The sequence below is a fragment of the Bos mutus genome, chromosome 14 (assembly GCF_027580195.1).
Source record: "Bos mutus isolate GX-2022 chromosome 14, NWIPB_WYAK_1.1, whole genome shotgun sequence".
Lineage (NCBI taxonomy): Eukaryota > Metazoa > Chordata > Mammalia > Artiodactyla > Bovidae > Bos > Bos mutus.
Window position 1 is genome coordinate 43,833,199 of NC_091630.1, and position 144,179 is coordinate 43,977,377.

General features: G+C 38.1%; 1 protein-coding gene across 2 annotated transcripts; it reads right to left on the bottom strand.

The window, feature by feature from the left end:
• Positions 1-50,889: 50,889 nt before the first annotated feature.
• On the bottom strand, positions 50,890-87,530 carry PI15 (peptidase inhibitor 15). 2 transcript variants are annotated; one of them, XM_005895472.2, is made up of 6 exons: positions 87,359-87,530; positions 86,486-86,798; positions 61,339-61,457; positions 60,030-60,162; positions 59,795-59,910; positions 50,890-57,015 (listed from the first exon to the last, which is right to left on the bottom strand). In XM_005895472.2, exons 2-6 carry the CDS (start codon positions 86,756-86,758, stop codon positions 56,880-56,882), a joined length of 777 nt encoding a protein of 258 aa, XP_005895534.1. In that variant the 5' UTR covers positions 86,759-86,798; positions 87,359-87,530; the 3' UTR covers positions 50,890-56,879. The 2 variants fall into 2 exon arrangements, with proteins under 2 accessions (XP_005895534.1, XP_070238325.1); XM_070382224.1 differs by having other exon boundaries at positions 86,486-86,825.
• Between the last annotated feature and the right edge of the window lie 56,649 nt (positions 87,531-144,179).

The window sequence follows — 144,179 nt, forward strand, 5'->3', positions numbered from 1 at the left end:
CCAAAGTGCTGAAAGCTAAGGTTTCAACAAATAATGGAGTGTAAAATAGCTGACTCAGAAAAGACTCTGATGAAGGCAAAGATTGAAGGCAAAAGGAGAGGGCGGCAGAGGATGAGATTGTTAGATAGCATCACTGACTCAGTGGACATGAAGCTGAGCAGACTCTGGGAGGTAGTGGAGGACAGAGGAACTTGGTGTGCTGCAGTCCGTGAGGTTGCAAAGAGTTGGATGTGAATTAGCACTGAACAACAACAACAAAAATACATACTAACAAATAAGAGAATAAAACAAATCCTAAAACAATTTAAATCATATGATAAATGTAATATATACCACACACAATATAATACAAAAGTACATTAGAAGGAAATATATTTAAAAATTAATTTTCTCTGAATGCAGAATAATGAGCAATTTTTCTCTCTTTACTGTTTTCTATGTTTTTTCAACATTTCTATAATAAATAGTTCATAAATTTGAAAATTTATAAAATCAGAAAATTTAAAACTCTTTGTTAATTTTCTTTTGTTTTCAGAATATAATCCAAACAGCTTAGCACAGGCTGGTGTGGTTACCAACCTCTGCTGCACAAACTTATCCTACTAATTTATGATGCCCTCATCTTTAGAAATACCCACCTGCTCAGAATTCACACCACAATTCATGCTTCTATGTTTTCGCACACCTTTACATGGAATACCCTTCACTCTTCTATGTGGTTAAATCCTACTGTTCATCTCTTGGCTTATGGCTTCTTTTCTCTAAGAATTTCCTCCTCCGCATTCCTGCAGCAACCTTTGCATCCATGTGTGCATTTGTAGTGTAACTGTGCATCCAGCTTTCTCTCTCTCCTTCTTCATGGGGAAAGAATTCTTTGTTGTCAGGAACTTTAACATGTTTTGGTTTCGTTTTGATTTTGTTTAGTTTTGTTTGGTTTGGTTCTTTGGCTGTTGGTTTTCTCTACCCAGACACTGAGAAGCAGATTCTCAGAGAGAGAGAGCATGGGAGAAGATAGGGGAAAATATTTTTCTGGAATACATCCTTCCAAGTGCTACCTTTTCAATGACATTGGAGTAATATGTTGTCATGACTGTTGTTCAAACTGATTGAAAAAAAAAATAGATGAGGCAATATGAAATCCAGAAGTTGAGATATGTAAAGGAGTTATGTGTTGAAACTTTATTTATATGTATTTCCTATGAGACAATCTAATGGTCTTCTCCCCTACCCCCAACCAAGGCTCAGTTTCTCTGATGTTTAAACCTGGTTATGCTTTGATTGAGAATATACAGGTCCTCATTAAGATCTCTCTCTTTTTTTTTTATGGCTGGCTGATGAATGAATAAGAGAAATTTAAACTGGGATACATTATACCTTGTTGAAGCAAACCCACTGCAATTATATTCTGTTGACATAGCCATTTATGAATAATGGATGCCAGGAGACATTCAGGTGGTTGTTGTGTTGGGAAAATAAAGTGGGTCATCAAACGGAAGGAAAATGGGAAGTCAGAGAGAAGAAACGGAATTGAAAGAAACACAGTCTACATCTGCCAGAAAACTGCAGCTGCAGACCAGCGACCCCATACAGACAGGGCAAGTTTGGATGGTCCAGGGGATAACATGTCAGACCAGGAAATAATCCCAGATAATTCAAATCAATAACTACTGCCAGAAACCAGAGGCCTTTCTTCACCATCTTACCATGGTGAAGAACACAACTCTGAACAGCAGAGGGATCATGATCAGACCTAGTGTGTCAATCTCAGAATCAAAGAGCAATGTAAAACAAAGACATATATTTGTCTATCGGCAATTCAAACTCTTAGCACCATGCCTAGTTTTTGCAATGATGATAACTTATTTCTTCAGTAAAATTTTGGATAACACAAGGTTAAAATACTAACCATAGCTTACATTCCTTACTGGAAAGAAATTTCCAACCTATTGATGTCAAAGTCCATTATGAAAAACATTAATATATATGTAAATCATTTATTGCACATAGTAATACAACTGTGGTTCTGTATTTAAACTTGTATCTGGGCCACTTAGCCACTTTGGATCTCAATTTTCTCATCTGTGAGTTGAGGGGCTTGAGATGAGCTCTAAGGTAACACCCAAATCTAAATTTTCTCTACTATTCACCAGTGGATTTAATCCTTAAACTTAACACCTCAGGAAAAAAAAAAAAAAGATAATTTTCAAACAACATTGAGTCTGACCTGAAGTCACTGACTCCAGAGGATTTATATATGTACACACACACACACACACACACACACACACACACACACATATATAATCACTACATCACTATCTTTATTCAATTGTTTTTTTGTATTTATTGATGGTTGTTTCAGTCTGTAATCCTGATGGGGTTAATTAAGGACCTCAAATATAGTTTGAAAATGTTTACACACAGCACACAGCACATTTTAGGTTGCCAATCCCATCTGTGGACACTGCTATATTAATGACACAATATTTGTTTTAGAGGTCATAGTGCTATCTGCCAGGTTAAACATTTGTAATCTGGACCCAACTTTAATATATCCTTTCAAAGAAAGCCACAGCCTGCTATACACTCCATCAACAGCACTCTTCAATTGAATGGTTTGTCAGGATTACAGAGGCAGCTAAGCCAACAATAACAAGCACCTTCCATGTGGATGTTAATTAGAATGTTGACATAGTAAAACTCCTTACTAGGGATAAGTTGGCAGTTCAGTACTTGCAACCCAACATCATGTGAAGGCAAAGCTGTTAATAGAATTTGTCCCCAGAGTGACCAAAGGCAGAGCACAAAGAGCTTCAGCCTCGTTTGTACCCTGTGGGGGTGGTAAGCATGTGGGTGTCAGCTCCTGGCTGCACAGTGTCTTTTTATGACCACACAGTGGTTAATTTGTACTTCTGCTCTCAAATATCACTTTTAAAGGTCACTCTTCTGTTTACTAAACTACACATAGGTAAGCAACAGCAGAATAGAGTTCTAAGTGTGCCTTTGAGGTTGCTACTATCACAGTTTATCTTTTTTTAATTGAAGTATAGTTGATTTATAATTTTACATTAGTTTCAGATATACAACATAGTGATCCAGTATTTTTACAGATTATATTCCACTGAAAGTTATCACAAAATAATGGCTATAATTCCATGTGCTGTATAATATATCCTTCTTATTTATCTATTTTATACCTAGTAGTTTGTATCTCTTAATGCCACATCCTAACATCACACTTTTAAAATAATGTCAAGTATATATTACTTTTATTGTACTTTTGCTGATGTTCTAGGATATCTTGAACTGTGAAATTGGAGAATATTCTTGAGAGTCCTTTGGAATGCAAGGAAATCAAACCAGTCAATCCTAAAGGAAATCAGTCCTGAATATTTATTGGAAGGACTGGTGCTGAAGCTGAAACTCCAATACTTTGGCCACTTGATGCAAAGAGCTGACTCATTGGAAAAGACCCTGATACTGGGAAAGATTGAAGGCAGGAGGAGAAGGGGATGACAGAGAATAAGATGGTTGGATAGCATCACTGACTCGATGGACATGAGTTTGAGCAAGCCCTGGGAATTGGTGATGGACAGGGAAGCCTGGCATGCTGCAGTCCATGCGGTCGCAAACAGCTGGACACAACTGAGTGACTGAACTGAACTGACGACATCTTTGAGTTTATGTATTGGCTCACAATTTTTCAGTTTAATGTAGTTTCACATGTATTATCTCATACTCTTTTTTAACATTTTTGTGGGATATGAAAGGAATTAAAAAAAAAGTTAACAATGTTGTAGACTGAGAACATAAGACATTAAAAGATAACTTGTCAAAGTTGTAGGGTGAGTTTTAACAGAATACAAAAGCAATAGCAAAAACAAAAAGACATTTAAACAGAATATAAAAGGAGGTAAATGGCTTTTATCAGGCCCACCCTGAAACCTCTAAAATCTCAGAATTACAACAAATAAAGGTAACCAAACAAAGAATCAACAATTATTGGGTACCTATGATGTGTTCAGTTGTATTTTCTAACTGTACAGTACATTATTATTTTCTTTGTATTGAGAAATTAACCTTAATTGGGTAATGCCAGAGGTAGTTAGAGTGTAAAATGTCTTTCCTCTTACATAATTGTCTGGAAGTGAATTCTATCTTTCATTTTACCTATATGGTAACCAGATGCCAAGATGGTTCCAAATGATCCCAGTATCTAATCCCTTCCCTGGCAAATACACTATAACAAAAGTGGCAGAAAGTCACTTCTGTGATTAGTTGACATAAGATAGTAACGTTCATCTTGCTAGAAGAGCCTCTCTTGCTGGCTTTGATGAAGGAAGCTGCCATTCTGAGAAGCCATATGAAACTCAGGATGGCCTCCAGCCAACCTCCAGCAAGGAATTGAAGTCAACAGGTCAACTCTCAAGGGACTGAAACCTGCCAATAACCACATAGGCCTGTAAGCACATCTTTCCCTAATAAAGCTTTCACATGACACCCTAGCCTAAGTGATAACTTGCTTGCAGCCTGTGAGAAACCCTGAAGCAGAGGACACACAAAAATTATAAGACAACAACCGTGTGTTACTTTAAGTTACTAAGTTTGTAGTGATTTGTCATGTATCAGTAGATCTAATTATGTCTCTGACTTAAAGAGAATGCATTTCAGGTTTGAAATTTATCATTTATGTCAAAGGATGGTTTAGCTTAATTGTTGACATAGGATAACCCACAACAATTTGATACCTTAAAGATACTCTAGTAAATAACAAAGTACTAGAAATCACTTCTGATTTTCATGTCTGAGTTACCGTCAGAATAATTACCTACTGTCACCACTACCAAGTGTTATATAAAGTGCATTAAAAATGTCTTTATTTGTTACCTACTCATAGAAGTTTTTTTATATATTGAAATATTTATTAAAGTAGAATATTTAACTAGCAAAATGATATTTCCCATTTATTTATAACATAAAAATGTATGAAATTGCAGATCAAATCATAAATTCATTCTGGGTATATGTTTTAGAAGAATCAAATTGGATGCCATGATGTTAAATCTTAATCAAAACTGCTTCAAAGGCTTATAAACTTGAAATTCCATAGCATTGTCTGACATAATGAGGCTAGCAATGTTGTTCATTCCTGTATAATGTAGTACTCCTTAAACTTGGATGTAAATAGAAGTTCTCAAGCTTCATCTAAGCTCCCATGTACTAATTTTAGTAACTAGTGGTCAGATTTAGAAAAGTTAATGCTGACACTATTCACAGGATTTCAAAATTTACAGTCTTGGATTATGTTACTGAACCTCTGTAACTTTTGTACTTTAATGGCTCCCATATATGAGGACCCTTCATCCACTTTATTATATTGACTACACTTCCCTAAAATGAGTTGTTTATTTATTCCAGATGTATATTCCAAAATATTCCAGCTGTATGTATATTTCAGAATAATAAATAGCATGTTTTCTTCCAGCATCTTAAGAAGGCTCTCTGACCAAGCAAAAGCTTGGTCATGGCCTTGCTATATGGTGCAGCTGAATTCACATACGGCATAAAGAATAAGAACAGACATACTTAGAACGTACTGTGTGGCCTTGAGCAAGATACTTATCTAAGATTTATATTTCTTCTCTGTAAAGTAAAATAAATTTCCTGTTTTGAAAAGATAAAGTAAGTGTACAGGGAGAAAAATGATTTACAAAATTCAAAGCTAAGAGTGAAAATGGCACCCCACTCCAGTACTCTTGCCTGGAGAATCCCATGGATGGAGGAGCCTGGTGGGCTACAGTCCATGGGGTCGCAAAGAGTAAAAACGGGGGTGTATAATTTCTTTCCAGATAATTTTATCTGTAACTATAAATGCAAGAATATGAGAAACTCAAGAGATAGTTTGCAGAGAGGACAACATACAGAAAGCTTAACTTCTCAGTACAAAGGAAATAAATGGAAATTTTGGCGTTAAAGAGAGCAAGGAAGAAAGAAGCAAGACAAGACATAGAGCAAGACAAGGGGGACCAAGAATACATGTTTAGATGAAGGGGTGGGTGGCAATGGAGACCTGTAGAAAATGCCTGGAAGGAGTAATTTCAGTTGAAGAGTATTTCTAAGAGACTGCAAAGTGATGCAAGGTAATTGTATTGTCCCAAAGCATAATAGATTTTATTGCACATGAAAATTCTTACTGTGAATGCTGTGTGGGAAAATCTCAAACATAAGGAACACTTGGGAACCATATCCAGCCATCAGGGGGAAGATAAAAGGAGAGCTGATGGAATGTAACAAGACACAGTTGATAATAAAACTTGGGGGAGACAGGAAGCTGGAGAAAAAACTTTGAGAAAGATTACATGCTCCTTAGAGTTGGAGATCAACCACCCAAAGGAATAAGGGGGAGAGAGTTTAAAGGAATTGTTTGTTAATCTCAAAGAACAGAGTGATCCCACCTGACATTTGTATTACTTAAAGATTTAAATTACCTAGAACAGAGCCTGCTTCAGCACTCAAAAAACACAATCTGAGACAGACTCAAGGAGCTTAACAACTTACTTTCCCAGCTTGCTGGAAATAAGTCAGACAAAAGTAAAGAATATGACTTACTAAAGACATTCAACTGTCTGCTCTTGACTCATTTCTAATCATTAGATGGATGAGTTAATTAAGTCAGTGTAGGCAATTCTTCCACAATGTATATGCGTATCACATGATCACATTTACACTTTAAGTATCTTACAATTTTTCAATTAGATCTCAATAAAATAATAACAAAATACAAAATAATATAATTATGACAACTTAGGCAACTATATACAGTATTGTAACATTCCTGGGCTTCTTAGGTGGGCGCAGTGGTAAAGAATCCACCTGCCAATGCAGGAGGCACAAGAGTCGCAGGTATGATCCTCGCTAGAGAAGATCCCCTGGAGTAGGAAATGGCAAACTACTCCAGTATTCTTGCCTGGAGAATTCCATGGACAAAGGAGCCTGGTGAGCTAGAGTCCATGGAGTCGAAAAGAGTTGGACGCAACTGAGCGTGTATAATGTGCCACTGAGTATGCACATTATCAGTTCAGTTCATTTCAGTCACCCAGTTGTATCCAACTCTTTGAAACCCCATGGACTGCAGAACACCAGACCTCCCTGTTCATCACCAACTCCCAGAGTTTACTTAAACTCATGTCCATTGAGTCGGTGATGCCTCCAACCATCTCATCCTGTGTTGTCCCCTTCTCCTCCTGCCCCCAATCCCTCCCAGCATCAGGGTCTTTTCAAATGAGTCAGTTCTTCGCATCAGGTGGCCAAAGTATTGGAGTTTCAGCTTCAGCATCAGTTCTTCTGATGAATATTCAGGACTGATTTCCTTTAGGATGAACTGGTTGGATCTCCTTGCAGTCCATGGGACTCTTAAGAGTCTTCTCCAACACCACAGTTCAAAAGCAGCAATTCTTCAGCACTCAGCTTTCTTCACAATCCAACTCTCACATCCATACATGACTACTGGAAAAACCATAGCCTTGACTAGATGGACCTTTGTTGGCAAAGTAATGTCTCTGCTTTTGAATATACTGTCTAGGTTGGTCATAACTTTCCTTCCAAGGAGCAAGCGTGTTTTAATTTCATGGCTGCAATCACCATCTGCAGTGATTTTGGAGCCCCCCAAAATAAAGTCTGACACTGTTTCCACTGTTTCCCCATCTATTTCCCATGAAGTAATGGGACCACATGCCATGATCTTCGTTTTCTGAAAGTTGAGCTTTAAGCCAACCTTTTCACTCTCCTCTTTCACTTTCATCAAGAGGCTTTTTAGTTCCTCTTCACTTTCTGCCATAAGGGTGGTGTCATCTGCATATCAGAGGTTATTGATATTTCTCCCAGCAATCTTGATTCCAGCTTGTGCTTCTTCCAGTGCAGCGTTTCTCATGATGTACTCTGCATAGAAGTTAAATAAGGCTATTCCTTCTCCTGGAATGGCTGTTCTGCTCAAATCTTATCTTATATGGGAAGCGTTCCCCAACTACATGTTTAAGTGAATAGCAACATTTATTTCTCACAGTTTATTTCTTGAGACCCAGAAGTCCAAGATCAAGGGGATGACTGATTCAGTTCCTGGCCAGGGTCCTCTTCCTAGTGATGTCTTTAAAAGATGACAAGAGAAAGAGTGCTCTGAGGGATCTCATTTGTAAGAGCACTTATCCCATTCATGAGGGCCCCACCCTAGGACCTCATCATCTCCTAAATGAATCATCTCCCATCTCCTCACACCATCATCTTTGGAGTTAAGTTTTTGGGGGCCAGTGGAGATAGACACAAAGTTTCAGACCATAACTCCTAATAAACTAGATCTGTCTTCCTTTTGCTTTGTAGACTAAAGAACTTAGCAGATCCCATCATAGATCTCTATCTGTATGTGGATTACATGTAATTATAGAGTATGACCTTCTTAAGTCAGGTTCATGTCATAGTCTCTTTCTATCCTGACCATGTGACTCACAGCAAAGTGCACAGTGGCCCCTCAGGTTTCTATGGAAATGATTTTTTGAGGAAGAAATGGCACAGAATTGAGTTCCATAATTCCAGCTCACTGCTTTCTCATCCTGTAATAGAGGGTGACTCATTTCCTCTCTGCCATCCATTTAGAAGTTTCCTTTGGGTTAGTAGCCAGCAGAGGAAGGAGCAGTTAACATTTTTCATTTCACTTTTCTCAAGCCAGAATTGAACTGTTTATATACCGAGAGGGAGCCTTGTATCATGAAGAGGGATCCTCTTTTTAGCTTTAGGTCTGGAGCAACCACCTAATATTTACATGACTCTGGAAAGCTCATTTTCCATCTGTAAGGTTCAGTTTCCATATTTATAAAAGATAAACAAACGAGCAAACAAGTAAACCAAAGGGAGTGAGAGGCCTGGGGGAGAGCAGTATTTGACCTTATAGGATCACAAGCAATTTCATAATCAGATGAAATTATATGTATGAAAGTTTTGACACAGCATAAATGTAAATGCTTAATATTATTTTGAAAAGTTGGGGGATAACTTTATTTATATAACTTTATATATAAACATGGATTAGTATTACTCTTTAGTTAAGTGATTATGATCCCCCAAGTTTACCAATTTAAACTCCAGAATCATAAAGTGATTCAAAGATCAAAAGAAAAAATATACAAATGCACTCATAATTAAAATGTCATAATAATAAAGTTTACTTGCTACTTTTGATTTCTTGGGGTTTAAAAACAAACAACTTGCTCATCATATTTTGGCAGAGCTTCTTTTTAAAAAACAAGAAGGTTAACTACCAAATTATGAGGACAGCAAATGGAAAAAAACACAGTAATGCTGCTAAATAAAGATAGGAACACAAATTCTATATTGGAAATCAAGCTAGTATGTTTTAATTTGGAGGTTGGGTGTTTTGTTTTGTTTTTTTTCTCCTTATATTGGATCTTTTCCAAGAGTCTTATACTTAAAAAGGAGTTCCATTTTTTAATTCTTTCCTCCAAACATATGAGAATTTTTTTAAAGAAACACTGTGACGTCTATTGACAGAGAAATAAATATGTTCCCTATTTTAGTCTTATTTAAATACATGTGGTACATAAAGGTGTGATTAGCACTAAAAATACATATTTCGTGTTAAGAAATTGTATCTGAAGGATATAACATGTAGGAATGTAGTAAAAGAAACTTTCAGCCACTGTGTATATGAAATAATATTCTATGGCTATATACTTTAAAAGAAAATTTTATTTATTTGGCTAAGCCAGGTCTTAATTGGGATATGCAGGATCTTATATGCAGCATGTGGGATCTAGCTCCCCAGCAAGAGATGGAACCCAGGCCCCCCACATTGGTAGCTCAGGTTCTTAGCCACTGGGCCACCAGGGAAGTCTCTAAATAATTTTAATCTGAGTACATCAATGTATACTTTGCCTACCAGAAAGGGAGCTAACACCTGTAGGAGGAAGACTCTTCCTAATAATTCATATCTAAAGGGTTTACCTCAAGAATATTCCAAGGCTTTATTAGTTTTAAGGGAAATCAAAGAGGTAAGTCCATGGCCAACACCCCTACAATACTTCAGTTTATTTTTAATAAATCCTTTTCATTATCAGGTAGACTGGCAGTTTTCATAGGATTTTACTTGTAAAAGCAGAAAGGGTCAAGACATTGAAATACAGAAAAAAATATTAAAACAACAACAACAGAAAAAACTACTGGCTTACAGGGCACTTGGCTATACTAAAATAATTGAGAAGTTGCCTCAGGCTTCCTGAGCGACACCAAACAAGCACTCAAGTTCTGATTCTTCACTGAATGACTTGACTTGGTTGACACTCAAGGAGAATGAGATTATAAACTGAATAGCTTCAGGAGCTGGTGTGAATCACAGAACTTCTCAGAAGCTACCTCTGGTTATGTTATGGGTATAAACACAGCGCTTTGACACTCCGATTACAGGGTTAAGTATACTCGGTATATTCTCCGTTCAGTATACTCAGAAACCTTGGAGATGAAAGATATTTCCATTCCTGAACACTACTTTTCTCCTACTTTCCTCCAGTTCAGTTCAGTCGCTCAGTCGTGTCTGACTCTTTGCGACCCCATGGATTGCAGCACACCAGGCCTTGCTGTCCATCACCAGCTCCCGGAGTTTACTCAAACTCATGTCCATTGAGTCGGTAATGCCATCCAACCAGCTCATCCTCTGTTGTTCCCTTCTTCTCCTGCCTTCAATCTTTCCCAGCATCAGGGTCTTTTCAAATGAATTAGTTCTTTGCATCAGGTGGCCAAAGTATTGGAGTTTTAGCTTCAGCATCAGCCTTCCAATGAATATTCAGGATTGATTTCCTTTAGGATGGACTGGTTGGACCTCCTTGCAGTCCAAGGGACTCTCAAAACAACACCACCAACACTACATCTCCAACATCACAGTTCAAAAGCATCAGTTCTTTGGCTCTCAGTCTTCTTTATAGTCCAACTCTCACATACACGACCAGTGGAAAAACCATAGCTTTGACTAGATGGACCTTTGTTGGCAAAGTAATATCTCTGCTTTTTAATATACTGTCTAGGTTGGTCATAACTTCTCTTCCAAGGAGCAAGTGTCTTTTAATTTCATGGCTGCAATCACCATCTGCAGTGATTTTGGAGCCCCCATTAAATAAAGTCTGTCACTATTTCCAATGTTTCCGCATCTGTATGCCATGAAGTGATGGCACCAGATGCCATGATCTTAGTTTTCTGAATGTTGAATTTTAAGCTGACTTTTTCACTCTCCTCTTTCACTTTCATCAAGAGACTCTTTAGTTCTTTGCTTTCTGCCATAAGGGTGGTGTCACCTGCATATCTGAGGTTATTGATATTTCTCCCAGCAATCTTGATTCCAGCTTGTGCTTCATCCAGCCCAGCGTTTCTCATGATGTACTCTGCATATAAGTTAAATAAACAGGATAACAATATACAGCCTTGACGGACTCCTTTCCCTATTTGGAACCAGTTTGTTGTTCTATGTCCAGTTCTAACTGTTGCTTCTTGACCTGCATACAGATTTCTCAAGAGGCAGGTCAGGTGGTCCGGTATTCCCATCTCTTTCAGAATTTTCCAGAGTTTGTTGTGGTCCTCACAGTTAAAGGTCTTGGCATAGTCAATAAAGCAGAAGTAGGTATTTTTCTGGAACTCTCTTGCTTTTTCAATGATGCAACAGATGTTGGCAATTTGATCTCTGGTTTCTCTGCCATTTCTAAATCCAGCTTGAACATCTGGAAGTTCATGGTTCACGTATTGCTGAAGCCTGGCTTGGAGAATTTTGAGCATTACTTTACTAGCGTGTGAGATGAGTGCAATTGTGCAGTAGTTTGAGCATTCTTTGGCATTGCCTTTCTTTGGGATTGGAATGAAAACTGACCTTTTCCAGTCCTGTGGCCACTGCTGAGTTTTCCAAATTTGCTGTCATATTGAGTGCCACATTTTCACAGCATCATCTTTTAGGATTTGAAATAGCTCAACTGGAATTCCATCACCTCCACTAGCTTTGTTCAAAGTGATGCTTCCTAAGGCCCACTTGCCTTCACATTCCAGGATGTCTGGCTCTAGGTTGGTGATCACACCATTGTGATTATCTGGGTCATGAAGATCTTTTTTGTATCTCTTCTCCATCAAGTTTCAAATCACTCTTTACTGAACTTGCAGGCAACTCTGCTTTCACTTAGTCTCTCTTAATCCCTGGGCCTTTACTTCTGCTAAATGTTCTGCTGTGATGTTTAGCTTGTTTGAAATATTTTTTAGCCAGTGTTTACAAATAACAAGGATGTTGAGGAGAGCCTTGTGTACTGTTGGTGGGAATGTAAATTGGTGTAGCCACTATGGAAAACAGTAAGGCGGTCCCTCAAAAAGCTAAAAATAGAGCTAGCATATGATTTACCAATTCCATTCCCAGGTATATATTTGAAAAAACAAAAACACTAATTTTAAAAGATACATGTTTTATATAACCACTATGGAAAACAGTAAGGAGGTCCCTCAAAAAGCTGAAAATATAGCTTGCATATGATCTAGCAATTCCATTCCTAGGTAAACATTTGAAAAAAACAAAAACACTAATTCTAAAAGATAGATGTTGCCCCAATAGCAGCTTGGCTATTATTTACAATAGCCAAGGTATGGAAACAACTTAATTGCCCATCAATAGATGAATGGATAAAGTGGATATGGTACATATACACAGTAGAATGTTTCTTTGCCTTAGAGAAGAATGAGATTCTACCAACTGCACCAAAGTGGGTAGGACCTAGAGAGTGTGAAGATTAGTGAGATAACTCATAAACACGTTCTGCATGTTATTACTTAAGTATCAAAATTTAGAACAAAAAACAAACAAATAGAACAAAACAGAAATAGACACACAGATAAAAAGAGCAAAGCAGTGGTCACCAGTAGGGAAAGGGAAGGGAGAAAGGCAAGATAAGGGTATGACGTTAAGAGGTACCATCTGCTACCAAAAAAAAAAAAAAAGCTACAAAGTTATGTTATATAGCATAGGAAACACAACCAACATTTTATAATTTTAAATGGAATATAATATATAAAAATATACAGTCACTATGCTGTACACCTGGAACTAATATAACATTATAAATCAACTCTATTTAAATAAAATATTATAATGTAAAAAAAGTTTGCATAGAAAAGGACTTCATGGTGAAATCTATTTGGAGAAACTAAGTTAATCAAAGTTTAACTGCAGAGTTTCTCAGGTTTTATGTGTACAATATTTATATCTAAAATAAAGATAAAATGTGGAGTATTTGCCAAAATCATTTAACAGTGGAACACTTTTCTTCTCATTGGAAGGTAAGAAATGATGCTCTGGTTGAATGTTATCTACTATTAACTCTGTGTGTGTGCTCAGTCACTCAGTTGCGTCCAACTCTTGTGTGACCCCATGAACTGTAGCCCACCAGGCTCCTTGGTCTCTGGACTTTTCCAGGCAAGAATACTGGAGTGGGTTGTCATTTCCGTCTCCAGGGCAATCTTCCTGACCCAGGGACCAAACAGCATGTCTTGCAGTACTCATGCACACAGTAAAGCTTTGAAAATCCATGTTCACAGGTAGCATCTTGGCTTCACTTGCCAGTTCTTGCTTTTGGCCATGCCATTGGAGTGAGAGGATGGGGAGGTGAGGTTTCAGAGTTGGGGACTGGGCACAATTTTTCAAGGGCACTAAATTGGCTTTATTATATTTTCATTTTATAGGGCTATTAGAATAATAATTGTTTTCCTAAGACCATTTTTCCCTTTTAGAATTTTTGCTAGGTTCCTCAAACCCTCAACTGCTTGAAATGGTACACTCTTGTGACTAGAAGCTCTATGAATAGATCTTATGAATAGAGAAGATCTATGGATTTTGATTGCTATAAATGCTAAAGCTTTTCCTGGTTTTACTTCCTACATATTCCATTTGGTCCTGTCTAGAAGAACAGTGTTGTACAATTTCAGTCTTTGTAGCTGGACAATTAAATAATGTAAATATGCAATAATAATAATAACATAGAGACCTCATGAGTAAGGTTGCTCTCTTTAAAAGATTGTCCCCCAGGATTCTAAAAACTAAATTAAATAATGTGTATTAATGTGAAATATGGTGCTTGCTACATAGCAACTGAATAAATGGTATGAAACTTTTTTCTATGACCAAATCCTCATTACCAGCTTATTTTAACCCAAAAAAGCCATGTTCTTTGGCCATGGCTAATAAAACCACTTCACTCAAGCTAAACTAAAGTGGTTCCATTAAAGGAAGTCACTATTTAGTGGAGGTAAAGAGAAGTAACAACAGAAAAGAAAGTTAAAAACAGATCCCTCTGGGGAGCAGGATTGTGGAGATGCTCTTTGGATTTTTGTTTGATATGTCTTTTAATAATGGTTGCCCTTTGAATCAAATGCCTATGTGCAAAACAATTTTAATAAAAATAAATTTGATAAAAATACATTTTAAAAAGTCTATAAAACTTCACCTGTGACTCAGATGGTAAAGAATCTGCACACAATGCGGGAGACCCAGGTTTGATCCCTGGGTTGGGAAGATTCCCTGGAGAAAGGGAATGGCTACCCACTCCAATATTCTTGCCTGGAGAATCCCCATGGACAGAGGAACCTGGCGGGCTACAGTCCATGGGATCACAGATAGTTGGACTTGACTGAGCGACTAACACTTACTTACACTTTTAAAACTTCAACATACAGTCACTGTAGCTAAATAGCTATAATTGATGGGTAAATGGGACAGACAGGACAGACAGCCATGTAGAACTCAGAGGGCAAACAGCCATCAAGTCATGAGAACAGATTTTGTAGACAGTGAACAAGGAGAAGTTTCTTGTGATTGGATCAAGCAAAGAGTGCTGAGGGGGAGACCAGCGATACAGCATGTGGTGACAGGCTCTGAATATCACGGTGAGTTGTTGGAATTTTATACTGTGGTCCGTAAGAAGTTAGCATAAGTTGTAAACAGAGGAGAAAGAAAATTAAATTCGCTTTTGGGGAAAGATACCTGGCACCATATTGGAAAGAAGAGAAAGAAATTTGAAATGTAGAATAATAAATAGCTGTGGCAATAGTTTTGAGGCATGACGAGGGTCACAGAGGCAGTGGAAATAGAAAAAGATTCAATGCAGGAAATATTTCTGAGATAAAATCAGTAACACTTCATGAAAAATTGGATGTGGAGAATGAGGGACATATTCTAGGATAAAACTAAGCTTTCTGAAGAGGGAAATTGAGAGACTGGTGACTCACATAATTGAGACTAGGAAAGAGACAATTCTGCTCTTGGAAATATCTGAGAAAATGAGTATGTGTTTCTCCAAAGTTGATGGCACACCTAAAGAGTTGGTGAGGACACATACTTACACAGATACACTGAAAGTAATTTTTTTTTTATTTCTCCATAAATGAAGTTATTTTGTTCATAAAACTTCTATTTCAGTTGTTATAGCAAACATAAGCTTGCTATTTAATGTGATTCAGTCAGACCCTGTTTGAGCTCAGTCCCCTTTGGGTAACTACTTATACTCTATAAGGATTTCTCTAGCTTCATCTTCCCCGTCCCTTATGACCAGATGGGAGTGATCTAGGTCCCTGGCTCAGAATCCTTAGTGAGGAAGGAGAGAGGTAGATGGGGGGTGGTTTCTGAATTGTCCTGGCATTAAGGGAAGTGTGTCCCTTCTATGGTCCTCACATATCCTTGCTGACCTCAGCGTGTACCCCTCTTTCTTGCACAGAGCCTAAATCCCTAGTATGCCTGCTGACAAAGTCCATAATTTTGCCACAGCCCCTACTTCTCAGAGCTATGTGTTATGCATTCTATACTCCCCAGTGAAAATTTACTACTTCACAGCCTGCCCTCAAACTTATTTCTACCTCTTGCTGAAAGTGAAAGTGTTAGTCCCTCCGTCATGTCTGACTCTTTGCGACCCCATGGAATGCAGCCTGCTTGGCTCCTCCGTCCATGGAATTCTCCAGGCAAGAGTACTGGAGCGGGTAACCATTCCCTTCAGGGGATCTTCCTGACCCAGGAATTGAACCTGAGTCTCCTTCATTGTAGGCGGATTCTTCACCATCTGAGCCACCAGGGAAGCCACCTCTTGCTCAAATGGTAAGGTTCCCCAGTGTTTCCCTGCAATTTGCTGACATAGGTTGTAACCTCTAAACTGGTACTCCAGCCACTTCCCACAGACAAAGTAGCTCAGGCATACAGGGGTCATGCTGAGCTCTAGGTTTCTCCATAAAAATTAATATATACAAGGAAAAAAAACAGTTTTCTCTTGTAAACTACTGAAGTTGTTCTTTATTTTTCTCTGATTGAATACAGTTTATTTCTAAAGGATTTACAAGTTCACGTTTATTATCAGTATGGAACAGTCTATGAATATCTTACATGGTTACTAAGAAAAATGTGTTTTTTTACTACAAAGTTGTTAATTTTTAATTATTCAATTTAGGTCTAATGAATCCTCATTTTCCTTTACAAATTCATTGAGGCTATGCACTTCTACCTGTGAGCATCTATGTATATACACAGAGATATTTGTGTACATATGTATTTACATATGGACCACTCACTCAGGTGGCTCAGAGGGTAAAGCATCTGCCTGAAATGTAGGAGACCTGGGTTCGATCCCTGGGTTAGGAAGATCCCCTGGAGAAGAAAATGGTGACCCACTCCAGTATTCTTGCTTGGAGAATCCCATGGACGGAGGGTCACCCATACATTCCATACAGTCCATACACATATGTGTGACTATATATATATACATATGGGCTTCCCTGGAGGCTCAGTGGTAAAGGATCCATCTGCAATGCAGGAGATGCAGGTTCAACCCCTGGGTCAGGAAGATCTTCTGGAGAAGGAAATGGCAACCCACTACAGTATTCTTGCCTGGAAAATCCCATGGACGGACAAGGGAAACTGACAGGCCACAGTCCATGGGGTTGCAAGAGTCAGAAATGACTTAGCAACTACATCACCACCACCATCCTGTATACACACATACGTATGGTGGTGTTGGTGGTAAATACACACACACACACACACACACACATATATATAGCTATTTCAAGTAAACCAATCATTTTTAATTATATCCTTTAGTGAGGATGATGAAGGTCACAATATACATGAATATCACAAGTGGAAGCCATGGCAAGAATATGAATCAGTTTAGTTCAGTTCAGTCACTCAGTCATGTCTAACACTTTGTGACCCCTTGGGCTGCAGCACGCCAGGCCTCTCTGTCCATCACCAATTCCCAGAGCTTACTCAAACTCATGTCCACCAAGTTGGTGATGCCATCCAGCCATCTCATCCTCTGTCATCCCCTTCTCCTCCTGCCTTCAATCTTTCCCAGCATCAGGATCTTTTCCAGTGAGTCAGTTCTTTGCATCAAGTGGCCAAAGTATTGGAATTTCAGCTTCATCATCAGTCCTTCCAATGAATATTCAAGACTGATTTCCTTTAGGATGGACTGGTTGAATCTCCTTGCAGTCCAAGGGACTCTCAAGAGTCTTCTCCAATACCACAGTTCAAAAGCATCAATTCTTCAGTGCTCAGCTTTCTTTATAGTCCAACTCGCACATCTATATATGACTACTGGAAAAACTGTAGATTTGACTAGAGGACCTTTGTCAGCAAAGTAATGTCTCTGCTTTTTAATATGCTGTCTAGGTTGGTCATAGCTTTTCTTCCAAGGAGAAAGCATCTTTTAATTTCAGGGCTATAAATAAAATGCACTAAGGACACTAAAGTCTAAGACTAATGTTTAAGATTTAGAGGACAGATTTTCACAGTATTGAAGGTGAGCAAAATCAAATAATGGCACACACATCAAATTCTCCACTTATGATTATTTCAGAACATATTATAATTCCCCTGTGTACCCTATGGCAAGGGACCTCCCAGGTGGCCCAGTGGTAAAGACTGCCTGCCAATGCAGGAGACACAAGAGTTGTGGGTTGGATCCCTAGATCAGGAGATTCCCTGGAGCAGGAAATGGCAACCCATTCCAGTATTCTTTTATTTTTCCCTTTTCCCGGATTCACTTTTTAAAAAATTAATTTATTTTGATTGGAGGCTAATTACAATATTGTAGTGACATGACATGAATTAGCCATGGTTGTACATGTTTCCCACCATACTGAACCCCCGTCCCACCTCCCTCCCCACCCTATCCCTCTCCACTCCAGTATTCTTGCCTGAAAACTCCATGAGCAGAGGAGCCTGGTGGGCTACAACCCATGGAGTTGCAAAGAGTCAGACACAACTGAACAAGCACCCTATGGTAAAGGGGAAGACAAGAAGGTATGAGGGAGAATTCAGAGTTGATGTCATAGTTGCATAAAAGAGACTTTGACCTTGCTCAAAAAGCAAATTTTTATTTTTTCAAAATGTAGAAATAGTATGTGTACTCATCTAACCATAAGACAATATAAATAAAGTTTAATAGCAAAATGAAATAAAGTAGACAATACACAGTCTTCCACCAAGAGATCTAAAAGAAAATGTTCTCTTAAATAATACATCAAAGTGGAAATAAACTACCTAAAAATGTATAGAATTTGACAATAATGAAAACTGTATATATGAAAACCTAACAGATATAGGAAAATCAGAAAAATTAATAGCTTTAATCATTCACATTAATAAAAGAGGCATAAACATAAATACAAATTCAACTAAGGTATTGATAAAAATTAAAATAATCAGCAGAAAGCACAGAAGACATAAGTGAAGATAAAAATAGAATTACTATATTTTAAAAGCAATAAAAATAATTCCCATCACAGTTTTTGTTTAACATTAAAAATATAGATAATCAAATTAGATAGTTATCACAAATACACAAAATGCAAATGCTGAATGAGTAATCGAAGACATTTGGGAATTGAAAGAAGTATGAGGTACTGTCTTGCTCAAAGTTATGCAATTATATTTGAAAGCCTAATTAAAGTGAAAATTTCTTTAACCAAACTACCCAAGAAGAACTAGAGAATTGAAATTAAAAGCCACTTACTCCTTGGAAGGAAAGTTATGACCAACCTAGATAGCATATTAAAAAGCAAAGACATTACTTTGCCAACAAGGGTCCATCTAGTCAAGGCTATGGTTTTTCCAGTGGTCATGTATGGATGTGAGAGTTGGACTGTGAAGAAAGCTGAGCACCGAAGAATTGATGCTTTTGAACTGTGGTGTTGGAGAAGACTCTTTAAGAATTCCTTGGACTGCAAGGAGATCCAACCAGTCCATTCTGAAGGAGATCAGCCCTGGATGTTCTTTGGAAGGAATGATGCTGAAGCTGAAACTCCAGTACTTTGGCCACCTCGTGCGAAGAGTTGACTCATTGGAAAAGATTCTGATGCTGAGATGGATTGGGGGCAAGAGGAGAAGGGGACGACAGAGGATGAGATGGCTGGATGGCATCACTGACTCGATGGACATGAGTTTGGGTGAACTCCAGGAGATGGTGATGGACAGGGCAACCTGGCGTGCTGCGATTCATGGGGTCGCAAAGAGTCGGACATGACTGAGTGACTGAACTGAACTGAACTGAACAATTTCAGAAAGATCACTCCCCCAACACATTTACAGGCCCAACTGACATGGAGTGATTTCCAAAGTATGTTAAATGAGAAAAGCAAGATGCAGAATAGCATGCACACACCATCACCTGTGCCAGAAAGGGACAGTGGACGTATATATGTATTGTCTACATTGAAAGTTTGTAGGAGGATACACAAATACTGTGGGGAACAGTTGCTGCTGAGGAATTACTTTGTATTGATTGCAATTTTTTTTTAACAGCTGCATAAATTATCCATTTACAAAGAAAGAAGGAAAGAAGAGAAAGGAAGGAAGAGCTGCAAAAAGGAAGGAAAAAGGGAGCAATTGGTGGAAGGTGATGAATTCAGTTTTAGACCAGTTAAATATCAGGGAAGCCTGGTGCGCTGCAGTCCATGCAGTCACAAAGAGTCAGACACGACTTGGTGCCTGAACAACAAAACATTAAATATATGCGTTCTGCAGGGCCTCCTGGGACAAATTTTCAGTAAGCAGATAGAATTTCAGTCTAGCGGATGAGAAAGGGAGGAACTGGAGTTTCAACTGCTGTGATTCTTCAATGTATAATAGAATGTGGAGGAGTAAGATCATGTTGAGAGAGAGAGAGGAGAATTACTAAGACAGGAAACAAGAGAAACAGTATTTAAAAAGCAGACAGAGGAAGAGAGGCCAACAAACGTCACAGATGAGTGGCCAGAGGAAGGGAGACAACCGAGCAAGCAAGGAAAAAGTTTCAAGAAAAAACACAGATTCTCCCACAGGTTTTAACACCATTGAAAAAGCACATGATATATTGTATGGACAGTGACTCTAGAACAGAAATTCTGTGTTAAATAAGACAATAAAAATAAATATATATTTAAAAAAGAAAAAAGTCTACAGTATACCTATGCTTATACTCTGCAGATGTAAAATACTACATTTTGAATTGGTAGACTGTATCCCTGCTTATGAAAATTATTATTAATATTTTTCTGTGAAGGAGACTATGGTCCTACAAAAACCTAGAGTTTATTTCTCATGGATCAAAGGGAGAATAAATATCTGATGTTTGACATATACAAAATCAGTAAGCAGCTGTTGAATAAATGTTGAACAAGTACAACGTACAAAATGTTAATAGTTTAAAAGATATAATAGATTCTACAACCATGAATTAACCAAGCAGCTATGAAATTGAGAAAAAATCAGTTATGAGTGGGAAAGCTCTGTTTATAGCCTTTATTCTCCCTAATTATAAGCAATGGACTTAAGACACATGTTAATTTCCTAGCTGTGGTGCAGGGAAGGAGAAAAGGAGGATGAGAGGAGTGAGGGGCTATTTAAACATCACTACCATTGCGATACACACTGTCACACACACACACACACATACACAAATATAATTGTGTAATTCACAAAGAACACATAAGACATAAAAATGAGCATTTTTCTAGTTACTATATTAAAGGTGACTCAAGATGACATTCGGGCTTCCAGGTGGTGCTAATGGTGAAGAACCCATCTCCCATACAGGAGATGTAAGAGACTAAGGTTCAACCCCAGGGTTGGGAAGATCCCCTGGAGGAGGGCATGGCAATGACTCCAGTATTCTTGCCTGGAGAATCCCATGGCCAGAGGAGCCTGGTGGGCTACAGTCCATAGGGTCCCAAAGAATCAGACATGACTGAAGCCACTTAGCATGCAGGCCCTCAAGATGACATTTAAATAATAAATATCTATTTATTACAAAGTAGAGAAGGCATTTTGAAAGACATTTTGGCTGTTTCTTACAAAAGTAAACATGCTCTGAGCATCAACCCAGTAATCATACTCCTAGATATTTGAAACTTATCCATGTAAGAAGCTACACACGAATGTTTGTTTATAGCAGCTTTATTCATAGGTGCCAAAAGTTGGAAGCAACGAAGAAATATTTCACTAGGTAACTTTATACTTCCTTTGGCCATGCTGCGTAGTATGTGGGATCTTAGTTCTCCAATCAGGGATTGAATTCACGCCCTCTGCATTGGAAGCCGAGAGTCTTAAACCACTGCACCAACAGGGAAGTCTCCAGTAGGTAACTAAGATGATGTTAACAAGGGCCTGAGAGGTATCTCTTTGATTATTAGGAAAGATAGGCATCAAACAAGAAGATGTTGAATACTTAGAACCTGACAGCTAATGTGAAAAAACATATTTGTTTTCTACACATTTTTAGGCATTTTAAAGAAATATTTTTTTATCCATTAGTTTTTTAAGGAGCTTAGTTTTAGACAGTTAAGATACCTTAAAACTGACTACATTTAAGGTAATGAAACTGAAAAAGTGAGTGTTAGTCACTCAGTCATGTTCAACTCTTTGTGACCCCATGGACTGTAGCCCTCCAGGCTCTCTGTCCATGGAATTCTCCAGGCAAGAATACTGGAGTGGGTTAACATTCCCTTCTCCAGGGGATCTTTCTGACTCAGGGATCTAACCTGGTCTCCTGCATTGCAGACAGATTCTTTACTGTCTGAGCCACCACATTTCTCGTGGATGTGTACACAAATATCTTGTATGAAAATTCTGCTTTTATATACTTGAAAAATCAATATTTTCACTATTTCATAACCAAAATACACTATGGGTTGCAGATTCAAACAAGGGCATATGGTCCATTGATAGAGTCCTCCAACAATGCCACTATAAATTAGCCCAATAGTCTACTGGCTTTCCAGTTTTAGAAGCCACTTGTTTTTTTTAAACTGGAGGATAATTACTTTACAATGTTGTGGCAGTCTCTGCCATACATCAATGTGAATCAGTCATAATTGCATATGTGTGTATATATATATATATGTCCTCTCCCACTTGAGCCTCCCACCCCCCATCCCACCTCTCTAGGTCATCACAGAGGGCCAGCTGGGCTCCCCGTGTTGTATAGCAGCTTCCCACTAGTATCTAGTTTACATGTGATAGCGTATACGTGTCCATTCTACTCTCTCAGTTCATCCCACCCTTTCCATCCCCCACTATGTCCACAAGTCCATTCTGTATGTCTGCCTTTCCATTTCTTCTCTGTAAACAGTATCTTCAGTACTGTTTTTCTAGATTCCATGTATACACATAAATATGCGATATTTGTTTTTCTCTTTCTGACTTATTTCACACTGTGTAATAGGCTCTAGGTTCATCCACCTCACTACAACTGACTCCAGTGTGTTCCTTTTTATGTAGAAGCCACTTTAGCTTTGTTCAGTGTTAGAAGAGAGCTTGGTCTTTTTCCTTGGATGCAGTTAGATGTCAGTAAAGCATGACTTCCTCCGAGGGAAAAAGGCTTTTGGCCATAAGATAACTCTTACCAAAGTCTTGATGAGTTAAACGTAAATGAATCAGGAATGTATTATATTTCCCTTGTAATACACAGGGATTTAAAAGTTAAGGGAAAAAATCTTGGCAAAATGTGTAAGGAGAATGTGCCAAACCCAAACATTTGATATTCTCAGAATCCTAACTGCCACCAATTGTGCTGGCCCTTAAGTTTTACACAGTCTGACATTTAGTCATGGAATCTGGTAGAACAGTACTGAAGATTTGGGGGGAAGTGGGTTACAAACTAATTTCCATTTGGTCTGTAAAGCTGTGTTTTTTGTAATCAGCTATTTAACAAAATCTAAATCTACATTCGAAGCAACAGATTTTCATTCTGACCTGGATTCAAATGCTGCTTCTTCCAGTTAGCAGCTGTTTGACCTTACCACAGAGTGACTTAACATCTCCGTGACTCAAATTTCTTATCTTTAAAATGAACATAATTATACAATATTGTTTAGTTGCTCAGTAGTGTCCAATTCTTTTGCAACCCAATGGGCTGTAGTATGCTAGGCTCCTCTGTCCATAGGACTTCCCAGGTAAGAATACTGGAGTGAGTTACCATTTCCTATTCCAGGGGATCTTCCCCACCCAGGTTTTGAACCCACGGCTCCTGCACTGGCAGGCAGATTCTTTACCAGTGAGCAACCAGGAAGCCTGTACAATGTTACCTACATATATAATATATTTAAGAGCCTCAAAACATAAGATGTATTCAATAAATATTAACAACTATTAGACATCACAACTGCTTTGGTTATTGAAGACAAGCCAGTTAAAATAACTTTTCATTCTTAATTCCAAGGTTTTCTCTGGTAGCTCAAATGTTAAAGAGTCTGTCTCCAATGCAGGAGACCTGGGTTCAATCCCTGGGTCAGGAAGATCCCCCGGAGAAGGGAATGGCAACCAATCCAATATTCTTGCCTGGAGAATTCCATGAGCAGAGGAGCCTGGCAGGCTATGTATAGTCCATGGGGTCACAAAGAGTCAGACACAATTGAAAGACTAACACTTTTCTTAATTTCTACTGAAATTAAGAAATTAAACATCCAGACTCTAGTTATGGTGTATAGCTTGAAGCCCTAATCCAGTTTTACTCTAAGTTCTCCAGCTCCTTATCTCCACTATATATTGATGCTTTCCTGTGAGGTTGCTCTACCTTCTGTCTGCAGAGGAGGAGGTGTAGGTAGTTGGAATCAGGCACTGTTCCTCTGCTGGGCCATCTCATGGTTTACACTATTGCAGCAGCTCCATTCCTGGTTTCTTCTAGTGTTCTTTCTGGGAGGAGGATGTTTTCTGCCATCACAAAACCTCCTCCTCTCCAATTCTTGACATCACCAATAGAAACATCAATACCAGAAAGAAAGTCAAAATCTCATCTTGAGGTGGTAGCTTTTCCCTGAGATGCTTCTTAAGACTGACCTTTGATCATTCATGCATTAAATCATCAAATATGAATTGAGGATGTAACAAATGGTTTAATCTGTTTCAGAAACCACACTTCATGAAACACAGGTAAGTTATTGTATCATTGCCATTCAAAATGTGTGATCTAGTGAGAAAATGGCAAGTAGCAAGTGTTCCCTCAGTCATATCTGATTCTTTGTGATCCCATGGATGGTAGCTGTCCAGACTTCTCTGTCCATGGGATTCTCTAGGCAAGAATACTGGAATGGGTTGCCTTGCCCTCCTCCAGGGGAATCTTCCCGACCAAGGGATTGAACGCACGTTTCCTGCATCTCCTGCACTGGCAGGTAGGCTCTTTACCACTGAGCCACCTGGGAAGATGATGGATCCATAAATCTTGATGTCACGGTGCAGACTACCTTTAAAGGTGGACCGAGGAGAACAGAACATAGTGCTGGAGAAAAGGACAGTGAAGGTGAGAGCTTTTTGAAAACTGAAGGGATCCAGAAAGGCCCTGGGAGACATGAAACTTGAAAGCTAAATCTTGTCAAATCAGACAGATATTAAATGGATTAAGGAAGGAGGCAAGGACATTCTGAGAGTCCAGAAGAAGCAAGCTGAGAATAAAGTCAGGGAGTTTACATGTGACAGGAATAAGACATAGCTGGAAAGAGTACAGTAAGAAAGTGTACATTAATGTTTTCTGAGGATGGTCTGCATATGGGGAATATCTATCTATCTATCTATCTATCTATATAAAGGGCTTTCTTAACGGCTCAAGCAATAAAGAATCTGCCAGCAAAAGAGGAGACACAGGAAATGCGGATTTGATCTCTGAGTCAGGAAGGTCCTCTAGAGGAGGCAATGGCAACCCTCTCCAGTATTCTTGCCTGCAGAATCTCATGGACAGATGAGCTTGGCGGGCTATAATCCATGGGGTCCCAAAGAACCAGACATGACTGAGTACACACACATACATGCACACACACACACACACACACTCACAACTTCCTAGTGAAATTGAATGTTCAAGACTCTAAATTTTGATGCTCTTATAGTCTGATCATTGACCTCAACTGTTCTGACATTTGTCACCCAGGGTACAGGGGTATTATGTGCAAATCAACTCCAAACGATCTAGCTGACACACTACAGTTCCCAAAATCAGCATATTCTCCAAACACTGACTCCCTCCTGCTTCCTTCTCTTAAACTTAAAATACAGAGAATTTGCAAAAATGATCCTTGGCCCTTTCACAACTCTGGTTTCCAAAACAATTCTTAAAGCCTATGAAAATGAATCTCTCGTTAACTATTTCATGTAGTTTCTGAAAGTTTGCTGATTTGAATTAAATTTTTATGGATCTCTTCTCATTAGGACACAATCAAGCCAGAAGTTTTGCAATATATGCAATTAAATGCAGAGTGGGAGCAAATGAAAAAGGTGGCTAAGGTCAGTTGGATATTGCCAACATTTCTAGGAGAAAGAATCTACTTTTATTAATGAAGAAGTGACATATATCAATTGATTAAAAAAACAGTGAACTGTATCACTTGATTAATAAAAATGCTCTTTAAAATTTTAGTGAGATAAATCAAAGTTGAAGAAATAATTGTTTTCTTAATTTAAACTTTTTATTTTGTATTGGAGTATAGCCTATTAACAATGTTGTGATAGTTTCAGTTGGACAGCAAAGGGGCTCAGTGATAAATACACATGCATCTATTCTCTCCTGAACTCCCCTCCCATCCTTGCTGCCACATAACATTGAGCCAAGAACCCTGTGCTATGTAGTACGACTTTGTTGATTAGTCATTTTAAATACAGAAAAGTGTACATGTTGATCCCAAACTCCCTAATCATCTCTTTTCCCCATTCTTCCACCTTGGCAACCATAGGTATGCGCTCTAGAAGAAATTTTAACAAAGATTTTTCAAAGGTTTGCAAAAGTCCAAGAAGAATTGTATCACTAATCAAAAGAATGTGTTCTGTTAACTTTGCAAATGCATTTGTACACGTTATTCCTTAGTTCTGGAATGCCCTTCCCTTTAACTTTATCATTTGCAGTTCATTTTATTATCTACCTTTTCTTCTCTGAGAGCATGCCTGTCTATAATTCAGTACAATTCTATGTTCTCATAAAACACTGAGATTTCCTCTGTTAAGGATGTTTTAAATCAGAAACATAGCAACTGAAATCTGATTTTCCTTCACCTCTGTTCTTCATCACTGGTGGACAGTTTGTCTTGAAATCTGTATGTTTCTTAGCTACATGAAAAAGGAGTCTTATTAGGGAGTCACCAATGTTTCCAGGCAGATATGGAAGTTTTAGGATTGGAAATTATGATCACCATCTTTAGACTGAGATATAAGTTGAGATGTAATATGGTCTTTAAGTAGAAATCACAAACTGATTATATAAGCAATGAATCCAAGGGGAATAAATTAATTAATTCATACATGCATGCAATCAATCCTTCAGCCTTCATTTAGTTACCCATACATTGAGATGTGTCAATAAGTAGAATTAAAAGTTATTATAATCACTTAAAAATTACCTAAACATATAATTTAGGAGAGTAGAATTGCCTGCCATTAAACAATTTGAGAATTTTGGTCAGAATTCTCATGGAAAATCTGAGATCACTGAACAGAGATGAGGCATCTACAATGAAAACATAAAAATAATATTTTAATAATTTGCTCAAGATGAAAAAGAACACTGCTGTTTCAGGCTTCCAATAGTTTTTCTCACTGGCAGGATTTTTACTAAGAATCTTGCAAGTCAGGTTCAATAATTTCCCATAAAAAGAAAGAAACTGAGATTGTATTTTTTAGTTTTCATTTATTCCCTTCTGAGATTTTTGGCTAAACTTGAATCATAGAGTATTTAGTTGTTCTTACTATCACTTTTTTTTTTTTTTTTAGAGTTTCAGCTTGAGTTTTATTTATTTATTTTTAAATTTTATTTTATTTTTAAACTTTACAATATTGTATTAGTTTTGCCAAACATCAAAATGAATCCGCCACAGGTATACCTGTGTTCCCCATCCTGAACCCTCCTCCCTCTCCGCACCCCATACCCTCCCTCTGGGTCGTCCCAGTGCACCAGCCCCAAGCATCCAGTATTGTGCATCGAACCTGGACTATCACTTTTTAAGTAAGGTTATTAGACTATGAAGTCTTACTGAGATTTAAATAGTTAGATCTAAGACATTGGGGAATTCACCCCATTGATTCAACCACTTGTTTAAGATTATAATTCCTTTTCCTGCCTAATGATACTGACCATGTCAAATTGGTCCCTGACTAGTGGCTTTCTATCTGGTGTTGCTAGTGCAAATAGAATGAGACCTAGTTGAGTTAAGAAGCAAAAGAAAGATTTACCCTTTTAAAAAAATAAACTAATTTTTATTAGATATAGTTGCTTTACAATATTGTTAGTTTCTACGACACAGTAAAGTGAATCAGCTATACGTATACATATATCCCCTCTATTTTGGATTTTCTTCCCATTTAGGGTCACCATTGAGTGGAGCTGCCTGAGATATACAGAAGATTCTCAATACTTATCTGTTTTATGCATGTGTACTAAGTCATTTCAGTCCTGTCTGACTCTTTGTGACCTCATAGACTATAGCCCACTAGGCTCCTCTGTCCATGGGATTCGCCAGGCAAGAATGCTAGAGTGGGTTGCCATGTCCTCCTTCAGGGGATTTTCCCAGCCCAGGGATGGAACCTGCATCTTTTGTGGTTCCTGCACTGCAGGCGGATTCTTAACGCTGAGTCACCAAGGAAGCCCCGTCTATTTCATCTGTGCTATCAAACATGTATATGTGTTAATTCCAATCTTCCAATTCATCGAACCCTCCCTCTTTCTCCACTTGGTATATCTATGTTTGTTCTGTATATCTGTGTCTCTATTTCAGCATACTATATATGTGGAATCCAGAAAGCTTTCTTCTTGGATTAAAGATTGAAAAAGTGTGACCTTATGTTCTAGAGCAGTAGCCCACAACCTTTTTGGCACCAGGGACCAGTTTCATGAAAGACAATTGTTCCACAGACCAGGGTTGTGATGGGGGTGGTTTGGGGATAATTCAAAGTGCGCTACGTCAATTGTGACTTTATTTCTATCATTATTACATCAGGCTTCACTTATGGCTCAGCTGGTAAAGAATCCACCTGCAATGTGGGAAACCAGGGTTCAATCCCCCAGTCGGGAAGATTCCCTGGAGAAGGCAATGGCAACCCGCTCTAGTACTTTTGCCTGGAGAATTCCAGGGACAGAGGAGCAGGACAGGCAGAAGTCCATAGAATCGCAGAGTTGGACATGACTGTGCGACTTTCACTTTCACAGCTCCACCTCAGATCATCAAGCATCAGATCTCAGATGTTGGGGACCCCTGCTCTAGAGCACACACTTCTCGCTCTCCCTGGCGAGGCTGCTTTATACCCTGTCTTGTCATCCCGAGAGGGGGAGGAGTTCTCGCGAGGCTGCACTGCTGTGCTGCTCAAGGCTCCAGATCTCAGCGCTGGGTACATTGTCTCTGCACGTGACTCGCCACTGCTATCTTGAATTGAGTGCCGTGTGCAGGCTTCTGCACACAGCCGGCAAACCTGAGGTGTTGACAGGGCCATTTCCAACCTTCAATGACGGTCTGAAGTGCCAGATTCAAGGTCTCTGCATATGACTCCCAGTGAGTAAATGACATTCAACTGAGCATAAAGGGGGGAAAAAAAAAGTTAGACTTTATTTTATTACTCACATTCTGTTTTTACTCTCAGGGAATTGTTAACAGGCTTTGCTGGTGACAGGAACTTTGAAAAATTATTAGAATCTTTTATTTTTTCAAAATTAATTGAGTTTACTAGACTAATTATAAGGTCTTCTCTCAATAAAACAGGCTTCCCAGGTAGCTCAAATGGTAAAGAATCTGCTTGCAGTGTAAGAGACCTGGGTTTGATCCCTGGATTGGAAGGTCCCCTGAAGGAGGGCATGGCAACCCTCTCCAGTGTTCTTGCCTGGAGAATTCCATGGACAGAGGAGCCTGGCGGGCTACAGTCCATAGGGTTGCAGAGTCAGACAGGACTGAGCAACGAACACTTTCACTTTCACTTGGCCATTAGCTAGTTTCTGTATAATTGATACACATAAGGTTTTGCTAGTGACACTAACTTTGCAAAATTATTAGAATTTTTATTTTTTTTCAAAATTAATTGACAGTTTACTAAACTAATTATAAGGTCTTCTTTTGATAAAACATGAACATAAATAGTACCATAAAACTCCCTGGATTGAAAAACTATTGAAAATATATTCTTTTCTTATTTGGCTTTTTTCACTCAGCATAATTATTTTGAGATTCTTACTTGTCATGAATATCATGTATAGCATATAATTTATTTACATAAAACTCTACCAAAATACACACAGAAAGCCAATTATAGGTTGCCTAGGAACCAGAAGTTCAGAGGAACCCAGGATAGAGGAGCAGAGGGAACTTTGGGAGCGATGGATGCAGATATTCCTTATCTTGATCATGCTGAGTATTTTATAGATGTCGTTGTTGTTCAGTCACTAAGTAATATCTGACTCTTTGCAACCCCATGGACTGTAGCACACCAGGCTTGCCTGTTCTTCACTGTCTCCTGGAGTTGGCTCAAACTCATGTCCATCGAGTCGGTGATGCCATCCATCCATCACATCCTCTGTCATCCCCTTCTCCTTTTGCCTTCAATCTTTCCCAACATCAGGGTCTTTTCCAAGGAGTTGGCTCTTCGCATCAGGTGGCCAAAGTATTGGAGCTTCAGTTTCAGCATCAGTCCTTCCAATGAATATTCAGGGTTGATTTCCTTTAGGTGTATTCATACACTAACTCATCTGCCATGTAATTTAGATGTATGGTTTATTGTATGCTAATTACAGCACAAAAAAGCTATTAGAATACTGTTTAAAACATGAAAAAAAGTTTTCACACTTTTTTAGATAAATCGCACCAATGCTTCTTACGGTTCAAGTTCATTAAAAATTCATTAATGGTGATCTTGTTTTTAAAAATTTTGCCTCCTAAAACCTATAAAAACAATAAAATGCAATAGTCAAAGTTTTCAGTATTATATATGAGCAAACATGCATCCAGATGACAAAACCTCAGTCCAATTTATGGCTCATTTTTGAGCTATACCTACCATCTGAGCCAATATGGAAGCCATAGCTAATTGTAGCCATACTTTGGAAAACATCTCTCAAGAACAAGACTTAAATGTTGAATGAAATAATCTAAGTTAAAAAAAAAAAAAGTGTCCAGTGGTTCTATGTAAAGTAACTATGTCATAATGGTAGTTAAGTAATATTTTTCACTGTTCTTTCTCAGCTGTGATAATGGAAATATCATAGCATATTTAGTATATATTTTAGTTATCTTTTTGGTATATGTAAACTGGCTCAGACAGTAAAGAATTTGCCTGCAACGCAGGAGACCCAGGTTTGATCCTTGGGTCGGGAAGATCCCTTGGAGAGGGGAGTGGCAACCCACTTGAGTATTCTTGCCTGGAGAATTCCATGGACAGAGGAGCCTGGCAGGCTACTGTCCGTGGAGTCACAAACAGCTGGACAAGACTGCACAACTACTAACACTGCTAAACTCCTATTAGATTCTGTCCTTGTAAAGTGCAGGGCGTGGGTACTCAGTCATTCCAGTTGTCTCCCATTCTGTGCGACCTGATGTACTGTAGCCTGCCAGGCTCCACTGTTCATGGGATTCTCCAGGCAAGAATACTGGAGTGGGTTGCAGTTTCCTCCTTTGGATCTTCCCAACCCAGGGATTGAAACTGCATCTTTTGCAGTTCCTGCATTGCAGGAGAATTCTTCACCACTGAACCATGAAGCAAGTCCCTTATGCTTGCTGTGTGTGTGTGCAAAGTTGCTTCAGTCTTGTCCGACTCTTTGCGACCCCATGGACTGTAGCCCACAAGGCTACTCTGTCCATGGTATTTTCCCGGCAAGAATACTGAAGTCGGTTGCCTTTTCCTTCTCCATGGAATCTCCCCAATGAGATGAGTGTGGAAATGAGGTGCTTTCCACACTTAGGGAAGAACTTGCATCGATTATAGTCTGGTACCATTGATCCCAGTTTTTCCTGGGTCAGGAATAGAAGTTCATTTGACGGTGGATCGTATTCTACGTAGTGACTTAGGTCTACTGCGGTGTGACACTGAATTTAAATTCAAGCTCAAGTTGAACAAAGTTAGAATTTGAATTTCAAAAAAGATTGTCAAATATTGAATCAATATAGAGCTATTTGATAAAAAGCCAATTAAACAGTGTTCTGAGGTTTTTCTGAATATCTACATTTCTCCAATTTCCCTCAAAGAAGCAAGTATAACATGGATGTTTCTTTTTGAAATTTCTGATGGTCTTGCAGCATTTCAATATTCATTCAATATATATCAATATCTATCTGTCTAAAACTTAGGAACACAGGTATACCTGTGGCAGATTCATTTAGATATTTGGCAAAACTAATACAATATTGTAAAGTTTAAAAATAAAATACAATTAAAAAAAAGACCATCTTAAAAAAATAAATAAATAAATAAAACTTAGTTTCCATTCTCATTAAATTTGCTATCCTGGGGAGGAAATAGACAAAAGAAGTTAACTAGCAAATTACTAAAATAGTAATAAATTGTGCTGTGAGGGGAAAAATCAGAGCAAATACAGAAAGTAGGCAGAAACAACTTTAGAAAGCATGGCCAAGAAGGGTCTAATTGACAAGGTACTGTTTAAGTGGAGTTTTGAACGATAAATGGTAATTCGTGCAAAAGTCTGGGAAAAGAGTTCCAAGCTGAGAAGAATAGGTAGAGAGTTGAGAATGGAAAGTCCTGAAAAAACTTTTTGGACTATTGTTAGTTTAGGGTATAATATGAGATGGGCAGATCTACCCAAGAAACAGCCAAAATCTCTTGAGAGATTTCTATGGGTCAGACACTTCTTGAAGTCCTTTGTACATAACATTCTTAATCATCCCAACAATTCTATGAGGTTGTTATTACCCTCATTTTATAGATAAGGAAACTGAGACACAATGAGGACAAATAGCTTCCCAAAGTCTCAAAATCAGATTCAAGAAAGGCTTTTGTCTTTAGAGTCCATGCTGCATACCGTGTGCTAACTTGCTTTAGTCATGTCCGACTCTTGGCGACCCTATGGACTGTAGCCCACCAGGCTCCTCTGTTCATGGGATTCACCAGGCAAGAATACTGGAGTGGGCTGCCATGTACTCCTCCAGGGGATCTTCCCAACCCAGGGGTCAAACCTGCATCTCTTATGTCTTCTTTATTGGCTGTGAGGTTCTTTAACCACTAGGACCACTTGGGAGCCCTTTAGGCTATTTTGCGCCCTCTGTGGTCTAGGGCTTTCAGAAAGCTAATATGAAAATATCATAATCAAGCTTGTTTGGACAGTAATGGGATAGGTCAAAAGAGGATGTGATGGGACGAACTAAAAATCCATAGATGCCTCTCTGCCATATACCTCCCTCCCTTACTTAACTCCCTTCAGGACTGAGAGTAAAAATAATTGGAGCACCAGAGTTAGTCCATTACTTCACTAGATATAAATACAAAGGGAGATATAAAGCCAGCATGCCAATTAAAAAAGAAATACACAGGAATATACAGAAACTGTGAATAAGGCATTTCACATTCTGGTGCTTAGAAGTGCATCTATTTATTAGTGATAGCTTGAGCCAAAAAGGGTACAGAATCAATATGAGAGTTCAATTTTGATTGTATGTATATGGTTTCACATATGTTTTTCTGATTGATGATAGCTATAGTCATAAAATGGCTAGAGTTCAGAGATGGGATGTTTTTCAGAGGGAGAATTAGAAGAACCCAGTCAAAGGGGACCTAAGAGCAAAGGGACAACCCATGAGAAAAGATGAGTTCAGATACTAGAGAACTGGAATACCAAGGTCCTCGACTAATCAGTAGTATTATGGAAGTTAACCTATTACAGGCATAAGTTTCTTTATTGTCTTCTTGCCTAGGTAGAAGATCTCAGACTTTAAGTATTAGTCTATGTGTTAACTGACCAAATCTGAGAATCGTGAAGTTAAAGACTAAAAAGCAGTTAACAGTACAGGGTACCAATGCAGAGGTTAGTCAATGTGTAAATGTATTTTGAGACCCACCATGTGCCAGGCAATGGATTATTTCCTTTGTGGCTGTCTCCTCAGATAAGCCAGTGGCGGGACAAAGGTACCCCGTAGACTCTTCTTGACTATTTCTCCCCAAACTGGGCTCTTATAAATGGGAAGAAAAGTGGGCACAGAAAACACTTTACCTGAAAATAAACTTCAACAACATTGTACACAACCTGTGCTTTCTGCCAGTTAGATACTCCTGAATGGATCTAAGCCAACATTTTGAGAGTATAGAACAGTGAAAGAACCAAGATGCATAAGCACATTTGATATTGCCAGAACAAGAGGTCATCACGATGTCTCATAAATCTTTCTCTTAACTCATCTCAACTCATATTCCAGAAATCTCCAGTCTAGTCCGCTATCACCTTGCCCTGCCGTAGGAGTTGAATCTATGTGGGAAAAAAGGACAATGCATTCAAGAAGACAGCTTTTCCCACTTATTCTCATAGAGAAAATAAGTGTGGCTGACCCCTCTAGAAATGCTGCCCTGATTCTTCTTTATCCACAGCATCGAAAGAGGCTATGTTTTATGCTGTTATAAGCTGAAATTGCACAGAGTGCCACAAAGATGTCCCTGAGATAGTTGTCTGTGCAAAAAGACAGACGATGAGGACAGGGTATTATTTGTAGTGTGTGGAAAATCTCATGTATGTACTCTTTAGGAACAATTTGCCAAGACTGACAGTAACACCAAATGAAAAGGGAGATTGGGATAATCAAAACAATACTCCACTCAGGGCCTGAGCTCCACTTCAGCATCACATTTAAGCTTAGAAACAGAGCAAATCATTTATGCACTGAAACCCTTTCCAGTCACTGTTTCAATAAAGTAAATGTCTCCTTAAAGAGCATGAAGAGCTCATGCAATTTTAGAGAGTAAATGCTGTCCAGTTTTCTATCCACTGTGATACAGAAAGTGAGGAAAAGGGGGCTAATACATTAAAACCAGGTGAGCCCACAAACATAGCTGCCATGGGAGGCTGAGGGACAGTCTCTTGCTCTTTATGTTCTCAAATAATTAATGGACTACCAATTTGAATGCAGACAAGCATTATATGCAGGGCAAAGAAAGTGCAAATTTTTCCCCTCTAAGCTGGAAGCTGGTTTTCTACCTTTTGAAAAATTACTGAGTATGAGCAGGCACTAAGACCTCTGCTCAGGAACCAGCCAAACTGCAGGCCGTGGTTAGTAGATATGCTTATTTGTTCTGGGAAGCAAAACTAGTGGGAGGAAGAAAGGCAACTGTTGAACAAAATACTAAAAAGAAACAGATCTGAGAAATCTGGTAAAATGGAAACTTTAAGTCCAAAAAAGATAATAATGACTGAATGGAAAATAATCTTCATACTCTCATATTTTAATTTAAAACATTGGAAATTCTTTTATGGTCTAAAATTGCTGCCATTGTAGTGTATAATTGTGTTCCATGGACAGTTGATTCTTGGAGTTTTTTCTTCTCTTAACCTCAGGTTAACTGATCGCAGCAAAATAATTAGTTGAAGGAATTTACTTCAAAGATCATTGTTTCGAATGAGAGGCTGTCAACTCATAATGGTCTCCTTTTGGCTTCCAGTGGCAGAAGATCCTGTTATAAAGTCAGGAAGAAAACTAAGCATAGCATGAAGTGTCAGTTGCTCAGTTGTGTCCGACTCTTTGCAGCCCCATAGACTGTAGCCTGCCAGGCTCCTCTGTCCATGGAATTCTCCAGGCAAGAATATCAGAGTGGGTGTCATTCCCTTCTCCAGAGGATCTTCCTGGCAGAGGAATTGAACTCAGGTCTCCCTCATTGCAGACAGATTCTTAACCATCTCTGCCACCAGGGAAGTCCACGCATAGGCAGGGCTACTTTCTAATATCAGCAGCTGAGCCCTGCTCACAAGTGTCTGTCCTGGCTACTGATGGGATCTTACTAATGAACAAACATACTGGCTACGTTTTAGAGGATATATCAGTGTAAATATGTGCCCACTCATAATCCATGTCCAAAAGCGCCATGTTCTCATTTTGGAAAATCCAGGTGGGAAAACGATATATACTATAAATTAAAACTAGAAAGATAGACTTTCTAGCCTGTTGCTCATACCTGATGGTGATTCCTTGGTTGGATGTTTTAAAACACCATGATGTGGTTATATATTTTAAGCATGAATTTTAATTTTTATCTAAAGTTCTTTCAATCCTCTATAGAAACCTCGCAGACATTTTTTTTGTCAAAGTGAAAACCATAATTGAAAGCGTAATTAAAATTATATCCACATTTTAAAGTAAATTACTGTTTTACAACTTGAAGTAATGGCAATAAGGGCTTCCCTGGTGGCTCAGATGGTAAAGAATCTGCCTGCAATGTAGGAGACCCAGGTTCAATCCAAGGGTCTGGAAGATCCGCTGGAGAAGGGAATGGCTACCCACTCCAGTATTCTTGCTAATAGGACTAAAGGTATCTTGTGTGATTTCCTGTCATTGTTTCATGAACTATTTGCTTTGCAAAGTATCTATTTGAATTATTCATCAATATAAAATATAGTATCTCTAATGCCTATGTGCCTGTGTGCCCAGTGTGTCTTACTCTTTGTGATCCTATGGCCTGTAGCCCACGAGGCTCCACTGTTGATGGGATTTTCCAGGCAAGAATACTGGACAGAGTTGCCATTTCCTTCTCCGTGGTATCTTTCCCACCCAGGGAACGCACCAGAATCTGCATCTCCTGATTGGCAGGTGGAGTGTCTCTAAGGCAAGCCTAAATTCAACTTTCTTTAAGTAAGGGTGAGTCTGAGATAACCAGTAGAAAAATTATATTTCATCATAAACAACAACAATAAAGCATTCTAGAAAGAATATTAACCTGTTTGGTGGAACAAGAGTAATTATAATAGCTTTTTATTATAAAAATTTTACCTTACACATTTTTTGACTTTAATATTCCCCAACTCTGTCTACCCTTTGCCCAACAGCAGACATCCAATTAGTCTTTCAGAATATCAATATAGCATTTATCCAAAAAAACCTAAAACCACCTAAATTTTATGCTATTGTACTTAAATTACATATTATTCCCATTTCTATGTTCTTATTGAAATCTGGTGAGTTTCAGCATTTACAGTTGTAGGTTGGGCAATTGTTTCTATTCTTTTAAAATTTTAGAATCAAAAAATATATTCAAAACAACTGAAACCAAATTTTAGTTATGTGCTAAAGGTTTTTAAACTGACACAAGTGCACTTTAATTATCATATTAAAGTATTGTGTATTAGGATTTTTTTCTCCACCATCAGTCCATGAAAGCTCAAATTACTGGAACATATAGTACTCTTTTAACCAGTGGAGAAAATCTCTCTTTGACAAGACTATTAAAAATCTGATGAGCTCTCTAAAAGGGAAAAGTGTGAACAGTAGAATTACCTACCAATATTGAAATGGAGAATGTAGACAAGTTATGGAAATTTCATTAATGTTTTACAAAATTCAAATTGCAAAAGTGAAAGATTTAGTTTGACTTAGGAGAAGGAAAGTCAAAATGTAAAAGACATTTTATTCTACAAAAAATATGAGTATGTAAGAAGTTAAATTATACACAGTGCCTAATTTCAGAGAAGGATCAAAAACGTATCAATGCATAAATATTCGATGATTTACTGTCAGATGGTGGATCCAAAAGCAAGATCATTTCTCTTGATGCAATTTTGGGTGAACACATGCAAAATCCATAAGACATAGTTCTTTGGTTTTCTTCAAGTGCTTTCACATCTATAATCACTCGCATGTTTTTACTTATGATAATTATTGCTATTATTTATAACCAGTTATTTGATCCTTATTAGGAATAATGCCACTGTTCAATATTTATCAACTTTCCACTAATTCATTAGTAACCATATCAAGAAATCTATATACAAAATTGAATAGTGGTTGAGAGCACAGTCTGGAGTTAACTTGTCTGGGTTCAAATCTTGGCTTTGCCACTTATCAAATCCTGGCTTTGCCACTTACTGGCTGAAGATCCCCTTGCTCATGTTGTGTAACTACTGGTTCAAATCCTATTCAGATTATGCAAAGTTACAACTCTGTTTCTAATAGTGTGGTAAAAGACATGCTTTTAAAACCCATGCTACTTGAAATTATTACAATCCTGCATAGAATATTTATTTGTCTTAATTCATTACTGAGCTGACACAAAAGGAAAAATATGAGGAATGTTATAATAAAAGAGGAAGCAGATTGTCTCACAGGGGACTTCACATAAAGCTGGACCCCTAAGAGAGAAGGGAGAAATGAACCCACCACACGAGGGGACAGCTGGAAAACTTGCCTGCCTTGATCTTGGCGCTAGGTGATAAAAACATAAAATCCTCCTGGAGAGTTTGTAACCACAACCTAGCCCTTACACGACAGATGTTTCTAGTCCAAATCCACTCTGTCTTTGTGGTCTGAAAAATCTGAATCAAGAAACTTCATTTACAGTAGTTTCAGATTGGTAGTGTCCCTGTGGGACTAACTGGAGTAAAGAAACTCATCTTAGTGGGACTGGGCTTCAGCCCAGGCGTCAATAATCTACAGATAACCTTCCTGGTTGTGTGAGGTAGGGGGAAGGGAAAGAGAGCTTTGGCAACATCACCGCAAAAACAAACCAGTAAGAAATTCAGATATTCAAATTAGCAGATAGAGAGTCCAAGTTAACTATAATTTCTTTAAGAAATAAAAGCCCATAAATGTATAAAGGGAATAAGATGTTATAAACAGTGACTAAGCAATTCTGAATAAAAACCAATTACATCTTGAAAAACAAAAATACAAAATATATCATCATTTTTTAGTATTATGCCTGTCTTTTTCTAATTGATTTATTCAATAATTCTGGATATAAAAACTTTCAGAAGTGCATTACAGACTGTTTCTTCCAGTTCATGCTTTGCCTGTTCTTTTTTTAATAATTGAAGTTGATTTACAGTATTATATTAGTTTCAGGTATAAAACGTAGTATTTCAATATTTTAGATTATATTCCATTTAAAGTTTTTACAGTATAATAGCTGTATTTCCCTATGCTATACAATATATCCCCATAGGTTATATATTTGATACCTAGAATCCCAGAGATGGGGGAGCCTGGTGGGCTGCCGTCTATGGGGTCGCACAGAGTCGGGCACGACTGAAGTGACTTAGCAGCAGCAGCAGCAGCAGCAGCAGTTTGTACCCCTAATCCCCAGTAGCTATTTTGCCCCTCCCTCATTTCCTGTCTCCACTGGTAATCACTGGTTGTTCTCCGTAAGTCTCTTTCTGTTTTGTTATATATGTGTGTGTGAGTCACTCAGTTATGTCTGACTCTTTGTGACCCCATGGACTGAGCCCACCAGGCTCCACTGTACATGGAATTCTCCAGGCAAGAATACTGGAGTGGGTTGCCATTTCCTTCTCCAGGGGATCTTTCTAATCCAGGGATTGAAGCCCTGTCTTCTGCATTGCAGACAGATTCTTTACCATCTGAGCCATCTTGTTTTGTATATATATATATATATGTTTGTTTGATTTTTTAGTTCCCACATATAAATGATAACATACTGTATTTGTCTTCCTTTGTCTGACATTTCACTAAGCATAGTATCTTCCAGGTCCTTCTGTGCTGTTTGCTGCAAGTGGGAAAATTTCATTCTTTTTATGGCTGAGTGTTATTCCATATTAAATACATATATATTGAATAATAATATATAATAATTTAATAATAACTGAATAATATATGTTATATATATATTTAATATATATTTAATTCTTTATTCATTCATTTATTGATGGACCCTTGGCTTGTTTCCATATCTTGGCTATTATAAATAATGCTGCTATGAATATTAGGGTGCATGTATCTTTTCAAATTAGTGTTTTTGCTTTTTTCAGATGTATACCCAGGGGTGGAATTGCTGGATCATACGGTAGTTCTATTTTTAGCTTTTTGAGGAACTTCCATAGTGGATTCACCAGTTTGTTGTACATTCCCATCAATAGTGTTCAGAGGTTCCCATTCTCTACATCCTTCTCAATATTTGTCATTTGTAGACTTTTTGCTGATAGGCATCCTGACAGCTGTGAAGTGGTATCTCGTGGCTTTGATTTTCAGACCTCTAATCATTAGTCATGTTAAGCATCTTTCCATGTGCTTTTTAGCCATCTGTATGTCTTCCTTGGAAAAGATGTCTATCCAAGTCTTTTGTCCATTTTTTAGTTGGATTGCTTGCTTTTTTTGATATTGAGTTGTATGAGCTATTTATATATTTTGGGTTTTAAACTTTTGATATCATTTGTAAATATTTTCTCCCATTTCATAGGTTAACTTTTCATCTTGTTGGTGATTCCATTGTGATGCAAAATATTTTAAGTTTAATTATGTCCCACTTGTTTATTTTAACTTTTATTTCTTTTGCTTTACAAGACAGATCCAAAAAAAAAAAAACCTGACTCTGGTTTATGTCAGAGTGTTCTGCATATGTTCTCTTCTAGGAGCTTGGTAGTTTCAGTCCTTACATTTAGGTCTTTAGTCCATTTTGGATTTATTTTCTATGTGGTGTGAGGAAATGTTCTAATGCCATTCTTTCATGTGTAGCTGTCCACCTTTTCCAGCACAATTTATTGAAGAGACTGTCTTTGTGCTTTGCCTTTTCATTCTCTTGATGCCATCTTTTGACAAGAAGGTCTTACTTTTAATGAAATTCAATTTATTAATTTATCATTTTAGGTTTAACATTTATTGTGCCATGTTCTTAAGAAATGTTTGTCTACCCCAAAGTCATGAAGATACTGTATTAGATTTTCTTCTAGAAAGTTTATTGTTATACTTTCCACTTATGTATCTATGAATCTATCTCAAATTAATTTTTGTGTATTGTGTAAGGTAGGGTTTAGTATGTTTTCAAATGGATTTCAGTTTGACAAGGAGCCACTTACAGAAAATATCAACCTTTCCCCAGTGAACTGCAGTGGTGCCTATGTCATACATCAGGAACCATACATGTAGGAATTCATTTCTGGACACTCCATTCATTTTGATTTGTGTATCCTTATGCCAAAGTCACTCTGACTTTAGAGTAGTTATAAAATTAGTCCTGAGATTGGGTAATGTATTTCCTCCATGTCATTGCTTCTGCATGCATTCAAGATTTTCTCGAGTATTCTGGATTTTTTGCTTTTTCATATAAATTTTCAATTCTGCTGATAGACTTTCACAGAAAAACACACTGGAACTTTAATAGGGATTGCATTGAATTTGTAGATCAATTTGGAGGGTATCAGCATCTTTAAAACATTAAGTTTTCCAATACATGAAAACGATATGTACCTTTCAATCAATGATTGAATCAAACTTTGTTCAGCATTTGTTTTTTGTATATATTTTTTTACACTAAAGGTCTTACACATGTTTCATTAAATTTATAGCTACTTAGTGATTTGATACAATTATAAGTAACTTTTAAAAATTTCATTTAGTATTTGTTGCTAAAAAGAAATTCTCACTGGCATTAATATATATTATAATTTGTCACATTATAATATAATGGTATTTAGTGGTATGTTGTTGTTGTTGCCCTCAATGATATTTAAATACTACAGTTGAATAAGATATAATTATTTACATTATGAAGTTATATTTTGCCAAAAATCATTAAATTTACTTAAGGGGACCAACTCTTACATTACAATCAGTTTCTAAATTTTTACTAAATAAAAATTACCTGTATCTGATTCAGCTTTAAAAATACTTCTTAGTAAACATAAAGTATAGCAGGGGTCACGTAAGGTTGTAAGAGCTGAACCTTAAGAAGGCAGAACGCCAGGGAATTGATGCCTTTGAACTGTGATGCTGGAGAATACTCCTGAGAGCCCCTTGGACAGCAAGGAGATCAAACCAGTCAATCCTAAGGGAAATCAACCCTGAATACTCAGTGGAAGGACTGATGCTCTAGCTGAAGCTCCATCCAGTATTTTGGTCATCTGATGTGAACAGATGGCTCATTAGAAAAGTTCCTGATGCTGGGGAAGATTGAGGGCAGAAGGAGAAGAGGGCGTCAGAGGATGAGATGGCTGGGTGGCATCACCAATGCAATGGACATGACCTTGGGCAAACTTCGGGAGATGGTGAGGGACAAGGAGGCCTGGTGTGCTGCAGTCCATGGGGTTGCAAAGAGTCGGACATGACTGGGTAACTGAACAATAACAACGTAGTATTGAACCATTTTTAATATTCACAATTCTATGTCCATTATTCAAAGTCTTAATTAGTCAGTGTTTCTCTTCAACTTTATTCTGAAATATCTTTCAGAAAATTGCCACCCACTTGCCAGTACACCTGAAGAATGAATTGCATTACTTTCTCAAAGGTTGGGAAACCTAAAATCATTCACATAGTTTCTGTAACATGCCCTGACTGTCACTTCTGTATTTAATATAAGTAATGCAAAAGAAATACTAATTGTTCCTATGATATAAGCCTTCTAATTTCCCGTAAGTTTTCTACAGAAGTGTGCTGCTACAGATAGTTACAAGAGTGGCCTCTGTTGGTCACTCATGTACCTGCTGATCTGTGACTACAGCAGAAATACTGCGGCAATTGACTCGACCACAGCCTTGCTTAAAAGCATTGACTACTTCATGAGTGAATACCAAAGTGACCCTAGCATAGACCTTGGAGTAAAATGAAAAGGTTTTTAGAAGGTTTATAAATATACAGCAAGGGAGAGTGGGAGGTTAAGTGCAACAATAGAAATACAGATCAAGTGCTATTGGTGCTCAAAGGAGACAGTACAAGGTTTCAACTGTGGGAAACCAAAGATCTCCAAACGAGGTAAAATTAAAGCCATATGAGAGCAGTTTGTGTTATGAAGGACACACATGTAACACACGTGCATACCCATCCAGACAATGTAAACCACCTAAGACCAGAAAGACATGTTGGCAGGTGTAGGTTAGGGTATGAGTGATGTCCCTTAGAAAAGGTGTGTAAAACATAGCAGGAAGAAACCGTAAATATAAACCTTCTCCTCTGCATAAGAGAAGTTAAATGAAGGAAATGTTGTTTGCATTTATTCGTTAATGGGTAAGATGCAAAAGAAAGTATTCTAACAGGGGAGTTACATGTCAAGGCTGGCCTCAGAAAGGCTCATTTAGTAATAAATTTAATTTTATAAACTCAGTTTAGAACTTCATTATTTCTCAACTGAACCACTGAACATCCCATTCTGTACTCTCCTTGGCCATTCTGTACTTTTCTTCTGGCCTCAGAACCCAAGGAGAAGAGTTTTAAAAAATGGAATGAATTACTGTTTTGGATGCAGCAGAAAGGTTGAAGAAAATACATGCTAGCTATTTTTCAACAACTATATCACAGAAATCTTCCCCGGGCAGTTTCATCTGATGAAGAACAAACATAATTATTGTATTTCCTTACATTTCACCTCCTCAGTGAGGTCTTTCCTGAGCATCATTATCTAAAAACATCTCCATCCTCTCCCTCATTCCCCTGTTTATTTTTCTTCATAATAATTATCTCCACTGGGATTTTAATTATGTATTTATTGGTTTGTTTATTTTTCCCCTTGTCACTTCAATGTAAGCTTCTGGTGTGCTGGACTTAGTCTGACATTTACCTTTAATAGTACCTGACATGTAAAATGTGCCTGATAAATATTTGTGGAATAAATGAAGTAAAAGACCTCAAGGATTAAGTCTAGGCTTTCCTGGTGACTCAGATGGTAAAAGAATCTGCTGCAATGCCGTAGACTTGGGTTTGATCCCTGGATTGGGAAGATCCCATGGTGAAGGGAATGACTACCCACTCCAGTATTCTTGCCTGAAGAATTCCATGGACAGAGGAGCCTAGTGGGCTACAGTCCATGGGGTTGCAAAGAGTTGGACACGATTGCCTGACTAACACTTTTTTTTCAAGGATTAAGTGGATAACCAGGATCTGAAGTCAGTGAATACAAATGGCATATTTATGATTCTGAGTAATAAGGGTCTAAAAAGTGATAAGATAGTAACTATTTGTTGTGTTATCCTGGGCTTGGAAGAAGAACGAAAATACAAGAAAAAGAAAAGATGAATGTTCTCTCTGTCTCTCTGACTCTATATGGCTTATTCAAACATAGTAGCCAGAGAGGTCCTTCTGAATGTGTCAGATTATGACACTGTCAATGACTTTCCATTTCATTCAGAATAAAAACTAAAGTCCTTGCAATGGTCTGGCCCACCAAACCAGGGACTCCATGACCTCTTTGCCCTTCTTCCAATCCAATACTGCTTTCTTTCCTCACGCCACTGAGTCTGTGGACACAGCAGGCCTCAGGGCTGCCTTCTTCCTCTGCCTGGAAACTTTTCCCCCAGAGGTCCACGTGGTATGTACCCAGGAATAGATTCCACATGGCTATCTCCCTCACATCTTTTACATCTTTGCTTAAATGTTACCATAGTTGGGCCTTTCCAGACCCCATGTGTGAAACTTAGTCCCCGCCCTTCCCACATTTTCCATGCCTCATCCTTCCGGCTCTTTTCTCCATAGCATTTGTTGACCTCTGATAATTCCATGGAGATCAGTGGAGAAATAACTCCAGAAAGAATGAAGGGATGGAGCCAAAGCAAAAAGAATACCCACTGTGGATGTGACTGGTGATAGAAGCAAGGTCTGATGCTGTAAAGAGCAATATTGCATAGGAATCTGGAATATCAGGTCCATGAATCAAGGCAAATTGGAAGTGGTCAAACAAGAGATGGCAAGAGTGAATGTTGATATTCTAGGAATCAGCGAACTGAAATGGACTGGAATGGGTGAATTTAACTCAAATGACCATTATATCTACTTCGGGCAGGAATCCCTCAGAAGAAATGGAGTAGCCATCATGGTCAACAAAAGATTTCGAAATGCAGTACTTGGATGCAATCTCAAAAACGACAGAATGATCTCTGTTCGTTTCCAAGGCAAACCATTCAATATCACAGTAATCCAAGGCTATGCCCCAACCAGTAATGCTGAAGAAGCTGAAGTTGAATGGTTCTATGAAGACCTACAAGACCTTTTAGAACTAACACCCAAAAAAGATGTCCTTTTCATTATAGGGGACTGGAATGCAAAAGTAGGAAGTCAAGAAACACCTGGAGTAACAGGCAAATTTGACCTTGGAATACGGAATGAAGCAGGGCAAAGACTAATAGAGTTTTGCCAAGAAAATGCACTGGTCATAACAAACACCCTCTTCCGGCAACACAAGAGAACACTCTATACATGGACATCACCAGATGGTCAACAGCGAAATCAGATTGATTATATTCTTTGCAGCCAAAGATGGAGAAGCTCTATACAGTTAGCAAAAACAAGACCAGGAGCTGACTGTGGCTCAGACCATGAACTCCTTATTGCCAAATTCAGACTTAAATTGAAGAAAGTAGGGAAAACCACTAGACCATTCAGGTATGACCTAAATCAAATCCCTTATGATTATAGAGTGGAAGTGAGAAATAGATTAAAGGGACTAGACCTGATAGACAGAGTACCTGATGAACTATGGAATGAGGTTCGTGACATTGTAAAGGAGACAGGGATCAAGACCATCCCCATGGAAAAGAAATGCAAAAGAGCAAAATGGCTGTCTGGGGAGGCCTTACAAATACTTGTGAAAAGAAGAGAAGCAAAAAGCAAAGGAGAAAAGGAAAGATATAAACATCTGAATGCAGAGTTCCAAAGAATAGCAAGAAGAGATAAGAAAGCCATCTTCAGCGATCAATGCAAAGAAATAGAGGAAAACAACAGAATGGGAAAGACTAGGTATCTCTTCAAGAAAATCAGAGATACCAAAGGAACATTTCATGCAAAGATGGGCTCGATAAAGGACAAAAATTGTATGGACCTAACAGAAGCAGAAGATATTAAGAAGAGATGGCAAGAATACACAGAAGAACTGTACAAAAAAGATCTTCATGACCCAGATAATCACGATGGTGTGATCATTGACCTAGAGCCAGACATCCTGGAATGTGAAGTCAAGTGGGCCTTAGAAAGCATCACTACGAATAAAGCCAGTGGAGGTGATAGAATTCCAATTGAACTATTCCAAATCCTGAAACATGGTGCTGTGAAAGTGCTGCACTCAATATGCCAGAAAATTTGGAAAACTCAGCAGTGGCCACAGAACTGGAAAAGGTCACTTTTCATTCCAACTCCAAAGAAAGGCAACGCCAAAGAACGCTCAAACTACCGCACAATTGCACTCATCTCACACGCTAGTAAAGTAATGCTCAAAATTCTCCAAGCCAGGCTTCAGCAATATGTGAAGCATGAACTCCTGATGTTTAAGCTGGTTTTAGAAAAGGCAGAGGAACCAGAGATCAAATTGCCAACATCTGCTGGATCATGGAAAAAGCAAGAGAGTTACAGAAAAGCATCTATTTCTGCTTTATTGACTCTACCAAAGCCTTTGACTGTGTGGATCACAATAAACTGTGGAAAATTCTGAAAGAGATGGGAATACCAGACCACCTGACCTGCCTCTTGAGAAATTTGTATGCAGGCCAGGAAGCAACAGTTAGAACTGGACATGGAACAACAGACTGGTTCCAAATAGGAAAAGGAGTACGTCAAGGCTATATATTGTCACCCTGTTTATTTAACTTCTATGCAGAGTACATCATGAGAAACGCTGGACTGGAAGAAACACAAGCTGGAATCAAGATTGCCGGGAGAAATATCAATAACCTCAGATATGCAGATGACACCACCCTTATGGCAGAAAGTGAAGAGGAACTAAAAAGCCTCTTGATGAAAGTGAAAGTGGAGAGTGAAAACGAAGATCCTGGCATCTGGTCCCATCACTCCATGGGAAATAGATGGGGAAACAGTGGAAACAGTGTCAGACTTTATTTTTGGGGGCTCCAAAATCACTGCAGATGGTGACAGCAGCCATGAAATTAAAAGACGCTTACTCCTTGATAGCATATTCAAAAGCAGAGACATTACTTGGCCAACAAAGGTTCGTCTAGTCAAGGCTATGGTTTTTCCTGTGGTCATGTATGGATGTGAGAGTTGGACTGTGAAGAAGGCTGAGCACCGAAGAATTGATGCTTTTGAACTGTGGTGTTGGAGAAGACTCTTGAGAGTCCCTTGGACTGCAAGGAGATCCAACCAGTCCATTCTGTAGGAGATCAGCCCTGGGATTTCTTTGTTTTTTTTTTTTTTTTTTTTAAACTTTACTGGGATTTCTTTGGAAGGAATGATGCTAAAGCTGAAACTCCAGTACTTTGGCCACCTCATGCGAAGAGTTGACTCATTGGAAAAGACCCTGATGCTGGGAGGGATTGGGGGCAAGAGGAGAAGGGGACGACAGAGGATGAGATGGCTGGATGGCATCACTGACTCGATGGACGTGAGTCTGAGTGGACTCCAGGAGTTGGTGATGGACAGGGAGGCCTGGCGTGCTCGATTCATGGGGTCGCAAAAAGTTGGACACGACTGAACGACTGATCTGATCTGATCTGATCTGAACATTCCATGTCTTATGTATTTGCTCATTATTGATCCTCCTCTCCAGAATGTAAATTCCATGAGGCATGGATGTTTATCTCTTTTTTTCAGTGCGTAGCTCTCAAAGAGTATGACGCATAGTTGAAAATAAAATACACCATGAAGAACATATGTGACTGTGCATAATTACAACATACAGGAATGAGCAGCCTATATAAGGAGTTTGATGCATCAGTCAGACTTGTTTGGTTTTGATTTTTCACTCATGAATGTCTCTATCAATGATGCTTACTTAGGGGTATTACTCCACCCTTACACCCCCAGGAAGGTGCTTAAGAATGTGTACAGGTAATTTGGTTGTCACATTTTGTGGAAACTGGAGAAGATTCTATAAGGCATTTTGTGTTTTGAGAATTCAGGCATGATAAATGCCTGTTGGGAATGGGAGTCCCTCAGGACAAAATATTTTCCCATCCAAATGTCAACATCATTCCTATTGAGAAGCACTACTGAAAAATCATGTTTCCTTATGCATAAAGATAACAGAGGTCTACCTGTTACTATTATGAGGCTGCTTTTTAATAACTAGGGAAAATATTAAAAATACATAGACATTATATTTTAAGAATTATTTATAATTTACCTGAAAACATTAATATAAATACTATTGATATCATTATTATACTATATAATATGATTTGTCATTTTGTTTTCTATCTCCAAAAAGGTGTCTCATGTTCTTAGATTTTTTTTTCTGTATGACTGTTTAAATTGGTTTAATGTCTCAAGTTCATGAATCCAGTTGAAATAGAATTCTTACTTCCTCTGTGTTATGTGTTCTGCACCTCACTAAAGCTACAGGGAAAAGACTCAGATTTCAAACATAGCAATCAGTTTTATTATTTACTGATTTGATTCAAATGGAATCACTGAGCAAATGCAGCCCTTCACATACTTCTCACTTGTTCTTTTTTTTTTCCCTCTCTGGCCTACCCTCATTCTTCAGCACAAATGATGGAGGAAAGGCTGAAGAACTCCTTGCTCTTTTCTCAAAACCTGCATAATTTGCCTCATTCTTCTTCAAATAAAAATGAAGTCTTATCTATTTCTGCAGTGTAGTGGTTGCCACATTCATTTGACATATGAGGGTGAAATCAGGGGCCAACATAAAAATGTCTCTTCAAGCAATCCATATCTTAAGTTAACCATTTAGACTGCATGGACCTGTTCCTCAAAAGACATTAATTTAATAAAAATCTGATTTTAGCTTCAGATTTTTTTAAAGTCATTTAAAGGATAAAAGATACTGTTTTTCTGAGAAAATAGGGTTGTTTAATCACTTTTGTGGTAAACTAATTATGTTAGCACATACTCTCTAGGGATAGAGAACCCATAGATCCCTTGTCATATTTAAGAACACCATGAAAAAATTATAGTGACGGTAAAAATAATGATTTTTTTTTGTTTATTCCTTATCAGGAAGAGTGTGCATGCAGTGTTTTACATAATTACTTCATTTAACCTTTACAAACTGCATTCATCCATTGGTCTGCCTAACACATATTTATTGGGCACTTAACTAGGGTCTGGACATACATCAATAAATATAGCAATAAACAAGCAAGTTTCCTTCCTTCAAAGAGGCTTACATTCTGGCGGGAGAGATATGGAGGGCAGAAAAGTGTCAATTGGAAGGGGGCCCATATTGAAGTGAGAGAGAAAGAAACCGTTGTGACTGTCTGGGAGAATAATGTCCCAGTCTGTTTGTAGAACAAGAGAAAAGTCTGAGGTGGGGATGAACTTGGCAAAAGGGAAGAAGAGAAGTCGGTGCAGAGTGAGCTGCAGGGAGAATGGGAGAGAAGGATGTTGGAGAACGAGGTAGAAGCCAGCCAAGCCATAAGTGGTGATAAAGCACTGTGTTTTATTAAATGCTTGGGGATGTCTTTGGAAGGTGTTGTGTAGGAGAGTCATTAGATGTGCTTTATTTTCAAAAAGAGCGATGCAGATGCCATATTGTGGTGGGAAGCAGAGAAACATGCTGGGAAGCTGCCAGGCTTTAGACCTGTTTCCTCCAAACTGTTGGTTGTGCACCCTTATTTGTAGAAAGTTCTAGATCTTGCACTCCCACTATATGCAATATAAATATACCACATGCTAATATATACTAGACAGTTTTCTATGCACTAGTATGTGTGCATTATGAAATAGAGATAAGTAAAATATTTAAACAAATGTAGGAACCAGAAATCAAATTGCCAACATTTGCTGTATCATGGAGAAAGCAAAGGAATTCCAGAAAAACATCTACTTCTGCTTTATTGACTACACTAAAGCCTTTGATTGTGTGGATCACAAGAAACTGTGGAAAATTCTTAAAGAGATGGGAATGCCCGATCACCTTACCTGTCTCCTATATGTGGATCAAGAAGCAACAGTTAGAACTGAACATGGAACATCCGGTTCAAAATTGGGAAAGAGTACAAGGTTGTATACTGTCACCCTGTTTGTTTATTAATAACTTATATGCAGAGTACATCATGTGAAATGCTGGGCTGGATGAATCATGAATCACAAGCTGCAATTAAGATTGCTGGGAGAAATAACCACCTCAGATATGCAGATGATACCACTCTAATGGCAGAAAGTGAAGAGGACCTAAAGAGCCTCTTCATGAGGGTGAAAGAGGGAAGTGGAAAACCTGGCTTAAAATTCATCATTCAAAAAACTAAGATCATGGCATCCGGTACCACCACTTCAAGGCAAATAGAAGGGGGAAAAGTGGAAGGAGTGACAGATTTTATTTTCTTAGACTCCTAAATCTCTGTGGATGTTGACTGTGGCCATAAAATTAACACATTTGCTCCTTGGAAGGGAAGCTAGGAAAAACCTAGAGAGCATACTAAGAAGCAGAGACATCACTCTGCTGACGGAGGTCCAAACAGTCAAAGCTATGGGTTTCCCAGTAGTCATGTATGGATGTGAGTGTTGGACCATAAAGAAGGTTGAGTGCTGAAAAATTGATGCCTTCAAACTGTGGTGCTGGAGAAGACTCCTGAGAGTCCCTTGGACTGCAAGGAGATCAAACCAGTCAATCCTAAAGGAAATCAACCTGAATAATCATTGAAAGGACTGATGCTGAAGCCTAAGCTCAAATACTTTGACCACCTGATGAGAAGAGCCAACTCATTGGAAAAGACTCTGATGCTGGGAAAGATTGAGAGCAAGAGGAGAAGGGGGCGGCAGAGGATGAGATGAGTAGATAGCATCACTGACTCAATGAACCTGAGTTAGAGCAAACTCCGGGAGATAGTGAAGGGCAGGGAAGCCTGGCATGCTACAGTTCAGGTTGCAGACTTGGCAACTGAACATCAGTGGTGAACTGGCCTGGGAGCTCTCCCGTCTCACCAGAGGGAAAATTTGCCTGCTGCAAGGCAGAACCATCTGTAAAACACCAGCCTTCTTGGTCCAACTAGTGACCAGACATGGTGCATCCCCCCATAGGAATGCCTATGGTTTCTCTTCTTGCCCTCAGTATGAAACATGGGAATATTTATGTTCAACTACTGCAGTTTTTCTCAGCCAGAACTTTTTTTTTTTTTTTTTTTTCAGAACTTCTTAACATAATGTTCTTCTCCTCTTTCTCCATGGAAATGTCTTTTGCATTGGGGTCTCAAAATATTTTGTGGAATTAAATAAAAAAAGAATGGAAGAAGGAAGGAAGGAGGCAGGGAAGGCAAGAAAGTTTTACTATTGTAAAACTATTGAAAATCAGGAAATAATTAAATTCATCAATTATGAATTAAAATCTTAAACACAAAACAATTAATTATAATATTTTATTGAAGGAAAAATAATATAGTGGGGCTCAAAAAGCTACACTTGTTATGCTTTATAAAGTCAGAGGTTTACACAGGTTTTATGTATGTACACATTCATGACATTATATCACAACATCAAAGGCACCTTTTACTGCCACAGTATTAGGTAACGAATAAAAAATATCAAATTAATCTTTTAAAAAATCTAAAATGATACAATCTATTTTAGGATTATGTACATATTTGAAGCATTCAGATATTTTTAAACATGTTCTATGTGCATTACAATTATCTCTAATTCTCAAAATATTATGATACCAAAATTCTGTTTGTCAAATAACAAAGCACAAGATGCTGTAATCTATAACAAAGCACCAGTTAAAATCAGTGTTAAATGCTCCATCAATTAGTTTGACTTCTAACACATGCAAAGTGAAGTGGGTACTTAAGAATTTAAGATAACCATTGCAAAACTTTTAGGGTCTCCATTTTTTTTTTTTTGGTCTTTAATTAGTTGATTTCTTTTGAGAAAATGGGGAGAACTGGATGACTTTGATCAATGTTTTCCTAGTGGTTTTATGGAATCCTAGGGCTCTTGGAAGAAACTTCCAAGGCACTGGAGAAGGTTTAATCCATGTTATGCATATTATATATTGGAGCTTTGTATAGGATTGAGATCATACAAAGGGTTTATTGCTTTAAAATACATTTGAAAATACTAACATGGGAAACTGCTTTAAAGTATATTTCATTTGGTTATGCTAACACAGTTTAAGAAATATCTTTGTTGAAACAGATTATCACACTTAGTGAACTGCACAACTCAAGTGAAAGGTTATCTAAAAATGTTGCTTTCATTAGTTACAGAGGATATAATCCTAAGTTTTTATGTATATTTTTAAGTCCAGAAGGAATTTGAATAGAGCAATAAAATGTCATAATTAGCTCAATAGTATGACCAAAGAGCATTATCAAATTATAGATCAACAAGTAAAAATGGAGAATCTTTTGATATATGAAAATTGTTTTAATATATAAAAATAAATGATCACTTAAAGTGAAAAAGTTCTCTTCATTAGTTTTACCTCTTATCGTATTTATGATGTAAACAAAATTTAAAATATATTTTATTAATACCTAGTTCAAAAAAGAACACTGTTAATAAGCACCTCAGGACTAGAATGCCATAAAAATTATTATTATTTAGGAAAATGGATGTCAAGATATATGTATTACCCTCCTAGAAAATTATTTAAATAGAATCAAGCATCTTTAATGTCATCAGAGTTACAGAGTATCCAAGAATTTAATATTATGCAACTTAAATTTTCATTGAACTGAAGAAATGGTTTTATTGGCAGGCCAAGTTGCCATCAAGAATTTGTTCTTACAACCACCAGAGGGCGCCAGTGCCTGAAGCACGGTTGGTGTAGGTGTAATCTAACCTTTAGTTGATAACTTGAATTTTACATTCCAAGTTTAAAAACGCTATTTAAAAAGATGAATAACTTCTAAGAAATATATTTACATTTTGTAACACCCAAATAATGTTGGATTATTATATAAAAATAGAGTACACTGGCTTATTTTGGTTAAGATTCATTTAACAGGACGTTATTAAGATTTCTAAATCAGAAATTGAAAGGACATCATTTGTAACTATGAATAAAAAGAGACTTCTTAACCTACTAACACTAACAATTCATTTAGCACCACATATATAGCACCAGAATAGATACTGATAGTTCACACTTATTAAAAACATTAATTGCAAAGAAACTTCAAAATTAAAGCAAGTATATGGTGGTTGTAATGAATTTTCAGCACCATTAACCAGTGAACTGTGTAACTTTCTAAGTTGTTGACTGACCTCTCATAAGTCAAAGTTAGAAGATGAAAGAATTTTAAAAAATCATTTTGCATGTGTTTAAATGTCTTTCCTCACACTTATAACAATACAAAAAAATGCAAATATAAAACAAAGATAATATTAGACATTGATAGAAATCTAATTTTACTCTTCCTAAACACTTCCATAGGAAACGGCTTCCTATGGAATAGGAATCCAAGATTGGTGTCCTATGCTACTGCAGAACATTGGGAATGTTGTTATACAAGGGGGAGAAAACAGACCCCAGTTTAAGCATGACTTTTCCTTCCTGAACACATTCAAATGATCTGTTTAACTTACGTATTCACTTAATAGGCAGGATATGAACACAGAACACTTGAACTGGCCTAAATATGTTTTTGATTGCTTATGTAGATGTTGTAAGTTGATCTAACACAAGCATATACTAATGAGAAAAATATATATTGTTTCAATTCAAATGTTCTGAGTAAATTATACTGATTGAATTTTCCCTACTGTTTGGTCAGTTCTGTGCTAAAACTTCATGGAACTTTCAAATGAGTATTTCCACAAAAGTTTCGAATGAACTGCCAAGTGAACTTGGTAGGGAAGTCCTAACGGACCACGGAAGTGATGCTGCTTAGACTACAGGACAGGGAAAAAAACCAACAAAACATGATAACAATGAAAATTGTTTCTGCCACATTTTAAAAGCAAACTTACCTACCATAACCAGGAACATTAAGAGTATGCCTACACAACTCAAATACAATTCTGTAAAGGAATCCATCAGTTTAACAGATCAACTTGTAATTTTTCCAGTCTTTTGATGACATGGAAGCCAAAAAAATTGATGTTATGACAGAATTTTTTTAATTTTTCTACTGAATAAAGGATGTAATGAAAAATCCATACCAAAGATAAAATTCAACGCTGTAGAATATGTATGCCAATCACCATGTCGAATGAAACCTATTGAAATGAAAACCTCAATACTATTTAAAGCTGCTTTTATGAAATAGCTTCTGCCCAGACCCTTTTTCCCTTTGGGAGTTACAGTGAGAAACAGCTACCCCAGCACCATTGTTGAATGCTGTGAAAAGTATGACCCTCTGGGTTGATTCAAGCCAACGTTCATTTGGTTTAGCCTAGAAAATAAAACATTTCACATGGCCACTTTATATTACTAACTTTAAGAAGCACAGATAGAATAACAAATATACCCGTTACATTTTCAGCTCAGTTGTTAAGTTATAAATAAACTTATATTTGGAAAGGACTGTTGTGTACAAGTTTATGAGTATGTGGTTCCTAGTCTTAATCTGATATATTTGGTGCTTTATCTGGATTGTTGATGCACTCAAAGCTTTGTATTTAAGACATTTTTGTCTTAATGAAATATGGAAAGGTGAGGTTCCTCTAATTCTTGCAATACTAGACTGTTGAGTTAATTCTAAAACCCATTCATATAAAAACTTATTACACTATAGCCATTATATAAGAAGCCGGTATAAATACACAAAGATAAGACAGAATTTCTGCCAAAGAGGAGCTCATGAAAGACTTAATTTTATCTCAAATAAAAGCTTCACAACATTAATGATCATTTTAATATTCATGATTTTCTATTAATATGGTAATTTTACCTTCAAATGAACTTCTGTGAATCATGTGGCAAATAGCATTATTCTTTTTGAGACCTGAGAAATCAAGCCACACAAGTAAACCAGCAATAGGATGGAACTGATTAAAACCATTTTTTTGGTTTAATAGTTATTTTACTACTTCTGTAGAACTAGTTTAGGAAACTCAAGAAAGACTATCTAGATAAAGGAAACAAATATTCCACTAATGAGTTTTCTCTCCAGTTGCCTGTATATATTAGCTAAAAGTTGATTTGAGACCTGACTCTTACTGTTATTTCTGTTCTTCATATTAGTCTCCAAAAATACTTATTTTTAATAAAGTCTATATATGTTCCCACAAAAGCAAAGTCATTTGATAGGAAAACATTTGGTCAGATTCAATGTGTGAAAGAAATCTGGCCAATTATTTGTCATCATGAAAACCTGAACTCCAGATGCTGGATAATCCCCCATTGGATTTAATTAACTATCTGTCATCTTTCAATGAATCTAAACTAAGAAACTGCAAATGTATAGAGAATTTTAAACAAGTAGCTTCCTTCTGTTATTTGTACTCTGGAACTAATTGTGTTTACTGATTCTGTAATTCTACTGCAGCATTATATAACTTGAACCACACACACACACACACACATACACACACACACATGCACATGTAAAATGTAATGTGTTAAGTGTCTTGATCCATGTGTTGACTTTCTCCTCTCTGCAAGTGATTTGGAAATAAACATTTCCAAAATCACATGAGTGAAACTTTCACAGTGATTTGCTTTCCACCATGCTTCACTTTTGGGGCTTCCCAGTTTGTTCAGTGGTAAAGAATCCACCTGCCAATGCAGGAGACACAGGAGATGCAAGTTCAATCTCTAATTCAGAAAGATCCCCTGGAGAAGGAAATGGCAACCCACTCCAATATTCTTGCCTGGAGAATCCTATGGACAAAGGAGGCTGGTGGGCTACAGTCCACAGGATTGCAAAGAGTCAGACACCACTGAAGCAACTGAGCATGCACACACGCAAACTTAATGCAGAACTGAAAAATATTCTCCTTAGATATGGTAATAAAATTTGGTACTTAGTGCTTAGAAAATCATCTGAAGAGGCCCCTTTCACAAAATCATAGCTGTCTGTGGTGTGTACATGAGATTTTCCACATGATACTCAAGGACCCTCATGCTGAATGATTCTCATCAAATAAGGACAAGCAGAACAATGAAGAGCAGGAAATATCCTTGGCACCTGCATGTTTCTTTCTGGTATCCCTCACCTACTGCTCACAGGCTTCAAGGTATACTAAACCTTCAGGATATGCCTTTCTGAGGCTCTCCGTGTGTGTGTGTGTGTGTGTGTGTGCGCGCGCGTGTGTGGTAACCCTATTTCCGTGGGTTCGCATGCCTGTCTCCTGAATCTTACTTCTCTTGGACCTCGTCAGTTCACTTAGGTCTTGTTTTCCACCTTCCAAAACAACTATTTACACTCACGGTTGTTCGTTCTTCCCTGCCTCATTTAGTTCCAAGTACTATAGCTACATTTTCATGCTAACCAGGAGACTTACATATTACACGGCGTGGCCTATCATCTATTCCACCTACATGTGGACATCGTTGGGTTCACTTCCTCAAATTTACATGAAAAATCAATTTGTTAACAAAATAACATTTTTACAGCAAGATATTGAGTTGGCCAAAAAGTTCATTTGTTTCCCCGTAACATCACAGAAAAACCCGAACAAACTTTTTGGGCAACCCAATAATTAGGCTGCATTATTTCCTGAATATTTTTGTGAGCTTCTTGAAGACAGGAATTATGTCTTGTTATCCTTGCATGACCAAAACATAACTAGCAGAGTGCCTTGCCCATCATAACCACTCCACACATGATTACTGGTTCAATAAAAGAGGTTAAGCAAAATAAATGTGTTCAACCTTACATAAATTGAGAATATCTTTTGGTGGACCCAAATAAAACAAAATATTTCCATAATGAAATCTGTGGTTCTTAATTAAATTATTATATCTAGATATCATGGAGTTTTATTAGTAGTTTGCTAATGATCAGTTTTGGGATATTAAAGAAATGGGTGCAGGAGATGTCCTACCACCTAACATATTGTTTACAATAGGATTTTTAAAAAATTCCTCCAAGCTAACTACAAAATCAAATTATGTATGTGTATTTATAGGCCAAATATATGTTCTATTTGTTAGGAATGTAACATAATTTCTTTGGAAAACAAGCTTTGGAATTGGATGCATCAACTATGTCAATACTACATACAGAGTATTTTAATTTAGACTTAGAGGTCAGAAAATAGAAATGGATGTTTGATTACCTCAAAGGATTAAACAAACATACAAGATAAACACTAATCTTTACAATGAATAATAAAAGGAAAACAAGATTATGATAAAATATGTATAGTATGTGCAAAACTCAATATATATATATGCCTATGATTCCCAGAAACCATTATATTTCCTGGAGGAAAAGATAAGCTTATTTAAACCAATACAGGTAGTTTGACGTTACACCTGGAAAGCAGAGATTGTCAGTACAAGACCCTCCATAACTTGGAGGGCAAGCTGAACATGGTACCCCTACTTTATATGGTGCTTCTCCGATCCAGTTGCCCCTAGGAAAAGAAAGAAGAGAGCATAAGTGTTACTTGCTCATTTTTTAAAATCTGATTGCCCTTAAGCACATGATCACACATTGACATGTGATGAAATTTTCAGAAGTGTGTCATTTTTAGAAAAGCACTGAAAGTTACATCCATTTCTTATTTCTGTAGCAATTTATTCTATATATCTTACTTTAAAAATACTTTCTTTCTGAGTAAGTTAATATCATGTTAATTTACAATAATTTACAATGCATGGTGACATTATTAGTCAACCCACATCTGACTTGATGCTCTATCCACCACAGCTGCCTCTTTCCTACTGTAGCCTTCCAGAACACATACGCTGTGTCCTCTTAAATGTACTTTTTAAAAAGTCATGCTAATGCTATTATAAAGATAGTAAAATATAAACAAATACATATATATATATATATATATATATATAAGTGTGTATGTGCTCAGTCACTGTTGTGTTCAGTTCTTTAGGACCCCATGGACTGTAGCCCAGTCCATGAGATTTTCCAGGCAAGAAAACTGGAACAGGTTGTCATTTCCTTCTCCAGGGGATCTTCCCGATCCAGGGATCAAAGCTTCCTCTCTTACGTCTCTTGCATTGGCAGGTGGGTTCTTTACCACTAGTGCCGCCTGGGAAGCCCATATACAGTATATATACAATTCGGGGAGGCTTAGAAATGGTGACATGAGCAAGAAGTTGTCATAAGCACAAAAAATAGGTTTTAAGAGTTCAAAGGGTTTCTTTCTAAAGTTGAAGAGTTTAGATTCTCAGTATTCATAAAATGAGACATGGAAAACTCAGAGAATAGTGGCTTACAGAAGCAGCCATTAAAGATGATTCCAAAACATTTTCCCATATGTAAACTCACGGTTATAATTTTTAGCAATACTGTTAATTTTTTAAAATAATGCTGAACACATTTAACTGAATGTTGTCAATATTTTCCTTCATCTTGATGGCCATAACGATACACCAAATTCAGCATTTAGGATAAAAACAGTCACAACGTCTTACTGTTACTAAGCTCTTTTAGCTATGATGGAGGAAGCAATGGATTTATTTACAGTAGCATGGTGATTAGTAACTACAGTACTAACAGATAACCACAGAGCCAGAAGTGTGAAGGAAACCGAATGGTCAGGAGAAAATGTGGTGTGTGGTGGGTTGAAGATAAAACAACAGTGGAAAAGCTAAAATATTGAGCCATCGGGGAAGCCCCATATTCAATAGTAAATCAGTCAGTGGATAAACATATTTTAATTTTTATCCTTTCAGGCTAATTCATTTTCATTCTCTCATTTCTCTCTCTTTCTCTCCAACCACCCGACCCCCAACCACCACCCAACTCTGTATTTCTTTTTTCCCTGATAAACAGTTTGGCTTGAGATAACTTTATGCTGCTATTCAACTATCAGTCGGAATTTTTAAACTTTCTTCACTGCCTGTTTCAAAAAATGGTTCTCTGTTACAGCAAATACACCATACTAACACAATATCTTAATCTCTTAGACATAAAACAATCAGACATCTCATCAATAATATTGCAAAAATCCCATCATTGGCCAAAAACAGAATAGCCAAATGAATGTAATAAAAGCCTCTTTCACTAGAGAACTGCCTGGCCTATTTATGTCAGAAAGAAGAGTTAGAGTCTTAATAGGAAAATATAAGGTGCGTAACTGAAAATATCAAACAAATGCACAGTTTTAATGCTTTTCATGATGCAGTCACATTTTACTTTCCAAATCTTACTATTCTAATAACTGTGGAGAGGAGACCATTGGGAAAATCGCTATTTTTCTAACTTTGCAAAAACACTGCCCCTGGCATACAACCATATAAATGAGTAATGCAGTTATTTGTGAAACGTTTTCTCATTCCCTCCCCATACTGGCAAAGCTGGAGAAAAATCTTTGTTTGGGACTTACTTTGGAAGACACCAGGCGTGTCATAAATCCTTTGCACATTTTAGTATTTACTCCAAAAGGGAAAAGACTCATGTATAAATACTGGAACACTTTATCCAAAGAGTCATTGTTATCAAAAAGGCATTTTATCAAATGTCAACAAATGCTTGTTTATCTTCATAATACAAAAGAATGCTCATAAATATAAAATACAACTATATTTTACAATATTTGATCAATTTTCACAATATGAAATATATAATTTTAATGTGTGCCACAGGATGAAATTACTGAATTTTTTATTTTATATAGTTTAAATCATGGCACAGCTTTCATTAAAAAGATGTCATAGCATTTAAATTTTCCCTTCTGATTCTGAATGCCTCCTTAACCACCTATGGAAAAAATAAACTGTGATTTTAATTCTACCCTTAAAAGAAAGAAGTGCTTGTTTTCTTTTCCTAGTGAAAAAGTTAAGCCAACATTCTAGGAATGATTGATGAGAATACTGTGGTGTTGATAAATTCCCTAGAAGATCTTTGCCTGAGACTTTTATATAAGCTATCGAAAGCCTGGAATCACATGTTTATTTTATAATTACCAGGTCTAAAGAAAGATGAGGAGGAGAATTTAGTGAATCTCCAAATCACAAATTGTCTTGTCCAAAATGTTAATCTAGAATCCTTGTGAAAAGAAATCTTTCAGCTTTTAACTTTTTTGATATATGAGAAGATGGAAGATTTGAGGATCTGAGCTTGTTAGTTAAGTCTTACTCATATTATTTACCTGTTAAAAATATCTATCAGACTGAAGATATTTAACATCATTAAGGATTTCAGGAAGTAGAAGCCAACCAGATACTTACTTTGGGGCATAGTTGCATACCAAATAAACTGCACGGCGCCATACAGCTCCCCAAACATTCATGTTCTGACAAGTATGAATTGCACATCCTATTCGATTGGAGGTGGCCCAAACCATCTGAGAAAGTAAACCCATATACCATTATTAGGATCAGGAGTTAAGAAAACGCAGGTTCACCAAAATCGAAAGAGCGTTTTTTAAAAAGAATGAATCAGAACTGAACAAGACAAAATAACCTGTGTATAATGTGTGCACATGGGGCCGAAACATCTCATAGGACATCGGGGATTGCAATCCTGGGGATATGGAAAGGCGTAGTCTTTCACTTCATCATACCATGGCTTGACCAACTGGAGAATAGAGCGGTATCTAAATATCAAGAAACACAATGAGAACTCACAGTTCAGCAGTGGCAATGTGTAGTGGACTCACACTAAATTACAAGTTAATTGTTCTTTTGCAGGCTATTAATGGCAAATCAAGAGCATATCCACCCCCTCACAATAACCATCACCACCCAGCAGAATCCTCTGTTCCTCCCAGTAGAGCCAAGCATGAAAATGTTCAGGCCTGGAGCAAGTGATCCTATATTTGTTTAAGTATGAGTCTGGTTGTTTCAAAAAGAGAAATGCAAATCTTTCGGGAATTATCATCTTTACCTTATATTTACCAATGTCAGAAATGTCTTCCATTGGAATCTTATACATAATTAAAAATTAGATATTAAAAAAAACTGTGATACTAGACTCAGAGTGATTTCCCCCCTTAAAGTTGTATCATTTTAATTTAGTGAGAATTCACCCGATTTTTCTCCCCTCTATGGAAGGGAATGAGTCTTTGAATGTTGGATGATGACCTCTCACAGTGCAGAAAAATTATCCTGTTACCGGAAGCAGCTTCATTCACAGTTGCATATACTTGCATATACATATATGTGCATATGTATATGTACATATGCATGTAAATACATTGAATTTGTATAACACATATATAGGAATATGCAAACATGGGAAAGCTGCATACATAATAATGGCTTCTGCCACTATCAAGGGATTTTTCTGAACTAGAAGCGATAGGATAAGGATACAACCTGATTCTTTCAAAGATTCTGTGAGATTAGTGTAGAATTCACTTTTCACTTTCATGCATTGGAGAAGGAAATGGCAACCCACTCCAGTGTTCTTGCCTGGAGAATCCCTGGGACGTGGGAGCCTGGTGGGCTGCGGTCTATGGGTCGCACAGAGTCGGACACGACTGAAGTGACTTAGCAGCAGCAGCAGCAGTGTAGAATAGATTAAGGGATGGTGTTCCAAGGGTGAAAGAGAAAACTGGGGGGTTTTTTAGGCTTTTTTAAAAATTTAAATAATTTTTTAAGACATCTAAAACAGTCATAGGCCAAGCATCAGTGACTGGCATATAGTGAGTTCTCAATAAATACCTGTAGACGTTACTTGAAATTGACGCTACTAACACTTGGAGTCCATAGGCAATAAAGTTATCAATAAAGTTATCTGGATAAACAGTATCAGTGAAACTATTTCTTACCTTCCAGTTCGTACAGATAGATTTTGACCCAAAAATCTCAGTAAGTAAGAAGGTCCATGGTCCCAAATGCAGGTAGCTGCCCAAGCCTCTGCAGACTTTGCAAGATTTTCATCCCAAACCTGTGTAAGGGGAAAAAAAAAAAAAACCTTCAGCTTACTGAGTTTGCTAGTAACAAACAAAAAGAGGCAAGAAAGAATGCTACCATTTCCTAAAGTTCTTCCTCTTCTACTTCCTGACTAAAAGAAAGCAAGATTAGACCATTGTTATTTAAAGTTCTACAATACAGTATGGTTATTCCTCAAAAATCTTTATTGTTTTAACACTGTCATCTAGACCCAAAGTCCAGACATCAATTTTAGTAAAGGATAGGTTAAGTAAAATATCGTGTCTAGATGTAACTTGGAGACAACTCCTACTGACCACTAAAGTTTGAATCTACCAGCGTCAAATGATTTCCCTGGAGTTTATTCAGAGCTATTAATATATCTCAAAAATTAATATGATCAAATTTATTCAAATAATGAACCAAAACTGACAATGTAAAATATTATAACTTTTATTGAGATATAATTGATATGTAACAATATATGCTTCAAATGTACAACTTAATGATTTTTATATATGTATATATTGTGAAATTATCATCACAAGAAGTCTAATTAACATTCATCACCACACACAGTTCAAATTTTTTTTCTTGTGAAGAGAACTTTTAAATTCTATTTTTTAGCAACATTCAAATATATAATACAGTACTATACATATAGTCACCATGCTGTATATTACATCCCCAGGAATTATTTTATAACTGCAAGTTTGTACCTTTCAGCCACCCCCAACCTCATCTCTGGCAACCACCTATCTGTTCTCTAGATCTATGAATTCAGTGTTGTTTTTGTTTTTAGATTTCACATTTATGTGACATCATATGTTGTCTTTTTCTGATTTATTTCACTTAGCATAATGCCTTTAAGTTCCATCGATGCTGTCACAATGGCAAGATTTCCTTGTTTCTTATACCTGAATAATATTCCACTTATCCACTTATCTGTTGATGATAATTTAAGCTGCTTCTATGTCTTGGCTATTGTAAACAGTGCCACTATGAACACGGGGGTGAATGTATCCTTTTGAGTTAGTATTTTAGTTTCCTTCAGATGAATACCTAGAAGTAGGATTGCTATATCTTATGTCCAACCTAGACAGCATATTAAAAAGCAGAGAGATTACTTTGCCAACAAAGGTCTGTCTAGTCAAGGCTATGGTTTTTCCTGTGGTCATGTATGGATGTGAGAGTTGGACTGTGAAGAAGGCTGAGTGCTGAAGAATTGATGCTTTTGAACTGTGGTGTTGGAGAAGACTCTTGAGAGTCCCTTGGACTGCAAGGAGATCCAACCAGTCCATTCTGAAGGAGATCAGCCCTGGGATTTCTTTGGAAGGAATGATGCTAAAGCTGAAACTCCAGTACTTTGGCCACCTCATGCGAAGTGTTGACTCATTGGAAAAGACCCTGATGCTGGGAGGGACTGGGGGCAGGAGGAGAAAGGGACAACAGAGGATGAGATGGCTGGATGGCATCACTGACTCGATGGACGTGAGTCTGAGTGAACTCCGGGAGTTGGTGATGGACAGGGAAGCCTGGCGTGCTACAATTCATGGGGTCACAAAGAGTCAGACATGACTGAGCGACTGATCTGATCTGATCTGATAGTAGTTCTATTTTTATTTTGGGGGAGACATTCTATACTGTTTTCCACAGTGTTGGCACCAATTTCCATTTCCATCTACGGTGCACAAGACTCCCTTTCTCCATATCCGCTCCAACATTTTTTATGTCTTGAGTCTTTGACAATAGCCATCCTAACAGGTATGAGATGATGTCTCATTGTAGTTTGGATTTGCATTTATGCTAATTTTTAAAGGTCAAACTACATCTAAGTATAATATGATATAATTTGATATGTTGTATCATTTGAATATTTTATAGTAATAATAATATTAGAATTGTCATGAACTGGAAACATAGATGTATTTAATATAACAATGTATTTAACTGAAAGGAAATTAATTTAGTGACTTTGAAATAAAATAGGAAAAACAACAACTGGTGAACCCTTCAAGAGACACTTTCATCCTAGGAAACCATGACACCCACCCTCAAAAAAGATTTGTTAGTTCAAAAATTGTCTTAAATTAGAAAAATGAAGTTATGTTACATAAATCTATCTAGAATTATACTAAAATATATTCACTCACAAAGTTACGTAAATCAGAACTATCGAGAAAGGATCTTGAGTAATTCTATGGTGACAGTGGCCACATCTCCACTGTCTATGTAGAAAGAAAGATCATTCAGAAACAACTTTCTTTTAATTATCTAGACTATAATCTTCCCATCTGAGGATTAAGTTAAATATGGCAAGATATCACATAATACCCTTTTAATACTTTGGCTACCTAATGGGAAGAGCCAACTCATTTGAAAAGATGCTGATGTTGGGAAAGATTGAGGAGAGGAGGAGAAGAGGGCAACAAAGGATGACATGATTGGATGGCATCATCGACTCAACGGACATGAGATTGAACAAACTCTGAGAGATAGTGAAGGACAGGGAATCTTGGTGTGCTGCTATTCATTGGGTGGCAAAGAGTCAGACATGACTTAGTGACTGAAAAACAACCTTTTAATAGATGAGTAATCAATGTTACAGAGTACCTGATGAACTATGGATAGAGGTTCGTGACATTATACTGGAGGCAGTGATCAAGACCATCCCCAAGAAAAAGAAATGCAAAAAGGCAAAATGGCTGCCTGAGGAGGCCTTACAAATAGGCGTGAAAAGAAGAGAAGCAAAAAACACAGGAGAAACGGAAAGATATACCTGTTTGAATGCAGAGTTCCAACAAATAGCAAGGAGAGATAAGAAAGCCTTCCTCAGTAATCAGTGCAAAGAAATAGAGGAAAACAATAGAATGGGAAAGACTAGAGATCTCTTCAAGAAAATTAGAGATACCAAGGGAAAATTTTATGCAAAGATGGGCTCAATAAAGGACAGAAATGGTATGGACCTAACAGAAGCAAAAGATACTAAGAAGAGGTGGCAAGAATACACAGAAGAAGTACAAAAAAGATCTTCATGACCCAGATAATCATGATGGTGTTATCACTCACCTAGAGTCAGATATCCTGGAATGTGAAGTCAAGTGGGCCTTAGGAAGCATCACTACAAACAAAGCTAGTGGAGGTGATGGAATTCCAGTTAAGCTATTTCAAATCCTAAAAGATGATGCTGTGAAAGTGCTGCACTCAATACGCCAGCAAATTTGGAAAACTCAGCAGTGGCCACAGGACTGGAAAAGGTCAGTTTTCATTCCAATCCCAAAGAAAGGCAATGCCAAAGAATGCTCAAACTACCACACAATTACACTCATCTCACATGCTAGTAAAGTAATGTTCAAAATTCTCCAAGCCAGGCTTCAGCAATACGTGAACCGTGAACTTCCTGATGTTCAAGCTAGTTTTAGAAAAGGCAGAGAAACCAGAGATCAAATTGCCAACATTAGCTGGATCATGGAAAAAGCAAGAGAGTTCCAGAAAAACATCTATTTCTGCTTTCTTGACTATGCCAAAGCCTTTGACTGTGTGGATCACAGCAAACTGTGGAAAATTCTTCAAGAGATGGGAATACCAGACCACCTGACCTCCCTCTTGAGAAATCTGTATGCAGGTCAGGAAGCAACAGTTAGAACTGGACATGGAACAACAGACTGGTTGCAAATCGGGAAAAGAGTACATCAAGGCTGTATATTGTCACCCTGCTTATTTAACTTATATGCAGAGTACATCAGGAGAAACACTGGGCTGGAAGAAGCACAAGCTGGAATCAGGATTGCCAGGAGAAATATCAATAACCTCAGATATGCAGATGACACAACCGTTATGGCAGAAAGTGAAGAAGAACTAAAGAGTCTCTTGATGAAAGTGAAAGAGGAGAGTGGAAAAGTTGGCTTAAAGCTCAACATTCAGAAAACTAAGATCATGGCATCTAGTTCCATCACTTCGTGGCAAATAGATGGGGGAAAAGTGGAAACAGTGTCAGACTTTATTTGTCTGGGCTCCAGAATCACTGCAGATGGTGACTGCAGCCATGAAATTAAAAGATGCATACCCTTTGGAAGGAAAGTTATGTCCAACCTAGACAGCATATTAAAAAGCAGAGAGATTACTTTGCCAACAAAGGTCTGTCTAGTCAAGGCTATGGTTTTTCCAGTAGTCATGTATGGATGTGAGAGTTGGACTATAAAGAAAGCTGAGCACTGAAGAATTGATGCTTTTGAACTGTGGTGTTGGAGAAGACTCTTGAGAGTCCCTTGGACTGCAAGGAGATCCAACCAGTCCATTCTAAAGGAGATCAGTCCTGAGTGTTCATTGGAAGGACTGATGTTGAAGCTGAAACTCCAGTACTTTGGCCACCTGATGTGAAGAACTGACTCATTGGAAAAGACCCTGATGCTAGGAAAGATTGAAGGCAGGAGAAGGGAACGACAAAGGATGAGATGGTTGGATAGCATCACCAACTCAATAGACATGAGTTTGGGTAGACTCCCAGAGTTCGTGATGAACAGGGAGCCCTGGCATGCTGTAGTCCATAGGGTCACAAAGAGCTGGACACGACTGAGTGACTGAACTGAACTGAATCAATGTTAAGGGCTCCCTAGGTGGTTTGGTGCTAAAGAATCTGTCTGCCAACGCAGGAAATGTGAGTTCAATCCCTGGGTCAGGAAGATCCCCTGGAAAAGTAAATGTCAACCCAATCCCACATTGTTGCCTGGGAAATCCTAAGGACAGAGAAGCCCGACAGGCTACAGTCCATGAGGCTGCAAAAGAATTGGACACAACTTAGTGACTAAACACATACATACAATCTATGTTAAATATGGTATATTAAATGGAACGTGTTCATTCTATAATATTTTAATAAAAAGTTAGTGTCTGTTTCTTAATGTACTTTGTTTTTCTTTGATATAACATTCTTTTACAATTACGAAAAATATTTTGTATTATGTTTTTCATTGTTATTTAGCTCTGTAAATTATTATAAGGACCTTGATGCTGGAAAAGATTGAAGGCAGGAGAAGGGGACGACAGAGGATGAGATAGTTGGATGGCATCACCGACACAATGGACATGAGTTTGAGCAGGCTCCAGGAGTTGGTGATGGACAGGGAAGCCTGGTGTGCTGCAGTTCATGGGGTCACAAAGAGTTGGACATGACTGAGCAACTGAAGTGAACTGAACTGAACTGATAAATTATTACTTCAAATTTCTTTGTTTTATCTGCAAAAATCTCCACAAAATATCAATAATATAAAATAAATTTATATTGAAAATCATAGTATTCTAGGACTGAAATTAACTTTTAAAAGTATTTTGTTTCTCTAATAAAGGATTTGAGTATTTATTCTTCTGATATTTTTAATGAAATATGAATTTATAAAATGTGGATTACAGTTCATCAAAATGCAAAATAGCATATTTACCTCACAAATGAATTTTAAATGGAATAGCATCAACAAATTATGTCCCATGAACTAATTATAATGACTCTGGGGGAAAAAAACACATCTAAGTATTGTTTACACATTGCAGTATAGTGCACTCAGAATAATAACTGCCAAAAACACAATTTTTCTGTGTTTTTATACAGTCATTTGAGAAATAACCTTTCTTACAGTCTTTCTTTTTAAAGATTTTTTTTTCATGTGGACAATTTTTTTGTAGTCTTTATTGAATTTGTTGTAATGTTGCTTCTGTTTTATGTTGGGATTTTTCTGGCCTTGAGTCATGTGGAAGCTTAACTCCCTGAGAGAGATTGAACCCATGCCCCCCTATAGTGTGGAAGGTGAAGTCTTAACCACTGGACTGCCAGGGAAGTCCCTTTCTTATAGTCTTGTCTAAAATATCAGGACTGCATAGAACAAATAATACTGAAAAAGAAAATATTCTGCATTCTAAGTCTACTGTTAAGACCATCTGCAACTGAGGACATATCAGTTATTCTGTCTCCCAGTTATAGACATATAACTGTCTCCCAGTTAACTCATCTATAAATAAGGAGAGTAGATGAAGCCATCTCTACAGTCTCTTTCCTCTTCAGCATCTTACAATTTAATATACCTGAGTAGCCCTGGCATCAGGACCAAGAAGATCTATTATATTGGCTTATGAATTGTTCAGTTCTAGCCTTTTGCACACCACAGACAGAATAAAGCTATATTCTTCACAAAATAATTTAAAATATTTAAGGTAGTGAACAAATTTAATTTAGCATATAATAATTCTATGTGCTTACTTCACATACTTAAAATGTATTGTGTATATCAAAGAGATAAACCAAAGAGTTCATGCCTCAAAAATATCTTACATGAGCACCACTTTAAAATTATTATAAAGGATTCTAATAGGAAGATCATGTATTTGGCATTACTGATGCCTACATTTTTATATGTTTCTATGTACAGATATCATAATTAAAATTTTTGAGATGATAGTTGTGAGGGAAGAGGGATAACCATGTTTTTTCATGTTTGCTTTTAGGGAACTGATGGGAGGGATTTCTGTCTGCCCCTAAAGGAAGATGCTGGAGAGCCTGGCAGACTGGCCAGGTCCCACACAGAAAATGGGGTCACTTTGCCTTCCCATGGGAGATCAATCATCTTTCTGAGGCCCACTGCAGAGATGCCCACTTCTCACATTCATCCTGTAGAGAAATGAAGATCCAGGTCTTCAACTTAGGAACTATTTATCTACTGTATTTTGCTGTCTCTTGTCCATTGGTTACAACTCCCAGGAGAATATGGGTAAGCAATGTATCCCTTCAATCTACATTGTCACTTAAATTTATTAATATGATGAGAGGTCTTTGAGTTTTGAAAACAGCAAATCAAGATAGCCTCTTTCCTATCCAGAGGCTCTAAACTGTGATTAATGTTGTCAGTTTAATCACGTGAAAGAATTCTAACAACTTACAAGTTTCAGGAATGAAGTTATAATCACCTAAGCATTTGAGTAATATGTACATTTCTGGATGCTAAATGGGTAATCAATCTGCTGAATTTCATTAAGCATCTGTGATATTTATTTGAAATAATTTTAGTATCATACCCTATAAATTTGCAAAAGAAAAAAGGCCACAAATGTGCACTTTTTTAACATTCTATGAAATAACTAGCAAATATGCAACATGTGATTATCAGGTGTTAAACTAAACACCTGATATTTATTTAGCTTTTATGGAGCCAGCCTCAAATTCTGTATTTCTAGGTCTTGTCCCTCTGAAAGTGAATGTGTCAGTCTCTTGGCATTGTCTGACTCTTTGTGACCCATGGACTGTAGACCACCAGGCTCCTCTGTCCATGGAATTCTCCAGGCAAGAATACTGAAGTGGGTTGCCATGCCCCTCCTCCGGAGGATCTTCCTGACCCAGGGATTAAACTTGGGTCTCCCACATTGCAGACATTTTCTTTAACATCTGTGCCACAAGGGGAGCCCTTTGTTCCTCTAAATGGATAAAATAATGTCATAGATAACTGAGTTGCCAACACTTAAACTCTTATCTTGCCTTCTAAAAATGAGGCAAAAATTAAGAAAATTATGCATGGAGACACAAAAATATTTACAGGAGCTAGTAGAAGTTAGATATTATGATTAAATAATTCACAAAGTAAAGATGGTTTGAAACGGTGTCAGAGCATGCACAAGCCTGTATATACGGGCACTACTGTCCTGCATGGCTTTCTTCCATTCTTTGTGTTACAAGCTATTTAGTTGGTCAGCTTGTAAATTGATTGATATAGCTTTGAACTAAAATGTTTACCATAAGCTACTGTGCTTATAAATAAATTTAGCACCTTGTCTGTGGAAACCACATAGTCTGATTAAGCCATGAGAGACATCCAGAATTCAAATTGATGTTATTTAATTGCTAGAAGAGTGTGGCTCCAAGAGATAGGAGAGACAGGAAAAGAATGCAGATCCTTATCAGTCCAGGGGTCTTCAGAGCTTGGGTCAAAGAAATAAAAAATTGAGTCAAAGAGTGTCTCAACATGACACACTGACTTTCATAAATAGAAGAATTAGAGAATGATATGATCCAGCCCAAAGATGGGGTCATTTTATAAGCCATTTCCTTAAGTTTTGGTACTCATGACACAGTGGCCACCAGGACATCCAAAGCTCCCTCCTTAAACCCCAGTCATTATTGCTGTACAATAAGAAATGTAGACCAACTGAAAGACAACCCTAAAAATTACTTCAGAATATATACCCAGCATTGTTAGAGATGGCATACTGGTTTTTTTTTTTTTTCAAGTGGGTAACATATTTTAATTCCAAGCATAAGAATTAAATGTAGAAGCATTTGAAAGAGTTAAATATAAGTTGCTAAAAAGAATAACTATTTCTGGGTAAGGAATCTATACATATTTGATATTATTTATAGTGGTTAGAAGAATGTGGCAACAGGTTGTTAAAGCAACTAGTTAGCCTTGTAATTGCAATATAAAATGCATTCATGAATAATTATTTATATTTGTGGTTTTAAGTTAAAAATTGTAAGACTATCTTGATATAATTTTTAAACAGTATTGCAAAATTTAGAACTTAAAAGTCACTGAATGTCTTAGCCTCTTAAGACTTTTAAATATATGGAAATGATTTTCAATAAACCAAGTGAAATACTAAAGGTCAAATATGTTAAATCTATAAATGTAACTTAAAATTTAAATTAATTAGATTTGTAAATAGTAACAAACATTAAACAAGTGTGGTTGCCAAAACTTGCTAGATTTATGCATAGAACAAAAATATGTATAAGTGAGGCTAAAGTAGAAAACCATAAATATTAAATTTGAAAATGACCTCTTAAAAAATCTACTCTGCACATGGCAACCATCTTCAAAGACATAAAATACTAAAAATAAAAATATCACACTGAATTTTTGAAGACATATTTCTAAATCAGTTATTGTCAAGGATACTATGATAGCAACACTGGAAACCGTATGACATGTCCTACAGATACTTGTTTTCTTGGACTTTTAAGCAGTCATTTCTCATATATTTAGATAAAACATAAAGGCAGTTTAGATAGACAAGCTTTTGGTGTTTAAAAATATTCAACTGGGGTTCTTTGTTCTTTTCCTGGGTTAGATTGGGAAAGGAGAGATGACTTACAGAAGTGAGGAAGAGCCATTGAAAAGATATTAAGTGATGAAAAAATTATTTCCCCTGAGGGCAGCCAAAAGCTTTTAAAAAACACTTCATGGGCATGGTTGTGGTTCTGTTTTGAATTGATGGGTTTATTCCCCTTAGGTGGAAATGCTTGTGAGGTGGCCAATGAAGGAAACTGAGACCCAGTGTTAAGAATGAGCCTTGGTTAACCTGGAGGGGGTGGAGTGGGCAGAGGAAGAGAAAAGGCTTTCACATGGGGAATTTTTGGCACTAGTTAGATTAATTAAATGCTATTAAACTGATTGAACTTTAAAAGAGAAGTAGTTAAAGGAACTTGATTTAAAAAAAACTCCCTCAAGCCTCAAAAATGAACACAGATATGGGATGGCATTATAACATAAAATATCAAAGTGGGGTCCTGAGTGTTTTTTAAGTGTTTAAACAAGGATAACAAGGACTTTCCTCAGGTAAGATGAGTGCTCCCTTTCACATAGGTTGGGAAGGTAAATTTCTATAAAGAGATGATGTAAAAGTATACTTTTTTAGAAGAACTCTGAGGCAATCATTGGCAGCAGCATAAATTTCTTAAAAACTAACAAAAAAGGCCTTTTCTTGACCCCTCTCCATCTTCATATTCCAATGTATCATTCCTCGTATTCCTCTTACAATGAAATTTCTTGAGTGTTGTCTTAACAGAGAATTCTCGATTTTTGCTCTTCCACACTCAAGCCCACACCCGCAGGCAGGTTTCCCTCTGTGTCCACTCTACTCAAACTGATCTCATCGATATCATCAATGGTCATTCCCCAGTCACCATCTTATTTGGTTAACCAGCAGCTTTTAGAGTATCTAACCACCTGCTCCTTCTGGACTCACATCCATTCCTTGGTTTCATGACCCCACACTTGCCTTGTTTTTCTCTGACTGCTGTGTCTCCATATCTTTGCTGCTTCTTCCTCATCTCCCTAACCTCTACATGCTGAAGGATTCCCAGGGCTCAAGCCATGTCCCTCTCTGTCTCGCTCTCTGTCTCTGTCTCTCTCCACCTCTCTTCCCTGTTTCATCTACACTCACTGCTTAGCTAATCACATCCAGTCTCAGGCATTGAAATACTGTTTATAAGCTAGTGGTATTATTCCAAATTATATCTTTATCCTTCTCCACTGAATTCCAAGCTAATCTACCCACTTTAAATCTTTACTTAACAAGTCCAAAATTGAGTTCCAATATTCTCAATCCTATCCCTACTCTCTACTCCCTAAACAACACAGGCAGTCTTCCTCCCATCAGTGAATGGTGTAACCCTATTTCTTCCAGTTCAGGGGTCACCAAATCTGAACCACTGCGTGCTTATATATTATCTATGCTGTTTCTGTGTTATAGTGGCAGCATAGACCACAAGGCCTACAAAGTTAAACATATTTATCTTCCAGTCCTTTACAGAAAAAGTTTACCAACTGCTGTTATAGTTGCTCAGGCCAAAAAATCCATAGCTGTCTTTACTCTTTGTTTGCTTAATAATCTTTATATGCTCTGTCAGCAAATCTTGTTGATCTTACCATCAAGATCCTGTCTATCCAGATTATACCCACTGATTATCACCATTATTGGCACCACCTTGAGTGAAGTCACCATCATTTTGTTATCTGAATTATTGAAAAAGACTCTTAGCTCAGAGAATGTTTCATACACATAAAGCCTTAATATATAAATTAATGAAGGCATGGATAAAATAAAAACATTCAGAATTTGAGGTAAGACTACTTAAACAGGATTGGTGATTAGGAAATAAAGGAAAGAATTTTTCAGTGCTTTAATTTATGCATGGCTCAATCTATACTTCAGTCAAGTGCTTTGAAAATGCCAAAGTGCTGTTTAAATGTAATCAACCTCAATGATTGGTTTCAGGGTTGTTCCAGTAATGAAAATGAGTAAAGAAATATTGGGTATAAGATGAAAAAGTACAACTGTTGCTTGATGTCTGGACAATTATTTGAAAGACAGAGACACTTGGAAATGAGTGAATTTTCCTATACCCAAACATGCTATTCTTTTTAACCGAATGCTGACACGTAGAGGGAGGGAATAATGGCTGTAAATGTTGCAACTTTCCAGGATAATGTAGAAATCCTGATGTGTATGTGAAATGTACCCACCTCTGTGCTGCGCTTAGTCACTAAGTTGTGTTCAACTCTGGGATCCCATGGACTGTTGCCCGACAGGCTCCTCTGTCCGTGGGGATTTTCCAGGCAAGAATAATGGAGTGGGTTGCCATGTCCTCCTCCAGGAGACCTTTCCAACCCAGGGATTAAACCCAGGCCTCCCACATTGCAGGTGGATTCTTGTTCCCAAATAGCTTTTTAAAATGTAAAATTCTCTACAGTTCAACACTTGCAGAGCAAGTTAAACATGACTACTAATTGGAATGGTTGATGGGCCTGTAGTTTGTGAACTCCAATGGGAATTATCATTGTCACCAACACACTTCTGTAGATAAGTGATCTTAGTACACATGAATGGTGGCAAGAAACAATGCCCTTGGAGATACCTTGGCCCCAAACCTCCTTATACCAAACTTCCCAGATGGGGATGCTGTGTTTTAATCAACAGTGGAAAATGTAAGAAATGCAAATTTCCAGATCAACCAATAGTATTAGTTGCTCAGTCATGTCCAACTCTTTGCAACTTCATGGACTGTAGCCCACCAGGCTCCTCTGTCCATGGGATTTCCCAGGCAAGAATACTGGAGTGGGTTGCCATTTCCTTTTCCAGGGAATCTTCCCAACCCAGGGAATAAAACCAGATCTCCCACACTGCAGGCAGACACTGTACCGTCTGAGCCAAAATTCATTGATCTAGGCAGCTAGTAATTGAGTATATATTGGGATGCACCGGGTAATGTGAATTGAACAGTCAGCAAGACTGATATGGACTCTGCCTTATAGTTTAGGGAAGAGATAGGCAAGTTAAAGAATTACTTGTTTAGTTTCTAAGTTGTGTCCAACTCTTTGCAACCCCATGGACTGTAGCCTGCCAGGCTCCTCTGTCCGTGGAATTCTCTAGGCAAGAATACTAGAGTGGGTTGCCATTTCCTATTCCAGGGGATCTTCCCGACCCAGAGATTGAATCTACATCTCCTGCGTCTCCTGCATTGGCAGACAAGATTCTTTACCACTAAGCCACCTGGGAAGCCCTGCCAAACAAATAAGTGAAAAATCATAAATTACAATACATTATATAAATTAATTAGTATGTAATATAATACATTACCCATTATCTATATGCAATGTATGTTATAAAGCCACTTCCAAAAAACGTGCTACTTAAAAGTCTGCTTCTTTAGAAGCATCCTTAGTCAATCATGTATATTCCCAAATAAGTGTCATTCCACACTGCAGACATCTGTAGCTCACCCACAATGACCACAGGATGTCTTATGAAAATGAGTGCTGAGTGAGTATTCAAGTGAAATTTTGTGATAATATAGAAATTATCACTGGAATAATTCTTTCTTATTCTTCTAGTATATAGTCTCTTGATAAATAAATGGATATTTGAGCCACAAAATATTTTTCTCAGCTCAGTTTTATGTCCTAAATCATAATCTCAGATATTTTCTCTCACCTGGGAAATCACTCCAGGGTCTCCAATGGAAACTTTTTGAGAAAGCAGATCCCCAGCCCAATCCTGGACCCAGTGAATCAACATTTCAAGTTGGAGACTTTGAATGTGTGCTTACAAAGTTGTTCTGTGTTCTTCCGGTTAGAAATGATAGTTTAAAGCTTATTCAGTGGAGTGCCATTCTGATTGCAGCGGACTTTGGGCCTCCCCTCTTCTATCTCACTCCTACTCACCACACCCTGCTCCTGCACCCCCATACACACACCACAGAAGAGGTTTGGGAAAAGGGGGGCATTTCTAGAAGTTAGTTTTCACTTAAAAGGACTTAGAACAGTGTCCTTCCTCTCTTTGCAACCCCATGGACTATACAGTCCATGGAATTCTCCAGGCCAGAATACTAGAGTGGATAGCCTTTCCCTTCTCCAGGGGATCTTCCCAACCCAGGGATCGAACCCAGGTCTTCTGCATTGCAGGTGGACTCTTTACCAACTGAGCCACAAGGGAAGCTCAAGAATACTGGAATGAGTAGCCTATCCCTTCTCCAGCAGATCTTCCTCATCCAGGAATCGAACTGGGGTCTCTCACACTGCAGGTGGATTCTTTACCAACTGAGCTATGAGGGAAGCCCTCCTTCCTCTCAGCTCTTGTACATTATTGATCCAAGAGTTGATAAAAAATAAACATAGCCTTTCATCAGGAACATGACTGGTTGTCACTGATACTGACTGCTAAGCTCTGTGAGGCGGTTTGCTCTGTACCTTCATGAAAGACAGAATTACGAAAGAGAGAGGTAATGAAATCATCCTGTTTGCTGCTATGCAAATAAGACAACATCATTCATTCTGAGCATGACAGTTCCAGGAGGAGGGAACATAGTCTGTGGTGACACGGATATGAACAGAGAGAACAGATGAGGCTCATGCGGCTTATTCGGAAATCAGAGGGAACTCTAAATGCCTTTACTAAATGATATATCAGAAGTGACACACACGTAACATTCTGAGAACCCGAAATCTTAGAGAAAGAACAGATAAAAAATTTTAAAGGTAAGGCTATCCTTTTCCATGATAATAATGTTGACTCTGTATTTAAAATACACATTTGATCTATAAGCAGTTTGGTTCATGAGGATATGAGATGACTCAGCAGGAGCATGTTCTACCTCATCTGCCAGCCTAATGTGAAAGGATGCAGCCACAGAAGTAGAATGAATGAAGACTAACTTGTCATCACTACTCTGTGCAGGTCGGGTCATGTCACTTCTATGCACCTCATTCCCAGAAAAGCACACAACATTGTAAAGCAACTATACTCCAATAAAAACTAATTTAAAAAGAAGTAAACAAAAAGAAAGTCACCCGTCATGAAAAAGGCCAACTATTTATTCAGACATGTTTATTATGCAAATAGATACATCTCTTACAGAAAAAATAGAGAACACACATGTTGGAACCCAACCAAGGACAACAGCCTAGTAAAAGGCATTCCTTGCTCAGAGCCAAGCTGCTCGCAGACCCCAAGATGATCTAACTGGCAGCATTCCTGTGTGTATGTGTAACATAAAGGGTGGAGGGGAGCGGGGGAGACTTGATTTTCCATTTCCTTAATGGCACAACTTCTTACCTTTTCCAGGATTTTCAAAAGGCAAATATCTTTATGCTGCCTTCCCGATGCTGGCCATACTCTGGGTGAAAGAGGTAGTGTGTATAGGTATTTAGCACAAAAAGGCTGGAGGGTTAGAAAGAGCTGGGTGATTGGGGGTCAAGGTCTAATGCATGGATGCTCATAGCCTTCAAAGACTTGAAACTATCATAATACAGACTTTTCCTATGTGGCTGCCAAGGTTAGAAAGAGTACAGGAAGCAAGATTTGATTCCACATGAAGAAATACTTTCTAATATTCAGTGATGTCCTCAGATAAAATGCATGTGGAGACATTCCCAAGCCAGTGGGCTCAAGAGCAGGAGATGAACACATGGAGGGGAGTGTGCACTGTATAGTCTCTTAAAGCATGGGCTTTGCCGTCAGACAGAACTGCGCTCTCATCATTTTGATTTACTTGCTCTGTGACCTTGGGGAAGCTACTTACGCTGTCCAAACTTCAAATTTCCTGTCTCTAAATAAAGAAAATTGTTCCCATTTCACAAGACTGCTGTGAAGGTTAGGCGAGATAGTGACTAAGAAGAATTTAGCGCAGTTTTAGCAGGGCAGGTTGTACAGAATGGTAAATATTATTGTCGGAAGATGAGACACTGGAAGAGTTGTGGTCTGTGAGCTAGAAAGCTGCCTAAAATGGGAGACAAGGTGAGGTGCATTTTCAGTCGCGATATCTGGCAGCCTGAAGTTTAGGAGACATGAAACCTTAAATTTAGCAAGCAATCAGATAAGGTGAAAGCAGATAAACCCTGAAGCAACTAACTAATCAGAAACAGAATTGTGTCTAGATAATAAGGACCTTGCTTCCAGGAAAATAACATCAAACCGTGGAAGATAAAAATTAGAGAACGTTTCAGAGTTTTAAAATATAATAACTCCCTTCCTTAAATCCCCCTTTAACATATGATTTATCTTTAAATTTTAAGACCACTTATTGATGGATTCTAGCAATAGTCCTCCTTTTGCAGGAAGTTACTACCTACCAGCTATCATTTAATACTGTGCTTATATGCCAGGAAGACATTTTCATGTGTGGTTAATTTTTTTTTACCAACTCAGTGTTATAATCATCTGAAACCTGACTTCTTCACTGTTAAACTATCTTATGATACTCACATAAACCCTGTATCTTGCTATTGCCCACTTAGTCAGAAGAATTCAAATGCCTTTCCGCCTACCTACTGCCTGCTGAAAACATGCTCTCCCTGGAATGCAGAGGCAGATTGGGTAGAATGCTCATATTTAATGAAATTATGAAATGTGAATTTGATGCACTTTGCAGGATAAAAAAAAAAAGATTGTGCCCTTAAGCAACATTTCTGGACTGTTTCAGTTGGGAGTATGTGATGTGAAATTTTAAGAGTCATGAAAAGTCTAGTCTAAACACACAACTTTGGGGGCATTCTTCCATATTTGTGTCAAAAAATATGCTTTTGGACGCTAAAATCTATCTGATTTTAGACACCATGGGTTACATGGATTGGAAACATTCAAATCGTATCCCTCCAAACCTCAGTCCATGATGTATTCTATGCCAGACATTTCTCTTGACCACTTTAAACTGTTAGTCTTTATCTTCCCTGACCTCCTCCCACATCATTCTTTAGAAATTCTCATAGACAATTAAACATCTCAAGTATAACTATTTAATGGTCATTGACTGACTATTAAATCGTTTTCAGATACATTAAATTCAGCACACCAGACTAGTCAGACGAGTCAACTTCTATTTTTCTGAAGTCCTTTGATTAATTTTCCCCCGAAACCTTATGCTGAATAGGTCAGAAAGACTAGATGGACCTGGTGCTATGCAGCCCTCTGAAATAGATTTGGATTCATGTTGATTTAAGGCTCAGCACTGATTCTAAAAAATAAAATAAATAAATAAATAAAGATACATGAAACTTTCTTGCAAAAATTCTTGAGTAGATTCCCAGACATAAAATCATCCATCCATGCTGTCTCCATGACACTACCCTACCCCCATTATGTAAAGTGGTCCATTCTGATTACTAAAGCATAATTCCCATCCCAAATTCTTTGTTTTGAAAGAATGTTCCCTCCCACACACTAGCTACTATTTTCAACCTCTCTAGATGTGCACCCTGGATGACAAACTTCCAGCTACCTAATGACTCCCAGAAACCTGCACTTTGTTTTCTCCAGCTCAGGGAAACTTAATTGTCTTAGTCAAAAACAGAGGTATCCTCTGTGGCTGCCCCCCAATATAAATCCTCATGCTACTTCTTCATATAAATCCCTCACCCCTACTGATTCAAGGCCCAAATTCATTTTGTCCCTATGCCCTTAAGCATCACTAAGGCCAATTCTCCCTTCCCCAGGCGATTATAATGGTCTCTTGACTATGCTGTTACTTCTGCCTCTCTCCAATCCCTCTCTCAACCTAAAGCCAGAATGACCCTTCTGAAAGGCAAATTAATTCCCTAACTTAAAACCCTCAACCACTTGCCTTGATCTTAGAATAAAATTCAAATTTCTGCTTACCTTCCCAGCCCCATCAAATACCACTTTTTCTTTTATCCTCTATGTCCAAGCCACACTGAATTTTATCCTTCAATGTATGTGCACCTTCTCAGAGCACCCTTCCTCACCTACCACCCAATTCCCTTTTTCCCACTCCTGCCTGCACAACTTTTATTTATTTTCATATTTAATATTTGAAATCATTTCCTCTTGGAAGTCTTCCCTGCCTCTCTAGCCCAGTCCAAGTTTGGGCTAGGTATGTGCCTTGTGATCCCAAGTACCCTTTATTTATTCTACTTTAGCACTCAGCTCGCTGCTTTGCCCACTTGCTTGTCTGTTTTCACAGTACTTCCTATAAAAAAGTGCCTTTTTGCTCCCCATTGAATCCCTCAGCCTGTCAGGACTGAGTGATTCCTGCCCAGCAGACTGTGAGTCCTATACTTACACGCTCTTTACCTGGAATGCCCAGCAAAAATTAGAAGATGTCATTCAGTTGTTCCACACATTTTGACTGAGTGTTCTCTGTGAGACAGAAATGATTCTAGGTTCTACAAATAGTCAAAAGGCAAAAGGAGAAGGGAGCAGCAGAGGATGAGGTGTTTAGATAGAATCACCAACTCAATGGACATGAGCCTGAGCAAACCCCAGGAGGTAGTGAAGGGCAGAGGAAACTGGCATGCTATAGTCCATGGGGTCGCAAAGAGTCAGACACAACTTAGCGACTGAACACCACCAACGAATAGCAGAAATATAATAAAATTATTTCCTATACCATGGCATGTGGTCAAATATTATTTGCCACCAGAAAAAGCAATGTTGAGTACTAGGAAATATGGTCCACACATATATAGCCTATGTGTGATTCAAAGCTCTTCTAGCAAGCATGGTGGGGCTCTGAATCACAGCTTGATAACATTTTCACATTTGCACTTCTTGGAGCCTGTATTCAAAACAATCACAAACAAAAATGTCCTTGCCTTTAGCTGGCTACACAAGTGGAGAGCTGAACATTCATATGTAAGCAATACTAACTTAGAAATGCTACGCAACACGCACCTGGGGAGAAAATTCCTGTAAAATGTGCCTGGTCTCTGTTTGAAGCCAAGACACTTAAAAGGTTCTACATGTAGGAGAACAGGAATGTGGAGTTTCAAATGTGCTGGACAAATGCCTTCCTGTCAGCAGCCTTTCTCACTTCCCTGTTGGCTGGCAACATTCTCAGGAGGCTTTCTAGTGGTCAGAAAAGCACTCATTGGAAAAAAAAAAATTGGTTAGATACATCAAGTTACTCATGTTTATAAAAGGGAAATTGAGTTATCCTTCCCAAATGAGAGGAAATGTGCCATCTAGTACAGTATATGATTTCATTAAAAAAAAAAAGATAAGGATAGACATCACAGATGTTTAGTCAACTATTGAATAAAGGGAAAAAAGTCATTTATATTATCTACATTTTCTTCCACATGAAGCCCAAATAAACAAAACTTGAGTTTTTCCTTATTCTCAAGACATAAATTACTGTAGGCCAATACTTTATTGTGCTGTTTCTGAGGACAGATTAATCTCTTCTCCATTCACTCGTTTGAGTCATGCTTTCTGTAACTTTACCACCTGCTGTGACTTGGAAACTAGTATTTTTCTCTTCTCCAGAAAAATATAGGAAGACTTACTCCCTTAGCTCTGCAAGTAATATTTGCAGGCACCAAACAAACAAAATTGGCCATATTATCAATTTAACAACTTTGGCTTCTTGAAATTACATTATGCATTTTTAGTTTTAAGGTTTTAGCTCATATCCATCATTATCTTCATGCTGTCCCCTACCTGTCTTTCCACCATTCTCTCATCTATGAAGTCTGCTATCACATGTGCCTATGAACTATTTCCATTAGCTGTTCATATCTGTCAAAGCATGTAGGTGTAGGTGTCTGGCTTCTCCTTTGTTGTTGTTTTAGTCACTAAGTGGTGTAGGATTCTTTTGCAACCCCATGGACTGTAGTCTGCCAGGCTCTTCTGTCCATGGGATTTCCCAAGCAAAAAGAATACTGGAGTGGGCTACCATCTCCTTCTCCAGGGGATTTTCCTGACCCAGGGATCGAACCTGTGTATCCTGCCTTAGCAGGTGAATTCTTTACCACTGAGCCACCAGGGAAGCCCAGCTCCTCCTTACCTTTGCTAAAAGAATGGCCCCACTGATTCAATCGTTGCTAATTCTTGGCCCATCTTCACAGCCAATCTAAACTCCCTCAATTGCCAGGTGCCACTTTTCTCTGCACCTTTGACCCGGATATAAAGCCTCCATGGCCTTCCTAATTGCTCTTGTATTAAGTGATCCTCAACCTGTTCTCAAAATCCTTGACAACATGGATAAAGTGCTATGCTTTTTCTCTCTTGGTGATTTTGTTCATGTACTGATTTACTTACTTTAACAGTCAATCCTGCCCCTTCCTGAGCATCTATTTTAAATACCCTTCCTCCAAAGAGCCTTTCATGATTTTGCAACTATGGATTACCTCCTCTTTCTGTGATTTCTCCATGGTATTTTGGTATTTGTCTGTACTGTTTTATTACACAGCAGTGTCTTACACGGGTGGCTCAGAGGTTAAAACGTCTGCCTGGAATGCGGGAGACCCAGGTTCGATCCCTGGGTCGGGAAGATCCCCTGGAGAAGGAAATGGCAACCCACTCCAGTACTCTTGCCTGGAGAATCCCATGGAGGGAGGAACCTGGTAGGCTACAGTCCATGGGGTCGCAAAGAGTCGGACACGACTGAGCGACTTCACTTTACTTCACTTCATATTGCGTCTTACAGTGTGCTTAGGGTTTTTTTTTCTCCCTGCTTGTTTCTCCTGTTTTGTTTACACTTTAAATACAAGGTTTTCTGTTATCTTTGGCTCTTATCCTCTCACAAAAGGACTTCACATTTTTAAAAATTCATTCAACTGACTTAAATTCAAGAAATATCCTACAAGTTTTACTTCATGTATGAGTCTTATAATCTTATTCTTTTAAGGATGACTCGTATTCTGAGAAACTAGTGTGGTTTGTGGTTTAGAGTCATAGTTTAAGTTGCCCTTAGGAAGAATGAAAAACAGCTGGTATCCAAGCAGCTCTGGAAATTTGTCAAGAAACTAATTGTAGAATAGAAGCCAAGAGTTTGACTTGCATATCTTAAACTCTATCTATTATTTTTTAACAGGATACAGTGTTTGGAAAATTAAATATTTCTAAGTATGTGCTTTCCACTAAAATCATGGCCAATATACCCAAAGAAAATATTATACACTATAATATGAATGTCACCAATCTCATGTTCAAATTGTGTCCACTTAATTCACTCAAGCATATATGCACATAATCCAGTACTTGAAGAAGAAAAAAATCAGTTAATTTTAAGGGGATTTCTTTTTTCAAATTTTGAAAAACTTTTGTATTTTAGGTGCACAAGATAAAATATTATTATAAATGATGAGTGAACTCTAATTATAAATAATAATATCAAAATTGATCCATGTTAAACATATAACAATTCATAGGGATTTCAAATAAATTCACCAAATAATGCTTGATTACTGTTTGTACACAAGAAATTTCCCAAGAAAATAAAAGCTTAAAATTAGGAAGTTTGCAGGAAATATACAAATGACTATAAATTGGATCTGATTTTGATGAGAGCAGTATGATAGACATAATAGGTTACAGTGACTCAAAGGAGAGATCAAATGTGGCTGTGATTATAGGAAGTGTCAGTAAAGAACAAAACATTCTTAAAGAACACAGGAGATTTGGGTTTGATTCCTGGGTCAGTAAGATCCCCTGAAGAAGGAAATGGCAACCCACTCCAGTATTCTTGCCTGGGAAATCCCATGGACAGAGGAGCCTGGTAAGCTACAGTGTATGGGGTCGCAAAGAGGACACACCTGAGCACACACACACAAGTTAAGAAGACAGTAGAAGGTGAAGAAATAGCATGGGGAAAGTTTTAGAAAAGTTGTGAATGAAGGTGATTTCAGGTCAGGCTGGTGCAATTAGAAAGAACCTTGAGCTGAAGAACATCCTCTGTGAGGGTCCCACGGTGCTATCATCCACCGAGGGGACAGTTTGAACACAGAGCTTGGAGCAACAGTGAGATAAGTATCCTCAGTTTCTGAGGCCCATATTTGAGGTTAGGAATGGAACTTACTTTCAAATTGTTCACAATCCAAAGCAATGTTAAACAAATTAAAAGTAGGTGTGTTCAACTGAGATTTGTATTTTTCACTTGACCTGGGGGTTAAAGTCGCTTGATGTGAGAGTTGGACTGTGAAGAAAGCTGAGCACCGAAGAATTGATGCTTTTGAACTGTGGTGTTGGAGAAGACTCTTGAGAGTCTCTTGGACTGCAAGGAGATCCAACCAGTCCATTTTTTCATTCTAAAGGAAATCAGTCCTGGGTGTTCTTTGGAAGGAATGATTCTAAAGCTGAAACTCCAGTACTTTGGCCCCCTCATGAGAAGAGTTGACTCACTGAAAAAGACCCTGATACTGGGAGGGATTGGGGGCAGGAGGAGAAGGGGACGACAGAGGATGAGATGGCTGGATGGCATCACCGACTCAATGGACGTGAGTCTGAGTGAACTCCGGGAGTTGGTGATGGACAGGGAGGCCTGGCGTGCTGTGATTCATGGGGTCGCAAAGAGTCGGACATGACTGAGCGACTGAACTGAACTAGCTGAACTGAACATTCCTGCTCTGACCTCAAAGTTTTACTTCCCTCAAAGTTTCTCTGAGTCTGCCAGAGGGATCCAGTGAATTATTTCAGCTGGTCCATTTACTCATAGAGACTTTTGTTGTTATTTAGTTGCTAAGTCATGTCTGATTCTTTTGCGACTCCATGGACCAGGGTCCATGCTCCTCTGACCAGCCCACCAGGCTCCTCTGCTCATGGGATTTTCCAGGCAAGAATACTGGAGTGGGTTGCCATTTCCTTCTCCAGGGGATCTTCCCAACCCAAGGATCAAGCCCACGTCTCCTGTGTTGGCAGTGGATTCTTTAACCCTGAGCCACCTGGGAAGCCCCACAGAGACAGGAATTCACTAAACCGACCATGTTTTTCTAACTGAACTGATCTGCTCCCCTCCCGCCCACCTTAGAGGCTTTACTCAGGCTCTTCCCTCTGTCTGGAAGAGTCTTCCCTCACCTATCCATGTGGCTCCCTCCCTCCCCTTACTCTAGGACATTCTAAGGGCCTTCATGATTACACTATGAAATATCCAAACCTCAACCTGCTTTATTTTTCTTCATAAACTTATCACTTTCTGACATACTATGTAATTTGTTGATCTTGTTTATTGTCTGAATCCTCACCCAGGGGGCCAAGGAATATCTATTTTATTCACAAATTTATGCTGGGTGTTTAGAATAGTGTCTCACATATAGTAAATGCTCAATAAACAGTAACTGAGTAAATATATGTGTGATGAACTATATGGAGTATTTACATGACAACTTGAGACAATGTTACTTTATAGTATAGTACTATACTACTGTTTTTCATTCTTTACTAAGTGAAGAAGAAGTGGAAGTGTTAGATGTGTCTGACTCTTTGTACCCCTTTGGTAGACTATAGCCTACCAGGCTCCTCTGTCCATGGAATTCTTCAGGCAAGAATACTGGAGTGGGTTTCCATTCCCTTCTCCAGAAAATCTTCCCAGTCCAGGGATCAAACCTGGGTCTCCTGAATTGCAGGCAGATTCTTTACCATCTGAGGCACCAGGGGCACCCTTACTAAGTGGAGGAAGATTTATAAAGCATTTACCATACAACTAGCATTGTATCTGGTTCTTAAAAAATAAATCATATATAGTGGTTCCCATAGTTCAAAAGCAAATAATAAGAAAGGGATGTCAAGCAGAATACAAAAACTATATGATTTCAGCTGGCACCATAAAGGAAGAAACAGATATCCTAGCATCTCCAGCAGTTCCCCCAATGTAGTATTTGCTCAATCTAACAAATGGAAAGATGCCCCCCAATACAAGCATAGGCTTTGAAATTGCACAGACCTAAATTATAATTCCGGTGATACTATTCATTTTCCAAACCACCTTTGCCTAGTCATTAACTTTTCTGGGCCTAAATGATCTCATTTGTAAAATGAGGATCATAATCTTAACCTCATAGGAAGACTGTGAGCTATCAAATGAGATCATCTATGGAAACAATTAACCAAATCTTCGGCTTATAGAAGCAATTTAATAATTGCATGTGGAATCAATTTGTGATCAGTGGGGAAAAACATAACTGGAAAAATATGGCTTTTTAAAATGCATTTCCACTGTGTTGTACCCTACATATTATTCATGATCATCCCTCTTCCCTCCATATTATTGAAATAATAAATTACACTACATATTGATTGGCTATTATATAAATTGTTGTTCCCATTTTACAGAGAAGGAAGTTCAATCTTATGTATATTAAGCAACTTGCACAAGGCCACAAAACAAGCAGCATAGTTAGGATTTCAACCAAGATGAGTTTCTCTCCAAAGCCAGTTCATTTGTCTTGATCCTCACCTTAGTCTGCATAGTGATGTGATCACCATCAAGTAGTACTCCCTAAACCTGCAGTCTGGAGAGTGTACCTTTTTGAGCTTGCACAGAATCTTATGTATCATAAAATGTATGATGCTTGAAAACATGGTTATTACTCTCCTTTCTGTATCTGGGCATCACTTCTAGAAACACCTGTTCAATGTGAGTAACTGCTCCTATTTTTAGATCTTGAACAGGTTTTCACTGGGCATGTTTCTCAGTAAGTTCACAGGCATGCATAAAAACTGATGTTTCTTGCACATTATTTTTCTGTAGGATCTAGTCTAATTGTCCTACCCCTCAGCTCATACATTCCCCATAATAACCCCTTGTGGCAAATAATACTTTTATCTTCATGTTAGAGATGATGAAAATAAAACAGAATTAGGTAATGAACTCATTCAACTTATAATTCCAGGACTGAGGTTTGAACCCAAGCATTTAAATTCCAGGCTCCACAGTCTTAATTATGAGACTGTACTGCCCCTCACACACAAGGAATGATATCTTCTTTTCCAGTTTCATTAAGAAATCCTAGAAAAATGCCTTTGAGTAAAGTCTGAATTGTACTTCTATGAACCATGACTCTCTTACATTTGGCAAGTCTTTATTTTTCTTGTGACAATGATATCTACAATTAAAAAGCTTAGTTAAATAAAAGAAAGAAATTTAAAAACTGACAGAAATCCCTAAATTTAGGTCAGCACTTATAAAAAGTGGTTAGTGATACCACCTCCCCCACCCCAGCTTAGAAATACCATATTGGTGGTCTTCATTGCCTTAAACAGGCTCCAAGCTGTGCTCTTGGGAGGTGCTGGAAGTTTAACCATAACCTTGTATAAATTCAAAACCAAATATTAAGAAACTTTAAAAAGACATCTACTCTTTTAATATCAACTTAAAAAAAAGTTACTTTCTAAGTAAAACAACTTAAACACAGAGAGCCTATTTTTTGTTTTGTTTTGTTTTGTTTTTAAGAGAGAGCAAAGAATGTGTTCAAGGCAAGTTGGAACAGTGCACAAATGTGCTGGCTTCACTGTTATCTGAACGACAAAGCATTAAATCACAGGGAGGAAAAAGTCAGCATGTTCTCTGAGAATACAAATAGATTAGTGTCAGAAGCAGCTTTGTCCAAGAAAGGGAAGAGACACCTACCCAGAGAATAAATCATGCACACAAAACCTATAATTTAAAAAAATTATTTTCAAGAAATATTTTAGTTGATAAATATGACTATTAGACCAACAAAGCACAGAAAAAGTTCCCTGTGACTTTTTTTTTTTTTAAGGAGGACCTTCCAAATGTGATCAGTCATCATACCCCACCCTTTATCTCTTTCTCATATAAGACCTGTTTCATCAAGGGTTATGGAACTCACACAAAAATATTAGATACTTTCCTTCCCTTTTAATTCTATGATAGAACAGTCTTTAATTTACCAGGCACTTCAGAACCTTCCCTAAGATAAAAGGTGCAAAAAACCCCATATCCTTTAACACACAAACTCTTTGGATCCTCTCAACATACACCTTAAACAAAGTGCCCTCCCTCAGAATTCAAAGAAAACACATTTCTCTTACCATATATTCCATGTTTGCTGCTGGTGGGAACACTTTGCCCCGAACTTGGTTATGATAATCAAGAATGGCGATCATGTCATTCTGCGAAATGTAGCGCTTCCGCCTGGTTTTGGGGATATCCGCAGAGTCTAGTTGTGCTTCCAGGGCTGCTTCAATATCAGTGAAATTATTGGTTGGCGGGGATGAGTCAGTGGAATTGAGTAAGACGACGGCACTGGCTTCACAGAGAAGGGAGAACAGGAGTGCACTGCTGACGGCAGAGATTGCTATCATTTTGAGAGGTGGAGAGGAAGAGGCCAGGAGTTTACTTTGCCTTAAAGCGGAAAAGTAGAGTTAGGGTCTATAAAGGAAAAAAAAAAAAAAAAAACACAACAACAACAATAGGGCCAGAGGGTATGAATTTACAAAATCAGTGCTTGATTTGACTGTCTTCAAAAAATCCAAACAAATGTTGAAGTCAAGCCTAGGAGACAACCTGTAGTGGTCTCTATACATTTTGCTTGGTGTTATGAGGCAAACCCCTAAGAGGAACTTCCTCTAGCTAGAGAAAAATAAACAGCATGGTTACTCACCCTAAACTGAATGTGAGCCATTTACCCCAAATGCCTGAGTCACAGAATGCATTACTGCATATTTATTTTCAGAGGGAAAACTTAAGGAATTGAAACTCATCTTGAGAGTGAAAGGAAAACTGCATCACAGGTAATAACAGAGAATGTGCTGATAATGTCCCCCAAACATATATGGACACCCAGTAATAGAACAGATACAAAAAAAGTTATAATAACCCAATCTCACTTCTAAAAAAGTAAAAATGTGAGCTACTTTAAAAACAATGCATGCAAAATAAACTTGTTGAGCTAAATAGCTTACCTCTGCACAAAGCCAAAATGAATATAGTATTCTTCCAAAAATGTAAAGTTCTTTGCTAGGTTGTAGCATGAACTCTTGTGAGAGGAGTGTGTCTTATTACAAATCTCAGAGAGCAAAACTCTACAAGGTTTGAGTGCTGCTGGCTACAGGAGCAGCTAACAGCTTTTATATGTCACAGTCTGCAGCAGTCCAGAAAGGGCAGTCTTTCTTAGGGTCTCTCCTAGCCAAAATCAAAGGGGAGGGGTTTTGGATAGAAAAAACAGTGATTGGGTGGCAACCTTTTTATGTGGGTGGTGAGGAAATTGAGTCACACCCACAGCTTACCAAGTACAAACCATAAAAGACAAGCCTTTTTTTCTCTGGGCTTCCACCTTTTCTGAGTGGTTAATTTTCCTCATTTAATGCTTTCTAGTTCCTGGTTCCCATACAAAAAGGAGAAAAAAAAGGGGACTGTGAGTTCTTGAAAACACAGAAGGTTGAGTAACAAGCAGTACATTTCTTTTAAAAACAGTAAATGACATGGGAGCTGAAAAGAGCAAGCTGATATTAAATCAAAAGAACAGCTCACAGAGTTAATCTGGGTGGCCACAAATATGATTCAAAAGAGATGCCAGGCAAGTCGGTAGTAGCCAAACTATAGCATATGATATTAGGATAATAGATGCTCAAGTGGTTGTACTTTTCTGTCTCCATGTGGCTTCATTCCTCTAATTTATATATTTAGTCTCTATCTCTTTCTCTTGTTTCACTCTCTCTCCCTTTTTTCCTTTCTCTACAAAGTGAGGCAACAAATTACCTGCCTTTTATCTATCTTGTATATAATACAAAGAGAGACGCTCATGACAAATGACAGCAGCCAAGATAACATCTGTTTCAGGTTTAGAAGCATATAGTTGAAATTTTAAGCTAAGAGTAGCTTAGCTTCTCAGGAAACATATTGGAGGGCACAGCTTAGAGGCCATGAAGAATTTAAATGCAGCAGTAGCTGCTGCCAACAGTCAGTAGTGCCTTCTTAGAAAGATGCCATTGGAGCAAAATCTATGTCTGGCAAGACAAGAGCCAAGAATGTGACTATTAAGGCGATTTGTTTTAAAAAGACCCTCACAAATACCCTGTGTCATGATAACATTAACAAAATGTGGACCATTCAGTCCATGGCAACAGGAATCTTGTAAACCGCACATTATTCAGCTAAATAATTTGCTTAACATACACTGACTAGTCTACTTTGCCAACGTGTGTTGTCTCCTGCATGTTTCAGCAGGAAGAGTACTACGTGATTTTATATTTGTCAGAAATGATGGTCATGTGGTAAGAAGCACACCACGACTGCGAGCCAAGTTTCCTGGGCTATACTCCCAGCTGGGTCTCTACCAGTACGTGTGGCGTGATGCACATAGTTTAACTCTTCACGGGTGCATCTAAAAATGGGAGAGCAAAGGTGTGCGTCCAATGGTGAGATGAACTTCATCACCGCTGGATGCACACCACTTCCTTACAAGAGCAGTACAGTGTTAGAAACTGGGAGTGCTTCTGAAGTTCAAAATTCAGTGGTGAGATATACTCTTTGATGTTGATAGCATGAGTCAAAGTTCAGGTTTTGCTCTATTATGGTATTAAGTTCCTAACTAAATTTGAGTAATTTGAGAAGACTTTAAGGTGCAATACTAAAAGCAGTAAATAGGAATTAACATGGCAAAATTGAAAAGACAAAAACATCTAAAACGAGCACAGAAGGTGAGAGCAGAATAGTATGAAACATCAGAGCAGCTTCAGGAAATGCTCATGACTGCTCCCAGCTGCAGAAGTTTAACAACTGGAGCTGTCCAGCTAGGATCTCACCCCTACAGAAAGTACTCGTGGCACCTTGACTGAATCTCAAAGATGCCGTGTTAAGGATTCCTAAATCAAATAGGAGATTAAGCAACATATTTTCTGCGGGCCATCCAACTCAAAGATTCCCAAGACCTTTTGAGAAATTAGTACCACCACTGATTAGCCTATCCTTTTCAACATACCTCTTATAGCTATCTGGCAAAGGGGAAGATAAAGGACATTCAATGCCTAAGTCCCCCGATGGCTCATTGGTAACCAATCTGCCTGCAATGCAGGAGATATAGGAGTCATGGGTTCAATTCCTCGGTGGGGAAGACCCCTGGAGGAGGAAATAGCAGCCCACTCCAGTATTCTTGCCTAGAAAATCCTACAGACAGAGGAGCCTGGTGGGCTACAGACCATAGGGTCACAAAGAGTCAGACATGACTGAGCATGCATGCACCCACACAATGCCTAAGTAGCAGACAGGAGATTTTCTTTCTCCAGGGTGACTGAGTTCTTGCTTAGAATCTCATAAAAATCAATCATTGCCTTCAAGGTTACTTCTTTGTCATGTATACAAAGAGCTATTGTTCATCCATTGAACTTTGACTTGAGGTACTTCTACAGGGATAAAAATGTGTCCTTTGAAAAACTTGTCTGAACCATAAATGGGTTTCCTATAAGAGAAAGCGTAAGGAGAAAGAGAAAGAAGGAATTTCTGAGATGGACCCAAGCATGCCCAATTACATGAGGACAGAGCTGATAGTTGCTTAATTCTGAGACCCTGAGGCATGTCAATGATTTCAGATGTCTTTCAACACACATGAATTATATTGTGGAATTCAGACTATTAAGAGAACCCACAAGGCTATGGAATCAAAAAAGAAGAGACCTGTGGGAGGAGAATTAGAATTCTGCTTCCAAGCAGATGTTATTGCCAGAAGAAGTATTTGAAATGCTTTGGAAGTAATTTTAATTTTAAAATACTTGCAAAATTAGGAGGCATATGTCCAAGTTGTCAGTAAAAGAACTACTAATGAACAACTAACAATGAGGCGGTTCTTTATGGAGCTCTTCTTGAAAAAAGATCATTGATGTGTTTAGAAACCTTTAGGGGAATGCTTGCCAACACAGACAGAAATGGAATGCACTTGTATTACTGAGAATAAACACATATACAATTGGCAGCAACTATTGTCTACCTTGAAACCTGTGCAAAAATTGTTGCTGTTTTAAAATTGAAATCAGATATATTATATGTCCCCAAATGGTACAACTGCTTAAGCACTTTGAGTGTGTGGGGGTACAGATACACATATGGCTTTAGTATAAAACATTTCTAATCAAAATGTATTCCTTAGACTAGTAGCATTGACATCACAGGAGCTTGTTAGAAATGCAGGATTTGGGGCTCAATCCAAGACCTGTTGAGTTAGAATCTGCACTTTATCAGGATCCTCAGATGACTCATATACTCAAATCTCAGAAGTACTATCTAAATTACTTTTTTGAGACACACAGAGGCTCAAGCCCACTGGAATAAACTGTTTTAAAAATCCATTTATGCCCACTGAATAAATTGTTTTAAAAATCCATTTATGTATAATAGTAACATGGGGAGAATAGATATAGACAAGTATGTTTAAAAAGGCGAACACGTCAACTTCTACTTTATCAGGAGAAAAAGTTGACTGGGAAAAACTAAGTAGAGTGTCTTCACAAAGAAATGATTTAGTAGTGATTAGGGTCTTTTTAACATTCCTATACTAACCCTATTTGTTATTTAATACATATTAATTTATCACAAGGTAGTTGACATAACTGACTGCCCTATACATGAGTTTTGTAAATTGTGACATGCCATATAAATAGAAATTATAGCTTTATTCTGTCATCCCCAGGACAGAACCCCAAATCATCCTTTCCTTATTCATTCTCACCTTGCATCGTACATCTACTAGTTTTACAAAACATGTGGATTTTTTTTTTTTTTTTTTTTTTTTTAATTTTATTTTATTTTTAAACTTTACATAATTGTATTAGTTTTGCCAAATATCAAAATGAATCCATCACAGGTATACATGTGTTCCCCATCCTGAACCCTCCTCCCTCCTCCCTCCCTATACCATGCCTTTGGGTCATCCCCGTGCACTAGCCCCAAGCATCCAGTATCGTGCATTGAACCTGGACTGGCATCTCGTTTCATACATGATATTTTACATGTTTCAATGCCATTCTCCCAAATCTTCCCACCCTCTCCCTCTCCCACAGAGTCCATAAGATTGTTCCATACATCAGTGTCTCTTTTGCTGTCTCGTACACAGGGTTATTGTTATCATCTTTCTAAATTCCATATATATGCGTTAGTATACTGTATTGGTGTTTTTCCTTCTGGCTTACTTCACTCTGTATAATAGGCTCCACAGCAAACATTATCCTCAATGGTGAAAAATTGAAAGCATTTCCTCTAAAGTCAGGAACAAGACAAGGGTGCCCACTTTCACCATTACTATTCAACATAGTTTTGGAAGTTTTGGCCACAGGAATCAGAGCAGAAAAAGAAATAAAAGGAATCCAAATTGGAAAAGAAGAAGTAAAACTCTCACTATTTGCAGATGACATGATCCTCTACATAGAAAATCCTAAAGACTCCACCAGAAAATTACTAGAAGTAATCAATGACTATAGTAAAGTTGCAGGATATAAATCAACACCCAGAAATCCCTTGCATTCCTATACACTAATAATGAGAAAACAGAAAGAGAAATTAAGGAAACAATTCCATTCACCATTGCAACAGAAAGAATAAAATACTTAGGAATATATCTACCTAAAGAAACTAAAGACCTATATATAGAAAACTATAAAACACTGGTGAAAGAAATCAAAGAGGACACTAATAGATGGAGAAATATACCATGTTCATGGATTGGAAGAATCAATATAGTGAAAATGAGTATACTACCCAAAGCAATTTATAGATTCAATGCAATCCCTATCAAGCTACCAACGGTATTCTTCACAGAGCTAGAACAAATAATTTCACAATTTGTATGGAAATACAAGAAACCTCGAATAGCCAAAGCGATCTTGAGAAAGAAGAATGGAACTGGAGGAATCAACCTACCTGACTTCAGGCTCTACTACAAAAACACAGTTATCAAGACAGTATGGTACTAGCACAAAGACAGAAATATAGATCAATGGAACAAAATAGAAAGCCCAGAGATAAATCCACGCACATATGGACACCTTATCTTTGACAAAGGAGGCAAGAATATACAATGGATTAAAGACAATCTCTTTATCAAGTGGTGCTGGGAAAACTGGTCAACCACTTGTAAAAGAACATGTGGATTTTTTATCCCTGAGAGGTCCTGCCAATATATTCCCCTTTTATCATTATTATGTCTGCTTGAAGTTAATTCCACAGTCTTTCCCTAGTATTACTGTAGTGTTACTCCTGTTGTTCATTATCAACTTTGCCTTCTTAAAAAGTGAACTGAATCATTTCACCCATTTGCATGCAACTCTCTCTTTGTTCTCATTGCCCACAGAATCAAGTTTAAGTGACTTGATCTGCCTCACCAGGGTCTTGAGAATATAAATCAGTTTACCTTTTAAGCTTTATTCTCTTCAACCAATGGTTTCTATTTCTGTACCCTGGCCACACTTTATGTCCCAACTACACTTAACCACTGTTTTTTTTTTTTTTTTTTCTCTTTTGGCTTCAGTAAGTTAATGCTGTGTGACTCTGCCATGAATAATTATATATACATAATATGGACAACAAATAGTGTTATCAAAAGGAAGAAGAAAGAAGTGTGAATTTGTATGTATATAGGGAAGGAGGTTGGGGCTTAAAGGAGAGCTAAACATTCACTTTCTATTACAGTAAATATATAATATCAACTACTGCAAAACAAGTTATTCCAAAGCTTAGATATTAAAACAACAGTAAATATTTATGGTCTCATACTTTTTCCGTGGGTCAGGAATTTGAGAATAGCTTAGTTACTGTTCTAGCTCAGGGTTTCTCATAAAGTTTTAGTCAAAATGTTGGGACTAAATGTAGTCAAATGTGGCTGGAAGACTTAAATGGGGCTGGAGGATTAACATCCAAAGGGGCTTATTCACTTGTCTGGCAGGTTGGTGCTGTTGGCAGAAGGCCAGCGTATATGGACTTCACCATATGGACCACTGCACAGAGCTGCCTGAATGTCCTCACAGCATTGAAGCTGGTTTCCACATAGTGAGTGATCCCTGAGTGAGCAAGGTAGAAGATCCAGTGTGTTTTACAACCTATCTATGGCACTCCCACACCAACATTTCCAAGATGCCCTGCTGGTTACATGAGCCACTCAGACCTCTTCAAGGATGAAGGAGACTATACAAGACCGTAACCCAGTAGATGAGAATTATTGAGGGTTGTCTTGAAGGCTAGCTACCACAGGAAAATTTTGGAGAATATCTATTTTTTTTTAAATCAAGGAGTATGTATATTAATTGAAAATATGGAGTAAACTATCAAGAAGAAACTATTAAAAGTGGTGAATGTGGGAAGCAACCTAAATGTCCATCAACAGATGACTGGAAAAATAAGTGGTTCATACATACAATGGAATATTTCTCAGCCATAAAAAAAGAGTGAAATAGTGCCATTTGCAGCAGCATAAACATGGAGATCATCATACTAAGTGGAGTAAGTCAGACAGAGAAAGACAAATATTACATTCTATCTATGTGGAATCTAAAAAAAATGGTACAGATGAATTTATTTACAAAACAGAAATAGACCCACAGACATAGAAAACTTAACAGTTTTCAAACTTATGGTTACTAAAGGTGAAAGGTAGGGGGCCAGGGAGGGATAAATTAGGAGTTTGAGATTAACATATGAAAAGTGAGAGTGTTAGTCACTCAGTCATGTCCAACTCTTTGGGATCCCATCCACTGTAGCCCACTGGGCTCCTCTGTCCATGGAATTCACCGGGCAAGAATACTGGAGTGGGTAGCCGTTCCCTTCTCCAGGGATTCTTTTCAACCCAGGAATTGAACCCAGGTCCCCTACTTTGCAGGCAGATTCTTTACTGTCTAAGCCACTAGGGAAGTCCACTATATATTAAATAGATAATCAACAAGGACCTACCGAACAGGAGAGGGAACTCCACTCAATATTCTGTAGTAACCGATATGGGAAAAGAATATAAAAAGGATTGGATATATGTGTAACAGAACCACTTTGCTATATGCCTGGAACTAACATGACATTATAAATCAACTCTACCACAATATAAAAGAAAAATTAAAAAATAATAAGAGAGGTAAAAGTGGTTGCTCCTGGGGAGCAGAAATATAGCGGAAGTGAGGTACTGAGACTAATGTATTTTTATTTTGACTTAGAGAAGGCAATGGCACCCCATTCCAGTACTCTTGCCTGGAAAATCCCATGGACGGAGGAGCCTGGTAGGCTGCAGTCCATGGGGTCGCTACGAGTCGGACACGACCGAGCGACTTCATTTTCACTTTTCACTTTCATGCATTGGAGAAGGAAATGGCAACCCACTCCAGTGTTCTTGCCTGGAGAATCCCAGGGACCGGGGAGCCTGGTGGGCTTCCGTCTATGGGGTCGCACAGAGTCGGACACAACTGAAGCAACTTAGCAGCAGCAGCATAGAACTAGTAGACTTTTTTAAAGTATATACATTTATAACCTAAAGTAAACATTAATTGATTAACACAAATTAATTTGGTAAAGAGTGCAGATTAAAGTATATCTACTGAGCAAATAAACAGATGACAAAATTGAAGATGGAGGTCAAAGTGAAACCACGTTTGAGTTTGCTGGGCTCTCTCTCTGGATTTGGTTATGTTACAGGAGCTTCTAACTTACTGAACCCCTTTATCCTAATAACTCAGTAGTGCCACTCCTCAAATACCTCGCCTGTAGGTCCTTGTCTACCTTCTTATCTGAGTTTGAGGCTGTGTTTTTGTCTTTGTTTTAATGCAGAAAATGAGGCCCTGAAAAAACATAGATGTCGTAGTTGCTACTGTGCATGTTTCATGGCCCTGGATAAAGAAGAGGCAACAGTCACTCTCATCTCAGGGATTGTGGTGTCATTTTAAAACAAAGTGTGTGAACTCTAGTCCTTGGTTTCTCTAGGGTCAGTACAAAAGGAAGGCACCCCTTCATTTTCTAATCAATCCTTGAAATGGGTGCATATTTTTCTCTATCTCCTCTAGATATCCTTCACAAATCTTGAGTAACAATCTCAAAATTCTTAAGCCCAAAGTGTCCGGTGAATCAAGAAGAATCTCATAGCTTAGCTATACTACATCAATTTAGAGACTTGGAAAGCCACCTGGGAAGCCCTAGGGTATGAGTATTGGTTATTTAATGAAAGAAAAAAATGACGTGAATACTTGGATCATCCAGAAATTGTGTGCTTATATATTTTTCTCCCTAATGTTTAAGATAAAGTTGATTCTAGAAAAAAAGAACAGCCCAGTGATTCAATGGCAGGACATTTGTTTCCATGTGCCAAGAATATATCAAAATAAAGGCCAGAAGTTCTGTCTGTGCTGTGGGTCAAGTACACTGAGAGATTTTAATGTACTTATTCATGCCATCATTTCAGACTTTGCCTATAGTTGGCATTTGAAAGATGTTTGTTAAATTTGATAAACAAATGCTATATCAGCATGGTCTTTTTCTAATCCAGGACCTCAGCACACAGCCAGAAAAAACTTGCACTCTTCAAAAGCCATCTGCACTCTGGCCAGAGTCATCAATTCTGTTTGGTCCTTTCGCTGTGAAGAAGGTCTGGATAAACTTTGTGGGAAAGTCTCATTAGTTGCCCAGTAAAAATTTAGAAATGAGCATATGAGATGGTGGTATTAGGATGCCTTGAGTCATTAGGCAGATTATATATCACAAAGCCCATCATTTGTCATTCACAATGACCATGATTAGAGGTGTGCATGATTAGAGGCCCTTGTAAAGGGCAATGGTAAGAGCATTTAAATGTCTTGAGTATGTGCCATTCCAGACATTTGATAGTAACCTTCTCAGACTATCTGGTAATCAAGTCATGAAAAATTCTGTTGAGCAAAATTATGCATAATGGGTTAATATTCTGAAAATAATAAACTGAAATCATTATTATGCTTCCCATAAATCATGTTCTTACAAGAAAAACAAATATTGTATATTAACAGATATATGTGGAATCTCGAAAAATGGTACAGATGAACCTATTTCCAGGGCAGAAATAGAGATGCAGGCATAGAGAACAGATATGTGGACACAGCAGTGAAGGGATGGAGAGGGTGGGGTGAATTGGGAGATTGGGATTGACATAAATACATTGCCATGTGTTAAACAGAGAGCGAGTGGGAACCTGCTGTATAACACAGGGAGCTCAGCTCATTCCTCTGTGATTACCTAGAGGGGTGGGATGGGAGAGTGGAGGAAGGTGCCAAAGGGAGGGGATATATGTATACAAGTAGCTGATTCACTCTGTTGTACAGCAGAAAGTAACACAACATTGTAAAGCAATTGCATTCCAATAAAAATAAATAAATCGTATCCTCACAAAGTCCGATTGCCACAATGGCCCCAAGGAAGGGAACGGGTTAATGATACCTCAGGGATGAAGATCTTATCACATAGCACAAGTCCCTTCTAGACAGAAGAGGGAGAAAAAGAAAGGATTCCTTGTTCGAGAGAATATAATAAGAGAAAGAGGAAGATAGATACAATAGAGTAACTCATCATTCCAGGTGACAATTTTAGAAAATGAAGCATGAGTGGCAAAGGCTGGATAGTTCATGTATACAAACCAGAGAGAATCAAAAGTAGAAGGTCTTTAACTTACTTCTAAACAAGGTTTCTAGGAGGAGAACCACTGCAGGGTACTCCATACCATTATGCCATTCCCACAGCTGAATGGAGTAGTGGCATTGGCAACATGGCATATTTGAGCAGAGAGAAGAGCAGATATAGTATAGACCGAACCTCTCCCTGATCACAAGTATCTCAGAAAGCAATTTTCAGCATGCTTCAGTGGGGGAGAGGATCAGGGACAGAAGGGCAATAACAAAGAGTGAGATAACCTTTGTAATAGAGGCTGCAGATGGAGGGAGGGCCCAAAGAAAGATTGGGGAAGAACACCCTGATTGAAAGTCAGAAGCCCTGGAGTGCCAGTGAGAGCGGAAGCAGGGCATGCCAGCAAGGGAGGGCCACTGGATTCTCACTATCCTAAGTGAGAGACTCTGAGTTTCAGCACTGCAATTTCAAGAGCAGATGTTAACATAATGCCTATCTACAAGACACCTCAGACAGTGTTGACACTTGAGCAAATTAACATCCAGGGGTGATAGGCACAATTAAAAAGCTCTATCCTCATGAAATGATCCAAGATCTTCTCTACCCTCTAGTGTCATCTTGAGAAGGAGGGTGAAGGAGAACTCTGAACTACTGGACATTTGCTGTAGACAGCTTGAATTGAGATTCCCTCTTTTGGATTTTTTTTTTTTTTCTGTTCTTGGAATATTTTGTTCCTTTATTAATTTAAATTTAAAAAAATTGAACTAAGTTCATTTACAATATTGTGTTAGTTTCAGTATACAACAGTGACTCAGATAAGAATATGTTCACCTCCAAATCCCGGCTTCCCAGGTGGCACTAGTGGTAAATAAACTGCCTGCAGGAGATACAAGAGATGCTGGTTTGATCCCTGGGTTGGCAACAGCCCCTGGAGGAGGAAATGGCAACCTACTCCAGTGTTCCGGAAAAGTCCATGGACAGAGGAGCCTAGCAGGCTATAGTCCCTTTGGGGGTCACAAAGAGTCAGTTATTACTTAGAGCCAGAGCTTACATGCACAACAAAGTCCAACTAGCTGTGTGTGGGCTCCTGAATTGTGATGTATCAACTTTCTGATACACTATAGATGTTTACATGAAGTTGTTTGGAGGACCTATCTAGATTGCTTAGGTGTTATCTCTGCATTAAGCCAAATGGGAACAGAAAACCACACTTTGGGGCCACATTTCTTTTAGTGCTACAAGAGTGCTTTCCCCGACTTGTGCATTGATACTGTGCCTCAGATGTAGGGGAGTAGTGCTGGGTCAGTAATTCCAGGGATATTGTTAAGGGTTTTCCACATCACTTAGAAGTCTGAGTATGAAAAGTTTATTTCCTATAGGTAATAGGAAAAGCTTCATTTCTCTACCAGAATTTGTATCTTTTTCCTTTAGGGCCATTTCCAACCTTATAACTGATTGTATTTTCTTTTTTGCTATGGTTAACAGAACCCAGATAGTCAATTTCAGTGTCCAATGTTGACTGCAGGTTTGCATAACTACAAATTCATCTGATTTTATGTTCCTTACCTATTTGTGTTTTTGGTGGTCATGATTTTAAATTATTATTTTTCCTTTAATATTGTTCTCTTTTTTTTTCTTTTTATTTTATATTGGAATATAGTTGACTAACAATGTTGTGATAATTTCAGTTGGATAGCAATTATACATATACATGTATCTATTCTTTTTCAAATTCTTTTCCCATTAGGGTTGTTACATAATATTGAGCAGTTTCCTGTGTTATATAGCAGGGTTTTGTTGGTTATCCATTTGAAATATAGCAGTGTGTATATGTCAGTCCTATTTTAAAATGTCACTGAATATTTTTTAATGACAACAAATGATAAAAATAATAGTTTTCATGATATATTGAGACTTTCTATGATAGGAACTTTTTTAAGATAAAATTTAATTCTCCCAGAAGTAACTTAATTATGATTTCTCAGTTAGAATGGAAGGGTGGATCCACACTCAAAGCTAGAACTTCTGGTTTCTATGGATGTATGGTTTTTTCTAGTAGTATACTCCATATTGTGTGCTCCTTGAAAACTACTAAAAGTAAATGAATAAATAAGTGACTGGGTGAATAAATGAACAAATGGATAAAACTAAAGATGCAAACAGCTTTTAAACATTAAAAGATAGTTCTACAAGTTGTAAACTGTATCTTGAAAGAAAAATAAGAAATGCAAATCTTAATTTTTACATAAAAATAAGGTACTTGTCAACTCAAAAAAAATTGTAACAACAAATGATAACCTTTGAGAAAGTTTCCATACATCTCTATTTCACTGCAAAGAAAATAGACTTATTAAATTAGGCAATTTACTCAAGTATTAAGCTACAAAATGCTAAAGTTGAGATACAAACCTGTATTTTTCTGAAGACAAAGCATGATTTCCTAGTTGCTATAGTACACAATCATTTTGGAGTAAAGTGAGATTTATATAAATATATATCATTTATGAAGCAATTATTATAAATTTACTGAATTTTCTATCCTCTGTTGGGGCACTAAAGATAACAATGGAAATATTAATAAAAACTCAATGACCCTGTGCTCTTAAATGTCTTAAATGTCAGTTGCAGAAATAAGACATATGTACTGAATTATTTAAAATTATAGAAAAAAATTATCTGGAAACTTTTAAATGGAGAGAAATCTGCAAATGTTAACTGTGGATTTCTTATTAAAAGATGAAAATTAGGCTGAGTATAAAGGATGACTAAGAATAAATTGATGTCGGTGAAGACAGAGACTTCCACATTAAAAGAATAGAAATTAGACACAGAGATAAAAGTTAAAGATAGCACTCTTATAGGACAGAGCAATTACATGTAGTCAAGGAATAGGGTTTAATAAGTAATCAGTAATAAAACTTAAATGTCCCAAAAGTTCTAATCCTAGAAGCTTGGGAAAAAAAAAACTCTGCCCAAGAATTTGTTAAGAAAATCCCATCTGGGGAGTAAAATGAAAAGCTTAATTTGCATGTGTTGAGTTTGAAATGCTATTCAGTTGGAAATATCACTCTGTGGAGTTGGAGACATAGTACTGGGAATTTGGTAATGGTCAGGATTTATGACACTGGGACAAATGGGAGTAGGAATTACAATATATTGTGGGTCAGGTTCTGTCCAGAAACCAATCAACACTAGAGAATTAGTTAATATGTGATTAAGTACTTTAGTATAACTTCTTAGTTCAGGCAAGGAAGCAGGAATAAAGTTTAATAAGTCAATATAAATGAGAGGAAGAAGTCAAAATAAATTTAGGGGGAAAAATGCAAAATCAGAATATACAAGCTCTGGTGTGATGTCCCATTATATGTTGCTAGCTATAGATGGGTAGTTAAATAACAGTGCGTTCATTTGGAACTAAATTAAGACTGAGTCCCATGAGACTTAGTAAGCTATCATTATATTAAAAAAAAGTATTACTAAGCTTCAAAAATATTCTTAGAAGACTAGAAATAAATATAATCTTCAAAATCTAGATGTGAGTGAAATATGTGAAAATATACTAGCTCTTTAAGGTAATGATGGTAAAGGGGAAAAAATATACAGTTCAGAAAACAGTCCTTGGAAAATGACAGGTGTTAGGAAGTAAAAGGAAGAAAGTCAAAGAGTAGACCTGGCGAATGGTTAAGACAACAAGAAGAAGGAACTATCCTGGGATGCTTTTTTTTTTTTTTTTTTAAGAATTTGGCTAGTTTTATTTAGTATTTATATGCACTATCTGTTAGAAGAAGTGTACAATAAAATTCCCAACTTTGATTGAAATGCCAAGCTTATGAGGATAAACAGGGTATTTTCAGGAAACTGTGAGTGTAGCCAAAACATGTGGTAAATGAATTCTAGTGCTGGCTATTTCAATGCAATGCCTTGCAGGAACACAGGCCAACTGTATTTTTAAGTTGGTGGCCTCCAAATTAGTTGTTTTGCAAGGTTACTAGGGCTAGTTATTGCAATTCCCTAAAAAATTATCAGATGAGTATGCTACTGTGACCGGAAACATCCAATACAATTCTTAATAACATAAGGCAAATTACAAAGAAAATTAAAGCTATTATTGTATACCTTGGTTAATCCCTAGTACATTTATGTCTGGATTTTTATGCAAACAAATACATCTAGATAATAATTTAAAACTGGAATTTGTTTAGGAAACTGGTAATGATCAAAGAGTAGAACATTGTTGTCACAAATAACTGGATTTTTCCCCTTTTAAAGGCTAACATTCCACTCCATTTTTTTTTTCTAATTTTATTTTATTTTTAAACTTTACATAATTGTATTAGTTTTGCCAAATATCAAAATGAATCCGCCACAGATATACATGTGTTCCCCATCCTGAACCCTCCTCCCTCCTCCCTCCCCATACCATCCCTCTGGGTCGTCCCAGTGCACTAGCCCCAAGCATCCAGTATCGTGCATCAAACCTGGACTGGCATCTCGTTTCTTACATGATATTTTATATGTTTCAATGCCATTCTCCCAAATCTTCCCACCCTCTCCCTCTCCCACAGAGTCCATAAGACTGTTCTATACATCAGTGTCTCTTTTGCTGTCTCGTGCACAGGGTTATTGTTACCATCTTTCTAAATTCCATATATATGCGTTAGTATACTGTATTTATGTTTTTCCTTCTGGCTTACTTCACTCTGTATAATAGGCTCCAGTTTCATCCACCTCATTAGAACTGATTCAAATGTATTCTTTTTAATGGCTGAGTAATACTCCATTGTGTATATGTACCACAGCTTTCTTATCCATTCATCTGCTGATGGACATCTAGGTTGCTTCCATGTCCTGGCTATTATAAACAGTGCTGCGATGAACATTGGGGTACACCCTGGGATGCTTTTAACTCTGGTTATACATGTTTCACCCTAAATTATCTGCATGTAAAGATTACATGAACATGAGTAAGTATAAGCTATAATGTTGCTGTTTAGTCGCCAACTCATGTCCGACTCTTTGCAACCCCATGGATGGTAGACCACCAGGCTCCTCTGTCCATGGGATTCTCCAGGCAACAACACTGGAGTGGGTTGCCATTTCCGTCTCCAGGAGATTTTCCTAATCCAAGGATTGACTCTGCATCTCCTGCATTAGCAGGTGGATTATTTACTGCTGAGTCACTGCTGCTACTGCTGCTAAATCGCTTCAGTCGTGTCTGACTCTCTGTGACCCCATAGACGGCAGCCCACCAGGCTCCCCCGTCCCTGGGATTCTTCAGGCAAGAACACTGGAGTGGGTTGCCGTTTCCTTCTCCAACGCATGAAAGTGAAAAGTGAAAGGGCCTACCAGGTTCCTCCGTCCATGGGATTTTCCAGGCAAGAGTACTGGAGTGGGGTGCCATTGCCTTCTCCGTCAGTAAGTCTTAGTGGTGTTTTATTAAGTTCAGTTCAGTTCAGTCACCCAGTCGTGTCTGACTTTTTGCAACCCCATGGACTGCAGCACGCCAGGCCTCCGTGTCCATCACGCTGTCCATATACAAGCTAATATAATAGAAAATAAAGGCCTTGACTAATCTGAAGAAATCATTGGGTAGGGCTAGATTTCCATGAACATATAGAGACTGATTATAGTATATTTTGAAGAAATTTTAAGGCTTTGCTTATCACTTAATCTCCCTACTCTCTACTTCAGGGTAACCTCTTGGCTGTTATGATAATACCCAAACTGGCGTTGCTAACAAACTAGGTAACAAATGTGAGGCAAATGTCTCCATAGGCCCATGGTAACATGCACTTATGATACCTAAAAACAACATTTAACCTTCTTTCCCAATCAGCACACTCATACAGTAGGTTGATTTCGCTAGATAATCCCTGAAAGATGTAGATTTTCTGCCACAAGGACCTCTCAACCTTCACTGCATCCTACCCCTGGCTTGTAATTTGCATATTCCTAATTTTCTCAGAACGGAGGCTCACAGGCTTTACCAATATTATTATAGAATCACCCAGAAGGCAGGTTAAACCACAGAATATTGGAACAGAGTTTCTTAGAACAACTGGAATAGGCTCAAAAATTTGCTTTTCTAATATATTCTCAAGTCATAGTGATTCTGCCTTTTGGGGGAACCACTGACTTAGAAGAAGATTGTAGGTATTTGTATAATTAGAGTTGCTAGTTAATTTTATGTTGAGCTTTCTCACAGGGTAATGAGGTAAGGGGAGGCCTGTCTCTGGTTCATCTCTGCACTCCCACTGGGCTGGCACCCTACCCAGTACAATAACAAACATGGACTGAATGGACCAATTCAGCCTCTCTATTTATAAATTTTGATTACTCCATCTTACACACTCATGATATGGATGCTCAAATACACGCTTAACTACCTCACGTAAGGTTTTCCTAATGCCTATATAACCAGCCCATTGTTTACCAGAATTTTATAAACATTTTTATTTATTATTATTATTAATTTCACAAATAGTCCTATCTTGCTGCTGCTGCTGCTAAGTCGCTTCAGTCGTGTCCGACTCTCTGCGACCCCATAGAGGGCAGCCCAGCAGGCTGCCTGGTCCCTGAGATTCTCCAGGCAAGAACACTGGAGTGGGTTGCCATTTCCTTCTCCAGTGCATGAAAGTGAAAAGTGAAAGTGAAGTTGTTCAGTAGTCCCTGACTCTTAGCGACCCCATGGACTGCAGCCTACCAGGCTCCTCCGTCCATGGGATTTGCCAGGCAAGAGTACTGGAGTGGGTTGCCATTGCCTTCTCCGATTCCTATCTTATTATTCACCTATTTAAAATTACAAAAGTCCTTTACCCTAGGAATATAAATCTGTCTTTCTCCTTTGTACTATCTATTCCTATTCACCATTAGCGTTTTGTTAGTGAAGCCAGTTGCTTCCTTATGAAATGAAGCCTGTGTTCATTGCAGATTTGCTCAGAATTTGTCCCCAGTGGCATAAACTCACTCCCTCATCACCTCTGCAAATCCTCTCTATAGGCTTTCTAGAGTACTTCAACAAATTGTCTCAGATCCTTCCAGAGACAAGATAAAGAAGTACAAACTAACATTTACCTCACCTATAACTGATGCCATTTTTATTCTGTATTAGATCATCTCTTTCATTATTCCTTCTGTGTCTAACATACATTAGTGTTCTAACTACCACACAATCATAAATTCCTTATGGACAAGGACTATATCATCTGTAGCTCTAGAATACCTAGAAAAATAATTTGTACTTAACAAATACTTTTTGGCTGTTGAATTGTTTAGACATATGAAAGTTAAGGAGCTTACTCAGTGCCTCCATGGTAAAGAATCCATCTGCAATGTAGGAGACACAGTTTCCATCCCTGGGTTGAGAAGATCCCCTGGAGGAGAGCATGGCAACCCACTCCAGTATTCTTGCCTGGAGAATCCCATGGACAGAGGAGCCTGGTGGGCTACAGTCCATACAGTTGCTAAAGGTCAGACCCGACTGAAGTGACTGAGCACTGAGCACATGAGAGTCAAGAAGAATATGTCTTACCTTAATGAAAATTACAGATTTTAATATGAGTGGGGGAAAAAAACTGTGTAAAATATTTTAAATTGTGATGAATATACACCCTTAAAACCTAAATAAAAGTTATCTTTCTTTTTTAAGTGACTGCCCTTTAATATTTGAAATGAAATTGTTTTGCACAAACTACTATGTGCAATCTCCATCTCTGACTAACAGTAACCAAAACAAAAAGAACAATTTCCCAACATTGTGGTGGGAAAATCATCCCATAATACCCACTTTTTCTGCAATTTTCTGTTGTTTATTAAACAGTTTTTTTTATGTGTACATACTCCGACTACAGTATAACGTCAGCCATGTAATCTCTTAACTCCTCCAAGTTCATGTTCTTGGCCTAGGGCCACATCTTCAAGCCAAATTTTCAAAGATCTGAAAAGTAACAAGTGGTACTAAGAGTTGGAAAGCCCTGTGACACAGAAAATTATATTTTACTGTTCCAGAAAGTGGTGGGAATTAATTAGTAAGACAGGCAGCAAGGCTTCTTCTTTTTTATCTCTTCCTCTTCAAGCTCTAAAAAAACTCAACCTTGTACAATGCTCACATTTACCACAAGTTTTCCATATATTGTGAGGGGAAAAACTAGACAATACAGCAGGCAGTTGAGAGCATACAGTCTAGAAATACAGAGCCACACTCCAGGAAACATCCTGCTGTATGACTTCCCAGCTCTGGGATTGTCAGCCAAATACCTAAGCTTTCCTAAGACTTTCTCCTTAAGGAGGGATAATAATCTACCTTATGGGGTTGTTATGAGAATTAAAAGAAGAAACCTATTGAAAGCATTTAACACACAATTTTATACACATGCACACACACATCCCATAGCACATTTAGGGCATTTCTGCTTATGCCCAAGATCCTTGGGAAGAGGGAGTGGGCAAGTGGAGAGGACAAGGGAGGAAAGGAAGGAGAAAACCCAAACTGTTGTTTAAAAGAAAAAAGAATCATCTCTAACAGTTTTTTCTTTTTAAATCTCTTCAAATAGTATGGAGTTGAGAAGACAATAATAAAGGGTATAATAGAATTAAAGCTTGAGTTGAATGTGTGTGACTATGAAGTGTGAATTTAATGCAAGAAAAGAAAGAGGGTCAAAAGGATACAGTTATCACTAAGGAACACAGTCTCCCACAGCTGTTCATTAGAGCGATTCTCAGCTTCAGAGTGAGGTACTCAGACCAGCTGCCAATGAAGCATGTGCCAAATCTCAAGAAAGACTGAGATGGGAAAGGTAAAGATAGAACTAATAGGGAGAAAGTGAGCAGGAATGTGTAGTAATGGGCAGTGATACAATTCATTAGGACGTCTGGGAAAAGCCTGGATGGCTGAACACATGAGAGAAGGCTTGATGTCACACTATCTCAGCACATTGAGTAACAGCTAGGACAGGACAGACTCAGATGTCCTTTGGATTTTCCCCTTGGTCCACTTTCCCATCATAGTGATTGCCTGTGTGCTTACAGAATATCTGTGCATCATCTGAGCTACATGAGTCCATTGAATGATGCACTTGTTCAGAAAGAGATACATGTGACTGTCCAAATGTTTGGGCCAACTTTAGAGGGCGCCAAGCAAGATCCACTTCAACAGATCATAATTTATACTGGCAGCTGGACAAACAAAAGCAGAGTGACGCATGAACCAGCTTAAGAAAATTGCCAACCCTCCACCAACTGCCTGTTATATTACTCTTAAACGTTTCTAAATAGGTCAGTTAGAATAACATCATGTGGGCCATAGTAAGTCAGAAGAAAATAAATGGCACTTTTAGCAAGTTGAATTCTATCTCTAACTGCCTTCTCTTTGGTCCTTTTATTTAACCATCATCTGGCAAAGGGTAGAAAACAAAATTGTCATGGCTTTGTAGTGGTCAGCACTTCCAGCGATTCACATTTCAACATGGCCCAGTGACAACTGTGGGTCTTTTCCAGGTGGTTTTTGGCATTACCTACATGGTTGGTCACACAATGTATTTTGCCTTGGAGACTGGAAGAATAATAACAATGACCCCATCTCTCGGAGAATCACAGCTTCACTCTGGCAGAGATTCTGAGCCAAAAGCTCTGACATTGTGAGCTCTAAGATAGTAAGGAGTTCCAGGGTCTTGGATCACCCAAACTCTCCTTCCTCAATATTCAAAGGACAAGATAATCCCTGGAAGCATCCCAAATTAGTTCTTCTGGCTGAGGTTGGGTCTCATGTTAGAAGTGATCTCGAATAAGATTTTAGCCAAATGGAGTTCAGTTGATGGTTAAGCACATCTGGAAATGCAAGCAGAGGAAATCTGTCAGCATGATAGCTCTAAAGGGCAGCTGACTTCTTTTTGCTTGTGATATTGCTATGTGATATTGGGGGCAGGAAATTACCAGAGTCCATTTTTGAGGTAAGGAAATGGAAAAGCTGAAAAGGAGGAAAGACTTGAAGTGCCATTTTTTTTTCTTTTGATATATTAAGATGGTGTATGGTAATCATGCCCTCTTTTCAATGTGGGAAGACAGTGCTCTTTAACCATTCCTGAATACCACTAACTCAAAAGTTTTACCAACAGTTGTTAAGTGCCAGTTTTCACAGTGTAAACTTTTTTATTCTGTATTATATATTTTTGCTAAAAATTCATATGTAAACAAGAGCTAATATAAACCTACAGAATTAATTTAAAACTATGCCTTGGGGCCCCCCGTTGCCTTAACAATATCAATAGTGCAATAGACTAGGAATAATTTGTCCTTCACAGAGCCTTTTAGGTCAAGCCAAACTTATTAGTGCATCTGCTTTTCAACAGAAAAGTGGTTCTTTACTATATTTCTGATCAAAAGCTTAATGAATATTGAGAATTGGATACCTTTGAAAAGTGTGATTTTGAACAGTAATTGGAAGCCTTCAGCAAACATGCATTGATAGTCTTCTATGAATCATACTAGTGGTCAGAATCATAAGTACTGACCACTCGAGATACCCTTGTGGATAGACCCAGGCTATTCTTTTAAGACACTTATACTCTAATAAAGCAAAAGATCATAACACTGTAGTCAAGCAGAGGTCAGTTTATGAAACAGTAAAAGTACTAACATAATGTTACCAAAAATATGAATGATAATTTCTGACTAGCACAGTAGGGATAGTTCATAAGAAAGAAGAATTTGATCTGAATCTTGAGAGAAAAGTAGAATTACAAGTAAGGGGGTATTCCAATGGCATTAACAAAGGTAAGAGGCTTTAAAGAAGTTGCAGTGTTCCGGGCATAGAAAGTAGAATTGTGTGATTAGAATGTAAGGTGTATAGAAAAGGAGAAGGTGGGAAGCTGAGACTGGAAAGTTGTAACAGGTCCAAATCACAGAAGAGCTTTCTGTTTCACTAAGACATTTTAACTTTATTCTCTACTAAATGAGGAGCCACTGATGGTTTTCAGGAAATGGCACGATGATAATCATGTTAAAAGAAGATAACTCATGTGACAACATGAACAATGGATTGAGAGGAAGATAAGCAAGAAGACATTTTAAAAGATTATTGTAATAGTCTGGGTGACATATCATAAATGATTGAACCAAGAAAGTGAGAATGTGCTGTTCAGAGGGAGAAAGTCCAAATAATTTGGTTAACAGTAGATTTGATATAACAAAAAGTTATCTGAATGAATGAAATGAAAATGAAGGAAGAGTTCAAGGAATAGCTGAGTGAGAAGACAGTACTTCTTAGATGAAGCGCAGGAGAAGCCAGTTGGGGCAGGGCCATCAGAATTTGGCTTTAATACAGTTGGGTAAGATTTTTAAAAGACGGTTGTACTTAGAAATAGCATCAGTGAATTAGTGGACAAAAACTAGACTTCAGTGAGTACAAAAAATGAAGAATAGACGTGAAGGCAACAGATGTAGGCTTCTTTTGAGAGATGTACAAGTAACTGGTCTGGTACTGCATTCTCAGACCTGCTTGTCAAATATATTCTGCACTGTTTATAATAACCAAGACATGGAAGCAACCTAAATGTTCACCAGCAGAGGAATGGATAAAGAAGATGCGGTACATATATACAATGGAGTATTACTCAGTCATTAAAAAGAATGAAAAATGCCATTTGCAGCAGCCTGGATGGACTTAGAGTGTCATACTAAGGGAAGTAAGTCACTCAGTATGAAGTAATAAGTATTGTATGACATCCCTTATATGTGGAACCTAAAAAGAAATGATACAAGTGAACTTACCTGCAGGACAGAAAGAGATACAGATTTAGAGAATGAACTTATGGTTGTTGGGGGGAAGGGATAGCTAGGGACTTTGGGAAGGTCATGTATGCACTGCTAGGTTGACATGGGTAACTGATGGGAACCTATTGTATTGCACATGGAACTCTATTCAGTGTTATGTGCCACCCTGGATAAGAGAGGAGTTTGGGGGAGAATGGATACACACACACACACACACACACACATATATATATATGGCTGAGTCCTTTCACTGTTCACCTGAAACTACCACAACATTCTTGATCGGCTATTTGTTGCTGCTGTTTAGTCTCTCAGTTGTGTCTGAATCTTTGTGATCACACAGACTGCAGCATGCCAGGCTTCCCTGTCTTTCACTTTCTCCTCGAGTTTGCTCAAACTCATGTCCATTGAGTTGGTGATGCCATCCAGCCATTGCATCCTCTGCCATCCCCTTATCCTCCTGATCGGCTATACTCCAATACAAAATAAATAGTTTAAAGTTTGATTAAAAAAAAGAATAATAAAAAATATATTTTTATATTCTTTTATCTTAAAATTATTTTGAATTGGTTTTATAGGGAATAAGTCCAATAAAATATTAGAAAAAAACAATGAGGTTAAATAAAAAGAAGGTAACAGACAAAATTAGTCAAGGATATATATGTATAGCTTAGGAAAAGGGTGATATCAAAGCCATAACTGCTTAGCTAATGCTCCTGAACTTGCTTACATGAAATTAGGAATGGAAAAGCATTGTACTCTCAGAGAAAAGGAAAGGAAACCTACTTTGCATTCTCCTTAAACATTTACATGTGAGAACTGGAAATTCAGTTCACTTCAGTTCAGTTCAGTCGCACAGTTGTGTCCAACTCCTCGAGATACCATGAACTGCAGCACGCCAGGCCTCAATGTCCATCACCAACTCCCGGAGTCCACCCAAACCCATGTCCATTGAGTTGGTGATCCCATCCAACCATCTCATCCTCTGTCGACCCCTTCTCCTCCTGCCCTCAATCTTTCCCAGCATCAGGGTCTTTTCAAATGAGTCAGTTCTATGCATCAGGTGGCCAAAGTACTGGAGTTTCAGCTTTAGCATCAGTCCTTCCAATGAACACCCAGGACTGATCTCCTTTAGGATGGACTGGTTGGATCTTCTTTCAGTCCAAGGGACCCTAAAGAGTCTTCTCCAACACCACAGTTCAAACACATCAATTCTTCAGCACTCAGCTTTCTTTATAGTCCAACTTTCACATCCATACATGATCACTGGAAAAACCATAGCCTTGACTAGATGGACCTTGGTTGGCAAAGTAATGTCTCTGCTTTTTAATATGCTATCTAGGTTGGTCTAACTTTCCTTCCAAGGGATAAGCATCTTCTAATTTCATGGCTGCAATCACCATCTGCAGTGATTTTGGAGCCCAGAAATATAAAGTCAGAGAAATTACTCCAGCTCATCTTACTTGGGAAACCTGAGGTGAACAAACATCTCTACCCAATGCAATGTAAATTTCTCTCCATAATATAAAAGAAGTGCATGTAATACATGCTCAATAAATGTTAATAAATAGGAAAAATCAATGACACAGAGGCTGCTGAAGATTTGTTCCACTTTTATCTATAGATTGGACAAAGTGACAAGAAGACAATCAGGCTTGTACTGTATCTTATGCGGAGAGAAGAAAACTAAAGACACAACCTCCAGTTATACACTCCAACAAAACAGCAGCTTCAGACAAAAAGGTATGACTTGAGAAAATGAGAAATCAAGATACTGAAAGGAAACTACAGTAATGTGGATGCCCAGAATTTGTTTGGTATCATATGGTGCTGAAGTTTAGTCTAGGAATATTTTAATAAGGATGTTAATTTACATACAGTTTAGATTAATGAATTAGGGATGATTTAGTAATAGGTTAAGGAGACATTCCATACAGAGAAGATGGAATGTTTATGGCTCAGGTGGATGGAAGAGGTGAATAGTGAGCACTCTTGGTTCTAGATTAGAGTGTGGAATGGAATGTTATAAGATGAAAAGAAATGATTGCTATAGTGTCAGCATATAGAAAGTATGAAAAGAAATGATTGCTATAGTGTCAGCATATAGAAAGTTGCTAAGCATATTATTGGGTTAAAATTGGATATGAAAGTTGCTCATTAATTTTCAGCAGAATCATGCTTTTTAATATAAAATCATGGTGAAGGTGGAAATCTGCTGAGTGTGAAAGGCTGCAAAGGAAATCAGTATAAGACAGGAAATGTTCTGTAGAAAGAGGCAAAACTAGAAAAGTATCTCACTCTTAAGGGAATCCCCAAAATTAATTAGAATAAATCAGTTAATAAAGAAATTATTGAAAGCTAGTGATAAGAAATGCATTTGATATAAAGGCCAAGAAATCTCGACTTCCCCCAGCATCACTGTCATGTTCTGACCTTCTGTCAATTCACCATCATATACTGAGAAATTGGCACCTGATTTATCATCTTTCTTTCCATTCAAATTTCTGATATATATCCTAGGAGAGTCTATCATCTTCATAGAAAATTTGTCCCAGTATTTTTGCATTGTAATGCATCTTCACTAAATCTAGTGTCTTTACTCCTTGATGTTAGTATCTTTCACCCTTATTTCACATTCCATCACCTCCCATTCCCAGAGTCACATTTGGGTCTTGTCATCAAGAGTAACTGTTGTGTGTCAAAAATTGTAATCTCCAAATATCATTTTGTGACAACTGTTCACATAGTAAAAACCTGCAAATGTGTGAAACAGAGGGGTTTCTGGGAAAACAAAGTTGAAACAATCCTGGATTGCACTGAGAATAAAATGATGTACAGACTAAGAAATATGATAGCTTCAACTATTCAGCAATAAAATTATTATCATTTTGTTTACTGCTGATGATGGGAAAGATCGAAAGCAAAAGGGAAGGAGTGGCAGAGGATGAGATGATTAGATAGCATCACCAATTCAATGGACATGAATTTGAGCAAACTCCAGGAGATAGTAGAGGACAGAGAAGCCTGGTAGCAAACTGTCCATGGGGTCACAAAGAGTCAGACACGACTTAGCGACTGAACAACAAGTCATTTATTTTTATTATGGGACTTATGAAACTAGATTTTTTAGGAATTGAAGTTTAGTTTACTTATAATATGGTATTAGTTTCAGATGTAAAGCATAGTAATTCTATATTTTTATCAATTATACTTCTATTTTTATAGAAAGTATAAAAAGTCATTATAAAATATAGACTATATTCCCCGAGCTGTATGTTACATCTTTGTAATTTATTTCATACCTAATGGCTTGTACCTCTTAATCCCTTCACTTATTTTGCCCCTTCCCCCCAACACTCCCATCTCTCTCTTCTGGTAACCACTATTTTGTTCTCTATACATGTGAATCTGTTTCTACTTTTTTATAATTACTTATTTTTTAGACTTCACATATAAAACACAGTATTTATATTTCTAAATCCGATTTATTTCACTAAGCACTATACCCTCCAGGTTCATCCATGTTGTCCCAATGGCAGGATTTGTTTCTTTTTTAGGCCTGAGGAATATTCATTATAAATATATATCACATCTTCTCTATCCGTTCATCTGTTGATGGACACTTAGGTTGCTCCTACATCTTGGCTACTGCAAATAATGCTGCTGTGAATATTGGGGTGCATGTATCTTCTCTTTTCGTACTTTAATTTCCTTTGGATAAATACCTAGGACTGGCATTGCTGGATTATATGGTAGCTCTAGTTTTAATTTTTCGAGGAACCGCAACACCGTGTTCCCTAGTGGCTACACCACTTTAGACTCCCACCAACAGTGCGTGAGGATTCCCTTTTGCCACGTCCTCATAGCACTTGTTATTTTTTCTATCTTTTGAAGATAGCCGTCTGCCACGTGTGAGGTAATACCTCATTGTGGTTTTGATTGCGTCTCCCTGATGATTAGTAATGTCGACCCAGAACCTAGATTTTTATGGCTAATTCTGGGAAACATTTTGGTACTAACAACATCCTACTGATTGTCTAGAGGAGGGGACCCAAATGGTTAGAACGTACTTTGAGAGAGCCACAACCTCAAAGAGCCTCAAGGATAAATATAAAAAGAACCACACACAGTCATAACATAAACTGATGGGAACGAAGATAGGGAGAAAAGTCTTCACATTAGTCAGAGAGAGAGAGAGAGGGAAAAAGACAGTATTACTTAAAGGGAAAATGACAGCACTAACAGACCAAAAGAGAAGCAAATGGTGCTGGGAGGGGGGTGGATTTATCAACCCAGGAGTCTATATTTAATAAAATCATCCTTCAAATATAAATAGGAAAACATATTCAAATCAAAGATACAAGAAAATAAAACATGAGTAGACCTACACTATAAGCAATACTAAAATAATTATTCAACATAAGAGGAAATAATACCTGATGGAAGCTCAGATTTATAGGAAGGGATAAAAAGCATTGGAAACACAACACTGTAATTCAACTATACTTCAATAAAAAATAAATAAAAGCAATGGAAATATTCAATAGGGTTCCTGAAGTCTAAGGTCTTGTGATTAGCAATGGTAGAAAAATCATAACATTATAAAGTAATTATCCTTGGAGGTAGTAGATTTGGGAAGATTTCTCTTATGGATAGATTACTTAACTAATAAATTTTATATGCAGATGTTCCACAAAAATAACTATGAAATTTAAAAATAGATATTGAAAGTCTATGGGAATTTCTTTCTACACAGATTGGGACAAAGCCAATCAAAATGATTCAGAATCTCAAGGTCAGGTTAAAGAGGATTTGACTGTTGCCTTCTTAATTTTTGTATAGATAATATTCAAAGCTTTCAGCATTCAAGCAACCACAGGAAATGGTTTATGCATTATGTCAACATCAAGGGCCATAAAGTATTTTATTTTGTGGTGCTTGGACAACAAGATTAACCTAAGTGACCATCAAGAGTTTATAGGAAAAGCCCAGTTTCTAGTACAGAAACAATAGCAACTATGTGTGCTTTGAAATGAATGCAAAAGATGCCAGAAAATGTTACAACGACCTTTAAGGAAGCCAGCTTGAAGAGTTCTTGATACTTAGAGCAGGTGGTATTGGGTAGACTGTTAATCTACTGAATCCTAAACCTAGTTTATCACATACATTGACTGTTACAGTGGATTCTAACCAATTCACACATACATGCCATGTCCCTATGAAAGCGGATTGTAAAATCCAATCTGCAGAAATGTGCTATTTACTAATATAAGTAAGCTAAATTATATTGTTGCTTCATTCATGGGTTAGAAAGAGAAAATCAGCTTACTGAATAATCTATTTATTGAATCACAGAACTTCATATTGAGAAATTTTAAAGAGTGTCTAATGGCAATAACTCTTTTAATTGTCTGATTAGAGAGTTAATAATAGAGATGACCAAAAAAATAATTATTATTTAAAAACTAATATCCTAGAAAAGATAAAAAGAAAGAAACCACAGCACACTCACTTTTAACAGAGAAAGGAAAGGTTATGTTTGGATTTTGTTTAGATGATTTAACAGAAAGATCATTGCTGGGTGCGAAGGCTCATACTGAATTTTAGCACGCCTATCAGGGCAGGTGATTTTCATAATGCAATAATTGCCAGAGAAACTCACAGCTAACTTGCTAATTATCTCTTTCATTTTAAATGAAAAACCTTCAGGCTACTCCCACGAGTCTAATCCACTAGTGGGAGTTCATGATCATCTTTGTTTGCATTGCTTATACTTTTGAATCACGTCATAAACTGATCATTTAGAAAATTTTTAGAATATGAAATATAGGATAAACACCTCAGAGGTGTTGCACTGGTTAAGAATATGTTTATTATGTACTACTCCAGTTCATCTCAGCAACTAGGAGGGAAAATAGAACGTACGCAGGTGTACTGTTTTCTGCCCCACCTTTCTTCTCTGCTTCACTTGCTAACTTAATCCCTAATGTTGATATTTAGTCTTGCCTTCCCTCCACTGGGAAATTACCTCATGCCTTTTCTGACTCATGAGCTAGTACACAGATACTATAGGTCATTTTCCCCTAAAGTATTATATTTTGAGAGCAGAATACTAAAAGGTTTAAAATAACACAATTACGATAGTCCAAAAGTCTGAAATTATCCTTGGAAAAGTCTGTGATATTGTATATTGCAAAAGTAGAGTGAGCACATTTACCATTGACTCAAGGCTCATGTTAAGTGTTTACATCTACTATTAAGTGTAACACATAAACATTGTATGTAAGAGGAGAAAAGCTAACAAACACGAAATAATAATGCAGTGTTGTTCAGTCACTATAAGTCATGTCTGACTCTTTGCGACCCTATGGACTGCAAAATGCCAGGCCTCCCTGTCCTTCACTCTCTCCTTGAGTTTGCTCAGATTCATGTCCAAAGGGCTTCCCTAGTGGCTCAGTTGGTAAAGAATCTGCCTGCAATGTGGGAGACCTGGGTTCGGTCCCCGGGTGGGGAAGATCCCCTGGAGAAGGAAATGGCAACCTGCTCCAGTACTCTTGCCTGGAGAATTCCTTAGATGGAGGAGTGGAACAGGCTGCAGTCCATGGAATCACAGAGTTGGACATGACTGTGCAACTAACTTTCACTTTTCTTTTCATGTCCACTAGGAAATACATGACCAAGGGCTAAGTGAGCCAGATTATAAATACAATGAAAATTCAGATGTGGCTGAGAATCTAAGTACTCAAAGTTTTCTTTGGGGAAGAGAGAGGCTGGCTTTAAGTAAAGGTGAAAGTTAAAGTGGATACAATTTTTGAATTGGAATTAAAGAGGAAGGACATGGCCAGAAAGTGGTTTCAACAATGACATGGGCAGAAAATAACGTAGTGGGGGTAGAAAGAGAAGCTGAGAGAAAAATTGTGAAGACTCTATTAAAAGTTTAAGTATGGAAAGAAGACCATGGATAACCAAGATCTGGTTTTAGAGAAACTCAAAAAAATGTAATGAAAAGATTAGACATGCTATGATGGGTCAGTATGAACCTTTTGCATTTCCTGGAGCCAAAAGACCACAAGAGAGAATTTGTGTTGTAGGAAGTCTGGACTGACATGTAAATAGATTGGAAATGAAAGAAAATAATGACACAGGTTGAATTTGGGTGTTGTTGCAATAATCCAGATATAGAATTACAAAATTGTGGCCCAATATGGTGGAAGTATGAATGAGTAAATACAATAGACATTGAAAAGTAAACCTTAACTGATTGGTTGCTGAGATAATAAGATTACTAGTATGTAATGTCAGAGGAGTTTGTAAAGCCAGCAAGATAGAAGGTTGTGTTGCGTTAGTTACTCTGTCATGTCCGATTCTTTGTGACCCCATGCACTATACCCCTCTAGGCTCTTCTGTCCATGGGATTCTCCAGGCAAGAATACCGGAGTGGGTTGCCATGCCCTTCTCCAGGGGCTCTTCCTCACCCAGGGATCAAACCTGGGTTTCCTGCATGGCAGGCAGTTTCTTTACAGACTGAGCCACCAGGGAAGCCCCAATAGTGGCACAAATAAAGACACTGACATGGAATGGAAAGTGATTCCAACTTTTTTATTCTTTTTATTTAAACATAAGGAACTTATGGTGAACAAAGAATATGCACAAAGAGGTGTTTTATAGGAAGTGAAGAATATAAGATTGAAAATTGAGTAAGAAGTCAGGGCTGCTGATGTTGATTTGAGCATCACTCCCTGATAGCTCAGTTGGTAAAGAATCTGCCTGCAATGTGGGAGACCTGGGTTCGATCCCTGGGTTTACAAGATCCCCTGGAGAAGGGAAATGCTACCCACTCCCATATTCTGGTCTGGAGAATTCCAGCGATGGTATCGTCCATGGGATTGCAAAGAATTGGACATGACTGAACAACTTTCACATACACTACCCAAAACTAATACTGGTAAACAATTCTCTTCCCTAGTGGCTTAGATGGTAAAGACTCTGCCTGAATGCAGGAGCCTCAGGTTTGAGCCCTGGGTCAGGAAGATCCCCTGGAGAAAGGGAATGGCTAACCACTCCAGTATTCTTGTCTGGAGAGTTCCACGGACAGAGGAGTCTGGCAGACTACAGTCCATGGGGTTGCAGAAGAGTCAAACATGACTGACAAACACTTTTTACTTTAATACTGGATGATACTCCTTAGCTCATGCCTCATTTCTCCCTATAATGCGGTGTGATGGTTAATTTTATTGTCAACTTGACTGGCCCATGTGGTACCCAGACATTTGTGGGTATGTCTATGAGGGATTCTCTTAATGTGGTTAATACTGGAATTAGTAGATTGAGTAAAACAGATTGCTCTTGCTAACAGAGGGGAAACTCATCCGATCAGTTGAAGGCCTGAATTGAATGAAAGGGACTGTCCCTCCGCCTGCTAATGAAAACTCCTTCTGCCTGACTGCTTTGAACTAGGACATCAGTTTTTCCTGCCTTTGGACTCTGAAACATTGGCTATTCCTGGGCTTTGAGCCTGAGGGCATTCAGACTAGACTTATACCATCAGTGCTCCTGGGTATCCAGTTGCTGACTGCAGATCTAGTGACTTGTCAGGCTTCCTCATATGAACCAATTCTTTATAATAAATTAACCTCTCTCTCTACTTATTATTATTTCTCTATGTATATAGAGAAATAATAATATACAAATTAATATGTTATTTTATATAAAATGTATAGAAAGAAATTATATATTTTATATACTTGTATACATAATATATTGAGAGAATATATGTATATATATATATATATATATTCAGTTATTTGGGTAAGATGCTTTATTTTCCCTATTGGGCTGTAAAACATTGACAAAATCTCTCAATCTTGTTGTCTCTGACATTGCTTAGCATAGTAGTAATAACAAATGATCAAGCCAGTTTTAGAAAATAAGTCAACCAATGAAGGCCCAAAGTTGAGTGAGTCCTAAGGAATGGATATAATGTAAATAAAGATAATATAAACATATGCCATAAAAGTCAGTACAGTATAGAAAGTTCTGTGTATTTATTTTTGTAAAATTAGAAGAAATATGATATTAACAAGAAGGAGAAGGGCAGAGAATAATAAGGCTAGTTGATTATTGGCTTCCTTACAATTGTTCATTTCTTTTAGTACGGAGGAATAATACTGCAGTTTTTGAAACGAAGGGAATGGGGGAAGTGTGTGAAGAGGAAAACTTAAATATTTGGATACACATTAAAGTCATTAACATTTTCCCATTTGCATTTTAGGCAGGCCTGGATCTAAGGACTTCTTTGAAAATGGGTATTCCTTCTTTTTAGTCTCAGTAAATAAAATTGCCCTGAGGCTGTCATGATTCCCACTTTATAATGTCAAATAACTATCTTATTAATAATTATAGTCCTTTTTTTTTCTATTGATACCACAGATGTAAGAAAAAGAAATTATTTAAAAGCTTCTGGAATTCTGGAAAAGGTAATGGAAAGGTTTAAAACAATAGAGATACTTAGTCATCTATCCAAAACCCATGGGTTTAGATAAAGATCAAACAAATGTTCACTATCCTTAATTTTCCAAACCAAACAGGAATAAATGTTAATTTTGAAATCAAAACAACTTGGAGTATGTTTATATTTATTAAACTTAATATTCCAGATGACTCAAAGTAAAGAATCATACTACACAAAAAATGAGATTGTGTAATGTCAATCTTATTGGTTATTTCCATATCAATTTGGCATAAGACTAAGATTTAACTACCACATATTGAGTATCTAATGCATGATAAGCCTATACCAGGAACGTGTTGAAAATTCCCCTTTAAGGAAAGTATTGTTATCCTACATTTACACTCTAATATTCTAAGGTTTAAAAAGGTAAATTAACTTGTCATAGATTAAATATGCTAATAAGTTTGAAGCTGGGACTTCAGCCAAGTTCTTTTGACTCCAAGTTCAGTGCTTTTTCTGATTGTACTTTGCTGGATTGGGTATAACTGGAAAACTATTGTAGATAGCTGGGTCTTTTGTGATGCCAGAAAATGAGATCGTTTTGATATGTTTTAGATAAAGTATGAGACCCTTGCCTGCTAATGTATTCCAAAAAAACATCTTTAGAACTCTGCACATTAATAATCCTAAATCTCTACAATTTGGAAGCAACATCTCCCAACTGGGATTTTTCCTGTGAACACCGATATAAGCAACAGCAGGGTTACAGCATACCGGTTGCCCCTAGACAAACTGTTGGTCAAAGGACAGTTACTTATTTGACAAGTAGTTCTTGCCAGCTTTCAAAAATATAAATAAGTTATGAAGTATTGACAATATTTGCAATTAATTTAGAACTAAAATGTCTGCATAAGCTTAGTTGTACAGGGGTTTAGAAATAAAATATTAAGGACAAACATTTACAATTTGTAGGGACTAACTGTACCAACTTTACAAAATGGGGTAAAGGAAGACTGTTCTTCTTGGGTCTTTTATAGAATTGATTGTCATTATATTCAACAAAATCTGTAAGAGTAATGAGACCAGTGTCCAAAAAGCAGACATGATGAATAGGACACCAATATTACCTCAAAATTCCCTAATAGACAATCAGAACAATCAAGCTTATCATAGTTGTTTGTGTGCATGCATGCTGTAGCTTCAGTTGTGTCCTGTAGCCTGACAGGCTTCTCTGTCCATGGGAATCTCCAGGCAAGAATACTAGAGTGGGTTGCCATGCCCTGCTCCAGGGGATCTTCCCAACCCAGGGATCGAACCTGCATCTCATGTCTCCTGTGTGGACAAGTGTGTTCTTTACCACTAGCACCACCTGGGAAGTCCCCATAGCTGTTTAGATTTGTCAAATTAATCAATTCGTGTTGTTTTTCTGTGGATTCTATTGAGAAAACTAAGTTGGCTTTTTAAACAATGCAACTCAGGGGCTATAGGAATAAATGACTCTGGGGAAATAAATGGTTGACAGATAAATGTTTATTTACTTTTAAAACCATCCTCACACATGAATGACCAAATGATTAAATTCTTAAAAACAAACAAAAACCCTAATGAAATAGATAAGACCAACACTACATTTTGTTAAAAAAATTAAAAAACCTGTTCTACATTTGTAAAATTGGAATATAATTGTTTTACAATGTTGTGTTAGTTTCTGCTGTATGATGAAGTGAATTAGCTATATGTATACACATATCTCCTCTCTTAGACCTCCTTCTCACTCCTCCTCATCCCACCCATCTAGGTCACCATAGGAGCTGAACTCCCTGTGCTGTACAGCAGGTCCCCACTAGTTATCTCCTTTACACAGGGTAGTGTGTGCACTCGGTCACGTCCAACTTTTTGTGACCCTGTGAACTGTAGCCCGCCAGGCCTCTCTGTCTATGGAACTTTCCAGGCAAGAATACTGGAGTGGGTTGCCATTTCCTCCTCCAGGGGATCTTCTTAACCCAGATATTGAACCCACATCACTTGCATCTCCTGCGCTGGCAGGTGGGTTCTTCACCACTGTGCCTCCTGGGAAGCCCAGTGGTGTATGTCCATCCTAATCTCCTAGTGTGTTCCATCCTCACCTTCCCCTCTGTGTCCACATGTCTTTTGTCTACATCTGCGTCTCTATTCCTGCCCTGTGAATACATTCATCTGTATCATTTTTGTAGATTCTACATATATGAGTTAAATGATATTTGTTTTTTCTCTTTCTGATTTACTTCACTCTGTATGACAGACAAAAATTAGTTCATGTTCTACAAATGCAAATCCATTAATGATATTATCATTGCGTTATTTGAGTATTGAAATTTTCCCTGTATCAGTCTCCTTTAACCTTTTTCTTGGATTCTCTCCCCTCTCTCTCTCTTTCCCTTCAATTGACTTTCTTCTTGACACTGTCTGCTGACAGTGCTCTCTGCCAACACTTGGGGAAAGCCACATTTCTTCTATACAAAAGCCAATCAGGCAACATTAGGAATTCTCCCTCTAAGAGATATTTTCTTCAAATACATGTGACTAAATAAAGGGTGACACTACCCTTATGGCAGAAAGTGAAGAAGAACTAAAGAGCCTCTTGATGAAAGTGAAAGAGGAGAGTTAAAAGGTTGGCTTAAAGCTCAACATTCAGAAAATGAAGATCATGGCATCCGGTCCCATCACTTCATGGCAAATAGATGGGGAAACAGTGGCTGACTTTATTTTTGGGGGCTCCTAAATCACTGCAGATGGTGACTGAAGCCATGAAATTAAAAGATGCTTACTCCTTGGAGGGAAAGTTAGACCGACCTAGACAGCATATTAAAAAACAGAGACATTACTTTGCCAACAAAGGTCCATCTAGTCAAGGCTATGGTTTTCCAGTAGTCATGTATGGATGTGAGAGTTGGACTGTGAAGAAGGCTGAGCACCGAAGAATTGATGCTTTTGAACTGTGGTGTTGGAGAAGACTCTTGAGAGTCCCTTGGACTGCAAGGAGATCCAACAAGTCCATCCTGAAGGAGATCAGTCCTGGGTGTTCATTGAAAGGATTGATGCTGAAGCTGAAACTCCAATACTTTGGCCATCTGATGCAAAGAGCTGACTCACTGGGAAAGACCCTGATGCTGGGAAAGATTGTGGGCAGGAGGAGAAGCCCACGGCAGAGGATGAGATGGCTGGATGGCATCACCTACTCGATGGACATGGGTTTGGGTGAACTCTGGGAATTGGTGATGGGGAGGCCTGGCGTGCTGCGGTTCATGGGGTCGCAGAGAGTCGGACATGACTGAGTGACTGAACTGAACTGAAAATAAAGGGTTTCAGGTGGACCCTTTTTCCTAAGGGGAGAATCATATAGTTCATTAATTTGAAGGTAAAGTAGAGATATAATTCAATATATTTAATTCTGAAATATTCATATAAAATAATTGAGCTGTAGGATAGCTAATTCAGGCTTCTCAGGTGGCACTAGTGGTAAAGAATTCGCCTGCCAGTGAAGGAGATGCAAGAGAGGTGGGTTCAATCCCTGGATCAGGAAGATGCCCTGAAGTAGAATATGGCTACTCACTCTAGTATTCTTGCCTGGAAACTTTCGTGGACAGAGGATCCTGGTGGGCTACAGTCCATGGGGCCTCAGAGAGTCAGACACAACCAGCGATTGATCAAGCAGAGTAAATAGTTAACCCAAACAGTGACTGGTACAAAAATAATCTACACTGAGCTAATAATAATTGACATTTGTTTTTGGTTTGGGGGTTTTATTTTCAAAGTTTATTTTCTCATTTCTTATTTCTTATGCAAGTAATTAAAATTCATGTTCGCTTCCTGAATTAGGATTAGTTCAATAAAAATTAAGATTTTTCCTACACAAGAATTTATCCAGTGAGTAACTTCACTTACTGGAGTTGAGTGTGAAACTTTAATGTAAACGGTGGTTGCAGAAGCTCTCAAGAGCAAGTCCTAATGTTAGGAGAAGCATTCAGAGACAAAGCCAAAGAAGACCTGTAACCTGTAAAGCAAGGATAACAGAGTCAAGAACTTTATGAGGCTATATAAAACCTCAAGGAATAATCAAAATTGGAGACTCATAAGAAAAACCATGAATTTGTAAATATTTTCAAAATCTAGCATGCTCAACTTCTCCTGAGCATTATTGAAAATACACAGAAGATTTATGAGGGGAGAAATGATTCATTCTTTTAGTTCTGTTACTTATCATAAATGGATTAGCAATGTACATGGGAAACTTTGTAGACTTTAAGAGTCAGAACCACAGTCTATCCATCTACAGACTCCTGATGACAAGATGGGAAAACTCCCTTGGATCCCAAATTGGTCTCCTTCTCAGCTTTTCAAGGTTACTCATAACCAGGAAATTACACTAGTTTTCTTTTTGTTGCTAAAACTTGGCCTTTAGTCAGAGTTAAGGATAATATTAGGTGTAAATCACAAGTGCATTTGGTCCAACTAAAATATTATTTTTGAACTGGGCCTTAGACTAGACCTTCATATATATCAGCTGTTCCCAGGCAGAGTAGCAAAAAACATCTGTTTAAAACACATTGTTTATTCTATCCTATCTCCTAATTTTGTACTTAACAATGATTACAACAATACTGGGGAAAAGATCAGGCTTCTCTGTTTTGCATTCATGTCAGGGAATTCTTTAAATAATAAAGCAAAGAAACACAGGATCAAAAGTAAAAAAAAAAAAGTAGTTCTATTACTTAATCTCTAGGGTCTATGCTTTTAGTTTCGGGTGCAGGTGGTCTCTGTTATGAGCTGTCCCTTATCTATGAGCTTCCTAGGTCTGTTTCCTACTCCCTCTTCATTGCCCCCCACCCCTCCCCTCTCCCCAACTTTCCCCCAACCCTCCCCACCCACCGCCTTGCACTGTATCCTTTCCTTTCGCACAGCTAGATCCCCTCAGTAGGATCTTTAAACTTGTTCTATCTGTGTGCCCAGCTGTATTCCAGACTGGGGCTTCAAGGATGGATGTCAGAAGCCTCACATTTCATATCTAACATATCTTAACATCAGACCTTGTTGTCTTTAATGGTGACTTCTAGTTACTGACTCTCTCCCTGGGTCTCAGGATTCTGGATGATGTCTCTTCATACCCCTGTGAACCAGGGCACAGTTTCTGTCTTGTGCTCTGATTGACAAGCTCATTCCCCTTAAGGAATGAAAACGTCTTGAATCCAGACTGCTTCTAGTTTTGTTAGCCTTCTTCCCTGGCAGGCTGGATTCTGTGTCCTGTTTCTCTTCTTGTGAGTAGATTGAGTTCCACCATCACCATGAGTGCAACTCTGAGTATAGAATCCTGCCTCTGCAAGTGTTCCTGTACGTCAGTGCTCTTCCATGGTCACCGATCTCACCTACATTCATGAAAACTTGAACTAGGTCTGAAACACCTACTCAGTGTGCTCTGTGCAACTGATCATCCTACTGCTGTTATTAGGGCCAGTCCCTTAGATAGGGCAGTTTTTCTGGACCCACAAGTCTGGCTTCTTCTTTCCTTTCTTCTCGCTTCTCTCTACAAACTGAATTACTGATGCCTCATTTGCCAGGAAATGGCAACCCACTCCAGTATTCTTGTCTGGAAAATCCCATAGACGGGGGAGCCTGGCGGGTTACAGTCCATGGGGTTGCAAAGAGTCAGAGGTGACTGAGCACGCACACCCACTTGCTATAACTTATTCCTTCATGTTCCCGTTAACATATCCACAACCTGAACCATTGATGATACTGTACAAATATTCACACCTGTATTTGGATAACGCATGCTTTGTATTGCAGTCCTGCCTCTCCTGCTCCAAACTCAAACAGAATATTTTTCTTTCCAAAGTCAATCAGTGATCATAATGAAAAAGAATTCTTTTTTGCTCATTTCTTTGTGCTCAATTTCTCTATCACCCACAACAGCAACACACAGTGTCACCTCCCTGCCACCAAGAAGTACAATCTCTATGTGCTGCGCTTAGTCGCTCAGTCATGTCTGACGCTTTGTGACCCCACAGACTGTAGCCCACTAGGCTCCTCTGTCCATGGGGATTCTCCAGGCAAGAATACTGGAGTGGGTTGCCATGCCCTCTTCCATGGGATTTTCCCAACCCAGGGATCGAATCCAGGTCTCCTATATTGCAGGTGGATTCTTTACCACCTGAGCCACCAGGGAAGAACTATGCAGATAGTCAAATAAATAAATAGGAGAGTCTTAAGGGAGGCCCCTGGCGGCTCAGAGGTTAAAGTGTCTGCCTGGAATGCGGGAGACCTGGGTTTGATCCCTGGGTCAGGAAGATCCCCTGGAGAAGGAAATGGCAACCCACTCCAGTACTCTTGCCTGGAGAATCCCATGGAGGGAGGAGCCTGGTAGGCTACAGTCCATGGGGTCGCAAAGAGTCGGACACCACTGAGCGACTTCACTTTCACTTTTCACTTAAAGGGAGGCCAGAGCAGCTGCAGCAAAGAAAAAACAGAACTGGAACTGAATTTAGGGACTCACAGTGAGGTCAAACAGCCTAAACATCTTAAACCACAGAAATAGGGTGACATATAATTTATTGCCCAGACAGGATCCATTTGAGAATAGAAAGAATCATTAGCAATAATTTTACCAGGAAAGTTATATAAAATGAGACTATGTAAGACTGATTGGAATATATGGTCAACTTATAAATAAGGGAATTTTGTCTCTAGTCCAAGAATAAGGAAGCAATTGAAGTGTTTCAGACTTGTGCATGATTTGATGTGCATTTCAAGAATGCATCTGTGAGAAAAGGGTCAGTCCACCAGAGTCATACATGACTGAGCGACTGAGTGCACACACACACCCACCAACCTCTCTCTCCAAAATTAATCTTTACCATGGGAAAGTCTCTTGGTAATTATCACTGCCACCAACATGCCTTCTCCAGGTTGGGCTACTACCTGGTTAATACTCCAGGGCCACCAGTGGTAGGTGATTTTTTTCCCTTCACACTTCATGGGGCGATTGAGTTAAACCCGAACCACCGAAAGGTGGTATAATGGCAGTGTCTTGCACGCGTGTGTGCTAAGTCACTTCAGTTGTGTCCAACTCTTTGTGACCCTGTGGACTGTAGTCTGCCAAGCTCCTCTGTCCATGGGATTCTCCAGGCAAGAATACTGGAGTGAGCTGCCATGCCCTCCTTAAATGTATCTACCCAATCTAAGGATCAAACGCGTGTCTCCTGCATCTCCTGCATTGCAGGTGGATTCTTTACCTCTGAGCGACTGGGGAAGCCCCAATGGCAGGATCTTAACAATATTTAATTTTCAAGTGAAAATTTACGTGTTTAAAAAAAATAATTATCATGTTATTTCCTTAAATACTACGTACATGTTGAAAGAACTTTTAAAATACAATAATTATAAATATAGTTTGTGACCCTTTTTCACATTACATCATTTTCTTTTTCCCATGTCATTAAAATATCTTGGCAAATATTATTTTAACTTCTGCATACTATGCCATCACATGAAGATAACATATCTTAATTTCTCAATTGTTGAGCATGTTGATAAAAACTTTGGCAAATATATGTATCCATAGTTCAGAACATTGCTTTATAATGGATTCCCAGAAGTAGAATTAGTCTGTAAATGGATAAAATCATGTTGAAACCTCTTGCTGTATATTACCAAACTGCTTTTCAGAATATTTAAAGTGGTATGATTCACAATCATATCTGTATTGTATTAGACAACCCAAGTCATCACAGTCTTGCCATCATTGAGTATGTAGTATTATGCCTTTTAAGAAAATGCATGGCATATCATTACTGGCATAATTTGCATTTTCTTAATTTGTGGTAAGTTAAAACAGGATCTCACATATATTAGTTATTTGCCTTTTCTCTTTTGTAAATCATGTATTCACAATGCTTATCCATATACTATTTTTTATTAAAGTTATATTTCTTTTGTAATTAATTTGTGTGGGTTTTAGATAAACATTTTAATAAACTTTCCTTCCTTTTGCTTTTATACTATTTTTTCTAGATCATTGAATCATTTTAAAAAATTAAATGGTTTCAAACATAAAAATTTTACCTTTTAATTAAAATATGCACTGTAGTGCATGCTCAGTGAAAACAGTTGAAAATATGGAAGAATTGAAACCCTCCCCTTATTTTTCTATTTTAGGAATAAAATTAAGATTGTAATTTGCTTTCTATGTGAAGCTTTGAGGTGTGGTATTTCCTTGTTATTACTGTGCCATGGACAGGGAGGCCTGGCGTGCTGTGATTCATGGGGTCGCAAAGAGTCAGACACGACTGAGCGACTGAACTGAACTGAACTGAACTGAACTGAATGTGCCATTAAAACTTAGTCTTTGAGCTAATAATCATTTAAGGGAGTGTTAATTTGTAAAACTTTTCATACTGTTAAATTTATTTCAGTTTTCTAGTTTTGCTATTTGGTCAGAAACAGTGGCCTTTATCATAACTGCTTTATGGATTTTACTGTGGTTTTCTTATGCTTTAGTATGTAATCTAGTTTTGTAAGTTTCCCATGAACAATAGAAAATATATTTTAAAAAATTTCCTATTTATAGGAAAAAGCTTATTTCCATCAACCTATCAACTTTATTACATATATGTTTTAAAACTTCAATGATGTCATTCACCTTGTTCTGCAGTAAACTGAAAATAGGATCCATTTTGGCTCTTTGACCACTAGTAAATTAAAAATATGCTCAAAATCTTCTACCAGAACAAATGTCAATTTTTTCTCATATTTCAGATGACCTTTGATTTGTCCTTGTTTAGGATCTCCTCTAGGAACATGGACATGATCATGAGTCTTGAGTCTCATTAGGAATTTTACCTTTTAACAGTAAAAATACTTCATATCTATTTTAACAGATATTAATGTTTCTTAATTATTTCACATATCTTTGACTATTTAAAATTTTCCTTAAGGTTTCAACTTTATTTAACAGCTTCAAGTTCATTTAACTGGTTCATGCAGGAAATATAACACTGGATTTAACTTAACACAATCTGACAATCTTTTACTTAATAATTTGATACTTTCATATGTACTATCATAATTTTCATTCATGTTTCTATCACTTTGTATCATATTCTCTTTATTAATATTTTCTTTCTCTTCTGTAATTTTTAAATTTTTGTGTGTGTGTGTGTTCTCAGACATCCAAACTCTAATTGCATAGCTTGTTCAAAGACACTTTATAGAGGGTTCAGGATGGGGAACACATGTATACCTGTGGCAGATTCATTTTGATATATGGCAAAACCAATACAATATTGTAAAGTTAAATAAAATTAAAAAAAATAAATGTCAAAGTCTATAAAATATAAATTTTTAAATCCCCTTTTAAACGGGGAGTTTCAATATTTTGTTTTCCTGTCTCTCCTTTACTGGATTTTGTTAATTCAATTAGAGTTGTAAATGCCACTGATTTTCTTTAAAAAATAGTGTTACCTTTCTTAAAGAAAAAGAAAAACTACCTTTTTGTGTTACTTATCTATAAGTGGTCAATTGTTTCAGTGCTCAGTCAAACCATCTCAAGCATGACTGTCTCATACCTCTGTTCCTCAGTTTCATTTGCTCATCATCTGCCAGCACCAGATACTCACCACCTCTCCAGATCTTCAGGCTGAAACTTGAGAAATGAGGTTTATCTCTTATCCCATTTAAAATCCACATCTCGCCTGTGGTCTACTGCCCCAGGCTAATGCTAAGAATCCATACTTGCTTTAGAAGACATCTAAGAGGTCCTTCATTCCTTCCAAGGGTGTGACAGAACCCCTCAGTTCAGTTCAGTTCAGTCACTCAGTCGTATCTGACTCTGTGACCCCATGAATCGCAGCACACCAGGCCTCTCTGTACATCAGCAACTAGGGCTGTGTTAAGGTGCCATTTTTATTTATTTTTTTTATTTTTGCTTAGAGCTAGAAGTATAAAGCAGACATATAGTTAGAATACAGATTGATACATTTCTTTTGGATTAGAAAAATATTCTTTTCTCCTGAATGTTGTTTTTCTTCCGCTGTTTCTTTCATTTGTATATTGGGTCTTAGGTTGAACCTTCCACACTCATTAAAATTTTAATCCTGTTATATTATTTTAGTTTTTGTTCTAGAAAAACAGCTGAATTTGTCTTCTTGTTTGCTAGTATTATTCTCCACTATGTCTAATCTGATCCACTGGTATTTTTTTTTAATCAATTAACCACTCCATTTTTCATATTTCTTGTTCATTTTTCTCACCTTTCATTGTATCTAAATTTATTATATATTCTTGTTGAGATTTTCATTGCTTTGTTACTGTTTTTTACCTTTTCAAAAACTATTTCTTTTTTTAAATTTTATTTTACTTTTAAACTTTACATAATTGTATTAGTTTTGCCAAATATCAAAATGAATCCATCACAGGTATACATGTGTTAAAAACTATTTCTAATAGGAGATTCACTTTCCATCTTCTAAAATCTGAAGTCAAAGCCTTTAGACACTAAATGAGCAATGCTGTGCCAGGCTCTAGCCTGTGTTTCTTAGGAAATGCTATTATCAAAGAGGGATCTACTTTCACATTATTCATTCTTTTGGTCTGAACCTAGAGGTACCTTCTTGAACTTTTTTGACTAGGGTGTTCCCTAGAGGTGTAGAGTTCTATTAGTCTGCAGTCCCTAACAGAACTCAGCACATTTCCTGTGAAACTTTAAGTACAGATTTAAGATTCATAGATAGATTTCCTTCTTTAAGCATTAAAAAATAAAACATAATCAGCAATATATGCTTCTCATGAGAATAGAATTCATTCAAAATGGCCTCTTGCAGTACACAGTTCTCTGCTCAGTGTTGGCAAAATTGCCAATAGAATACATTAAGACATTAATATATTGCTGGGTGGCATGAGGTCTAGATGGTGTCTCTGTTTTGAGTCCCCTGCTTGATTTGATACATCCTTACCCTTAATGTGGGTCGCCCTGACTTAGAGGGGATCTACCGGGGATTGCTCAACTCCCATTCTTTTTCAGGAGTGCCAGAGTCATTTATCAGACTTGCAGGGTGATTCTTTCCATTCATCTAATACCATCTGTGATAGTTAAATTTATGTGTCAACAATGCTTGGCTGTGGTATCTAGTGCTTTGGTCAAATGCTAGTTTAGCTGTTGCTGTGAAATGTACTTTTTAAATGTAACTAGCACTTATGATCAATCAACCTTAAGTAAAGCTAATATCACTTCATGGGAAATAGATGGGGAAACAGTGGAAACAGTGTCAGACTTTATTTTTCTGGGCTCCAAAATCACTGCAGATGGTGATTGCAGCCATGAAATTAAAAGATGCTTACTCCTTGGAAAGAAAGTTATGACCAACCTAGATAGCATATTCAAAAGCAGAGACATTACTTTGCCAACAAAGGTCTGTCTAGTCAAGGCTATGGTTTTTCCAGTGGTCATGTATGGATGTGAGAGTTGGACTGTGAAGAAAGCTGAGTGCTGAAGAATTGATGCTTTTGAACTGTGGTGTTGGAGAAGACTCTTGAGAGTCCCTTTGACTGCAAGGAGATCCAACCAGTCCATCCTAAAGGAGATCAGTCCTGGGTGTTCATTGGAAGGACCAATGCTGAAGCTGAAACTCCAGTACTTTGGCCACCTCATGTGAAGAGTTGACTCATTGGAAAAGACTCTGATGCTGGGAGGGATTGGGGGCAGGAGGAAAAGGGGACGACAGAGGATGAGATGGCTGGATGGCATCACCGGCTCGATGGACCTGAGTCTGAGTGAACTCCGGGAGTTGGTGATGTACAAGGAGGCCTGGTGTGCTGCAATTCATGGGGTCGCAAAGATTCGGGCACGACTGAGCGACTGAACTGAACTGAACTGAATTACACTTCATAGTGTGGGTCTCATTCAATCAGGTGTATGCCTAAAGAGTAACGACTGAGGTTTCCCAAAGAAGAAGGAATTCTCCTTCACACTGCAACATAGAAATTCTACCTGACTTCCCAGCTTGCTTATCTATTTTTAGCATTTCAGGCTCAACTCTGCAACATCAATCCTAAATTTCTAGCCTACTAGGCTGACTTAGAGGTTTTAGATTTTCCAGTCTCCCATATTATATTAAAGCCAACTTGTTAAAATACATCTCTCTCTCTCCCTTTCTCTCTTCACATACACACATGCATATGAATATGCACATATATGTGTAATTGTTTGTGTAACATATTTATAATATAAATGCCATATTTAATATAGTAGAAACTGTTATGTTATATAAATATAATATAAATTATATAAATATCATATTTATAGTATAATATATGTAGTAGAAATACGTGTACATAAATATCCTATTCTCTTTGTTTCTCTGAAGAACAGTCATAAATACAAACTGCAGAGTGCTGCCCTGCTTTCAAGTGCTGAGGCTGATGTCGATTTTCATCCTAATTCTATACAGTATTGGATGTCTCAGTGGGAATTCAGGACAGAAGCAATAATTATGGTACCATGCTGATCCATCAGGGCTTCCCTGATGGTTCAGATGGTAAAGAATCTGCCTGCAATGTAGGAGACCCGGGTTCAATCCCTGGTGAAGGGAATGGCTTCCCACACCATTTTTACCTGAAGAATTCCATGTTACATGCTGTATGCTTGGCACTTCTATGCCATTTTTAAAATTTGCTTCCTTTTGTCAGCATTCAAATATTTATTTTGATCTCTACGAAAAGCAAGTCAGTGGGGATCATATAAATTAATAACACCAATACTCTCATTTTGTAGCCAGAGATGTCAGTCTCACACAGGTTAGGCGTGTCCCTAAGAAAATACCCTGCTAATAAAAATCAATGCCAGGCTTAGAAGCTGTATCCATCTGACTCTAAAACTGGTTTATTGTTTTTCTGCCACTTTCCACTATAACATGCCATCTCAACTTGTGCTTAGAATTGAATGTATGATCGCTCATCTCAAAAAACAAGATTAATTTCCCATTTCCTGTCAGATCAGATCAGATCAGTCGCTCAGTCGTGTCCGACTCTTTGCGACCCCATGAATCACAGCACGCCAGGCCTCCCTGTCCATCACCAACTCCCGGAGTTCACTCAGACTCACGTCCATCGAGTCAGATGCCATCCAGCCATCTCATCCATTTCCTGTACCCCCTCCTTATTTCAGGTTCTTATTATCCCTCTACCTCTGGACATCCCACCTGTCTCTGCGAGTGTCCAGTGTAATTACCACTGCCTTTTGAACATTTCCTTATCTCCCCATCATCCCTAACCCAGCAGTCATCTCTGAACCTTAATCACAGAGACTGGCCACACCAGTAACTTGGCTGGATGTTTCATAACTAGTTTAATGTGCATTAGCACAAATATTTAACTCTCCTACTTGATGGTAAGTCCTGGGAGTTTCAGGCTTTATACACCAGTGAAGATGCCTTTGGTTATGGAAACATTGCCCCATATGAGGCCTTATCTGATGGAAGAGAACAAATTAACACAGACAGTGACAATATAAGGTGATAACTCCTTAGAGCTGGAAAACAGTGGCCCTTCTGCACCTTCAAGAATACCTCACATATAAACAGGCAATCAGTAAGTACTTTTTGAACACAGAGATTAAAACATCTGAGTATTTATTCATGACATAATTTCTGATAAGTTTCTCGAGAGGTATGCATTTTAAAGGTTGCCACCGGCTGGCTCAGACAGTAAAGAAGCCACCTTCAATACAGAAGAACCAGGTTCAATCCCTGGGTCGGGAAGATCCCCTGGAGAAGGAAGTGGCTACTTATTCCAGTATTCTTGCCTGGGAAATCCCATGAACAGAGGAGCCTGGCGGGCTGCAGTCCATGGGGTCCCAAAGAGTTGAACACAACTTAGTGACTAAGCCACTACATGAACTTTAAAAATTCAAAATGTGACATGTTTAATTTTAAAAACATGAAGAGACATTACCTTAAACTTTTCTTGTGGGAAAGCAGGAATTCTCTTCCTACCGTACTCGGCTGTGCTTATACTTTCCTTCTTCAGAGGTCTAGATTTGAGATTACCATAAAGTTGGCCTTCATTCTGTTTGCATTTTCCACGCCACTAGAAACAGCATTTTCCTGGTATTTCTATTGAAAATAGTTTTGGCTCATATTATTTGGCTCTCTGGCCACAGGGTGTATGCATGGAGAAAGGGGGGAGAAAAGGGGTAACTCTACAGACTGGCAACAGAATTCTAGAGGAGAATGCTTTCAAACAAACCACACATGGTATTTTCCCAAGCCCCCAAGTGCCTGTATTTCACCTCAGCTGAAAGTAGAGAAATAAAGACAAATGTCAACACTGCTTGCCTTTAGAAAACAGAGCTCCTTGGTGGTCTCAGTGTAAAGAGTTTGCTTCTAATGCCTTTAGAAAGCATCACTGTAAATAAATACTTTCAAAGTCCCTCCTTGAATACATTTAGTAACTATGTCCATTTATTTTTAAGGAGAGCCTTTGAGCCTTACTGACCAGTTTCCAAAATACTAGTTCTTCTATAAATTTGGCAGAGAAAAAGAAGAAGGTACAGCCAGAAAGACCTTTGTTATCCAAGGTCTTTTTATACTAAACGATGCAGAGCGGAGCACATGGAATGTAGACATCCTTTCCTTCACTATTCAAAAGATTCTTACGTGGCTGGAGAAATATGTGCATAATTCTCAACCCTTTTCTCAGCTTTTGGAACCTGTTCTCTCTCAGGGTATGTTTTCCCCTTGGCCTTGGTTTGTCCTTTAATTTGACAGCAACTCTCAGCCAACAATTTAAAATAGTTTTAAATATTATTTGGTGACAACTTGTTCCATTTTTGAAAACTTAAAAAAAAACTAAAATCAAAAATATAAAAAGATGATATGATAAGTTACCATCAGAACTAAAGTGTTCATCTGTCTCTAGTATATTATGCCATAAGACTGTATATAAATATTATATACACATGTATGAATATGTCTATATATTCCTATACATTTATGTATTAAGCTTCCCCAATGGCTCAGTCGGTAAAGAATCTGCCTGCAATGCAGGAGACACAGAAGATACGAGTTTGATCCCTGGGTTGGGAAGATCCCCTGGAGGAGGAAAAGGCAACCTATTCTAGTATTCTTGCCTGAAAAATCCCATGGATGGACGAGCCTGGCAGGTTACAGTCCATGGGGTCACAAAGAGTCAGGCACAGCTGAGCACAGCACAGCAGAAACATATGTATATTTGTATTCAAACAGAGCTGTGGCAAGATAGCATAACCATGTAAGATAGATATGGTATTGAGTCTTAGCTCCATTACTTCCCACTTGAGCAAGCAAATTAACCTTCTGAGCCTCACCTTCCTTATCTGTGAAATTTGCATAATGATAGTCACCTAACTTATAATTAGGATAAAATTTAATAACAGGTATACTTACCTATCAGAAAACTTGATTCAAATCAATATTATTGATCAATATTATTGTTAATGTTGCTTTTGCTAAAGGTCCCAGACATACCTAAAAAGGTAACTGTAAAGGTTATCCTAGTTCAACAGCCCAAAAGGACATGAACGTTTTCCTGGTAACTTTCCAATAATTTTTTTTTTTTTAATTCTTTCCCTTCCCTTGCTTTGCCTTCATTGTGCTCACCACCAGTATGATTCCAAATCAGAAGATAGTTGGTCGGCTGGACACCAGGAGAATAAGCATTACTTCATTGGGTAAGTACTGGCTTTGTCCCATTTAATTGGGTAAATCGGCTTTGTCCCATGTTATTCCTCATGTCTTCCTATATCATGATCCTTGGTTTTACAAACCCATCTCAACATTTAGTTAAATCAGTAAGTGAGCAAGTCAATCCCATTTTTAAAACCATCAGTTCTATTGCTTTACAAAATTGTGTGTGTGTTTTTTTCTTTCCCTTTGGACCAATCAACTAGGTTCTAATAATACACTTCATGTGGCTCCATTACACTAAATTTCTCTACCATTTTCTGTCAAAACAAAAACAGTAAAAAAAAAAACAAACAGTATTCTTTATTTGACAACGATTAAGAACTATTTTCTTCACTAGTTTGGTTTCCTAGTAACACAGAAATCACGATTAAAGTGTTCAAAAGAGTGACTTGATTTTAAGCAATTATTACTATGGTAATATCACCAAGCATGAGTTTTGTGTGGACTCACCATTATCTTTCAGTAGCAGTGCAAAGAGCATTTAGGGATTATCTTTTCTTATAGGAAACCTGGTCTTTTTTGTTTCAGCTATAGATTTAGGTAATGTGAAAGCTCTTGCCAGTTTATTTAGTGACAAGGGGTTAAAGGTTTCACTCAGCTTTTCACATTTGAGAGGAAGACGTTGGCATGGGTGTTTCCCCGACTCCTGGAATGCTTTGATAAGGACTGGACCATTAACAAAGTAAAATATTTGCCAAGACAGTGTATATCTCCATGTTTACCTTGTATTATAAGCCTCTTTAAGAATTTTTCCAACACTCCATATTTAATCTATGCTTTGGAGATCTAAAATTCTCATTACTTTTGAGGTCATTGCTTTTGCTCTATTATCTCTCCACTTTAAATTCAGTGTGAGTTTAAAGTTTGTACCTAGAAATCACATGCATTTCTGTGGTTTATTCCGATGGCCTATGGCCAATCAACACAAAGATTAAGGCTTGAAATGTAACTTTTTTTTCCTCATTAGCATAATTGGATATGCTCTGAGGGTGGCACTAAATTTCCTTACCTTCCCAGCTTTTTCTTGGAAGAGTAAACTTACTAGATGCATTAGACAAAATTTAGTAATTGTGCCAGCATTGTTGCTCATGTTATTTCAGTGAGAAAATGCTACCCTTGAGGAGGACTATTTCCAGGAATGGCCAGTAAAAAATAATTAAAATGCTCCTGGTTTTTAGCTGACTTAATTGGGTAGTACCAGTAATTCTTTTTGCTCCTCTGTAATATACAAATAATTTCCTTTCTACATCATATGTCATGATGGATGGCACAATACAGGCTAAAATTTCTTGATATTTTCTTGATACTTGGCCATACTTTCTTGATGTACTCAGTCTCTCAGTCATGTTCAACTCTTTGTGACCCTATGGACTCTAGCTTACCAGGCTGCTCTGTCCATGGGATTTTCCAGGCAAGAATACTAGAGTAGGCTGCCATTTCCTCTTCCAGATGATTTCTTGATATTTGCATGTAATAAACGTTATCCCTCACAATAATGAGGTCTGGGAATCTCTTGATTAAAAGCTGATGCCTCCCAGTCATACCTAACATACAGTGATGGTCATGTCATAATGACATTAGCTGGGCTAGAAGTGAGAATTAGTGAGGGAATATTGTAAAGATTTTATCATCCTTCATAGTTGATATTTCCACACTGTGTATCTCTTACTAGGCTATTCCCCACAACCACAAAAACAATAAGTTCTCCAAAGAACATCAACAGTCACTCCTTTTTTAGGAGTTCTCTTTAGTCTTTTGATGGTACAAGTCAATGTGGAATCTTGGAAGCCATCTGAAGACTGCCTACCACAGTCTGCTATTCAGTGTCCAAGGTGTCAGTCATCCAGCCCTGTAAAGGTGACTAAAATTCATTTAACATCCTAGGGAATTCTGCTTCTTTAATTTAATAAAATTCAGACGGGAGATTTAGGTAAAATACCTCTATAAGTGATTTTCTAAGAGGCTGAAATGGGAGATTCTTTTGAATTTGAGTAGTTAAGGAAATTTTCATGATTGTAATAAGGTATACGTTAACACTTCTGGCCACATTACTAAATATTAAGCTTAATTTCTACAACTTGCAAGAGTCCTTTGCATACACTTTTTTTTTTATAATTGCACTTTAGCAAATGGTATGTCCTTAGTTATGTGACAATTGATAGCGTGTGTGCTCAGTCACTTCAATCATGTCCAACTCTTTGCAACCCTATGAATGTACTCGGCCAGGCTCCTCTGTCCATGGGATTTTACAGACAAGTGGGTTGCCATGCCCTCCTTCAGCAGATCTCCGTGACCCAGGGATTGAACCCGTGTCACCTGCATAGCATGCAGATTCTTAACCCCTGAGCCACCAGGGAAGCCTGATACTTGACTAAAGTTCTTATAATTAGAGCAACAGTTCTTTTTTTTTTTTTTTTTGTATTGGGGAATAGCCAATTAACAAACAATGTTGTGTTAGTTTCAGGTGAATAGCAAAGGGACTCAGCTATACATATACATGTATCCATTCTCCTCCCAACTGCCATCCCTTCCCGGACAAGCCCCCAAGATGAAAGGTTGTTGCTGACCCATGAAAAGACGCCAGGATTCTTGGCCTCTGGAAGAGAAGAATTTAATCTGGGGCCAGAGACGAGGCTTGACCACTCAGAGCTTTTGTGTAATAGAGTTTTATTAAAGTATAAAAGGGATAGAGAAAGCTTCTGACATAGACATCAGAAGGGGGCAGAAAGAGTGCCCCCTTGCTAATGTTAGCAATGGAGTTATACACCTTTTAATTAGCTATTACAATGAATCAAAAGAATGTCTCAAGTTTGTGAAAATTTTACCAGACCTACTCCCACAATTTACATTTTAGGATAACAAGATTCGAACTTAACAATAGAAAGATCCTCTAGACCCACTCCCATAATATATATTCTAAGATATCAGGATTAGTCAGAAGGTTTTCAAGAAAGAAAAACTGTCCTCCAGCCAGATACATTGTTGTTGTATAATCCCTAGTACAGTTTAAACTGAGTTGTGTAATTGACTAAGACGAAGGCAATGGCACCCCACTCCAGTACTCTTGCCTGGAAAAATCCCATGGGCGGAGGAGCCTGGTGGGCTATAGTCCATGGGGTCGCTAAGAGTTGGACACGACTGAGCGACTTCCCTTTCACTTTTCACTTGCATGCATTGGAGAAGGAAATGGCAACCCACTCCAGTGTTCTTGCCTGGAGAATCCCAGGGATGGGGGAGCCTGGTGGGCTGCCACCTGTGGGGTCGCACAGAGTCGGACACGACTGAGGCGAATTAGCAATAGCAGCAGCAAGGATTGTAGAGAAAAAAAAAAAAAAAAAAGTTTGTCCTTTTCTCCTTCTTGAGAATTCCAGACCCCCCAGTCTCCACTTTGAGAACCCAGACCCATTTCTCTTCCTTGGGGACCCTGAATTTCTTATCAATCTGCCTAGGAATTGGCTCTCTCAACCTCCAGGCTGCCACAAAACATTGAGCAGAGTGCCCTGTGCCATACAGTAGGTCCTTGTTGGTTATCCATTTAAAATATAGCAGGGTGTACATGTCGATCCCAAACTCCCTATCTATCCCTTCCCATATTACTTCTCCCCCCAGCCCTCACTGGCAACCATAAGTAGACTAGCAGTTCTTAACTGGGTTGATATTGTTCTCCCTACTCCCTGTTCCACTCCAATCCAAGACATTTGGCAAGGTCTGAAAATACTCTGAGCCACAGTCAGCTCCCAGTCTTGTTTTTGCTGACTGTATAGAGCTTCTCTATCTTTGGCTGCAAAGAATATAATCAATCTGATTTTGGTGTTGACCATCTGGTGATGTCCATGTGTAGAGTCTTCTCTTGTGTTGTTGGAAGAGGGTGTTTCCTATGACCAGTGTGTTCTCTTGGCAAAACTCTATCAGCCTTTGCCCTGCTTCATGCTGTACTCCAAGGCCAAATTTGCCTGTTACTCAAGGTGTTTCTTGACTTCCTACTTTTGCATTCCAGTCCCCCAAATAGCTGTGAGAAGAAGAGAAGCAAAAAGTAGAGAAGAAAAGGAAAGATATAAGCATCTGAATGCAGAGTTCCAAAGAATAGCCAAGGAGAGATAAAAAAGCCTCTCTCAGCGATCAGTGCAAAGAAATAGAGGAAACAATAGAATCAGAAAGACTAGAGATCTCTTCAAGAAAATTAGACATACCAAGGGAACATTTCATGCAAAGATGGGCTCAATAACAGACAGAAATGGTATGGACCTAACAGAAGCAAAAGATACTAAGAAGAGGTGGCAAGAATACACAGAAGAACTGTACAAAAAAGATCTTCATGACCCAGATAATCATGATGGTGTGATCACTCACCTAGAGTCAGATATCCTGGTATGTGAAGTCAAGTGGGCCTTAGGAAGCATCACTATGAACAAAGCTAGTGGAGGTGATGGAATTCCAGTTGAACTATTTCAAATTCTAAAAGATGATGCTGTGAAAGTGCTGCACTCAATATGCCAGCAAATTTGGGAAACTCAGCAGTGGCCACAGGACTGGAAAAGTCAGTTTTCATTCCAATCCCAAAGAAAGGCAATGCCAAAGAATGCTCAAACTACCGCACAATTGCACTCATCTCACACGCTAGTAAAGTAATGCTCAAAATTCTCCAAGCCAGGCTTCAGCAATACGTGAACTGTGAACTTCCAGATGTTCAAGCTGGTTTTAGAAAAGGCAGAGGAACCAGAGATCAAATTTCCAACATCCACTGGGTCATTGAAAAAGCAAGAGAGTTCCAGAAAAACATCTCTTTCTGCTTTATTGACTATGCCAAAGCCTTTAACTGTGTGGATGACAATAAACTGTGGAAAATTCTGAAAGAGATGGAATACCAGACCACCTGACCTGCCTCTTGAGAAACCTATATGCAGGTCAGGAAGCAACAGTTAGAACTGGACATGGAACAACAGACTGGTTCCAAATAGGAAAAGGAGTACGTCAAGGCTGTATGTTGCCACCCTGCTTATTTAACTTCTATGCAGAGTACATCATGAGAAACACTGGGCTGGAAGAAGCACAAGCTGGAATCAAGATTGCTGGGATAAATGTCAGTAACCTCAGATATGCAGATGACACCACCCTTATTGCAGAAAGTGAAGAGGAATTAAAAAGCCTCTTGATGAAGGTGAAAGAGGAGAGTGAAAAAGTTGGCTTAAAGCTCAACATTCAGAAAACGAAGATCATGGCATCTGGTTCCATCACTTCATGGGAAATAGATGAGGAAAAGTGGAAACAGTGGATGACTTTTACTTTTGGGGGTCCCAAATCACTGCAGATGGTGACTACAGCCATGAAATTAAAAGATGCTTACTCCTTGGAAGGAAAGTTATGACCAACCTAGACAGCATATTAAAAAGCAGAGACATTACTTTGTCAACAAAGGTCCGTCTAGTCAAGGCTATGGTTTTTCCAGTGGTCATGTATGGATGTGAGAGTTGGACTGTAAAGAAAGCTGAGCACTGAAGAACTGATCCTTTTGAACCGTGGTGTTGGAGAAGAGTCTTGAGAGTTCCTTGGACTGCAAGGAGATCCAACCAGTCCATCCTAAAGGAGATCACTCCTTGGTGTTCACTGGAAGGACTGATGTTGAAGCTGAAACTCCGGTACTTTGGCCACCTAATGTGAACAGCTGACTCATTTGAAAGACCCTGATGCTGGAAAAGATTGAGGGCAGGAGTAGAAGGGGAGGACAGAGGATGAGATGGTTGGATGGCATCACCGACTAAATGGAAATGAGTTTGGGTGAACTCCAGGAGTTGGTGATGGACAGGGAGGCCTGGCTTGCTGCGGTTCATGGGGTCGCAAAGATTCGGACACGACTGAGCGACTGAACTGACTGAACTGACTGAAGATACTCTGGTTGTAGCAACTTGGAGGAGCAATGTTTCAGTCATTTAGTGAGTAGAAGCCAGAAATGTTGCTAAACATCCTACAATGCAAAAGACACACACACACACACACACACACGCACACACACACACGTATCCAGCCCAAATGGCAATAGTACTGGTATTGAGAAGCTTAGAATGAACATAATACATGGTTAGGTAGTAGAAGACTTCCTTCCTAAAATTATTCCACTCGATTGCAATTTTACAGTCTCAATATAATCAATGTTCACACTATTCATTGGTTTTATATTATTCCTTTAACAAGATATTTTATGGAAACTCTAGTGTTCCCAGGCCATTTAATAATGAACAAACATGGACTGTGTCCATACTCTCACGGAGTTTAAGTCTGGGTGAAGAGTCAGATCAAATTATGACACTAATGAATAAGCCATTGCAAACAGGAACCTTTAAAGGAATGCAATTTGATTCTATGAGAGTATTTAACCTAGGAAATGCAAATCTGTAGTGCCAGTGAGGGCACCCCACTCCAGTACTTTTGCCTAGAAAATCCCATGGATGGAGGAGCCTGGTAGGCTGCAGTCCATGGGGTCGCTAGAGTCAGACACGACTGAGCGACTTCACTTTCACTTTTCACTTTCCTGCATTGGAGAAGGAAATGGCAACCCACTCCAGTGTTCTTGCCTGGAGAATCCCAGGGACAGGGAAGCCTGTTGGGCTGCCGTCTATGGGGTCGCACAGAGTCAGACACGACTGAAGCGACTTAGCAGCAGCAGCAGCAGCAGTGCCAGTGAAGGCCTCCTTATGGAAATGGTGAAGCTGAGCCTGAAGACTGAACTGGGGAAATAGAGGGGAGAAATATTTCATCTTGGTGACTAGAACAGAGAAAAGAGGGAGAGGGTCCAGAGGAAGTACAAAAAGCCTAGGGTAGGCAGTGCCTCACTGTGAGCCACATTAAGGATATGATCTTTATATGAAGAACAAGGACAAACAAAACAGTTTTTATGCAGGATTCTGGCAAGATCAGGCTTATTTTAAGATCAGTGTTATTCAGAAATGGTTTTCAGTGACCCAATATCAACCTTGAAGAAAGACTGATAAAATGTCACATTGCTCTGTTGCAGTCTTCTCCTATTCAATAATTTACCAGTAAATTGGATGAAAATATAGATGTGCCAAGCAAATTAATAGGTGGACCAATCCTGGGGAAAAAACCCTACTATCATAGACAATAAAATATTTAAAACCCCAAATTATTTCAACAAACCAGATCATTGAGCTAAAACTAGGCAGATGAAAGCTGGAGAGATACAAGTAAAAATGTCAATTTGGTCTTTTAAATAATTGAGTTTAGGGATTCAGTTATAGGACTGGATTTGGTAGCAGTTCATGTGAAAATATCTAAATGTTTTAACATACTACACGTCATAATTATGCCATGATTACAGGAAAGAGCCAACACAAAGTTAAGTTAAAATAGGAAAATCAATAGCCTCTGCATTTGCCAGCCCATGTGGAGAGTACTGTAGTCATGTCTGAGTACCACATCAAAAGCAGGACATTCAGATACTACAATACATCCAGATAAAGACAAACTGTAGGGTAAAGGGAACTGGAAAAATAAAGAAGATATGAACCGAAACCATAACAACATTTTTTGAGTGAGAATTGTGGAGGATTAGAACATATTACCTGGTCGTGTGAAAAGTTCCCCATCATTCGAGAATTCAAGCAGAGGCTATAAACTTGTTTTGATTGTTTTCCAGAGCCCTTTAAAGGAAACTTCTTAGTTGGAAGGGAGGTTAAACTAAATAGATGAGTTTGGCATTTTTTTTTCCAGTTTGAATAATCACTTAGGTCCATGAGTGTGAATCCTCAGGATCATGAGTATCTCTGGCTGCCAAACATCTCAACTCTCTATGTGCACGCATGTGTGCTCATTCACTTAAGTAGTGTCTGACTCTGCGATCTATGGACTGTAACCCACCAAGTTTCTCTGTCTGTGGAATTCTCCAAGCAAGAATACTGGAGTGGGTCACCATGTCCTCCTCTAGAGAATTTTCCCAACCCAAGGATCTCCTGTGGCTCCTGCATTGCAGGTGGATTCTTCACCACTGAGCCACTGGGGAAGCCTGAGCCCTCTCTATACATGTGGTAAATGTCTCACTTAATGAATCTTGGTGGGAAACAGAGCCTTCCTCTCACTAGAGAAACTGAAAGTGGCAAATCCTTACTTTCACAACTTCCCTAGCTTGGAGGACAGAGTTCATAATTTCACTTTAGTCAGTCAGAGCCGCCTGCACTGGACTTTGCAGAGTGAGCTGACAAAGCAAAAGAAGAATCTCTTTGGGGGGCTCCATCAGATCCGGAAGCAATCACAGCAGCTGAGCCATGGGCAGTGACAGAGGTGCTGGTCTCATTTGAAGCCTCCTTTATGGCCCCGGCTGCAGCCCAGCCTCCCTGGCTCTTGATTGTTTTCCAAGCCCATTGCTGCACTTTGTCTAAGATTCTGTGATTTTCCCAATATCACTTTAACAAATATCTTTTTAGCTTAAATCATCCAGATTTGGTTTCTGTTCCTCACAATGGCAAACTGATTGGTATAACCTCCAATGTGTATTTTGCTTAATGTTAAAATCCATTTTTTATGAGGTACAGAAAGACATGTCAGATTCTATAGTGAGCCCCCCTCCGCAATCATTACATTCAGTTTTACAAAGGGAGTGGACCCCAGGCCTTTTCCCTGACTCTGGAACCCTAAGCCAGATCAATAACACAGGTATAAAACAGAGAGGAGAGGGATAGGTGAGAATATTGTTGAGTATTTTTACAGTTGATTCTTGTTATTCATGGATCTTGTATTTGCAAACTTGTCTACTCACTAAAATTTATTTGTAACCTCTAAATCAAGAGTTACTTCACTTTTGAAATCATTCCTCAAGAAATGTAGAACAGCAAAAAATTTGAGTCACTTTATGAGCCCATCCCCAGCTGAACTCAAACAAGGCAATGCTCTGCCTTCTTATTTTAACTCTCACACTGTAAACAAGTGTTCTTTTCATATCTAGTGCTATGATTTTCTTTTTTGTGTGCCTTTTGTAGTTGATTTCATTGTTATTTTTTAATTTCAATTCATTTTTAATTGGAGGATAATTACTTGACAATATTGTGTTGTTTTCTGCCATAAATCTACATGAATCAGGTACAGGTACAAATATGCTCCCTCCCTCTTGAACCCCCCTATCACTTCCCACCTCATCTGACCCCTCTAGGTTGTCACAGAGCACCAGATTTTTGAGCTCCCTGCATCAGACAGCAAATTTCCATTGGCTATCTAATTTTATGTATGGTAAGTAAATGTTTTAGTGCTTCTCTCTCAATTCATCCCACCATCTACTTCCCCCTCTACACCCGTGTCCATAGTCTGTTCTGTGTCTGTGTCTCCTCTGCTTCCCTGCAGACAGGTTCATCACTACTATCTTTCCAGATTGCATATGAGATTCCATAAAATGATGGGAAGCATAGCACCAAAGTGCTGTTCATTTTTCTAAGCACAGGCTATGGTGTGCTTTATGGAGAAAATACATGTATTAGATGAGCTTTCTTCAGGTACCTGTTATAGTTCTGTTGGTGGTGAGTTCAGCATTAAGGAATCAACAGCATTAAATAAGGGGTCTTTAAACAGAAAAACAAATAAAACAAGGTTATATATAGATGGGTTCATGAAAATGTTGTGACCAGAGATTCAGGAACCTAATTCCATATTTCCCCAAGTGTTTGTGGTGTCTTTGTGGAGTGAACATAACCACCACAAAAAATGAGAATTGGCTATATGTAGAGACAATATTTTCTGTGCTGTGAGTTCTCATCACACCTCAGGGTAAGAGGGAAAAGTGGACTTCTTCTCTCATCTCAAGCCTAGGGAGGCGGCCCCATAAGGCTGTCTGAGAGTTAGTTGTGTGTTTCCCAAATCTCTGGGCATGATGAACCAGTGTCTGACCCCAGGACATCAAGACAATAGAGAAGGAGGGCTGGTGACTACAATGGTGACGTGCAAGTGTTGTTGGTTACTGCCTGGTTGGCAAAGTGTAGAATAAGTGGGGGTTTCCTTGGAGAAGGAAATGGCAACCCACTCCAGTACCCTTGCCTGGAAAATCCCATGGACAGAGGAGCCTGGTATGCTACAGTCCATGAGGTCACAAGGAGTCGGACATGACTGAGCGACTTCACTCACTCACACCTTGTGGGTGGGTGGTGGGCACACACTAGAGAGAGCATGCCGGAACACATCTACCTTAGGTCCTGTCCAGTAAAATTG

What these genes read in the sequence shown, in the direction of transcription:
- PI15 (XM_005895472.2), bottom strand. Translation starts at nt 86,758, where the DNA reads ATGATAGCAATCTCTGCCGTCAGCAGTGCACTCCTGTTCTCCCTTCTC. An exon ending in CTATCTGTACGAACTGGAAG is followed by an intron (nt 60,163 to 61,338) that starts GTAAGAAATAGT and finishes CTTGATATTTAG; the next exon opens with ATACCGCTCTATTCTCCAGT. An exon ending in GTATGCAACTATGCCCCAAA is followed by an intron (nt 57,016 to 59,794) that starts GTAAGTATCTGG and finishes TTCTTTTCCTAG; the next exon opens with GGGCAACTGGATCGGAGAAG.